A 127,069-nucleotide genomic window follows, 5' to 3' on the forward strand; every position below is an offset into this window, starting at 1 on the left:
GCATACAGGGACAACCTGCGATGTTCTATTTCTACCCTACAGAGTTAATCAAAGACAATTCAAATAACTTAAAAGGGTCAGGGATTCCTGTGTTGACAAATAATGAAATTTAACATTGGTCTGTAATAATGCAAAAAACACTGATAGGAGCTGAATTTGGTGTATGTATGTGAGTGGTGAGAAGGAAGATAGTATGAATATATTCACAGGATCACACAAATCACATATGTTAAAAAAGAATAAGAACACGAGTAAAAAAGTATCACAATTTTACACAAGATCATTCAACAAAAATTTAATAACTATACATTAAAAACAAACTAAACCAGGGGTCCCCAAACGTTTTACACACGGGGCCAGTTCACTGTCCCTCAGACCGTTGGAGGGCCGGACTATAAAAAATCCTATGAACAAATCCCTATGCACACTGCACATATCTTATTTTAAAGTAAAAAAAAAAACAAAACGAGAACAAATACAATATTTAAAATAAAGAACAAGTAAATTTAAATCAACAAACTGACCAGTATTTCAATGTCAACTATGCTCCTCTCACTGACCACCAATGAAAGAGATCCCCCTTCCTGAATGTGGTGAGGGCCAGATAAATGGCCTCAGGGGGCCGCATGTGGCCTTCAGGCCATAGTTTGGGGACCCCTGAACTAAACTAATATACATAAACACAATGATGAGTCTAAAGAGAGAGTGTAAACCACTATGACTTTGGCACTTACTTGGAAGCAAATTAAATAATCAGCCATATACATGGTACGAACAAGATGTGAAAAAACTACTAGAGAGGCATGCATGTTTTGGGAATTCAGATAATGGGGTCAGATAAAGGGTTGTCCAGTAATTACAACTTGAGAACAAAAAATTTGAACTGAAAGCCAAAGATAACGAAAATATGGCATACGGGAGAGAAGAACACGTACTACATAATGGAAGTGACCTGTTCATTAAAGACACACCGACTTGTCTGAGTTTGAAAATGCTGGTGTGGCTGGGTGCAGAAAACTGCTAGGCTCTTTGGTCTCGTATGAGCCTGCAGTGACCCTGACACATGGCACCTCCTCAATCATGTAACATATAAGGCCTCTTTTCCAAGAGCAGAAGAAATTATCCCTTAGGTGGTGGTATGTTTGATGGATCCAGTGGGGAATTGGAAAGATGAGTAGGATGGATACACCTGAGCCCAGGAGAGACATAATGAAGCATTCAGGAGAAGGAGATGAAGGAAACAAAAAGCAGGGGATGGGAGTGAGACACAGGGTGAGGCTAATTGTAAAGACTGGTGGTTAGATTAGCTATCTGGGTACAAAGTGTTATCATCAAACCTGGTATCCTTCTTCTTATGAATATAGGGTAGCATTAGTTATCTCTTACTTTCATTTTTAATTTAATTTTTTTGATAATCCTATAATAGTATATAAATGGCATGAAGTACAAAGTGCATTTGGACTATAAGGGCTTTATAAGGACCACAGATGCTAGTAAGTAAGCTTACATTTCAATTTCCATAAGGTGATTGTGACTTTTACACAATCTTGTTTAGGCCCTGCAGCTCTGTTCATGGGCTTTCACACACGTCTTATTAGGCTTCTTCAAAAGCAGAGATGACATTGATAACATACTTTAAGTACCCGTGTAAATGTCATCACTGAGAGCTCACTAGAGGCAGCCAATGTTGGAATGCCGAGTCCCATGTCTCCTGTACTACACCCACAGAGAAACCAAGTGACCTGAAAACTTTTATCTTTTGGGGTCAAATAAATGTTAATGACCAGTCAAACTGGAAATGATGGTGGTGTTCAGTCAGAGATGGTGGCACATAGTGGTAACACAGTGATGCTCACTCTCCTACTCGAACTCAGTATGGCCCTTTGGCCACAGCCAAGGCTCAGGAGCTCTTCTAGATTCTCTACATAAATGGGTCTATGAAGCAATAAACAAAAAGGGAAGAGAGAGCAGATATTAGTCTAGAAGGTTGCCAAAGTTTAATTGTAAAAGAGGATCTACTTTATGAGATAGTAATGTTTTTACTTTACTCTGTGATCAGAAGGAACACTTAGTGTCTGTGAGAATTAATTTTCTATGTGGAATTGTCTAAGCCAGAGAATGTAGAGTTTTAGCCAAATACTTGTCTCAATGTTGCTATTAAAGTATATTTTAGATAAGATTAGTACTTAAACCAGTACACTGAATAGATTGCCCTCTAATATGGGGGTGGATCTCATTCAAACAGTTGATTGTCTTAAGAGAAAGAAGACATAAGAACCCCCAAAAGAAAATTCTGCCTCCAGACATAGGCTTTAACAAGTTCTTCCTTGGATGTCCGGTCTCCCAACCTGCCCTAAAGGTTTTACCATTTACAATTCTGTAAGTTAAATCCTTAAAATCTGTCATCTATCCCTCTATCTATCTATCCATCTATCCATTCACCTATCTACATGCACACACTCTTATTAATTCTATTTCTATCACAGGGTCTAGAAATGATTCTGTACAGTGTTAGTGACTAAACAACACTAAGAAAAATGATCGACCACAGCTCACCCCAAGGAGACGGATGAGTTACCAGAACTGGCAGGGTACATCACACAACAGAGGGAAGTCCAGGCTGTGGGTGTTGAGATGTAGAACACACATGTTTGGGCAGCATATAGAGATTAGCAGTCAGGAAAAAGACTACACAGAATCCTTAAACAAAATTAAAGGTCACTTAGATCCCGTATTGATGACTACAGGCCATATATTTATTATAATGAAGATCTCAGGTCCCCAAGTGAAGAAACTTATGATCACAACTGGTGATGGCCCTAAATACCCATATATTGTCTTTGGTTGGTCCTACAGTTTGAAATTTCCTAATGTCGTGAGCCCAACCAAACCTCCCCCTGTGGATACACATCTGTTTTACTGATAGCTCAACACAGTCCAGGGGCCCCAGAAATACAAGGCGGCATGACTGCTACTTAAAAGCTCAGACGTCATGTGGAGGAGTAAGCCCTGAAATGGATTTGTAGAGAGCAAATTTACACCTGGTACACATCAGACTTTTTAATCCAGAAAATTATCTCTGTCAATTAAATGAGTAGAGAAAACATAACTCATAGCAACTTAAAAGTTTCATACTCTTTTCAGGAGAGGGTTCCATTTAAAGGGCCCGCAGCCTCTGCTAAAAAGTAGACAGCCCTCAATACAAAGAAATTGTTTGTTGCATGTAAAAGTTCAGGTCTTTCCTTGTAATTACATACTTCATACTAAGTAGATTATTGCAGTAAATGAAAGGACATGAATATCCTTGGAGAGTCATTTTTTACTCATATAATAGTGCAGCTTATTTCTAGTGATTCAGAAATTCAGTCACAGAGGCAACATGGAGACAGAAAGGCAGAGGTAAAAAAAATAATTTAGAGATGAATTTCCCCATTTCTATGGATGAGTGCTAGGATGTAAATGTGTTCATTCACACAGAGATACTGGAAGTTACTATCTTAGAATTCTTTCTCTCAGTCTTCCAAAGAAGGGAATGTGGAAATTTCTGGGGACAGTCAAGAATGAGAGAAGACAATATTTGACCAAACTGTAATATTTTATTTATACCACTGAAAACGATTGGCAAAGAATGGAAAATTAAAGTGCAAGAATATATGGGAATACCACCAGAAACAAATTTAACGGCGGGCGGACTAGGCATGCTCCCTGGGCACCAACTTCTCCAGCGCCCCATAAAACCCCAACTTTACACTTTTTTCTAATGACACCAAGTTTAAGGGGCCCAATATTTTCCCCTGCACCCAAGGCTTCAACCAACTTTAATCTGCCTCTGGATCCCACCATGTCCTGAATGAATATCTGTTGCAGAAAATACACCCCTCCTATCTCATTGGAAGAAAAGAAATGGAATTTTCTTTACCTTCTTCAGACCTTTCAAGTTGCTGTAATTGCAAAGCTGGCCGGGCAAGAAAATGCTTACCTACACTGTTGTTAAGAAATCTCACAATTGTACTTCTGAGTCTTACTGTATCACTGTGAATACGTTTTCAAAACTGAACAAATAGACTTAATATTTAAATTCATTTTCCATTAAATAGAATAAGTCCAAAAAAATGGTGGGGGGGGATTATGCAGCTAGAAATACTTATTTTACAATTAGCTAAAGTTTAAAGAAAGTTGTGATTCTTTCATCAAGTTATTTTATTCCTTAAAACAAAGCAAGGATTATATTTTTGAAAGTAAACAAATATGCATGCTTAAAATTATTTCTTTCAGTTACAGTGGGAGGAAAAATAAAAGTGATAGACAGCAAACATGATAATGCCTTATATTCTAGAAATTACAGAAGTTACTAAAAACATTGTTCAATTTTCATAATACTATATTAGGCAATATTATTTTTTCTTTTACAAATGAGAAATAGAATCCCATAAAATTTAGATTATTTGATTAAGGCCAATATGTAGACAACCAGAATTATAATAAATTTATCACTGTCACAAACACACACAAACACACACACAGGCTTTCCTATCACTGGCAGGGTGGTCTTGACAGCAGCACAGAGGTATCTGGGATTTGAATCATGAGACTCCAGTAAAACCACCCTAGTGTCCTTAAAGGCAGTAACCTATTTCATGAGACAAATGCACAACTTATATTTTTCAGTAATTAGTAGAGAAAAAGTTTATTAAAATGAGAAACATGTTTTATATTTAATGACGCTTTCCTTCTCACAGTGAATCTAACTATACTGTGCTTTTTCATACCTGGACTATTTTAAGTAAATCGCGTTCAAGTGTATTATTCAAGGTTACACTGCATGTATAGGGAGAGAAGGCACTTGAATTCAGACACTCTGGATTCAAAACTCCCACTCTTAGCACATATTATTGATGATATTTTCTCGTTCACTGCTTGAGGTATAACCAACATTGTGGGGAAACTGACATATCCATGAGGATTCATTCTACAGTGAACGACTCCTATAGCAAGTCTTGAATAGTATACAAAAGTTGTTAAAAAGCTTTCTTAATTCTGCTCAATGGCAGAGGAAATGAGATTATAAAATTTTGGCGGAGAAGTCACTTGTATACTGGTGTTTCTTATGAGGCATTAGTCATCATCCTTTATATTATATATAATGATGAATTAAGATAGTCTATTAATATGAACAAAGTGTCGAGAAAAATATGACACAAAACAAATTTTATGCTCTATTGATGAATGAAGGAAGCAGAAATGGAAAAAAAAAGGGACACAGCAAGGAAAGGTTGGTGAGAATGCTGTAGGTGAGCTCAGTGCTTTATGGAGGCTCTAAAAGAACGTGGATCTTGCTAACACAGTGTCATAGGACCAGGACATGTCATAAGATTGAAAAATGGATACACTGTCTGAGAAAATGAACATGAGGAGAATTTATAGATGAGTTTCCCCTGGTTTGTGATATTCAAAAATGATACAGTGCCCGCCTCACAGTCTACGAAAACGCCAACACGACAGGGGCGAACAGGTAAGGAAAGGGTTCTTTTCCCGAAACAACTGCTGGATTTATTTTCAAAAGCTTTATATTGACATTGATTCTCTAACCCTATAACCCAAAACCCATATTTTGGTTGATATCTATAGAAAAAACGTGGACATTTACCACTGGGTATATCAATACACCATTTAGGGTATAATTTAGGGATTTGTCCACAATATACCCCCAAGACCCAGGCACTTTTCTGTGACACATCTACCTCCCAATAATGTTTTCCTGAAGCGACGATCGGTGAGCCAAGTACAGCATACTCATTATTATCAGTAGTCTGATAAGTATAATTAGTATTTGATGTTGACACATGTCTTGCTTCTCTCTGATCCTCAGAAATGGTAACATTTTCACTATTTATTAGATGACACAGGATCACGTGAACTGTTAAAAAAATTACAAGTTTGGTTAAGAAATATGCAGTACCTTCCTTTGTGACATTTTAAGAGAAAGCTTGAGAATAATGTGAATGGGAACAGGGAAGAAGTTAGTTCGATTCTTGGGGAGAGGAAGAACACTGCAGAAATATAAAGTGTACGTGTTTGTGTCTAGAAAGAAAACATGGGGCTTAAGACAGGAGACCCAGTAGAAAATGTAAAATTCTGAAAGAAGATTAAGACAGAGAGTGGTATCATGATATTATGATATCTGCTTACCCCAGTAATTGCGCATATCAGTCAGCCCTGAAATGAAAAAAATCCGTAATATTAAATATAAGCAGAGGACTCAGCATTAAAATCTATTTTCTTTCCAGATCAGGAGACAGTGGGGTCCATGTCAGATAGTGCATGAAAGAAAGAGAAAACAAGACAGCGGGCCTACCCCCCATTAAATATGACCATATCCTCCGCACATAATATTCATCCTCCTTTGTCTCCTCTGTCCACACTGAGAGACTGAGCCCTCCTCCCTCTTTATCCCACCAGCACAGGAATCCTGCAGCCACCCTCTTGCCCTGGCATTCCTCACCATTCAACTCTTCCAGCACCACTCCCAGGTCAGGAACTTGGAACACTATCCTTTCTTTCTTCTTAAAAGGTTTTGGCTTCTTCAGAGTGAAGGTGTTACTCCTAGAAAAGAGAAAAATTGACCTCCACACCTCTGACTTTTTATCCTCTTAAACCACCAACTTCTATCTATTGACCCCATTGAAGCACTTAAGCTAACATCCATGGGGAGCCTGAGAAAGGAGAGACTCTTGACTGTAGAGCCAGAAGAATCATGCTCATGTCCCACTTTGTAGTGTAAACATTTTGTAAATTTAGAAAGACCTTAGCCTTTCAGGAGCACAGATTATTCCTTCTAAAATAACAACTAACCTTTACGTCCTGAAATCATATAAAATTATAAGATATCATTTTTTTTTAAAAAAAATAAAAATTTTGGTCTCTTACATTAATGTGAGAAAAAGTTACTGCATGAATGGGGAAGGATAATACATAAAAGTGAGGTGGCAGAACCTGGTTCCTGGTTCTCTGAGATATTACTAGTGTGGGAATTCCGTCTGGAGAGGACCAAGACCTTTATATTCTACTCCCCACTGGAAAGATCCTCACAATAACATCTGAGATTTCAGGTTCTCAGATAAAAGTAGAACACTTGGAAAAGAAGATACTGTGAACACCATACTTATAATAGTGGTCTGAATTTCAAGTTGAAAGAGATTGGTGCAGCCAAGTCAGTGTACAAATGTAGAAACAAGGATGCTGCCCTTTCATTCTGGCTTCAAAAGTACATACTCACAGTGTATCAATTGTTTACACCAGGACCAAAACATTATTTGCTATTGAAGACTTGAAGACTATTATTGGAAATAAAGAGAACTGTATATAAGGACCTAGGCTCTTCTTTTTAATCTACTTTAAATTATAAATTGATATTTATAATTTATAATTTTAAAATGACAAATATAAATACACAATATAAATATATATGATTGTATATAAATATAAAGATTATATAAAATATTAATATAATTTAAATATAAAAATGTTGTCTTTAATTCTGGATACCTGGGAGGTAAAGAAGACACAGTTACCCATAACAGACCAGGTCACTATAAAATAGGGGAACCTGAGTTAGATACAGGCATGCTGAGTAAATAAAATTTATGAAGATACAGGAATCTGATGATGCAAAACTTTAGCCTGGAATCTTCAACTGACCCAAACTATGCAATGTCCACCACCCAAATTTCCTATCACAGAGAAGAAGAGTTCATTCTAAATAGTTATAGAACACTCAAATCATGATATATGAACAGAAATTTAAAATAAAACTACACCCAAATTTTCCAACCCAGAGCCATATTTTATTCTAAGTAACCAGCAGTGAGGTTAAATGGCTTTAAGCCTCTTTACAGCACAGATGGACCATCTCTGGTCTCCCACACATACCTTTCCATGATGCCATTCACATCCTATGGAGAAAACAGAAAATATGAGTCAAGAAGTGTTAAGACCTCCTAACTTCGAACGCTTCATCATGTCCTCTCTACCCCTTGGTTTGGTGGGAATAGAGATGTTTCCAATGTGAGAGTCAACAAGATCCAGGTCAATCATTCCAGAAGATTCATGTGAGTTGTCAAATTTCCAAAAAGGTAGAAACATGCTGACTCTGTGAGATATTGGCATGAGTCTTATAGTACCTGGAAGTGAGACATATTTATGAGGAAAGAGTGTTGCCCATAATATTTTCCCCTAAAGTTCATAAAGATCCTCATGAGATGTTTTAAGGGATGCATTGTTTGTTCCTTCTTTCACCATAAGTATAACATGATGAACTATTACTGGAAATACATTATGCCACCTTGGGAGAATCAAGATAAGTGAATAATCATATTCCTCAAGAAGTTTACATGGCTCTGTTGAAGATACGAGCAAACAAATGTACTAATGTAGGCTTGTCTCAAGTCTTCCCTCACTCTACACACCATCTATAAATGACCTCACTCACACTCTAAATTTAACACACACTCATGCATTTTCTGCGTTCTTATTTTTACTCAATTTTGTCTCTTAAATACAGTTTAATATATTCCCTAGTAAAAAACCCAACAGACCCGATAACTTGGGATGTTTTATATGTACCTTCACCAAACAGTTTTCCTTATTCCCCTTTGTCCATGTTACCAACATCACTCAGTCACTGTCCTATATGCATCTGCATTACAATCTCCACCAAGCTGGTTTAATTCACATCATTAACAGTTTTAAGCCATCTTAAAATTCTCATCATCAAAGATTTGTTTGTTTGAACAGATACGTACCAATATATTTAGTCTCCTTTATCTCAGACTAACATCTTCTATGACAACAAAGAGGAGACCACCCACTGAGTCAACACATGCAAAAAAAAATTGCTTTGTCTCTGTATTAGGGCCTTTCTGCTGTATATGACAAAAAAATTAAAGGTTGATGAAGTAAAGAAAGAAAATTTGGAAACAGTGTAACTTTAATCAAACCATAAGTTTGAAGCTAAAATATTGTCACCAGGATCTGGTCCATGTAATTCTCCAAATTCTATATATTACTTCTGTATTGACTGTATTCTCAGTTCATAAAGAAAATATGAATCTCCTCATATAAGTTGCAGAAAAAAAGAACCTGTCTTTCTAATTATATCAATTAATTATGTAGCCTATATATTATTGGATTCTATTGAATCAGGTGCTCTTATTAAAATATCATTGTGTTGTTGCTAGAATAATATGAAGCAATGATAGAGGCAAGCATACCTATTCTATTGCAATTAGTTCAGTACTAATTTGAAGTAGATCATGATAAAATAGCTAGCACATTGTAAGACAAAGAGCAACAACCACCAAAGTAAAAAATAGTAGAACTTAAAACCTTATACTGGAAATTTTTGTTTAAGTCAAAAATAGCTAGTCAATAAGAAATAAAACAATGAAAACTACAGGCAAAATATAGAAGCAATGAACACAACACAAATTAGTAGAAGTACATTGACAGTAGTATTAAATGTTATTGCCTTATTCTGCCAATTAAAATGCAAAGACTTTAGGATTAGATAAAAAGCAATTTCAACTAATACTAAATATAAAAGAAACATTTTGGATTTAAACACACCAATATGCCAAAGTAAAAAAGAGTTCTGATGAAAATGAGGAAGTAGATACTGTGTTCATTTCCTCCCATAGTCACAGGAAAATATTAATTACAGAGTAACCTCTATTGAGAACAACAGTAGGAGGAGCTGAACAGAACTCCTAAAAATAATATAAAGAAGAAGTCACCTGAAAGACGGAGAAAAAGAGCAGAAACAAAATTGGCTGGTCTCACCCTCATGAATGGATGTTAAGAAATGGAAAGAATATCTTGGCTGCAGAGGTTCCATCTAAGGAATGATGAGTCCTAGCCCCACAATAAGCTCCTCTGCCAAAAGTACCAGTGCCTGGAACAATGAAAATCAGCAAGAACTCAATCCAGGTTAGATGGAGGGACACTGTAGACCCAGGCAATCTCTTAAAGGGGACTACCACAGAATAACTCACAAACTCTTGTGCTAAATTCCAAAAATGCACAAACCTTGCAAAGCTATAGGAACATATATGAAGAAAATGAATTGTCTGGCTTCAGATCCAAGGCTGAAGGAGTGAATCTTCCAGGGACTAATGTGCAAACAGTTGCCATTGTTCCCTTGATGACCCTAGACATACTTAGCTAACAGGGCAGGACAACATCAAATCTGAGTCTCCACTATCTTGGTTAACACCATTCCTACCCATTCTGGTGATAATCTAAGACCCCACCACACCCAATTTAAGCCTCTGTCCCAATCTGTTTCAGAGGTTAAGACACACAAGCAGCTCATTTAGTAACCTGCATTGATGGTTTTTATTGAGTCACTCAAATATCCACAAACCACAAACAAACAGCAGCTGACCTCAGGCTGCCCTTTACCTCTTGCAAAGGGACCCTATCTTACAGTAATGGCTGCTGATCTTTGACACAACATAGCCTCTGCAATGCACCTTCAAGCAATGCACAACCAGCAATGTCAGATCACTTTGTAGCTTAAAAAGGTAGTGCTGAACCAGACACAGGCAGTGGCTGACATTAGCACACACCAAGATGCCCCAGGACCAACAAACTTGGTGGCCAGGTTCAAAACACTCCAGAGCAACTCCCAATTTGCACCACTAATTACACACACAAAGGGTGGACCCAGCAAGCACTAGAGCCCTGTTAAAATGAATCATTGTTCATAAAGACAGCCATCGTATAATAGCTTGCTTACTGTAGTTAATGCCATTCTACACAGCTATTCAGCCAGAAGATCAATCCCATCCACCAACATGTCAACAGCAATCAAGGCTCAACTAGTCTTCTACAGAAGAGAACACATAATCCACACATGAACATTTCTGAAGTGCTTGGCTTGGTGAACAGGGGAACTGCACCCAAAATCCACTCTGCTTAGATTGGGAGACATGGCAAATATATTAATATAAACATAACAACATAGGGAGAAAGCCAAAATGAGGAGAAAAAGAAACATGTTGCAGATGGAAGATCAGGACAAAATTTTTTTAAAAATGACTAAACAAAAAGAAAGAAGCAACCTACCAGATACAGAATTTTAAGCACTGGTTATAAGGATGCCCAATGAACTTAGAGAAAACTGAGATGATCTCAGCAATAACCTCTCACTGAGATATAGCAAAGATAAAAGGAAAAGATATAAAGCATAAAAAAGACCTAGTAAGAAATGAAGAATAAATAAGAATATTAAAAGGAGCAAGAGAAAAGCAGTTAGTTACCTATAACGTAGCTACAACAGAACTATCAATTAATTTGCAATGAAAGCTCTGAAGATGGAAGGAATTCACATGAAATATTAAGGTGATGAAAAGCAAGTATCTACAACCTAGCTACTCTACCCAGCAAAACAATCATTTAGAATTGAAGGAGACATAAAGAGCTTCACAGATAAGAAAAAGCTGAAACAGTTCAACACCAAACCAGTATTACAACAAATGTTAAAGGGCCTTAACAAAAAAAGATATGTAACAAAAATATGAATAATAAAAGTATCAAGAATGTAGACACACACAAAAAAAGAATGTAGAACACATGACCAACATTATAAACCAGATCAATCTAACTAGCATTTCTAGACCTTGTCACTCAACTAATGCACAATAAACATTCTTTTCAAATCTATATAAAAAATAATGAGCATACACTATTTTAAACTATAAATTAAGTGTCAATACATATAAAAGACTAAAATAATAAAATACATTTAATAATTGAGTAACTAAATTTAAAATACACTATAGAATAAAAAGTAAAAAGTCCCCGACTATTTCTAAATTAACATACTTCAAATGTTCTAAAGGTTAACAAAAGCACAAATCACAACATAAATTTCAATATATATAGAATTGATTGAAAATACAATAAACCAATAGCATGGACTATATTAAAACAAATTATTTATATCTTTAAAATGATAACAAAAATGACTTATAAAATCAGTGGTCTAAATTCCACCTACAGGAAAATAACAGCAAGTTGAACAATACACACATATTCATGTGTGCATGTGCATATACATATATACACTCAGAGGAAACTATATAATTGAGACCAGAAATCAATTATATAGAAATGTTGAAAATAGATAAATCAAAAAAATAAACTTGTATTGGAAAAGCACCAAAATAATTAACCAATAATACCTAAATTGACCCCCCAAAAAGTTAATCATCATTCATAATAAAAGAGGGAACATTACTGTGACTACAATAAAAATGAAAGAGATTGTCCCTGGCCGCTTGGCTCAGCGGTAGAGCGTCGGCCTGGCGTGCGGGGGACCCGGGTTCGATTCCCGGCCAGGGCACATAGGAGAAGCGCCCATTTGCTTCTCCACCCCCCCCTTCCTCTCTGTCTCTCTCTTCCCCTCCCGCAGCCAAGGCTCCATTGGAGCAAAGATGGCCCGGGCGCTGGGGATGGCTCCTTGGCCTCTGCCCCAGGCACTAGAGTGGCTCTGGTCGCAGCAGAGCAACGCCCCGGAGGGGCAGAGCATCGCCTCCTGGTGGGCAGAGCGTCGCCCCTGGTGGGTGTGCCAGGTGGACCCTGGTTGGGTGCATGCGGGAGTCTGTCTGACTGTCTCTCCCCGTTTCCAGCTTCAGAAAAATACAAAAAAAAAAAAAAAAGAGAGATTAAGAGAAATATAATGCCTAATTTCATGTTTACACATCTCACAATTTAGAATAAACAAATTTGTACAAAATGTGCATTATCAAAAACTGACGCATAAAATGTAAAAAAAACACAACTAACAAAATCTAATACAAGAAAAATAGTATTTTAAATCTTTCCTAAAAGAACGGCCCAGAGTAAAATTGGATTTACTGATGAATATATTGAATAGTTAAACTAAGAAAACACCAATCCATCACAGTTGTTTATTCAGAAAAAAAATGGAACAAGAAAAAAACCTCAATTCATTCTAAAATAAAAAGAACACAACTCATGAGGCATGAATTGGTATCTGAAAAATGTTGTAGGTTGAATCACAAATACAGAGCCATAGAATATAACTAGATACAACAAAGCTTCTCTCCACGGTCAGATTTTGCATTGTAATTTTAATACATTAATAAAAACAAGATTTTCCCAGGGAATTTATACATTAAAATATTCTTATAATTAGAGATGAGGAAAGGGTACTTTAAGACCAAAAGAACCTAGTGTCACTAGGAACAGCTTAAGCACACAGTAGAGAAGGAAAATTAGTCTTTATTTTCCTCAAGTTCAGATGCTAAGTCTTCTTCCCAAGTCCTACCTGCAGCATCTCCAATGTTGACCCCTGCAACCGATGCTCCAGATCTGAGATGAGATCTCTCACCAACTGGCTCTGCTGGACCAGCTCACTCTCATCCTCGTCCAGGTCACAGAGAATCTCTTCCTCCTCCTTCTCCAACTTTTGCAACTCAATCTGCTCTTTATTGTCCAGAATTCCTCTCAATTTTTGAAAATACTTATGAACACGCTGGCTCTCACTTTGCATGTGATGCTTTAGAATTGAGAAAAAGAGAAAGGGACTCTTGCTATCAGGCAGAGATGAAGCCAATAAAACAATTATTTAATTTGGCAGTTCTCACAAAGAAGGGGGAGGGAGCAGAAGAGCAATTCTTGGGGAGGCTGACTTTTCCTATTATTTTATATTTATCACATTCCAAAAACCATGGCCTAAATTCTGGATTATTTTGGCTAACCCTTAACCAAAAGGAGACACCTTGGTGTAGCATAACTATCACACAGCTGCCCAGGACAGTAACGCCTCCCTGCATTACTCCTGACCCCCACACCACCCTCATTCTAACATTAAACACCAGGGACAGCGCCATGACTTCTGTAAGCATTAAAGACACAAAGTAGTGACAGAAATGGACAAAGAATTTGTTAGCCATCCTCACCAGATTCTCTATGAGAATAACAAATCTACAAATATTTTTGTTAATTTGTGGCATGTTTATTTTCAGCCCACTCCTATCAGAGAAAAGTTAAAGAATGTCTAATCAATGACTCTGGACATATCAGCTCAGGGAACAAAGAGAAAGGGAGCACTTTGTGACAAACACCCAAGGTTCTGCCCAGGTTCTTATAGAACTACCTCAAGAAGTGTCTCCTCCTACCTTCCAGGAAGTTTTCTCCTCTCTGACGTCAGCTCTCAACTTCTCAGCATTCTGCTGCTCTGTTCTCAGTTTGTCCAGAGCTGCCAGGAGCTTCTCCTGGTAGAGAGAAATCACACCCGAGTCAAGATATGGGATTTCTCGGCATCAGTTGTAGAGGATACACTGGGAATAAAATCAGTCTGATCTCCAAAGAGATTAGAGTTGACAACAATTGTGACAATCTGTGACTTGAAGGAAAGCTACAGTAATGAATGAGTTCTTTAAGACAAGTGATAGAGGTCAACATTCCCAAGTCAAGATGGATCTTAACAAGTTGTACTCTTGAAAACTGTGTGGTTTTGTGAAGCAATGGCAAAAACAAAAATTCACTTAATAAAAAGAAATAAATTACTCTCACTCCATATTCAAAAGAAAAAAGATATACAGAGAAGTTTGATTCTCTCTGTCTTAAAAGAAGCAGCATGATTCTATAGTTAGGGAGAACTAGGTTTGTATCCACCCAGCTGCGCAGTTACCCCTCCTGATCAAAGGGGAAATAAGAAATTTGCTTGGGTACCAAAACTCCATCTTTTACCAAAAAAATTAAAAATATCTGCTTCTGGCTTAAAGTCTGCTCAGCATGTTGTAATTAGGTGGAATGCACAGAAATATCCTTCAGATATTGGAAGTCAGCATAGAAAGAAAAGTGATCAGGCTCTGGGTTCTGGTGGCAAGGTCTTAGAGTGAAACACAAAGTGGAGATTTCTCATGAAGTACCATTTTCTGCATGTCTCTCCTCCATCCCAGTCTATTACCTTGTACTCCTGGACAACCTCTTCCGTGAGGAATGTGTGGTGATCACGGTGTTCTTGAGACCGCTCACAAAGCCAGCAAATGAACTTTCCATCCTCCTTACAGAAGAGCAAGAGTTTCTCTCCATGGCGCACACAGAGATCTCTCTTTTGCTCATTTTCTGGACTCAGCTTGACCTCCCTGAGCATCTCCACTATGTTGGCCATATGCCGATTAGGCCGCAGGCTCCCAGGGTGGTAACTGATTCGGCACACAGGGCAGCTGCCCCCTTCTTCCTGCCCATTCACAGAGTCCTTGTTGTTTGCAGTGATGCAGGCCTGACAGAAGCTGTGCCCACAGTCCAGGCTCAGGGGTTCTGTCATGAGCTCTAGGCAGATGGGGCAGGTCACCTCCTCCTTTATGTTCACCAGAATTCCTGAAGCCATCACAGCTGCTCTCCGGCTCCTATCTGTCTTGATCTGAGGCTCCTTTTGCTCACAGATTCCTGCTTCATAAGAAAAGGTTAAAAGAAGACAGAGTAAGAAAGGTAGGCACACATCAATACTAACTGTTGGCTGGGCAAGAACAAATATTGAAGAACAAAAAGAAAAGATAAAAGGACAAAGAAAGACATGATTACTTGATAGAAAATAAGATTTTTTATAATCATTTTAATTACTTTTAGTTCATCTGACATGACAAATTTCATTTTCCTCTGTGCAACGGTTGTTATTGTCCTTTACTCTTATTGAACAAAAGAATGATCTTAGGCCTTTCTACTAAGATCCTGTGTGACCCACCTTCTCTCCTACTTCTTTCACATGCACAACATACCCTCAAAGTAAAAGCACTGAACCACTTCTGCGTCGTGGTTTTCATACCTGCTATTCTCTCAGTATGCAATGCTGCCCTGTTATTAGAATGACTTGCTCGCATCCTTAACTTTCTCCTTACAAATTTGTTTATCAGATAGACCTGCTCTGATTTGCATATTTACACTGTAACCATTGCCATCATTTCTTGTATGTTTGAAATGATTGCTATTATCATGACATAATCTGTGGCTATGTGCTTGTGTATGTGGCAAGAGTAAACCCTTTATCAGATCTGTACACAGAAAACAGTGTGTGACTTTCAAAAATCATTTATCTTTGAACATGGAGTCTGGATGAATCTAATATATTCCAGTCCCTCTTCAGAGGTCTTTTCCTACCTCATTAAAGTTAATAAAAAACAATCAGGTAACTTAGGAGCCTCTGGGGATTCCTTCGTTATAAATGCTGAAATTTAGCACTGGCTAGTAAATATGCCAAAGACATTGACAAGATCCAAAAGATATATATGTATGAGGATGGTGAGGAGGGAGACAGTATTAACATATTTATATGATCATATGTCACATACCAGAAAAAATAGAAACACAGAGAAAATGAACATCAGCTTGTGAAAAGAGTCTACCAGTTTTAGTCAAGATGACTAATTTTATTTACTATAAATCACATGTGTAAAGCCAATAGCCATGGCCACCATCACAGACGCCTGGCCTGTGCAGGTTTGCATTTGATTCAGACAGATGGTAAAGAAATCACAGAGCCAAGAACTGGTGGGCCATCAGCTTTAATCCTAGCTTGCACCCGGCCGGCAAAAAATACTCACAGTGGGAAAACACTTCCCTTTCCATTCAGGGCTCCCAAAGCCACTGTCTTATGTGAGTTTCCTAGAATGAAAGGTTTCTAGCACACCAGCCTTATTCAACTCTGTTCCCCATCTCCTTCTCTCTGCACAAACTCTGCACAAGCTGGCTTCTTCTTCAGCACTCGCCATCTTGGCTGCTTCTCTATTCCTCTACGTGGCCATTCTCTGCTCTCCTCCTTCATGGGCTCCTCTGCCCCATTTTATAGTGTAGAAATCAAACCTTTAATCCAATATACAAACAAGGAAGTCTCTGATACAAAGTCGCTTATCTGAGGCATAATGGGATTCCTCATTAGAGTGCACCACCCCACATCAAGCAACAACAGTCAAGGCTATGGGGAAAAGCCTAGTCTTAAAACTAAACCTGCCCTGACCGGTTGGCTCAGCGGTAGAGCGTCAGCCTAGCGTGCGGAGGACCCAGCTTCGATTCCCAGACAGGGCACACAGGAGAAGCGCCCATTTACTTCTCCACCCCTCCGCCGCGCTTTCCTCTCTGTCTCTCTCTTCCCCTCCCGCAGCCAAGGCTCCATTGGAGCAAAGATGGCCCGGGCGCTGGGGATGGCTCCTTGGCCTCTCCCCCAGGCGCTAGAGTGGCTCTGGTTGCAATATGGCGACGCCCAGGATGGGCAGAGCATCGCCCCCTGGTGGGCAGAGCGTCGCCCCATGGTGGGCGTGCCGGGTGGATCCTGGTCGGGCGCATGCGGGAGTCTGTCTGACTGTCTCTCCCCGTTTCCAGCTTCAGAAAAAACAAACAAACAAACAAACAAAAACAAAAAAAAACTAAACCTTAGGCTATAATGACCCTACTTGCTTACAGTCTGTCCCCCACACTCAATGCAAACTATAACCAAGCAAACATATTTATCATATTTACAACTTATTTAACCAACAACATAGTAACACCTAAACTAATACACATCAACATACTAATGAGTCTAAATGGAGCATTTAAACCACTATGACCCTGACAGTACATGTAAAGTAACAGTAACATAATCAGCCATATATATAGAAACAAGCTGATGTTAAAAACACTGCTAGAGATGTATACATGTTGTTGGGCAATCAAATAATGGTCAGATAAAAGGTTGTCCAACAATTCCAACTTGAAAATATAAAGGTTGAACAGAACCAAAGATAAAGAAAATACGGCATACAAGAGAGGAAAAACTGTTTTAGGTGAAGGAAGTGACTTGTTCACAAAAATGCACCACCTTGTCTGAGTTTATAAATGCTGGTGTGGCTGGGTGCACAGAAAACTACTGGGCCTTTAGTATCACATGAGCCTGCAGTGACCCTGACACGTGGCACTTCTTCAATTGTCTAACACTTAGGGCTTCCTTTCCAGAAGCAAAAGAAATTATCCATGTTTAATCATCAGAGAAGAGGGAGGAATAGTTAGCTTTGCCTTTGCTTGGTGGTATGTTACATGAATCCAGTGTGGAATTGGGAAAATAGCCCAGAGACCATAAGCTGTTAACTCCTGGCTACAGAGACTGCTCCAGATCAGGTTGTGAAGAACAGCAAGATCAGAGGTAGACACTGTATTAGGGGTAGATGTTAAATGAGGTCTACCTGTGTTCATAACTCCAGAATGGTCTAAACATGTGTGTAGGGCCACCAATTATTTCTCATCCCATTCAAGATCCAGTTCATCCTGAGACCTATCAATACCCTACTTGGGCAAATCAGTTTGTAAAACGCGTTTTATAGGTTTGCTTGCTTTTATTTTGCATTGGCCTGGGCAGTGCCATGTGTATGTAATCTGTGAAAGGCTGTGGTGCTTGTCCTCAGGGCAGCAGATTGCAAATTGTGGATTAACTTTCTGACTGGGAGGGGCCATTGTATGGCTAATATTTGCTGGAGAAGGCATTTTTTCCCCAGCCTGTATTTTGCCAGGAGAGAAGGAGTGCAGGTTTGGAACCAGAGCTGAGGGCTTTAATAGCTCATCTGAGGCTGGTGGGGGCCTTTGATTCCAGGAGGAAGCAGAGAAGATTTTTCCGAGTTGTGGAACCGAAGAATGAGCCAGTGCTCTGGGAGCTCTGAATGAGAGGAATCGATCTTCCCTGCTGTTTGCTAGTTCACCGGTACAAGACTTTAATATACAGAATGGCCAACCATTGTTTGGCACCACTGTTTCTTTACTGTCTCCCTGAATGCAATGAGAACCTGCATAGCCACAATGGCAGCGGCCTCTGGCCATACAACCCTATAGAAGAGGGAGGAGCAAAGCATGCATGTTGGAGCTGCAGAACTTTGTCACAGTGGGGGTACAAAGAACAAAGGTCAAAGCAGCTGCTGCCCAGGACACAGAAGAGGGAAGTGTAGAGAAACCTGAAGCCCCACTCATGGAAGGAACCCCACCCTACCTGCACATGACTCCAGTGTTCCACAGCAGGCAGGGAGATGGGTGTGGGAACATGAGTGGTGTCTGCGCTGCAGGGATATCACCAATGCTCAGACCACCCTTAAGAACCTATGGGTTTGTGCCCCATATCAGGCTCCCTAACCCTGGTATACTGCACCAGAGAGCTGAGCCCACAAATTTTCCTCAAAATCCAGCAAGACTTCTGCCCATGAGAACCTTAGGGGTTTAGGAATCAGAAGATTCCTCTTTTTAAAATTTTTATTTAGAAAGTTAAGTTTAACACTGTGAAATTGATTAGTAAGAGTAAATAACTTTTAGGTAAACATTTCTATAGTTTTTAAACTGTTGATTACATTATTTACCCACCATTCAAAGTCAAATCATTTTCTGTCACCTTATATTTGTCCCTCTGAGATTCCCATTTTAAAGCCTAATGCCCAGGAATTAAAGGACTTACAGAAAATGCCCCAGGAATCATTACAAAAGCAAAATATTGAGAAGTGCCTTAGACTACGTGTGAAGGAGTAGAAAAGCCATTCCTGGAGACCTAGATGTGGTGGTGGAGCTGGTGGGGGTGGGGAGGAGGTTCATTGAGGAACACCCCTTACCTTGCCAGCTCAGGGCTGCATCTGCCTGTAACCAGTCAGAGCCACTTGGTGTACTGCCCCATCTTACTGCTGCAGCCCCTCTGCCAGAGCTGACTGGAGAGTGCCCACACCCAGCGCCCTCCCAGGGGCATCACCCTTGCCCCAACATGGGGACAGGAGCCACTTCTCCCACCTAGCTCAGTTCCCGCAGGAGCCATTAGACCCAGGCAGCCCTCTCAGTGATGTCCCATTAATCTCCTAGCTCTGCTGACTGGCTGGAAGGGGTGGAGGATGTGCTTCAACGCCCCAGGGTTAGAAACGAAAGAAGGCACAGTTCTTATCAGGCTACCAACTCTGAGAAACTGCACAGAGCACAGAGGAAACTCACCACAATCTTTCAGGGTAAAAAGCCGATTCACTTGTTCTAGAGTTCCAGCCTGAGGGGCAGAAGTGTTCACAATTCCCTCTCCAAACCAGAACCCTGAAGTCCACAGAGGATCTTGAGCACCAGAGTGAAAATGAAAGTTAAAATTCTTTGGGGAGGGGCAGAGAGCAGAACATTTATAGACCAATGGGAGACCTTCACCAGGGCCACTGGGAAGTGGGAAGGCTTTGTGCCTGTGTCAGTCAGTGAGAGCTTCCTCTCTACATGCCAAATTTGGGATTGATCCCAGGTCAGGGCACACACAACATTCAAACAACGATGACTTGAACAAATGGAACAACAAACTGATGTTTCTCCCCCCACACAACCCCCTCTGTCTGTGCTTCTCTCTCTGTCTCCCTTCCTATTTCTCTAATACCAATAAAATAAAAATAAAATATTAAAAAGTGCAAAGACATATGCTGCAGAAACAATCACCACCATAGCATTTTTCCTGCTGTCTTAATGTAGGAGAAACACTAGTCATTTCTGAGGGTAACTACAGCCCATCAGCTTCCTGGAGAGAGTGAGGCTGACCAGGAAAGGGAAACATTGACATGCATATGTCATTGCAGAGGGGTCCTATACAGACTGCTGACCCTGCCTCTATCACTGAGAGTAATGATGTGACCAATACCTGAAAATGGAGATATGCTTAGGCAGGCAGAGAAAAGGCTTTCTCATGAGAGAGAATTGCTATAAAAATAAAGAAGAATGTCAAATCAACTTATATTTAGCATAATCACTTAGATTAAAGATGATATTCCAGTACTTAAAAGATAGGTAACTATGAAAAAAAAGAATTTTCTCATATTATAAAATTAATTGCTACATGCAAAATACACTATAGTTTACTATTGGCAGAATGTTATACTGTGATCTCTAGGACTTATTCATTTTGTCTTACTGAAGCTTTAAACCTGATGAAAGGTAAAGTCTTGAAAATTTAACTGGTTAGATTTCATATGAAGTCCATTTACCATATGAAAGTCAATACGAATGATAGCAGAAATAGAAAATTTAAAGTGAATGTTTAGAGAAAACAAATTATAACCTAGAATAGTATGTTATAAAACTATAAGATAAAATATATTTAGAAATTTAAAAATAAAAATATTTATTATCAAAAAGTTAAGATTAAAAATGATGTGGTTTAATCATGTTTTTTATTCGAAAGCATAACAAAGGTACTAACATTGAAAGTAGACTAGCATTCATTCTTATCATTCATTATTTAAAATCACATAGAAAAGCAATCAACATCAATCTGGACCCTTGCTTATATGTTAGGAAATGAAAAAGTTAATGCAAACATTCTATTTCTTAATTTTCACAATTATCATGCTATTCTCAGTATTTTTCTTTCTGATGAGAAACTTCATTCAATTTAATTTAATAAGGGCCAGTAAGTAGCAATATCAGTATGGGTATGAAATTTTATCCGATTTCAAAGTCAAGGCTCTAAGCTGTGCAGTGTTCACTCTCTACAACATGTCATCTGTAAGAGCACCCTGGCCATTAAGTATTAAATTTAATTTAATTTATTTTCAGGAAGGAGTAGCCTCTTCTTCATTCATGAATACATGGATTGAGCACATCAATCAATATCTTCTGGCACCTAAAATTTTCCCATGATGCTCTAGGTTCCTCCTGTATATCAGCATCTCTTAGGTTTTCCTTCCTACGCTACATCGTAGGAAATTAACTCCTACCTTTTCTTGGTGGTTCAACTGCAAAAAGGACATCTAGGCTGGGAAATCAAGAACCCATAATCCTGCCTCCTCCTCTCCTTAGCTGTGGACATTAGGACATACCTCATAAATTTATAAATTTTTTCAAATTCCCAATAGGAATTCTTTCTTTCCTAATATATTTGAAAATCAACTTCGATAAAGATACCCTCTATATCAGGGGTAGTCAACCTTTTTATACCTACTGCCCACTTTTGTATCTCTGTTAGTAGTAAAATTTTCTAACGCTCACCAGTTCCACAGTATTGGTGATTTATAAAGTAGGGAAGTAACTTCACTTTATAAAATTTATAAAGCAGAGTTACAGCAAGTTAAAGCATATAATAATAATTACTTACCAAGTAAATTATGTCAGATTTTTGCTAAGTTTGGCAGAATAAATCTTTATAAAACAACTTATTATAGTTAAATCTATCTTTTTATTTATATTTTGATTGCTCCACTACCGCCCACCATGAAAGCTGGAACACCCACTAGTGGGCGGTAGGGACCAGGTTGACTACCACTGCTCTATTTAATTATACATATATTTATATATTCATAATGATGTAGATGTATGTATACGTAAGAATAAATGTGCCTGTGCATACCTTTCTCAAGCCAAGCATATTACTTTTTTTTTTTTTTTTTTTTTTAATAAATTTTTATTAATGGTAATGGGATGACATTAATAAATCAGGGTACATATATTCAAAGAAAACATGTCTAGGTTATTTTGTCATCAAATTATGTTGCAAAAATATGGAACGCTTCACGAATTTGCGTGTCATCCTTGCGCAGGGGCCATGCTAATCTTCTCTGTATCGTTCCAATTTTAGTATATGTGCTGCCGAAGCGAGCACACCAAGCATATTACTTTACATTTTATTAAGACATGTAATTACCCCTCTAGATCTTGATTTGGGCTCTGTGCTCTCACCACCCTAATTTATAATGTAGGCTTCTCTAAGAAAAGTTTTTCCTTTTACTATCTTGAGTAAGTCTATCTCTTATCAAATTTGAAATTAATTTTAAAAGTAATAATAGTAAAATGCATGGTATATAGCAGGGGTTGGGAAACTTTTTGGCTGAGAGAGCCATGAAAGCCACATATTTTAAAATGTAATTCTGTGAGAGAAATACAACGACCCCTGTACATTACACATTATCCAATAAAAATTTGATGTTGTCCCAGAGGACAGCTGTGATTGGCTCCAGCCACCAACAACCATGAACATGAGTGGTAGGAAATGAATGGATTGTAAACATGAGAATGTTTTATATTTTTAACGTTATTTTTTTTATTACAGATTTGTCTGTGAGCCAGATGCAGCCATCAAAAGAGCCACATCTGGCTCGTGAGCCATAGGTTCCCGACCCCTGGCATGGTTGGTGGCAGGCCGGTTTAGCCACACCCGTATTTCCCCATATATAACACGCACCCTGTTAGGAAAAATTTCTGATCTAAGAACTAGGTATGCCTTTAAAAAGTAGTTGTGGCATTTTAAATACCATAGATGGAACTGAGAATGAGGCAATACCATAATTCAGATAAATGATAGAGGAAAATATGGAGAAATGGGATGGCAGAAATATTTTTACCGACACTGCTCTATCTTTGGGAGGGATTAGATGTCTTTCACTGAGATTACAAGTAAAGGTAAATGAGTAACAAAACTTTTCTTCTAAATCAAATCAAAAACAGTGCAAATTCCAAGAATAAGTAAAAGCCCTAAAACAGGAGACAGCAGGGAAGAAATGGTCTGAATGGAGCAGTGAGCTAAGCTGCAGGAGATCAGCCCAAGGACAAGGGGCGCTACACTGCACAGAAGGGACTGAGGGAAGGAGAAGGTTCAAGAACTTGGTGGGCACAGAGCCGTAGGACATGGACAGTTCCAAGACTGAAGTATGGATAAGCAGTCTGAAAAAGTGGCATTTAGAGAACTTGCAGATGAGTGACCCATTTTATGTGATATTAAAAAATGTAACAGTGCCTGCTTCATAGTCTAAGAAAATCCTAACACAACAGGGAAGAACAGTCATATAAAGATTCAAGACTTTGGGATCAGAGGTGGAAAAGTCTTCAAAGGCACTGTACTCAGATTTATTCTGTGACCCTACAACCCAGTAGACATTTTCAGGTATAAATAGGAAGCAAATATTTGAATAATTTGCATTTGGGTTAAAAACAAATCCAGAGCTTTATTTTTTATTGAGGTCACTTGTTTTATTACATACCCTCAGGATCTAGGCAAACTTGCAAACAACCGCTTCCAAGTAATATTGCCTTGAGGAGAAATTATGGCAGCACAAGATATCAAAAGAAGAAAAATTACATGAATATATACTTCTAAACACAAAATGGTGCCGAAATATCACTTGTGTCTGTTTTGCAGAAGCAACAACTTTCAAGAAAACATGGAATGGATTCAATATCAAGTCCACTATAAAAAAAAATTACAGTCAAGTGTATTACATAGACATGTGTGTCTTGTGACACTGTGAGGAGACATACTGAGAATTGACGGGGAGGAACATGAATTACTGGGTCAGTGATGAGTAGATCATTCAAGAAATTAGGATAAAGAGAGTAGGGGAAAGATATGAGGATAAATTGTAATAAAAAGATACTTGACTTAGGATGGTGAACACAAAATACAATATACAGATAATGTACCATAGAATAGTAAATCTAAAAGCAATATAATTTTATTAATCAATGTTAACACAATAAAGTAAATAGAACTGTTGCATGTATGTATTTTTGGAAGAAACACATCAAACTGAGATCATGGGACCAAATATTAACTACACCTTCTGAAAAGAGGTCAGAATATGGTGATTTGAAAATCTGTACCCTCTTAAACCAAGAGCTTTGGACTTCTGTCCACTCTGACATGAGAAATGTTTCAGTGATTCTGTTAGTAAAGGAGAAAACACTGATACTTGTCTTTTCCTGTGAGTTAGGACAATAGAGGGGTGTCCTGTGACACTATCAATAGGTGAATGAGAGGACACTTGGCCACTCAACCTTAGATATGTTCACATCTTCAGCACAAGGTATCTATCTCTTCTTGTTAGGACTATCTCTTACTGAAATAACACCCACTCCCTCATTTTGTTCTGAACTTACAGGAATCCCGCCCCCCCACACACACACACCTTCCCCTGACTTTCCTCACCTTCCAACCCTTCCAGTATCCCACTTAGAGCTGAACTCAAATATACTCTTCAGTTTCTTGGAAACAATTTTTGGCTTCTTCAAGGTCCAGATTTTTCTCGCCCATGCTTCTAACTTTGTTTCCCTCTAAGACTACTACGTCCCTGACCTTTCCCTCCATTGATGATGCCTCCTCACTCAACCCTTTTCACTGAATAGCCTGAGGGAATGAGAGATGGAAACACTGACACAGCAACCAGAAGAAATGTATTCATGCCTAGCTTTCCATTTACCCTCTGTGTGACCTTGGGAAGAACTTCTCACAAAGTTCATGTTCCTCTTTTAAACTGAAAAAAAAAAAAGAAATAACACCATACTGTCTACCTTTTAAAAATAATATAATAGTTGATAAAAAAAATGGTTTTTTAAGTTGTTTGTTGCATGCATAAAAAGGATTTCATACAAAGAGTACTAACTGCCATCAGAGTTCCTCCAGGAAAAGAAAGAGTTGTAGGTTCAAAGATAGACGGTTATTGGAGACACTCTAGAACCTGGATACTGAGAGTTTTAGGTCATCAAGTGTGAGAAACCTGTATTAAAAGTCCAAAGGGTCCCCAAAGCCTGTTATCCCAGTACAAATGCCAAGAATAACATATGAGATAACATTCTCTGGAGAAAAATTACATAAATTTGGGGAAAGAAATGTTATCACATTCAGATTAACACTTGTCTAAATTTCTGGTGCTAGATGCTGCGAAGTGGGTAAGTCACTTTAGACAAAGGCTTCAAATTTTTTTTATATGTGAAAGTGTGTAAACAAAAACATATTGTTTATTGATCCAAGTTTAAAGCCAATATTTCTGAGAGTTGAGTCTACTTATTTATTTATTTACTTATTGCAATCCAAAGAATATCACGTAGAAAGACTTGCAGGACTGTCCTTGTAGAAAATCTGGGATACTGGCTGGTAAAGCGGACAAAATCTCACCTGTGACACGGCAGGCACCTATGAAGTATACAAACCAGAGCTGAGGCAGAAACTAAGGGTTGACCACAATGACTGAAGTCATGGAGTTCTGACACTAAAAACTCTTATTTCTAATTTCTCTATTGACTCAAACTCTGTGACTTCCCTCCAACTAAATTTCCTACCATGTCTGCCTGTCATTACTAATTTGAAACAATGTAATACTCTAAATTCCTAAGTCTTTTTTTTAAGTATTCATTGATTCAAGATTACTTTTGTGGGTATAATTCTGTCATCATACAATAAAGTAGTATGCCTGGTCTCACAAACATACATTCTGATGGCATTAATCACATCCTGGTTAGAAGAGAGACAACATAGGTCAAATGTATGGTTGTCAGATATAGAAAATTACATTGGTTAATTAAAATTTAATTTTGGACAAATAGCAAATATGCCTTAGTATAAGCATGACCTTTGCCATATTTAAGATAGTCTACTGCTAAAAAATGATGTGTTGTTTGTCTAAAATTCAAATTTAACCACACATCCCTTATTGTGTCTGGCAACCCTCAAAGAAGTGCCAAGTTCTCAGCTCTCTTACCTTACAATGTTTTAATCACTTTTTTCTTCATACCCTTTGATAAGATGGGAATAAATAGATGGTCAGAATAAGTAAATGGGGAACACTCTGTAGAGATAAGACCCAGATCCTCGATTCAGGTGTTGGCAAAATGGATAGAACATGGCCTGGGATATTGATGGCCCAGGTTCAAAACTCAGAGGTCACTGGCTTGAGCGCAGGCTCACAGGCTTGAACATGGGATCATAGACATAACATCAAGATTGCTGGTTTGAGCCCAGTGTCACTAACTTGAGCAAGGGGGTCACTTGCTCAGCTAGAGACCCCCAGTCAAGGCTCAAAGCAATCAAGGGACAACAAAAATGCTGCAACTCTGAGTTGATGCTTCTCATCTTTTTCCCTTCCTGCCTGCCCTATCTCTCGCTCACTAAAATAAATAAATTTTAAAAATTAAAAATAAATACCCAGACTATCCATTTCAGAGGACTCCTTCAAAGATATTTAGAAAGATGCTTCAAGGATCTAGAGGTGAAATATCTTTTAATGAGAGGTCTACCATTTCATTAATATATATATATATTCTTAAGAAGACCCACTTTATACATTATACCTTTTTTTTTTTATTCTAGAGACCTGAAAAGGAGGGGTAAAATGTTCTATTTATCATATACCATTCTAGGCTCTGGGGAATCAAAAATAAAAAATTCAGCATTACAAACCTCAGGATTTGTATTTTATTTTTTCTATAGGAACAAGCAAACTAACACTTCAAGCAAATGTTTCTCTGGCCTCCCTCTACTCAGTCTACTTGCCTCCTACACATGATCCCCAAATATCTCATCTATTTGTAAATATGAAATAAGTCACTAGAACCAGCAGCAGAGAAAGTCTAAAATGTACTTGACAGTTTCTCAAACATTTACATCCAATTGTGCCAATTAATATACATTTTCTCACTATCTGAAAAGTATATCTTGTTCTGAATTCTAATGTTGTATTAAACCAGTCCAGACCATATTCTCAACTTCTTTTTTAACCATCCACTTTTCCCTGGCCAGATGAGGATAGGGACAAACTGCATTGAACCATGACACAAAATATCTGGACACTCATCTTTTATTGGGCATGATAGAGAATACATTGGACATTTTCTGTGTGATGTTGAACAGAGGTGAGACACTAGGAGCCTGGGGGCAGCCTTTCATTTTAACCCCAAATAAATCTTACCAGGAAAGCCTCACTCCCCATATACATGAGTCATGTGGAATGCCTTCCCTGCCACTCTGTAAAAGAACATCAATTACACTGGCAAGTGCTCTTGCACCAAGAAAGTGGATGAGGAAGAAAAGGCATTTGAACACAAGCAGAAAGAAGAGCAGAAGAAACTCAGAGAATTAAAAGTGAAGCCTTTACATAATAGTGAAACTAAGAGACATTGACAAGAGTGTGGTGGTTACGGGGGGGAGGGGGGAATGGGAGAGGGATAGGGGGTGGGGAGGGGCACAAAGAAAACAAGATAGAAGGTGACAGAGGACAATCTGACTTTGGGTGGTGGGTATGCAACATAATTGAACGACAAGATAACCTGGACTTGTTATCTTTGAATATATGTATCCTGATTTATTGATGTCACCCCATTAAAAAAATAAAATTATAAAAAAATAAAAAAAAAAAAGAAAATGCAAAAGTTAAGTATACAAGAAAAAAAAAAAAAAAAAAAAGTGAAGCCTTTGGGAAAGGTCCCAAGGACACACTTGAGATTCATCAATCTCTCAAAAAGTAAGCTTCTCCTGTGATTGAAGCAATTAGTGGTCTTTAATTCCATTTCTGTTTTATCATCTCGATTTCTTGTCAAAATGAAGTGTTGTCTTGAAGCTTGTTGTATATTTAAGAATAAATTCTTGTAAAATATGTAAATAATTTAACAGAAGAGGAAAAGAAACAGCTTCCAGAGGGTCTTATTTCTGGCAGAGCCCCTGAGATTTCATTCTGTCCATGTGAATCTAGATAAAGATCTCCTTTCTGCTGGCCCTCAGCAGGAGTTTAGCTTATGAAGAGGAAAAACTGGGCTTTGTCTCACAGGCTTCACTAAAGAGAAGGCAGAAGGGATTTTCTGGCTAAAAAAGGAAAAAAGTATTCCAGCTCACTTGTGGCAAAGTAGAAGGTCAAAACTTTAGAATGAGAAGATGAGGGTGCTTGCAGGAATCTGTCTCTCTGCTCCCCGCTTCTCACTTCAGAAAAATAAAAAAAAGGATAATAAAAGTAGAAATGGATGAAAGAAAGCAGAACAGAAGCTTAACAATAAAAATGAGACGAAACCATGTAGTACTCTCGGCAAAGTTAATTCTTTAGTATGTTCTAGGACCTACACCAGCTCAGCACTCAACTTCTATGGTTTTATCATTTGTTGCAGATTATTCTAGCAAGAATATTTGAATAAGAACGTGAACTCCAATGATACATTTTACAGCTGGCCTGAATTCTCAGAATTTCAATTTGATCCTATAACATTTGTTAAGCTTATCCTGTATACAGGCTGTAAACTAGCCTGACCAGGCGGTGGCACAGTGGATAGTGCATCGGACTGGGATGCGGAGGACCCAGGTTCAAGACCCCGAGGTCGCCAGCTTGAGCGCAGGCTCATCTGGCTTGAGCAAAAAGCTCACCAGCTTGGACCCAAGGTCACTGGCTCGAGCAAGGGGTTACTCGGTCTGCTGAAGGCCCGCGGTCAAGGCACATATGAGAAAGCAATCAATGAACAACTAAGGTGTTGCAACAAAAAACTGATGATTGATGCTTCTCATCTCTCTCTGTTCCTGTCTGTCTGTCCCTATCTATCCCTCTCTCTGACTCTCTTTCTGTCCCTGTAAAAAAAAAAATAAAAATAAAAATAAAAAAAAAACAGGCTGTAAACTACTCAGTAGGGATAAAATCATGATTCAGAAAGTCTGGGTTCCTGCCCTTTGTAATGCAGAGTGTGTGATGGGGAAGATAATCAGTGATAGAGCTCTGTTCATTTGCAGTGACATGGTGAGTGGGTTGCAGCTATCACTGTGAAAGTTAGAATGAAATTTTAGAAATGGTTCTCCATTGCCTGGTTAGTTAGCTCAGTTGGTTAGGAGTGTCATTCTGAATCAACGAGGTTGCAGATTCTATCCCTGATCCGTGCACGCATGGGAAGCAACAAATGAATTCATGACTGAAAGGAACAACTAATGGATGCTTCCATTTAACCTTCTCTCTCTCTCCCTTCCTCTCTCTGTCTCTCTAAAAATCAAAAATTAAAACCTGGCCTGTTGGTTGGAACGTGTCCCGGGACAGAGGTGGCTGATTTGATTTTCTGGTCACAACACATACAGGAGCAGTTCAGTGTTATTGTTTCTCTCCTCCCCTCTCTGTCTCTCAATAAACAAAATATAAAATAAATAAAAATAAATGCTTTTCCACTGTGAGCCTATTGAGAAAAGTGTTCCAAACCACCATTGAATCATAAGGGTCTACCACTTAATTACCAATTTTTATTTCTAACTTAAGGAGGCCAGATGATGAATCCTTCCAAACAAAACCGGGAACAATTTTTTAAAAAATTTTCTGTTGCATGAGGTTTAAGAACACTTTTTATATATTTCTGCATCGCTCATTCTAATTCTGAAATCTATTTTTCAGTGCATGCTCTAGTTTTTATGCAATTTTAATTTCTTTTTGTTATAGTTAATGGCATGCATTGGTTTTTAAATTGGAGTTAAAGGGCAACGACTCTTGGATTGAACATAACCACAAGGCAATTAATGTTTTACAAACATCACTTTTACATAATTGTAGTTGTTTTTAAATGTAAAAAAATTATTATCTGATAAAAACACCCTCTTATTTTATTTTAAGATTGAATCATGGCTTCTGTGAGTAGGCATAAATGGAAGAATAGTCCTGACAACTTCTGTTATATATGTGGCTGTTACACACTTCAATGTCAAAGGCACAATATTTTGTCATTTGTAATATATTGCTTATTTTCAAGTTCCCCTTGGCGATCAAGACAAGAATTGGGCTCCTCATATTGTGTGTCATAATTTTGAGAAAATGCTTTGTGACTGGACAAAAGGAAAACGCAAAGGAATGTCTTTTGGTATTCCCATGGTTTGGCATGAACCTAAGGATCACAGCAGTGACTGTTATTTCTGTCAAATCCATACAAAGGGCATCGGCAAGAAAAAACGGCATATGATTGCATATTCTAATATTCCTTCAGCAATACAACCTATCCCACACTCTGAGACACTCCCAGTTCCAGTTTTCAATGATTTTATTTCTTCTAAGGACTAAGAAAGTGAACATGGTGATCAAGTGTATTTTGATAAGATGTATAAGGAAATGGTTGTAAAATCTGAAGGGTCTTCTTCTGATGCCAAGCAATCATTAACCCCTCAGCAGTTTAGCCACCCCAAATTGAATGACTTAGTAAGAGATTTGAGCCTATCAAAGAAAGCAGCTGAGTTAGCCTCTAGGCTTCAAGAAAAGAATGTACTTCACTGGTCAGCTAAAGTATCCCATTTCAGGAAGTGTGAGAAATTTTTGTGGACTTTTTTTCCGAAGACAAACATGTTTTTACTGTCATGATATCAGTAGTCTTCTCAGCCAGCTAGGTGTAACCACTTACAGTCCAACAGAATGGTGGCTATTTCTTGACAGCTCTAAACTTAGTATGAAATGTGTTCTCCTACACAACAGTAATGTTTATGCAAAGGTTCCAATTGGTTATTCAACTCATCTTGCAAGAAGATTATAATGACATAAAAACTGTCATTGACCTTCTGAAGTATAAGGAGCATAACTGAATCATCTGAGCAGGTCTTAAATTGTAAATTTCCTGCTAACAACAGAGAGGTTTCACTAAGTATCCTTGCTCTGTGTTTGTGCGACAGCCAATCTCGGTAGAAACACTGGACACAGAAGGAGTGGCTGAAACGTGAAGCTCTGGAAGTAGGGATGCAAAATATTGTGAATGAACCTGTAGTTAATCGCTACAGGATCATTTTCCCCCCACTTCACATCAAACTTGGCTTAATGAAGCAGTTTGTTCAGGCTTTGAATAGAGAACCTGAATGCTTTCAACATATTATTTCCGCTTTTCCTGCCTTGTCTTTTGAGAAGATAAAAGTAGGTGCATTTGATGGACCTCAAATTCGAACCCTTATATATGACAAAGACTCTGCTAAGAAGATGAATAAGGAGGAAAAAGAAGAATGGCAGTCTTTCGTGGCAGTTACAAAGAACTTCCTTGGCAAAAAAAGCAGAAAACAATGAACTTCTGGTTCAAAGATGCTGTTGGCTTTCCATGACATTGGATGTAACATGAGCATTAAGATTCACTTCCTGAACAGTTACCTTGATAAGTTTTTTGAAAATCTTGGAGCTGTTAGTGATGAGCAGGGAGAACGCTTTCATCAAGATCTGAAAATGATGGAAGAGCATTATCAGGGGTGATGGGACAGAAATATGATGGCAGACTACTGCTGGAGCATCAAACGAGATTGTCCTCAATAAGTACACAAACACAAGAGCTATAAACACAAATTTTTGCCTGAATAAAATATGTTTTGCACAAATTTTATGATTAAAATAAGTGTTTGGATATGTTCTATTAATATTTTGAAATTGTAGACAAATTTTAATGCAATCATCTTTTAGTATATTTACTTCATTATATAAAATATTATATTTTCACAAACATGATGCTCAAGAAGACATTCTACTTCATTATGTTAAACTAAATGTTGAAAATTTTACAATAAGATAAAAACACAAAATCTTGAATTGCAAAAACCTGTACCTTACAGAGAAAAACTAATGTCAGTTTTGAGATCGGCATACTCAAATTAGGTAAGAACAAGTATTTTTGTGGATGCAGCAAAAATTTTCCTCCCCAGTGTAATGTTAGAGGCTGTCAGTGACATGTTACCAGCAAGTAGGAGACAGGAAGAGAATATTGGTTAACAGATAGTGCTCTTCAGTGATAGCCTTTTTTGTGAGTAATACTCAACCTCCATAATTGTCTACTTTTCTCATTTGATACTCTAAGTATCATCAATCAAAAGCAAAACTGAAAAATTTTAAAAGTAGAAAAGAAGGTGAAAGTGGTACATTACAGAGTACTATAATTAAATAGAATAACAATTTAAAAAGTTTCATTTTTAAAAAAAATTATAATTTAAGCATTCTTATTCCCTTATTGCATTTACACCTTGTTATGAAACATTTTCTCCCCCTATGTGTTTCAGATGATGCAGCTACAAGATGGCGGAAGCTCCAGACAGGCGTTCCTGGCTGACAAGACTGCACAGCTAGGTGTTCTTCATACGATAACTCATATGAGACACAAACTGCCAGTGAATGGCAATATATTCAGATTAAAGCACTGAATTTTGGGATTTTGTTTGTAACTTAGAGAAAAGTAAGCTAATCTTGTCTTCTAAACTCTTCCTGATTCACGTATGTGTATGAGGCAGGAACTGGAATTTATACAGGCATAATTGGCTAAGCTATCTTGAAAGTTTTAGTGTTAAAGGTATGAATGAAGTGATTTCTAACCATTAAAATCATAATTTTTTATATTTTTATAATAGTCATGTAAATTTTTCACAAATTACATTCTGAGATCTGTCATTTATTCCTTAATCATCTTAATCATAATACAATACTCTCATTGAGTAACTTTCTTCACCCAGTCTTGCACCCAACATGAATAAGATTGATGAGGCAGGAAGGTACCTTCCCTATGTGTGTCTTACTGTCTCTGATTAATTAAAACATATTGTTATGGTGAGTAATTTTAAATAGAAAGATATGAAGTTATATCTCTATGGATATCATTTTAATTGCATTGAACATGCTGATGATAATTATGTGGTCATAATCACATTCTAGTATTATTAGTGTTTATATAAACTCTGCTGACAAATTTTAACCAACAATTTTTTTCCTAATCTCCTTTGCTCCTGAGATGTACTCATATACTTACCTCAATGCCTCTTCTTTATCAACACCACCATACTAACCACATTGCTTTCTGTGCCCTGTGTTTTTTCAGTCTGGAAACAGTTAAAAATCAAAGTGCAAGAATTGCCCTTTCATTAAATTCCTGTTCAATAGTAGATAGATCTAGAGGCTAAAGAGAACACAGAGCCCTAAGGAGCATGTATTATGCCCTGTGTTTTACAACATAATATGCTGAAATGTGGACCACAGCAAGGTGGTTAGCTCCGGGGATGTACTTTAGGTGATGGGAGAAGGATGATGGTTCATTCAGGTTTCATGCTGGCTAATGCTTCCTTTTACCCTGAAAAGCTCTTACTTCCTCACTGGTATCCCTCCACCTAAAATCTCATATTTCAAAAGATGTCCTCAGTACATTAGTACCCTTCATCCTGATATCTAAACTTCTCTTGAACCTCTGACTTCCTCCAATATATTTCAGGTGAATTTTTTTATGCTTTCTTCACAGACAAGTTCAAAGATGTTTTCTTTGTAGCTGCTATTTTTAAATACTTGATTGGTCTAAGACTTGAAAGCTATAGCAGCCTTACCTCAGCCTACTCAGCAATGTATATGTTACATAGTGGTTTAAATTTTGAAAGAAAGGGATATCTTGTAGGTAAAAGTGCAGGACCTGATAAAGAGTCAGCTTTACATCTCTTTGTTCACATTCTGGAACTTTGCATCTTATACAAATATCTCATACAAAGTCTGAAGGGAACATTTTGTTCTCTGGGGCTCTGGATGTGAGTTTGTTTCAGTGATTCAAGGTGAAGGCAAGAGTAAATCTTGAATATGAAATTTGTGTAAGGCACACACCCTAGCCTGTTCCTGCATACTCCACATAAAAACACTTCACACCTGACCAGGCAGTGGCACAGTGGTTAGAGCATTGGACTGGGATGCCGAGGACCCAGGTTCGAGACCCATAGATTGCCAGCTTGAGCACAGGTTCATCTGGTTTGAGCAAAGCTTACCAGCTTGGACCCAAGATTGCTGGCTCAGGCAAGGGATTTCTTGGTCTGCTGAAGGCCCACGGTCAAGGCACATATGAGAAAGCAATCAATGAACAACTGAGGTTTCGCAACGAAAAACCAGTGATTGATGTTTCTCATCTCTCTGTGTTCCTGTCTGTCTGTCCCTATCTATCCCTCTCTCTCTGTCCTTAAAAAAATAAATAATCTTCTTTAGCTATTAGAGAAATGCAAATCAAAATGGCAATGAGATACCACCTCACACCTGTTCGATTAGCTGTTATTAGCAAGTCAGGTAATAGCAAATGTTGGAGAGGCTATGGAGAAAAAGGAACCCTCATACACTGTTGGTGGGAATGTAAAGTAGTACAACCATTATGGAAGAAAGTATGGTGGTTCCTCAAAAAACTGAAAATAGAACTACCTTATGACCCAGCAATCCCTCTACTGGGTATATATCCCCAAAACTCAGAAACATTGATACGTAAAGACACATGCAGCCCCATGTTTATTGCAGCATTGTTCACAGTGGCCAGGACATGGAAACAACCAAAAAGCCCATCAATAGATGACTGGATAAAGAAGATGTGGCACATACACACTATGGAATACTACTCAGCCATAAGAAATGATGACATCGGAACATTTACAGCAAAATGGTGGGATCTTGATAACATGATATGAAGCGAAATAAGTAAATCAGAAAAAAACAGGAACTGTATTATTCCATACGTAGGTGGGACATAATAGTGAAACTAAGAGACATTGATAAGAGTGTGGTGGTTACGGGGGGGGGAGGGGGGAATGGGAGAGGGATAGGGGGTGGGGAGGGGCACAAAGAAAACAAGATAGAAGGTGACAGAGGACAATCTGACTTTGGGTGGTGGGTATGCAACATAATTGAACGACAAGATAACCTGGACTTGTTATCTTTGAATATATGTATCCTGATTTATTGATGTCACCCCATTAAAAAAATAAAATTATAAAAAAAAAAGAAAACTAATAGTATGTTACATTGGAATAAAAGTTTTCTTTAATTTTAAAATTAAAAATAAATAAATAAATAAATAAAAATAAAAAATTAATAAAAAAACACTTCATACACTGAGCCCTCCACTCTACTTTTATTGTCAATGAGATAAATAGATCAAAAACAGACTATGCTAACAACCACTGTATTATTTATTTTTGCATTAACCTCCAGACGATAAATCATCTGTTCTTCTTTCTCAAGTGTGTGAATAAAAAGTGGGATAAACACTTGAAAACAAATAGGGCATAAAATACATCGATCCTTAAAACAATTAAATCTGTCTAGTGAATCATTCTAATTACTCAAGTGCAAAGATCTGTCTGTATTTCAGAGTCTGGACATAAGATCCCGCCAAGGCTTGCGTGAATGTTTCCTGAAGAATCAACTTTCTTTCTTTCCACGGAGGGGGTGGAGGGAGGGGGTGATGAGAGTACAAACTTGTCCAACTGTTGAGGATGGCATAGTCTGTCTTCCCACTGGAAAGAGTGAGGTCAATAAGAAGTAAACAATAAAAAACATAAGTATGTCTTAGCTTAGAGCATGTGTGGTGTGAGTGTATGTGTGTCTGTGTTTATCAAAAGCAAGGACTGAGTAGTTTAGACAGTGATGTCAAGGTCCTAAAAAATGTTGTATATAAAAATTAAGGTGGATTTTTTCCTTGAAATCATATAATTCATTTTTATTGGGGGACTGGTATTCCAGTAACTGAAAAGACATAAAATCACTAGAATTCATTTTGAATATTTTAAGAGTATTGCTAATAAGTCATACCTTCAGTTATCATAGCAATCTGGCAATTGCTATGCAGTGATAAACTAAAAATTAAGACCAATTTCACACACACACAAACACACACTTATAAAAGTCAACCATGAAATTCCTTGTTTCATCAAAGATCATCCAAACTGATGAATTTGGCTATCCTTATGAACAAGTAAAAATGAGAACAGATAATAATTGATTAAATAAAACATTTATTAATTAATTACATTTATTCATTTTTTTCATTTATTTATTCAAATGCCTACATGTCTGAAAAAAGAGTTGGGAATAAGAATGCCAGAAAACAAGGTGATCCCATAAAGTTCTGAATTGGTAGAAACATGCATTGCAGAAATAATGCCCCTGTTATCTTATTGGAGGAGAAAAACTGGCTTTTCTTTTTGTTCCTGAAAACCTTCACCTCCCTGAAAAAGTAAGACTGACCTGGGCACAAACACTTAACTATAGTTGTGTGACGGAGGACAATCTGACTCTGGGCGAGGGGTATGCAACATAATTTAATGACAAGATAACCTAGACATGTTTTCTTTGAATATATGTACCCTGAATTATTAATGTCATCCCATTAACATTAATAAAAATTTATAAAAAAAATGAGTCCAGCTATTCTTCTTCTTATACTTATAATATTAGTGTGAATAACAGCTTTTTAAAGTAAGGCAAACAATCCAAACTGAAATTCAACTTCAGTGAAATATATACTTACTGCACCAAAATGAAAAAAAAAAATTAGACTAGGTACCTCTACAGAAACATTTAAATTTCAATTAGATAAAATTGAAAGAAAGTTGTAAATGTTTTCTCAAAGTTATTTTATTTCTTAAGCCAAAGCAAAAACAATAATGTTGAAAGTGAACTAATATGTATTATTAAAATTATTTATTTCAGTGACAGTGTGAAGTAAAGAAAAAATGAATAGACAACATAATTGTTACTAATGACAGAAGTTATTAAAACATTGTTTTTAATTTTACAATAATACATCAGGTAAATTTTATGTATTTTTTTTTCTAAATGAGAAACTGAACCTGATAGACTTTAGTGTACTTGATTAGAGCCAATGTGTAGAAACAGCAGATTTATAAAAAAATTTACTATCTCACACACACACACACATACACACAGGCTTATCTATCACCAGCAGATATGAGTAGTCTTGAGAACAGCAAAGAGGTATCTGGGATTTGAAACATGAGACTTCAGTAAAAGTACTCTCTTGACCTGAGGGTACTTGTGCCCTACTGTCCTCAAGGTACCTACTTGTTTTATGAGCTACTGACACAAATTATATTTTTGGTAATTAGTAAAGAAAATATTTATTAAGTTGAGACAGTTACATGTTTTATATTTAATGACTTTTTCCTTTTCACAATGATCCTAACTATGCTATAATTGTTAAACAAAGACTATTTTAATAAAATAAAATGAAATCAGCATTCAGTTATTTTACTGAAGGATGCATGGCACTTATTTGAAGAAACTAGATTTTAGCTCAGACACTGTGGACATAAAACTTCCATTCTTGCCTGACCTGTGGTGGCGCAGTGGATAACGCATCGACCTGGAAATGCTGAGGTCGCCGGTTCAAAACCCTGGGCTTGCCTGGTCAAGGCACATATGGGAGTTGATGCTTCCAGCTCCTCCCGCCTTCTCTCTCTCTCTCTCCCTCTCTCTCTCCTCTTTAAAAATGAATAAAGAAAAAAAGAAAAAAAAAAAAAAACTTCCATTCTTAGTCCATATTATTTATACTATTTTCTCCACTAATTGATTATAAAGGACCATCAGTGGTAAATCAACACACCCCTGAGGACTTATTCTGTAGTGAATGACTTCTATGCAAGGTCTTGAATAATATATAAAAGTTGTTGAAAACTTTTTATTCTTCTCATTGGCAGAGGAAATGAGATTGTAAAAACTAGGCAGAGGTGTCACCTTCATACTGGCCTTTTTTATGACGCATTACTCATTTACCTAGGGATTATTCAGCATGGTGAATTAAGAGTCCATACTAATGATAACAAGATACTGGGGAAAATATAACACAAGGCAAATTGTACACTCTATTGTTGAATAAAGGATGTTGAAACGAAGAATAGGGGACACAGCAAGGCAAAGTTGGTGACAATGCAGCTGATAAGTGTAGTGCATTTAGTGTACCCAATGCTGGAGGAACTTCAAAAAAGTGTCTGAGGGAGTAAGAGGTTTAAGAACTTGAGAATTCAGTGTCATGGGGCCAGTACATTCCATAGGATTGAAATATGAATAAATTTACCAAGAAAAGAAATATAAATTTATAGATGAGAAACCCATGGTTTGTCACATTCAAATATAAACTAGTGCCAGCATTGAAGTAAAACCCCAACACAATAAGGAGGAACATTCAGGGAGAGGGTTATGTTCAAGAGATGGAAGGAAGGAAGCAGAATCCGCAAAAGCCTTATATTCAAAGAGATTCAGTAATCCTTATCCCAGTAGCAACATTTACGTTAATATCTAGAGCAGGGGTCTCAAACTCAACTCAGCATGTGGGCTGCAGAGCAAGATCACAGCCTTTCGGCAGGCCGCACTAGGTCTACAAAAGGCAATTGTTACGCAACACTTTTCTCACTGCAGTTGAAAACAAAAAAAAAAATCAATACAACAAGCACAATCGTACATGCAGTTTACTCAGTGTCACAAAACGACCAGAAACTGTAGTTCGCATCACAACTGCTGTTAACTAAGCTAATATCTAGCTAGGATGCTAGAGAAATGAAAAATACAAGTAGGCCCCTAGGCTTACTTAATTTTATCCAAAATATTTTGAACTTCGTGGATTAGTCTGCAGGCCGCACAAAATTGTTCGGCGGGCCGCATGCGGCCTGTGGGCCGCGAGTTTGAGACCCCTGATCTAGAGTAAAAGTGTTGAAAAATATTAATGTTAAGTCTAACAAAATACATCATATTTAATTCAGGACATTTTTCACCATATATATTCAAGATCCAGACATATTTTTTCTTTACACATCTACCCACCAGTAATGATTTCATGATGTAATAAATAGTCATCACAGTATACCAAATTTATCATAATCACCATTCTTATGCTGAAAATATACCCAATATATGAGACATCTCACTGGTCTCTGATCTGTAGAAGTTTCCTTGGATATATCCTTGTGAAGATCTGGGTCACATAAACTGTAGAAAAATTACAGAGTTTAGTGAGAAATATGTTGTACCTTTTTGTGACATTGTGAGAGAGATCTTTAGAATAAAATGAGTGGTAACTGGACACAACTGTGTGGTTCTTGGCGAGAAGTATAATATTGCAGAAATATATATAATATGTATGTGTGTGTTAAAAAAAAAATCTGGTCTCAAGATATAAGACCTGGTCAAATGTAAAGTTCTAAAAGACGATGAGGACAGAGTAGCTTCATGGTGCTCTGGTTTGTGTTACCCCAGAAGCAGCACACATCTGTCAGCCCTGAAAAGATAAAATTCATAATATTAAATATAAGCAAAGGAGTCAGCACTAAAATCTATTTTCTCTCTACATCAGGGGAAAGTCTGGGGTTTGTGTGAAGCAGTATACACGGGAATGAGAGGTAAACAAGACAGCTAACCACTACACTTTATATATGACCATATCTTCAGTATATAATATCCAATTTCCTTGTTCCCTCTATCCACTAAAACTAAAAACTGAACCCTCCCCTCTCTTCAACACCCACCAACACAGGAATCTCACAGCCACCCACTTGTTTGGCATTCATAATCTTTAAACACTTGCAGTATCCATCTCAAGTCAGGAACTTAAAACCATCTTCTTTGTTACCTGCAGAGTTTTTGGCTTCTTTAGAATGAAGGTCTTACTCATAGAAATGACAAAAATGGATGCCAATGTCTCTGAATTTTGGTCTCTTTAAAACCACTGATTTCTCTCTATTCACTTCATTGAGCAATTCTGTGCCTTTCATGGAGACCCAGAGGAAGAAGACACTAGACTCCTGACTTTGGACCAGAGGAAATGTGCTCATGTCTACTCTTCCAATTGCTTCCTGTGTGAACTTGAGAAGTCATTGACCTATCAGAAGCACAGTTTATTTCTTCCAATATGAAACTAACCTCTCCCTCTCTCCCTCCTAAAAATCTTATGAAATTACATGCAACAGTAGATTTTTATAAATGCAAAATTTGGTACCTTAAACAAATTTATTCAAGGAAAAGTCATAGTATGGCTTTAGAGTTCAGGCATATGACAAGAGAGTGAGATTATAGACCTGCATTCCTGATTGTTTGAGATATATAGGTGTGGGAATGCTGTCTAAAGAGTACCAAGACCTTTACATTCTATTGCCCAGTAGAAAGGCCCCCAGAACAACATCTGAGATTTAAAGTTTGTGGAAAAAAATATAACACTTGGAAAAGATGATTTTATGAACACTATACTATTAGTACTCTAAATTTCATGTGTTTAGAAAAGATTGATGCAGTCAAGTATTTATGAAAATTTAGATACAAAAAATTCCCTTCCATTTGACTTCAAAATACATGAACAAGATTGCTCAGTACTTTGCACCAGGGCCAAATTAGTCCTTGATATTCAAGTTTGCTTTTGGAAAATAAAGTGAACTATATAGAAAGATCCATTCTTATTTTTCTAGGGAAGAAATTTAAATATAAAAGAGTAGCTTCCAAATGTGAGTTCTTAGCATGTAGAGTAGATACAACAGACACACCGTAGATAAAGCAGCTATAAAATATGGAAACTTGAGCTCAACACAGATACGGTAGGAGACTAAAACTTATGAAGTCACACGGATCTGGTACTGAAACAATTTATCACAATCTGCTACTGACCCAAACTCTGCAACTTCCCCCCTACTGGAGACCTTGGTCCATTCTCAAATGTTATAGAACACTGAACAAATGATATATGAATTGAATTTCATTTTATTAAGTGAGAGATGGGAAAGCAGAGAGATATGCACCCCAAATGAGATCCACCCATCAATCGCCCTAACAGCAATGCTCTGCCCATCTGAGGCCACGGCTCTATGCTCAACAACTGTCCAATTTTAGCACCTGAAGCAAGAGCATGGTGCCATCATCAGCACCCAGGGCTAACTTGCTCGAACGATTTGAGCTGTGGCTATGGTAGTGGAACAGAGAGAGGGAGATAAGGTAGAGAGGTAGGAGTGGAAAAGCAAATGGTCACCTCTACTGCATGCCCTGACCAGAAATCAAACCCCGGACTTCCACAACCAGGCAAAGACTCTATCACTGAGCCAACTTGCCAGGGCTATGAACAGAAATTTAAACTATAATTGCACTCATATTTTCCTGCCCTGAATAATATTTCATTCTAATTAGTCACCTGATAATTTTAATACCTTTAATCTCTTTTAACAGCACAAATAGACCATCTCTAGTCTCTCACACATACCTTCCATGATGCCATTCACATCTGTTGGGCAGATAAAATACATTATGCCCACTTTGTTAAAGATGGAGCTGCCCATATGGAAGCCCGTCTCCCAGGTGATGATATTAGTTGCCCTTATGCTTGGAATGGGCGTAATTATATTAATGTGTTTTGGGGGCAGGCTGTGGGCAGGCAGGATCCTTGTAGCCTGGGGCTTGGTTTTAGGACTAAGCCTTTCCCACCCTTTTTGATGTGGGATGTTACAATCCCATCATACCTCAGATAAGTGACTTTGTATTAGAGACTTCCTATTTTGTATATTAGATTAAAGGTTTTAATTTCTGCACTATAAAGTGGGGCAGACATGGAGCTTGCTCTCTTGGTTCCTGAGATTAGCAGTAGAAGAGAGAGGAGAGAGCAGAGAGAGGCCACATGGAGGAGGCTAGGAGAGGCAGCCAAGATGGCAGAGTGCTGAGAGAGAAGCCAGTCTGTACAGAGTTTTTGTAGAGAGAAGGAGATGGAAAACAAAGGAGAATGAGGCTAGTGAGCTAGATACTTTTGATTCTAGGAAACTCGGATGATAAGTCTGTAGCTTTGTGAGCACTGAATGAGTGGGTTTTGGAGCTCAGTGTGTGTTTTTACATGCCCACTGGGTGCAAGCTAGGATTAAAGATGATGACCCACCAGTTCATGGCTCTGTTGTTTCATTACCATCTGTCTGTATCCAATGTAAACCTGCATAGGCCAGGCGGCTGTGATAGTGGCTGTGACCACGGGCCATACAACATCCTAGGGAGAAAACAGAAAAAAATGAGTCAAGAAGATATGTCCTTCTCACTAACAAATATTCATCACACTCTCACCACCTCCTCCTCATGTAGCGGAAATAAAGAGATTCCCAATATAAAAGTCAAAAAGGTCAATATTTCCAGGAGACTTCTATGAAGTTATCAGGTTTTCTAAAATATAGAAACAACTTTGACCCCCATGGAAGAACAGCATAATGCTTTTGGTACCTAGAAATAAAACATACTCATGAGGAAAGCATGAGGCCCATAACTTTTATCCCTAAAGTACATAAAGATATTTATGAGATGACTTGAACGAGTCATGGTTTATTCATTCATTCAACATAAGTATAAAGTGATGAACCATTACTTGAATGAATTATGCCAGGCAGGGAGTGTCAAAGATGAGCAATAGTCCTAACATTTCTCAAGAGGTGTATATTGTTTCTCCTGAGGGTCCAAGTAAGGATGTGTACTACAGTAGGTGTTTCTCAAGTCTCTCTTCATTTTATACAAAATCTATGTGACCTCATGCACTCCCTAAAATTAACACACACTCGTGCAATTGATTTCCAAGTCTTTACTTTTACTCAATTTTATCTCTCAATACAAGATAATAAATTCCCTAAGAAAGTATTCATAGGAACAAGTAACTGAGAATGTCTCATCTGTACCTTGCTCTTCACCAATCATACTGTCTCCTCTCTTACCCACTTTATCCATGTTACCAATAGCACTCAGTCACTATCCTAAACTCCACCATATCTACCTGCATTTCAGTCTCTACCAGTCCAGTTTAGTCCACATTGATAACAATTTTTTGTCATCTCAACTGCTTTATCATCAGAGACGTATTTGTCTGAATGGGTATGTAAGAATTATTTGGTCCCTTTTATCTCAGAATAACTTCTTTCATGATACAAAAAGCTAGGCCACCCATGGATCTACATGTGCAAAAAAATTGCTTTGGTCCCTGTATTAGGTCTCTTTTGTTACATATAACAAAAACAATTTAAAGATGATGAAGTATAGAAGAGAAATTTGGGTGACAGTTATAACTTTAATCAAAGGTTAAGTTTGAAACTCAAATATCTTCTTCAGGCTTGGTCTATGTCATTCTCCTAATTCCATTCTCTGTATATTGATTTTATCTGAATCTCTTTATATAAATTTCAGAAAAAATAAACCTTGTTTTTTAAGTTATTTTATATAATTCTTTGTTCTGCATTGGATCAGGAACTTGTATTAAAATATCACTGTGTTGTTGCTGAAATAATATAAAGCAATGTTGGAAGCAAGTATACATTTTTAATTATAATTAATTCTGTATCAATTTGAAGTAAATAATGATAACACAGAGTGCATACTGTAATTAGAAGAGCAATAACCACAAAAATAAAAAATAGTAAAAAACACTTATACTAGATATATCAAAAAAAGCTGGTCAATGAGAAAGAGAACAATAAAAATTTATTTTCACATACAATGTATAGAAGCAAATAACAATATTAAAGAAATAGAACTACAACACCAATTATTGTAAATGCAATTCTGTTATTTAACCATTTAAAAGGCAGAGATTGTTGGACTGAACCAAAAATATCTTTAATTTTCTTTTTAAGTGAGAAGAGCGTAGATAGAGAGAAAGACTCCCACATGTGCCCCAACCTGTATATACCCTAAACATCTATCTGCAGCCAATGTTCGAATAAACTGAACTATCTTCAGAATCTGAGGCTTATGCTCAGACTTACCCCGCTATCCTTTGCTTCCCGGGTCAATAGTTGAACCAATCAAGCCACTGGCTGCAAGTGTGTAAAAGAAAAGGAAGGAGGAGAGAGAGGGGAGGATAAGAAGATGGTTGTTTCTCATTTGTTCTGTGACTGGGGATCAAACCCAGGACTTTCACCTGCCTGGCCAATGCTCTATCGACTAAGCCAGCTTGTCAGGGCCTTCAATTATTTCTAGCTACAAGAGATATATTTTGGATTCAAAGAAACAAATATGGCAAAAGTAAAAAGATAGAATTCTGGTCAAAATGATGACTAAAGTTGGGCCTGACCAGGCGATAGCGCAGCAGATAGAGCATCGGACTGGATTATACAGGACCCAGGTTCAAAACCCTAAGGTTGCAGACATGAGCGCTGGCTCACCAGCTTGAGCAAGGGGTCACTCACTCTGCTGCAGACCCCAGTCAAGGCAGATATGAAAAAGCAATCACTAAAACACTAAAGAGCTACAATAAAGAATTGATGTTTCTCATCTCTTTCCCTTCCTGTCTGTTTGTCCCTATCTGTCCTTCTCTCTGACTATCTCTCTGTCTCTAACAAAAAAAGTGATGAAATAGGTAAACACTGAGATTATCTTTTTCACAATAACATGAAAATTATAATAACCACCCTTGAGAAACAAAAGAGTATAAACTGAACAGATTCCAATAACTAAGGATGTAAAGAAGTCACTTGAAGACTTCTTGAAGAGGGGCACAGTCAAAATGGGCTTGTTTGACACCCACATACAGAGGTTAAAAATGAAAATAATATCTTGTCTGTAGAGATTCCACCTGAGAAACAAGGAGTCCCAGCTCCACACCAAGCTCCAAAGTCAGGAGTTGAGGGAAGAGGAGTCCCCAAAATATCTGGCTGTGAAAATCAGCAGTGCTTCAGTTAAGATGAAATGGAAAGTTGCTACAGACACATATGTCCTCTTAAATGACCCTAGCAAAGAGTCACTCACTAACAAACACTTGTCCTAAGCTCCCCAGAAAAGAGAGAAGCTTGGAAAGTGCCAGAGACCTATAGAGAGAGACTGAATTTTCTCCCTTCAGATTTTAGCCTGCCTCCCTTCAGTTTTTGTCTCTCAGGGACTAAAATGCCAGCAGGTGGCACTGTTCTTTCATTGAGCCCTCCCCCTACACAACTTGTAGACACAGGTCAATGATAAAAAGTCTCTGTTGACTTGGCTAACAGGACTCTTGCCCCAGTCTGGTGATTCTCGGAGACACTACACCACGTAATTCAAGCCTCTGACCCAATATCTTCTAGAGCTTAAGCCACACAAGTCACTGACTTGCCAGTCTACATTGCTGGTGTTCCTCAAGTGTTTTAAATATTTACAGATCCAAAATCAGTAATAGCTGACCTTATTGGCAGTAGGGGCATCTGAACTTGATTAATAGCATAGCATCTGCAAAGCAGCTCCAAGATCAGCGCAGACAACTACCAACCTCAGATTACTCTGTAGTGATCCTACCTGGTGGTGCTTCTCCAGACACAGGAAGTGGCTGACCTTAGCCTGCACCAAAATTCTAAATACAATTTATAAGAATGCTTAATGAACTTAGGGGAGAAGAGATTATCTCAGAGAGAACTTCAACAATGGCATAAGAAACATTAAAAAACAAACAAACAAAAAGGGATTGAAGGCATAAAAAAAGCAGTAAGAGAAAAGAAGTTAGTTACTTATAAAGGAGTATCCACAAGAATATCAGCTGATTTCTCAATGGATATATTGTAGTCCAGAAAAAATTGTCATGACACATTCAATGTAATGAAAATCAAGTACCTAAAAGCTAGATTAGTCTACCTAGCAATCCTATCATTTAGAATTGAAGGAGACATAAAGAGCTTCCCAAATAAGGAAAAGCTGAAAGAGTTTATCAGCATGAAACCAGTATTACAAGAAATGTTAAAGGGAATTTAGAGAAAAGGAAAAAAAGATAAAATTTTGATTAAGAGCATCATCACAAGGCCTAGCCAGTTGGCACAATAAGAGAGTGTCAACCCGGTGTGGGGAAATTGTGGGATTCATTTCCGGCCAGGGCACACAGGAGAAGCACCCTTCTATTTCTCCACCTTTCCCCCTCTCCTTTCTCTTTATCTCTCTCTACCCTTCCTGCAGCCAAGGCTCCATGAGAGGAAAGTTGACCTGGCGCTGAGTATGGCTTCATGGACTCTGCATCAGATGCTAGAATGGCCTCAGTTAGAGTAGAGCAACTCCCCAAATGGGCCAAGCTTCATCCCCTGGTGGGCATGCCTGGTGGATCCCAGTAAGGTTCATGCAAGAGTCTGTCTGTCTGTCATGCACCTCCTCGCCCCCTCCTCATCTCACTTCCGGGGTGGGAAGGAGAATATCATCAAGAATGTAGAACACATGATCAACATAATAAACCAGATCAACCCAAATGGTATCTCTAGACCCCTTCACCCAATTAATGCTCAATTCAGTCTTTCTGAATTCATATAAAAATTATTGGCCATACAATATTTTAGGCTATGAAGCATGTATCAATACATTTAAAACACTAAAATAATAAAACACATGTTTCTGATCAGAAAATAAAAAAAATGCACAGCAAGAGAAAACATTTAAAAAGATGCTGTATTTGCATATAAATATCACAGTTTCAAATATCCAAAGAATTAACAAAAACAACAAACCAGAAAGAAAATTTGGAAATAAATTAAATTGAATAAAAATATAAAATAATTTAAAAATATGAAACATAGCTAAAACAATTCATTTATAACAATAAAATGATAACAGAAAAGACTGTGTCAAATGATTCATCTAAGGCCTGGCCAGTGGACTCAGTGGTAGAGTGTCAGCCCAGAGTGTGGTGTCCCAGGTTCGATTCCTGGCCAGGACACACAGAAGAAACACCCATCTACTTCTTCCCCCTTCCCCCTCTACTTTCTCTCTATATCTCTCTTTCCCTCCTGCAGACAAGGATCCATTGGAGCAAAGTTAGCCCGGGCAATGAGTATGGCCTTCATGGCCTCCACCTTAGGTGCAATTGAGCAATACAGAGATATGCAGAGCATCACCCTCTAGTGGGCATGCTGGGTGGATTCTGGTCTGACTCATGCAGGAGTCTGTCTCTCTGCCTCCCAGCTTCTCACTGTAGAAAAAATACAAAATAAAAATATAAAAAATAAAAAAGATTTATCTACATGCCACTTTAAGAAACTAGAAAAATAACAACAAATTTAAAACAATACACACAATGAAACATACTGATATACACATGTGCAGATAGAATTACTCAAAAGAGACTATATAATTGATAGTGGAAGTCAATAATATGGGAAGACTAAAAACAGATAAATCAATAAAACAATAAAATTTATTTCTAAAAAACATCAATAAAGGTAATAAACATAACTAAATTAACCAAACACACACGCACACACACACACATAACTTAAATAAGAAAGAAAATGATGGACCCTGCTGTGAATGCTGTAGAAATGAAAGATTCTAAAGGATTAAAAAGACTAAATTTCTGTACAAACCTGACAATTTAGAGTAAAAAGGTTTCTAAAAGGATGTCCTTTATCAAAAACTGACTCACACAATGTACAAAAAAAACCCCAAAAACCAAAAACTAAGTAAACTTAATACAAGCAAAAAAATATTTTAAAGCCTTTCAAAAAGAAAGACCCAGAATAAGGTAGTTTCACTGGTGAATCCATTAAATAATTAAAAAATAATATCAATCTTTCACAATTATTTATTCAGAAAAAATAACAGAAAGAAAAAAATTCTGAACTCATTCCTTAAGGAAAAAAATAACTCAAATTTTTTGTTCATAAAGAGGTGTATAAAATGTATAGTCTAAAGCACAGATACAAGAGCCTATACATATAATTGGACAATGGATCATCACTTCACAAATTTTAGACTGAAATAGGTACTTTAATTAAAACAATAAATTTCCTTGTAATTTATGTATTCAATTATTTCAATAACCAATAAAAGAAATGCAAAGAAGGACTTCCACAAGAACAAAAACTTCAGAGTCACCACCAGAAACAGCACAGCCACACAGCAGAAATGAAAACTTAGTCTTCGTTTTCCTCAAGTTCAGATGCTGGGGCTTCTTCCCAAGTACTACCTGCAGGATCTCAAGTGTTCACCCTTGCAACTGATGCTACAGATCTGAGATGAGATCTCTCATCAACTGGCTCTACTGGACCAGCTCTTGCTCATCTTTTTCCAGGTAACAGAGACTATCTTCCTCCTTCTTTCCAGCTATTACAGCACTTTCTGCTCCTCACTGTCCAGGATAACTAACTCTCTGCTTTTTAAAACAGTCCTGACAAATTGTCTTTGCTTTTGTACTTGATTCTTCAAGAATGAGAAAGAGTTTGAGAAACTCAGGCTGGAAGAAATTGGGAAAAACAAGTATTTGATTTGGAAGTTTTCCCAGTGAAGGGAGATACAACAGAAGAGCAGTTCTTGGGGAGCTGACTTTTCCTATTATTTTTTCTTCATCACATTTCAGAATAATGACCTCAAGTTTGCATTATTGCAGCCAACCATGAACCAAAAAGGGACACTTAGATATGGCTCTGCTCTCACACAGATGCCCAGGACAGTTGCATTTCACTTCATTACACCTGATGCCTCTCTTATACGCACGCTCTTTCTAACATTGAAAGCCAGGGACATATCCATGAGCCATTGGCAATAGGCTTCCCTTGAAAGAGTTAAAGGCTCAGAATAATGAGAGAAATGAACACAGAATTCACTAGCCATCCTGACCAGAGTCTCTTGATGAGAATATCTAAACTAGAAATATCTGTGGTAATTTGTGACATGTTAAATTTCAACCTTATCCCTATGAGGGAGAGAATAAAGAATGATTAATCAATTATTTGGTACATAAGGACTGTCAAGGAACAAGGTTGAAAAGAGTTTCATATGACTAAAACCCGTGGTCCTGCCCAGACTAGTTCAGAAAGAGTCCTCTCCTGCCTTCCAGAAAGTTCTCTTCTCTCTGATTTCAGATATTAATGTCTCAGCTTTCTGTTGGTCTGCCCTCAGCCTCTCCAGAGCTGCCTAAAGCTTCTCCTGTGACAGAGATATCACACCAGGAACTATGCAACTCTGTGTCTTGAAGGAAATCTGATGTGGTTAATGTTTTCTTTAAAATTCTGAATATAGTGGTGATCACTCCATGTCAACAGAAGACTGATTCTTTGTGTCTTAGAAGAAGAATCATGATCCTATAGTAAGGAAATAACTTAGGTCTCAATCCATCCAGCTGCCCAGTTACCCCTCCTGTCCAAAAGGGAAATGACCACTTACTTGGGCACCAAACCTACACCTATTAGCACAAGGCATAAAAATATCTACTCCTGCTTTAGAGTCTTCTCCTCATTTCATAATTGTATGAAATGCACAGAAATGTCATTCAGGCCTTGAAGGTGAGCATGGGAAGAAAAGTGATCACAGGCCTCAGGGATATAGTGGCAACATACTTGACTTCCAATGCAAAGTGGAGATTTTCTGCTCTGTCTTTCTCCCATCCTTGTCTGTTACCTTGTATTCCTGGACCACCTCCTCCGTGAGGAATGTATGGTGACCATGGTGCTCTTGAGAGCACTCACAAAGCCAGCAAATTTACTTCTCATCCTCCTTACAAAAGAGCAGAAATTTCTTTCCAAGGTACACAGAGATCTCTCTTTTGCTTCTCCCGTGGGCTCAACTTGATCTCCATAAACTCCTCTACTATGTTGGACACATGCTGATTAGGTCATATGTTTTCAAATTGGTAAGTAACTCAGCACACAGGGCAGCTGCTCTCTCCTTCTTAGCCAACTGTGAACTCCTTGTTGTTTGCAGTGATGCAGATTGTCAGAAGCTGTGCCCACAGCCCAGGCTCAGGGCTTTCATCAGGAGCTCCAGGCAGATGGGGCGGGTCACCTCATCCATTATATTCCTCAGGATTACTGAAGCCATCACAGTGACTACCCCACTTTTATCTGTTCTGATTTGAGGTTCCTCGTGCTTACAAATTCCTGCTTGATTGGAAAGGTAAAAGGGAGACTGCACAGAAAGAGAGGCATAAAATGATATTAACTATGTAGAAATCAGGAAAAAGGCAGAACCAATATGAAGGACAAGAAAAGAAACAGTAGACAAACAAGTAAAGTAGTTCAGTGGCTGGTAGAGAAACTTTTCATAACAATTTTAAATACTTTTTATTCATGTGACATGAGAAATTTAATTTTTCTCTGGGTAACAGTAGTTACAGTCCTTCACTTTTACTGAGCAGAAACATGAGCAGAGGCCTTTCTACCAAGACTCTGTGTGACCAACCATGGCTCCAGCTTCCGCATTCCCATGCCAAAAACACATCCTCAGTTCAGAAAGCACCAAGCCACTTAGCGTCTGGATTGTTAAACCTGCACTTCTCTCATTATGCAATGCTGCCCTACAGATAACTCTCTCCTTCAGATAATTCTCTCCTTCAAATAACTCTCTCCTTCCATGTTCGTTTATCAGAAAGACCTGCTCTGACTTACATATTTACATTGTAAGCATTGCCATCATTTCCAGTATATCTGAAATTATTTCTCTAATTATTATAACATAATATGTGACAATGTGTTTGTATACATGTCAAGAGCAAACCATCTTTCAGAATGTACATAAAAATAGTGACTTACAAAAGTCATTTATTTTCAATACAGAGGGTAAAAATTAACCCAATGCATACAGGGACAACCTACAATGTTCTGTTACTACCCTACAGAGTTAATGAAAGACAATTAAAGTAACTTAAAGGGGTATGCGTTCCTGTGTTAACAAATAATGAAATTTCACATTGGTCTGTAATAATGCAAAACACATTGATAGGAACCTACATGTGTGTATGTATGTGGGTGGTGAGAGGAGAGATAGTAGGAATACATCACAGGATCACACAAGTCACATACATTAAAAAAAATAGGAACACGATTGAAAAAGTATCAAAATTTTACACAAGATCATTCAATAAAATTTTAGTAACTATATATTACACACTAACCAAACTAATATATAAAAACATAATGATGAGTCTAAAGAGAGAGTTTAAACCATTCTGACCCTGGCACTTACTTGAAAAGCAAATTAAATAATCAACCATATACATGTTATTAACAAGAAGATGTGAAAAACTACTAGAGAGGCATGCATGTTTTGGGGAATTTAGATAATGGGGTCAGAAAAGTAATCAGTTCTTTGTAGCTCTAGGCTTACAAAATCTATGATGTTTCATACACATATACTGGGTTAGGATTCTTCAAAAGCAGAGATGACATTGATAATAGACTTCAAGTACCAGTGTAAATGTTATCACTGAGAGCTCACTTGCGGCAGCCAATGTTGGAATGCCGAATCCTGTGTCTACTGTCCTATACACCCAGATAAAACAACTGACTTGGAAACTTATTTCTTCTTGAGTCAAACAAATGTTAACGACCAGTCAAACTGGAAATGATGGAGGTGTTCAGTCAGAGATGGTGGCACATAGTGGTAACACAGTGATGCTCACTCTCCCACCTGGACTCAGTATGGCCCTTTTGCCAAAGCCTCAGCTCAGGAGCTCTCCTAGATTCTCCAGGTAAATGAGGCTATGAAGCTATAAACAAAGAAGGAAGGAAGAGCAGATATTAGTCTAGAAGGTTGCCAAAGTTTAATTGTAAAAGAAGAATTTCCTGTATGAGATAAGTAATGTTTTCACTCTACTCTGTGATCAGGAAGAACACTTAGTGTCTGTGAGAATTAATTTTATATGTGAAATTGTCTAAGCCACAAAATGTAGATAGCCAAATACTTGTCTCTATGTTGCTATAAAAGTATATTTTAGATGAGATTAGTACTTAAACTAGTACACTGAATTAAATAGATTAAATAGATTGCCCTCCAATATGGGGGTGGATCTCATTCAACCAATTGATTGCCTTAAGAGAAAAAAGACATAGGAACCCCAAAAAGGAAATTCTGCCTCCAGACATAGGCTTTAACAAGTTCTTCCTTGGATCTCCAGTCTCCCAACCTGCCCCAGTTTTGAACTTGTCACCTTTTACAATTCTGTAAATTAAATCCTTAAGATCTGTCATCTATCTATCTAATCTATTATCTATCTATCTATCTATCTATCTATCTAATCTATCATCTATCCATCCATTCACCTATCTATTATACATGCACACACTCTTATAAATTCTATTTCTGTCACAAGGTCTAGAAATGATCTTGTACAATGTTAGTGACTAAACAACGCTAAGAAAAATAATAGTCCTACAGGTCACACCAAGGAGACAATGAGTTAGCAGTACTGGGAGGGTATATCACACAGCAGAGGGAAGTCCATGCTGTGGGTGTTGAGATTGTGATGTATGTTTGGGGAGCATACAGAGATTAGCAGTCCGGATAAAGACTACACAGAATCATTAAGCAAAATAAAAGGTCACAGAGATCCCGTATTAATGCCTGTAAGGTATTTCCCTGCCAAGGAAGAAAAAATGCATATTCACCAAGTGTGGAGTAGCAAAAGCTTTACTCGGAACACAACCTGGGTGAAGTTCTCTGGTCCACCAGACGGGCCAGGGAAGTCACGCAGCCTCATCCGGTGGAGGGAGGGGGAATAATTTATAGTGTCGGTATGCTGGTGGCGGGTTGATATGACGTGGTGAAATTTTATTGGCTGACACACAGTTGTTCTTTTTCAAAGTGCTCCTGGGAAGTTTCTTTTGGCAGGATTGGGTGTGGGCAGTTCCAGCCGAAGATCCCAGACCTGGTTCCTTATGTGACCTTCCCCCATGGGCAAACAACCTCAATTGGCCATATATTTATTCTAATAAAGATCTCAGATCCCCAAATAAAGAAACTTATGATCATCATTGGGTGATAGCCTTAAATACCTACATATTGTCTTTGGTTGGTCCAACACTTTGAAATATCCTAATATCTTGAGTTCAACCAAACTTCCCCCTGTGTTTCACTGATAGCTCAACACAGTCATGGGGCCCCAGAAATACAAGAAGGCATGATTCCCTCAGAGGTCATGTGGAGTAGAAAGCCCTGGAATGGATTTACAGAGAGCAAATTTACACCTCGTACACATCAGACTTTTTTACCCAGGAAACTATCTCTGTCAATTTAATGAGAAGAGAAAACATAACTCATAACAACTTAAGAGTTTCATATTCTTTTCAGGAGAGGGCTCCATTTAAAGGGCCTGCAGCCTCAGCTAAAAAGTAGATGGCCCTCAATACAAAGATATTTTTTGTTGCATGTAAAAGTTCAGTTCTTTCCTTGTAATTACATACTTCATCCTTAGTTGGGTGTTTCAGTAAATGAAAGACATGAATGTCCTTGGAGAGTCATTTTTTACTCATATAATAATGTAGCTTATTCCTAGTGACTCAGAAATTCAGTCACAGTGGCAACATAGTGACTATGGTTATTACCATGCTCCTTACCACGAGCATGGTATATGCCTCCACTTGTTTGTATCTTCCCTGATTTCTTTTATCAATGTTTTATAATTTTCTGAATATAAGTCTTTAATCTCCCTGGTTAAATTTATTCCTAGGTAGTTTATTTTTTTGGTTGCAATGGTAAAGGGGATTGATTCCTTAATTTCTCTTTCTGACAGTTCATTTTTAGTGTATAAAAATGCCTCTGATTTCTGAGTATTTATTTTATATCCTGCCACCTTGCTGAATTCATTTATCAGGTCCAGTAGTTTTTTGACTGAGACTTTAGGGTTTTCCATATACAATATCATATCATCTGCAAATAATGATAGTTTTACTTCTTTTCCAATTTGGATGTCTTTTATTTCTTTTTCTTGTCTGATTGCTGTGGGTAGGACTTCCAGAACTATGTTGAATAAGAGTGGTGTAACGGGGCAGCCCTGCCTTGTTCCTGACCTTAAGAGGATTGCTTTTAATTTTTGCCCATTGAGTATGATATTGGCTGTGGGTTTGTCATAGATGGTCTTTATCATGTTGAGGTATGTTCCCTGTATTCCCACTTTGCTGAGGGTTTTGATCATGAATGGGTGCTGGATTTTATCAAATGCTTTTTCTGCATCTATTGAAATTATCATGTGGTTTTTCTTCTTTTGTTTATGTGATGAATCACATTGAATAAATCCCACTTGATCATGGTGTATGATTTTTTTCATATATTGTTGGATCCGGTTTGCTGATATTTTGTTGAGGATTTTTGCATCTAAATTCATCAGGGATATTGGCCTATAGTTTTCTTTCTTTGTGTTGTCTTTGCCTGGTTTTGGAATCAGAATTATGCTCGCCTCATAAAAGGAGCTTGGAAGTCTTCCTTCCTCTTGAATTTTTTGAAATAGTTTGAGAAGGATAGGAGTTAGTTCTTCTTTGAATATTTGGTAGAATTCACCTGTGAAGCCATCAGGCCCAGGACTTTTCTTTTTTGGGAGTTTTTTGATAACTGTTTCAATCTCATTTGTTGTAATTAGTCTGTTTAGATTTTCTGATTCTTCCAGATTAATTTTTGGAAGGTTATATGTTTCAAAAAATTTGTAAATTTCATCTAGGTTGTCTAGTTTTTTGGCGTACAGTTCTTCATAGTATTTTCTTACAATATTTTGTATTTCTGTTGTGTCAGTTGTTATTTCTCCACTCTCGTTTCTAATTTTATTTATTTGAGTCCTCTCTCTGCTTTTCTTGGTGACTCTGGTTAAAGGTTCATCGATCTTGTTTACCTTTTCAAAGAACCAGCTCCTGGTTTCATTGACCCTCTTTATTGTTTCTTTAGCTTCTATGTCATTTACTTCTGCTCTGATCTTTATTATTTCCTTTCTTCTACTAGCTCTGGGATTTACTTGCTGTTCTTTTTCTAGGTCTTTAAGATGTAGGGTCAAGTTGTTTATTAGAGCTTTTTCTAGCTTCTTGAGGTATGCCTGTAATGCTATAAACTTCGCAGGCATCCCCAAACTACAGCCCGCAGGCTGCATGCAGCCTCCTGATGCCATTTATCCGGCCCCCCACCGCACTTCCGGAAGGGCCACCTCTTTCATTGGTGGTCAGTGAGAGGAACACTGTATGTTGCGGCCCTCCAATGGTCTGAGGGACAGTGAACTGGCCCTCTGTGTAAAAAGTTTGAGGACCCCTGCAAGGACTGCTTTTGCTGTGTCCCATAAAATTTGAGTTGATGTATGCTCATTGTCGTTTGTTTCTAGAAATTTTTTAATTTCTTCTTTGATTTCATTGTTTCCCCATTTGTTATTTAATAACATGCTATTTAGTTTTCAAGTGTTTGAATATTTTTCAGTTTTTCTGTTGTGGTTAATTTCTAGTTTAATGCCATTGTGATCAGAGAAAGTGCTCAATATGATTTCAATCTTTTTAAATTTGTTGAGACCGCTTTTGTGCCCTAACATGTGGTCTATTTAGAGAATGTACCATGAGTGCTTGAAAAGAATGTATATTCTGCTGTTTTAGGGTGAAAGGTTTTGACAATATCTATTAAATCGAGTTGATCTAATATGTCCTTTAAGTCTGCTGTTTCTTTGTTAATTTTCTTTCTTGAGGATCTATCTAATAATGTTAATGGGGTATTGAAATCCCCTACTATTAATGTATTGCCATTGATCTCACCCTTTAAATCCATCAAAGTCTACTTTATATATTTAAGTGCTCCTATATTAGGTGCAAGATATTTATAACAGTTATATCTTCCTGTTGGATTCCTTTCTTTATCATTATGTAGTGACCTTCTTTATCTCTAACTATAGTCTTTGTATTAAAGTCCATTTTGTGTGATATAGGTATTGTTACCCCAGCTTTATTTTCATTTCCATTTGCGTGAAATATTTTTTTCCACACATTTATCTTCACTCTATGTGCATCTTCTGATTCAAGGTGTGTCTCTTGTAGACAGCATATGTATGGGTCCTGTTTTTTTATCCATGAAGCTACCCTATGTCTTTTCATTGGATCATTTAATCCATTTACATTTAAGGTTATTATTGATATGTAATTGTTTATTGACATTTTATTCTTTAAAACTGTATTCCTCTTTTGCTATATTGTTTTTCTCCTTTGAACTGTTTACAACAGGTCCCTTAGCATTTCTTGCAGCCTTGGTTTGGTTGTAGTGAATTCCTTTAGTTTTTGTTTTTTTTTTTGTCTGTAAAACTTTTTTATTTCTCCTTCAATTTTAAATGATAGCCTTGCTGGATAAAGTAGTCTTGGTTGTAGGCTCTTGTTCTGCATTACTTTGAATATTTCTTGCCATTCCCTTCTGGCCTCAAGTGTTTCTGTTGAGAAGTCAGAAGTCATCCTTATGGGGGCTCTTTTGTAGGTGATAGTCTTTTTTTCTCTAGCAGCTTTTAATATTTTCTCTTTATCACTTAGCTTTTGTATTTTAATTATGATGTGTCTTGGTGTTGATTTCTTTGGGTTTCTCCTTAATGGAGTTCTCTGTGCTTCCTAAACATGTGAGGTGTTTTTCTGCCTTAATTTAGGGAAGTTTTCAGCTATGATATGCTTGAACAAAGTCTCTATCCCTTGTTCTTTCTCTTCTTCTTCAGGAACCCAATGATGCGGATGTTATTTCTCTTCATGTTGTCAGAGAGCTCTCTTAGAGTTTCCTCAGACTTTTTGAGTCTCTTTCTTATTTCTGCTCTGCTTTTGTGCCTTTATTTATCGTATCCTAACTCGCTGATTCAATTCTCCGCTTCATCCATCCTGCTTTTAATTCCTTCCATTGTGTTCTTTATTTCATATACTGTATTTGTGATTTCTGACTGATTTTTTTATTATTTCAATGTACTTTTTTATATTGCTATCTCTTTATTTAGGTGTTCGTAATGAGCATCTATTGTTGTTCTAATACCTTTGAGCATCCTAAAAATTGTTATTTTAAACTTTGCATATGGTAATTTGGTTATATCTGATTCATTTCGGTCCTTTTCTGGGGATTTCTCTTGGTTCATTTGTTTTGCATTTCTTTGCCTTTGCATTTTCTCTGTGTAAAAGAAGGTTTTGGCCTCTGGAGTCCACTGGGTATGGCCTCTGTTTCCTAGGTATGGTCTGTCTGCAGGCCCGCAACCCCCTCTGCTGTTGCTGCCTAGGACTTTTGGGTTTGGGTGTTGCTGGTGCCTGCCCACTGGGGCTATTGCTGTGGTTTCCACCTCTATGTATTTTTTTTTATAAATGAGAAACAGAAACTGATAGACTTTAGTGTACTTGATTAGGGTCAATGTGTAGTAACATCAGATTTATAAAAAAATTTACTATCATGCACATACACACACAGACACACCGGCTTATCTATCACCAGCAGAGTAGAGTAGTCTTGACAACAGCAAAGAGGTATCTGGGATTTGAAACATAAGGCTTCAGTAGAAGTACCCTCTTGAAATCAGGGTACTTGTATTTGACTGTCCTCAAGGTACCTACTTGTTTTATGAGCTACTGACACAACTTATATTTTTGGTAATTAGTAAAAAAAATATTTATTAAGTTGAGACACTTACATGTTTCATATTTAATGATTTTTTTCTTTCACAATGATTCTAACTATGGTATAATTGTTAAACAAAAATTATTTTAATAAAATCAGCATTCAGTTATCTTATTGAAGTAATGCACTGCATTTATTTGAAGAAACTAGACTTTAGCTCAGACACTGTGAACATAAACTTCCACCATTAGTTAATATTATTTATACTATTTTCTCCTTCACTAACTGATGAATAAAGACCATCACTGCTAAATCAACACACCTCTGAGGATTTATTCTGTAGTGAATGACTTCTATGCAAGGTCTTGAATAATTAACAAAAGTTGTTGAAAAGATTTTTTTAATCTTCTCATTGGCAGAGGAAATGAAATTGTAAAAATTTGGCAGAGGTGTCACTTCCATACTGGCCTTTTTAATGATGCATTAGTCATTTACCTGGTGATTATTCAGCATGATGAGTTAAGGAGTCCCTACTAATAATAACAAGATATTGGGGAAAATATAACACAAGGCAAATTGTACACTGTATTGTTGAATAAGGATGTTGAAACGAAGAATAGGGGACACAGCAAGGCAAAGTTGGTGAAAATGCAGTAGATAAGCTTAGTGCATTTAGTGCACCCAATGCTGGAGGAACTTCAAAAAAGTGTCAGAGGGAGTAAGAGGTTTAAGAACTTGAGAACTCAGTGTCATGGGGCCAGTTCGTTGCATAGGTTTGAAATATGAATAAATTTACTAAGAAAAAAATATATAAATTTATAGATGCTATTGGTTTGTCACATTCAAATATAAACCAGTGCCAGCATTGAAGTAAAACCCCAACACAATACCGAGGAACACTCATGAAGAGGGTTATGATGAAGAGATGGAGGAGGCAGAATCCACAAATGGATTATATTCAAACAGATTCAGTAATCCTATATCCAAGTAGCCTTATTTAGGTTAATATCTAGAGTAAAAATGTTGAAAAATATTAGTGTTAAGTCTAACAACATTCATATTTAATTCAGGACAGTTTTCACCATATATATTCAAGATCCAGACACATTTTTTTCTCACACATCTACCCACCAGTAATGTTTTCATGATGTAGTAAATAGTTATCACAGGATACCAAATTTATCATAATCACCATTCTTATGCTGAAAATTTACACAATATAAGAAATATCTCACTGGTCTCTGAGGTGTAGGTATTTCCTTTGATATATCCTTGTAAAGATCTCGATGACATAAACTGTAGAAAAATTACAGAGTCGGTTGAGAAATATGCTGTACCTTTATTTGTGACATTTTTAGAGATCTTGAGAATAAAATGAGTGGTAACTGGACACAACTGAGTTTGCCTCCTGGCGAGAAGGAACATTATAACATTGCAGAAATATAATATTTATGTGTGTGTTAAAATGAAAACATGGGTCTCAAGATATAAGACCTGGTCAAATGTAAAGTACTGAAAGTCGATGAGGACAGAGTAGCTTCATGATGCTGTGGTTTGTGTTACCCCAGAAGTAGCACACATCTGTCAGCCCCGAAAAGATAAAATCCATAATATTAAATATAAGCAAAAGAGTCAGCATGAAAATCTATTTTCTCTCTACATCAGGGGAATGTCTGGGATTTGTGTGAAGCAGTATACATAAGAATGAGAGGTGAACAAGACAGCTAACCACTACAAATTATATATGACCATATCTTCAGCACATAATATCCATTCTCCTTTGTCTCCTCTATCTAATAAGCCTAAAAACTGAACCTTCCTCCCTCTTCAATCCCCTCCAACACAGGAATCTCTCAGTCACCTGCTTGTCTGGCATTCATAACCTCTAAGCACTTGCAGCATCCTTCTCAAGTCAGGAACTTGGAACCATCTCCTTTGTTACCTGCAGAGTTTTTGGCTTTTTTAGAATGAAGGTCTTACTCCTAGAAATGACAAAAATAGATGCCAATGCCTCTGTATTTTAGTCTCTTCAAAACCACTGATTTCTCTCTATTCACTTCATTGAGCACCCACGGGGTCTACATGAGTAAAATATGTTCCTTTGACCCCTGTATTAGGTCTCTTTTGTTACATATAACAAAAAACAATTTAAAGATGATGAAGTAGAGATGAGAAATTTGGGTGACAGTTGTAACTTTAATCAAAGCTTAATTTTGAAGCTCAAATATCTTCTCCAGGATTGGTCAATGTCATTCTCCAAATTTTATTTATTCTCTCTATATTAATTTTATCATCAGTTCATGATGAAAATATGAATCTCCTCTTATAAATTCCAGAAAAAGTAAACCTTGTAGTGATTAAAGAACACTACGAAAAATGATCACCCACAGCTCACCCCAAGGAGACGGATGAGTTACCAGAACTTGGAGGGTATGTCACACAGCAGAGGGAAGTCCAAACTGTGGGTGTTGAGATATAGAACAGACATATGTTTGGGCAACATACAGAGACTAGCAGTCAGGATAAAGACTACACAGAATCCTTAAGCAAAATGAAAGGTCACTGAGATCCCATATTGATGACTACAGGCCATATATTTATTCTAATGAAGATCTCAGGTCCCCAAGTGAAGAAAATTATGATCGCCCTAAATACCCACATATTGTCTTTGGTTGGTACTACAGTTTGAAATTTCCTAATATCTTGAGCTCAACCAAACATCTCCCTATGGATACACATCTGTTTTACTGATAGCTCAACACAGTCATGGGACCCAGAAATACAAGGCCGCATGACTGCTACTTAAATGCTCAGACGTCATGTGGCAGAGAAAGCTCTGGAATAGATTTGCAGAGAGCAAATTTACACCTGGTACACATCAGACTTTTTAATCCAGAAAACTATTTCTGTCAATTACATGAGTAGAGGAAACATAACTCATAACAACTTAAAAGTTTCATACTCTTTTCAGGAGAGGGCTCCATTTAAAGGGCCTGCAGCCTCAGCTAAAAAGTAGATGGCCCTCAATACAAAGATATTTTTTGTTGCATGTAAAAGTTCAAGTCTTTCCTTGTAATTACATACTTCATACTAAGTAGGATATTGCAGTAAATGAAAGGACATGAATGTCCTTGGAGAGTCATTTTTTACTCATATAATAATGTAGCTTATTCCTAGTGACTCAGAAATTCAGTCACAGTGGCAACATAGTGACAGAAAAGCAGAGGTAAAAAGAACAATTTAGAGATGAATTTCCCCATTTCTAAGGATAAGTGCTAGGATATAAATGTGTTCATTCACACAGAGATAATGGAAATTACCACCTTAGAATTCTTTCTCTCAGTCTTCCAAAGAAGGGAATGTGGGAATTTCTGGGGACAATCAAGAATGAGAGAAGACAATATTTGACCAAACTGTAATATTTTATTTATACCACTGAAAGAGATTGGGAAATAATGGGAAATTAAAATGCAAAAATATATGGTATACCACCAGAAACAAATTTAACGGCGGGCGGACTAGGCATGCTCCCTGGGCACCAACTTCTCCAGTGCCCCATAAAACCCCAACTTTACACTTTTTTCTAACGACACCAAGTTTAAGGGGCCCAATATTTTCTTCTGCGCCCAAGGCTTCAACCAACTTTAATCTGCCTCTGGATCCCACCATATCCTGAATGAACATCCGTTGCAGAAAATACGCCCCTCCTATCTGATTGGAAGAAAAGAAATGGAATTTTCTTTATCCTCTTCAGACCTTTCAACTTGCTATAATTGCAAAGCTGACCGGGCAAGAAAATGCTTTCATAAACTGTTATTAAGAAATCTCACAATTGTACTTCTGAGTCTTACTGTATCACTGTGAATAAGTTTTCAAACTGAAAAAACAGACCTAATATTTAAATTCATTTTCCATTAAATAGAATAAGTCCAAAAAAAAAAAAATAGTGGTGGTGGCGATTATGCAGCTAGAAATACTTATTTTACAATTAGCTAAAGTTTAAAGAAAGTTGTGATTCTTTCATCAAGTTATTTTATTTCTTAAAACAAAGAAAGGATTATATTTTTGAATGTAAACAAATATGCATTCTTAAAATTATTTCTTTCAGTTACAGTTGGAGGCAAAATAAAAGTGGTAGACAGCAAACATGATAATGCCTTATATTCTAGAAATTACAGAAGTTAATAAAAACATTGTTCAATTTTCATAATACTACATTAGGCAATATTTATTATTTTTTCTTTTACAAATGAGAAATAGAATCCCATAAAATTTAGATTATTTGATTAAGGCCAATATGTAGACAACCAGAATTATAATAAGTTTCTCACTGTCACAAACACACACAGGCTTTCCTATCACTGGCAGGGTGGTCTTGACAGCAGCACAGAGGTATCTGGGATCTGAATCATGAGACTCCAGTAAAACCACCCTAGGGTTCCTAAAGGCACAAACTTATTTCATGAGACACACGCACAGCTTATATTTTTCAGTAATTAGTAGAGAAAAGGTTTATTAAACTTAGACACGTGTTTTATACTTAATGACACTTTCCTTCTCACAGTGAATTTAAGTATGCTGTGCTTTTTCATACTTGGTCTATTTAAAGTAAATTACATTCAAGTGTATTATTCAAGGTTACACTGCATGTATAGGGAGAGACTGCAGTTGAATTCAGACACTCTGGATTCAAAACTTTCACTCTTAGCACATATTATTGATGATATTTTCTTGTTCACTCCTAAGGCATTACCAACATCGTGGGAAAACTGACATACCCATGAGGATTCATTCTACAGTGAACGACTCCTATACCAAATCATGAATATTATACAGAAGTTGTTAAAAAGCTTTCTATATTCTTCTCAGGGGCAGAGGAAATGAGATTATAAAATTTTGGCAGAGATGTCACTTGCATACTGGTGTTTCTTATGAGGCATTAGTCATCATCCTTTATATTATATATAATGATGAATTAAGATAGTCTATTAATATAAACAAGGTGTCGAGAAAAATATGACACAAGACAAATTTTATGCCTATTGATGAATGAAGGAAGCTGAAATGGAGAAGAAGGGACACAGCAAGGAAAAGTTGGTGAGAATGCTGTAGGTGAGCTCAGTGCTTTATGTGCACTTAAGACTGGAGGCTCTTAAAAGAACGTGGATCTTGCTAACACAGTGTCATAGGACCAGGACATGTCATAAGATTGAAAAATGGATACATTTTCTGAGAAAATGAACATGAGGAGAATTTATAGATGAGATTTCCCTGGTTTGTGACATTCAAAAATGATACAGTGCCCGCCTCACAGTCTATGAAAACGCCAACATGACAGGGGCGAACAGGCAAGGAAAGAGTTCTTTTCCAGGGACAACTGCTGGATTCATTTTCAAAAGCTTTATATTGACATTGATTCTCTAACCCTATAACCCAAAACCCATTTTCAGGTTTATATTTATTGTAAAAAAGTGAATATTTCCTCTTTGCTATAGCAGCAAACGATATAGGGTATAATTTAGGGATATTTCCACAATATACCCCCAAGACCCAGGCACTTTTCTGTGACACATCTACCTCCCAATAATGTTTTCCTGATGCGACGATCGGTGAGCCAAGTACAGCATAATCATTATTACTATTTTTCTGATAAATATAATTAGTATTCGATGTTGACATATGTCTTGCTTCTCTCTGATCCTCAGAAATGGTAACATTTTCACTATTTATTAGATGACACAGGGTCACGTAAACTGTTAAAAAAATTACAAGGTTGGTTAAGAAAATATGTGGTACCTTCATTTGTGAGATTTAAAGAGAAATCTTGAGAATAATGTGAATGGGAACAGGGAAGAAGTTAGTTCGATTCTTGGGGAGAGGTAGAACACTGCAGAAATATAAAATGTATGTGTTTGTGTCTGGAAAGAAAACATTGGGCTTAAGACAGGAGACCCAGTAGAAAATGTAAAATTCTGAAAGAAGATTAAGACAGTGTGGTATCATGATATTATGATATCTGCTTACCCCAGTATTTGCGCATATCAGTCAGCCCTGAAATGATAAAAATCCATAATATTAAATATAAGCAGAGGACTCAGCATTAAAATCTATTTTCTTTCCAGATCAGTAGAGACAGTGGGGTCCATGTGAGGTAGTGCATGAAAGAAAGAGAGAACAAGACAGCAGGCTACCCCCCCATTAAATACGACCATATCCTCCACACATAATATCCTTCCTCCTTTGTCTCCTCTGTCCACACTTAGAGACTGAGCCCTCCTCCCTCTTTATCCCACCAGCACAGGAATCCCGCAGTCACCCTCTTGCCCAGGCATTCCTCACCATTCAACTCTTCCAGCACCACTCCCAGGTCAGGAACTTGGAACACTATCCTTTCTTTCTTTTTAAAAGGTTTTGGCTTCTTCAGAGTGAAGGTGTTACTCCTAGAAAAGAGAAAAATTGACCTCCACATCTCTGACTTTTTATCCCCTTAAACTTCTGTCTATTGACCCCATTGAAGCACTTAAGGTAACATCCACTGAGAGCCTGAGAAAGAAGAGACTCTTGATCATAGAGTGAGAACAGTCATTCTCATGTCCCACTTTATAGTGTAAACATTTTGTAAGTTTAGAAAGGCCTTAGTCTTTCAGGAGCACGGATTATTCCTTCTAAAATAATAATTAACCTTTACGTCTACCTCCTGAAATCATATAAAATTATAAGATAACATTTTTTATAAAAAAAGAAATTTTTGGTCTGTTACATTAATGTGAGAAAAAATTGCTGCATGAATGGGGAAGGATAATACATAAAAGTGAGGTGGCAGAACCTGGTTCCTGGTTGTCTGAGATATTTCAAGTGTGGGAATTCTGTCTGGAGAGAACCAAGACCTTTATATTCTACTCCCCATTAGCGAGGCCCTCACAATAACATCTGAGATTTTAGGTTCTCAAATAAACCTAGAACACTTGGAAAACAAGATACTGTGAACACCATACTAATAATAGTGGTCTGAGTTTCAAGTTGAAAGTCCTTGATGCAACCAAGTCAGTGTACAAATGTAGAAACAAGGATGCTGCCCTTTCTAATTGGCTTCAAAAGTACATACTCACAGTGTACCAATTGTTTACACCAGGGCCAAAACATTATTTGCTATTGAAGAGTGCTATTGGAAATAAAGAGAACTATATATAAGGACCTAGTCTCTTTTTTTTAATCTACTTTAAATTATAAATTGATATTTATAATTTATAATTTAAAAATTATAAATATACAATATAAATATACGTAATTTTATATAAATATAGATTATATAAAATATTAATATAATTTAAATATAAAAATGTTGTCTTCAATTCTAGATACTTAGGAGGTAAAGAGACAGAGTTACCCATAAGAGACCAAGTAGCTATAAAATAGGGGAACCTGAGTTGATACAGGCATGCTGAGTAAATAAAATTTATGAAGATACAGGAATCTGATGATGCAACACTCTAGTCTGGATTCTGCTTCTGACCCAAACTATGCAATGTCCATCACCCAAATTTCCTATCATAGAGAATAGTTCATTCTTAATAGTTATAGAACACTCAAACCATGATATATGAACAGAAATTTAAGATAAAACTACATCCAAATTTTCCAACCCAGAGCCATATTTTATTCTAAGTAACCAACAGTTAGCTTAAATGTCTTTAAGCCTCTTTACAGCACAGATGGACCATCTCTGGTCTCCCACACATACCTTTCCATGATGCCATTTACATCCTACGGAGAAAAGAGAAAATATGAGTCAAGAAGTGTTAAGACCTCCTAACTTAGAACACTTCATCATGTCCTCTCTACCCCTTTGTTTGGTGGGAATAGAGATGTTTCCAATGTGAGAATCAACAAGTAAAGATCCAGGTCAATTATTCCAGAAGATTCGTGTGAGTTGTCAAGTTTCTAAAAGGTAGAAACATGCTGACTCTGTGAGATATTGGCATGAGTCTTATAGTACCTGGAAGTGAGACATATTTATGAGGAAAGAGTGTTGCCCATAATATTTTCCCCTAAAGTTCATAAAGATCCTCATGAGATGTTTTAAGGGACGCATTGTTTGTTCCTTCTTTCACCATAAGTATAACATGATGAACTATTACTGGAAATACATTATGCCATCTTGGGAGAATCAAGATAAGTGAATAATCATATTCCTCAAGAAGTTTTATGGCTCTGTTGAGGATACGAGCAAACAAATGTACTAATGTAGGCTTGTCTCAAGTCTTCCCTCACTCTATAAACCATCTATAAATGACCTCACTCACACTTTAAATTTAACACACACTCATGCATTTTCTGCGTTCTTATTTTTACTCAATTTTGTCTCTTAAATACAGCTTAATATACTCCCTAATAAAAATCCCACAAGACCCGATGACTTGGGATGTCTTGCATGTACCTTCACCGAACAGTTTCCTCCCTTATTCCTCTTTGTCCATGTTACCAATACCACTCAGTCACTGTCCTAGATGTATCTGCATTACAATCTCCACCAAGCTGGTTTAATTCACATCATTAACAGTTTTAAGCCATCTTAAAATTCTCATCATCACAGATTTGTTTGTTTGAACAGATACATACCAATACATTTAGCCTCCCTTATCTCAGACTAACATCTTCTATGACAACAAAAAGGAGACCAACCACTGAGTAAACACACGCAAAAAAAATTGCTTTGGTCTCTGTATTAGGGCCTTTCTGTGTATATGACAAAAAAATTAAAAGTTCATGAAGTAGAGAAAGAAAATTTGGAAACAGTTGTAACTTTAATCAAACCATAAGTTTGAAGCTCAAACATTGTCATCAGGATCTGGTCTATGTCATTCTCCAAATTCTATTTATTCCTTCTATATTGACTGTATTCTCAGTTCATAAAGAAAATATGAATCTCCTTATATAATTTGCAGAACAAAAAAGAACTTGCTTTTCTAATTATATCAATTAATTATGTGGCCTATATAACATTGGATTCCATTGAATCAGGTACTCTTATTAAAATATCATTGTGTTGTTGCTAGAATAATATGAAGCAATGATACAGGCAAGCATACATATTCTATTGCAATTAGTTTAGTATTAATTTGAAGTAGATCATGATAAAATAGCTAGCACAATATAAGGCAAAGAGCAACAAACACCAAAGTAAATAAATAGTAGAACTTAAAACTTTATACTGGAAATTTTTGTTTAAGTAAAAAAAAGCTAGCCAATATGAAATAGAACAATGAAAACTACAGGCAAAATATAGAAGCAGTGAACACAACACAAATTAGTATAGATACATTGACAGTGGTATTAAATGTTATTGTCTTATTCTACCAATTAAAATGCAGAAAGTTTAGGATTAGATAAAAAGCAATTTCAATTAATACCAAATATAAAAGAAACATTTTGGATTTAAACACACCAATATGCCAAAGTAAAAAAGAGTTCTGGTGAAAATGAGAAGTAGACACTGTGTTCATCTCCTCCCACAGTCACAGGAAAATATTAATTACAGAGTAACCTCTATTGAGAACAACAGTAGGAGGAGCTGAACAGAACTCCTAAAAATAATATAAAGAAGAAGTCACTTGAAAGACAGAGAAAAAGAGCAGAAACAAAATTGGCTGGTCTCACACTCATGAATGGATGTTAAGAAATGGAAAGAATTTCTTGGCTGCATAGGTTCCATCTAAGGAATGATGAGTCCTAGCCCCACAATAAGCTCCTCTGCCAACAGTACCAGTGACTGGAAGAATGAAAATCAGCAAGAACTCAGTCCAGTGAGATAGAGCAACACTATAGACCCAGGCAATCTCTTAAAGGGCACTACCGGAGAATCACTCACAAACACTGTGCTAAGTTCCAAAAAATGCACAAAGCTTGCAAAGCTACAGGAACATATTTGAAGAAAATGAATTGTATGGCTTCAGATCAAAACTGAAGGAGTGAATCTTCCAGAGACTAATGTGCAAGCAGTTCCCATTGTTCTCTTGTTGACCCTAAACGTACATAGCTTACAGGGCAGGACAACACCAAATCTGAGTCTCCACTAACTTGGCGAACACCATTCTTACCCCATTCTGGTGATAATCTAAGACCAACCACACCCAATTTAAGCCTCTGTCCCAATCTGTTTCAGAGGTTAAGACACACAAGCAGTTCACTTAGTAGCTTGCATTGCTGATTTTTCTCAAGTCACTCAAATATACACAAACCACAAACAAACAGCAGCTGACCTCAGGGTGCAATTTACCTCTTGCAAAGAGACCGCATCTTACAGTAATGGCTGCTGATCTTTGACACAACATAGCCTCTGCAATGCACCTTCAAGCCCAACATGGACAACCAGCAATGTCAGATCACTTTGTAGCTTAAAAAGGTGGTGCTGAGCCAGACACAGGCAGTGGCTGACCTTAGCACACATCAAAAGGCCCAGGACCAACAAACTTGGTGGCCAGGTTCAAAGCACTCCAGAGTACCTCCCAATTTGCACCACTAATTACACACACAAAGGGTGGACTCAGAAAGCAATAGTGTCTTGTTAAAATGAATCATTTTTCATAAAAACAGCCCACATATAATAGCTTGCTTACTGCAGTTAATGCCATTGTACACACCTGTTCAGCCAGAAGATCAATCCCATCCACCAACATGTCAACAGCAATCAAGGCTCAGCTACAACAGAAGAGTACACATAATCTACATATGAACATCTCTGAAGTGCGTGGCTTGGTGAACAGGAAAACTGCACCCAAAGGCCACTCTGCTTATATTGGGAAACATAGCAGATATACTAATATAAACATAAAACATAGGAAGAAAGCCAAATTGAGGAGAAAAAGAAACGTCGCAGATGGAAGATCAGGAAAAAATTTTAAAAAGGAAATTACTAAACAAAAAGAAAGAAGCAACCTATGAGATACAGAATTCTAAACACTGGTTATAAGGATTCCCAATGAACTTAGAGAAAGATGAGATGATCTCAGTAAGAACTTTCTCACTGAGATATAGCAAACATAAAAAGAAAAGATATAAAGCATAAAAAAGACCTAGTAAGAAATGAAGAATAATAAAGAATATTAAAAGGAGCAAGAGAAAAACAGTTAGTTATCTATAAGGTAGCTACAACAGGACTATCAATTAATTTGCAATGAAAACTGAACATGGAAAAAATTAGCATGAAATATTCAAGGTGATGAAAAGCAAGTATCTACAACATAGATACTCTACCCAGCAAAACAATTATTTAGAATTGAAGGAGACATAAAGAGCTTCACAGATAAGAAAAAGCTGAAACAGTGCATCAACACCAAACCAGTATCACAAGAAATGTTAAAGGGCCTTAAGAGAAAAAGATATGTAACAAAATTATGAATAATAAAAGCATCAGGAATATACAACACATGACCAACATTATAAACCAGATCAATCTAACTAGCATTTCTAGACCTTGTCACTCAATTAATGCACAATACACATTCTTATCAAATCTATATAAAAAATAATGAGCACACATTATTTTAGACTATAAATTAAGTGTCAATACATATAAAAGACTAAAATAATAAAATACATGTTTTCTAATTGAGTACTTAAATTTAAAATACACTATAGAAGAAAAAGTAAAAAGTCACCGACTCTTTCTAAAATAACATATTTCAAATGTTCTAATGGTTAACAAAAGCACAAATCAAAACGTAAATTACAATATATATACAATTGATTGAAAATACAATAAACCAAAAGCATGGGCTATATTAAAACAAATTATCTATATCATTAAAATGATAACAAAAATGACTTATAAAATCAGTGGTCTAAATTCCACTTACAGGAAAATAACAGCAAGTTGAACAATACACACACATTTGTGTGTGCATGTGCATATACATATCATATATACACTCAGAGGAAACTATATAATTGAGACCAGAAATCAATTATATAGAAATGTTGAAAATAGATAAATCAAAAAAATAAACTTGTTTTGGAAAAACACCTGAATAATTAACCAATCATACCTAAATTGACCACCCAAAAAGTAAATCATCACTCATAAGTAAAAAAGGGAACATTACTTTGACTACAATAAAAATGAAAGAGATTATAGGGAAATATAATGGCTAATTTCATGTTTACACATCTCACAATTTAGAATGGACAAATTTTTACAAAATGTGCATTATCAAAAATTCACACATAAAATGTAAAAAAAAAAAAAAACTAAGAAAATAATACAAAAAAAATAGTATTTTAAATCTTTCCTAAAAGAATGTCCCAGAGTAAAATTGGTTTTCCTGGTTAATATATTGAATAGTTAAACTAGGAAAACACCAATCCTTCACAGTTGTTCATTCAGAAAAAAAATAGAAACAAAAAAAAAGATCTGAATTCATCCTATGATAAAAAACAAAACAAAAACAAAACTCAAGGGGCATGAATTGGTATCTGAAAAATGTTCTAGGTTAAATCACAAATACAGAGCCATATAGATTATAACTAGATACAATGAAGCTTCTCTCCACGGTCAGATTTTGCACTGTAATTTTAATACATTAATAACAACAAGATTTTCCCAGGGAATTTATACATTAAAATATTCTTGTAATTAGAGATGCAGGAAAGGTTCTTAAGACCAAAAGAACCTCAGTGTCACTAGGAACAGCATAAGCACACAGTAGAGAAGGAAAATTAGTCTTTATTTTCCTCAAGTTCAGATGCTAAGTCTTCTTCCCAAGTCCTACCTGCAGCATCTCCACTGTTGACCCCTGCAACCGATGCTCCAGATCTGAGATGAGATCTCTCACCAACTGGCTCTGCTGGACCAGCTCACTCTCATCCTGGTCCAGGTCACAGAAAATCTCTTCCTCCTCCTTCTCCAACTTTTGCAACTCAATCTGCTCTTCTTTGTCCAGAACTCCTCTAAATTTTTGAAAACACTTATGAACACGCTGGTTCTCACTTTGCATGTGATGCTTTAGAAGAGAGAAAAAGAGAAAGGGACTCTTGCTATCAGGCAGAGATGAAGCCAATAAAACAATCATTTAATTTGTGAGTTCTTACAAGGAAGGGAGATGGAGCAGAAGAGCAATTCTTGGGGAGGCTGACTTTTCCAATTCTTTTATCTTTATCACATTCCAGACACCATGGCCTAAAGTCTGGATTATTGAGGCTAATCCTTAACCAAAATAAGACACCTGGGTGTAGCATAACTATCACACAGCTGCCCAGGACAGTCACGCTGCCCTGCATTACTCCTGACCCCCACACCACCCTCTTTCTAACATTAAACACCAGGGACAGCGCCATGACTTCTGGAAGCATTAAAGACACAAAATATTGATAGAAATGAACAAAGAATTTGTTAGCCATCCTTACCAGGTTCTCTATGTGAATAACAACCTATAAATATTTGTGTTAATTTGTGGCATGTTTATTTTCAGTCCACTTCTATCAGACAAGAGATAAAGAATGCCTAATCAATGACTCTGTACATATCAGCTCAGGGAACAAAGAGGAAGGGAGCTCTTTGTGACAAACACCCAAGGTTCTGCCCAGGTTCTTATAGAACTACCTCAGGAAGCATATCCTCCTACCTTCCAGGAAGTTTTCTCCTCTCTGACGTCAGCTTCTAACTTCTCAGCATTCTGCTGCTCTGTCCTCAGCTTGTCCAGAGCTGCCTGGATCTTCTCCTGGTAGAGAGAAATCACACCCGAGTCAAGATATGGGATTTCTCGGCATCAGTTGTAGAGGATACACTGGGGAAAAAATCAGTCTGATCTCCAAAGAGATTAGAGTGGACAACAACTGTGAGAATCTGTGACTTGAAGGAAAGCTACAGTAGTGAATGAATTCTTTAAGACAGTGATAGAGGTCAACATTCCCATGTCAAGAGGGATCTTAACGAGTTGTACACTTGAAACCTGTGTGGTTTTGTGAAGCAACGTCAACCACACAAATTCAATTAATAAAAATAAATAAATTACTATCACTACATATACAAAAGAAAAAAGATATACAGAGAAGTCTGATTCTCTTTGTCTTAAAAGAAGAAGCATGAGCCCATAGTAAGGGAGAACTTAGGTTCCAACCAACCCAGCTGCGCAGTTACCCCTCCTGTTCAAGGGGAAATGACAACTTTGCTTGGGCACCAAAACTGCATCTTTTAGCAGAAAATTTAAAAATATCTGCTTCTGGTTTAACCTCTGCTCATCATGTTGTAATTAGATGAAATGCACAGAAATATCCTTCAATTATTGGAAGGTGAGCATAGAAAGAAAAGTGATCAGGCTCTCGGCTCTGGTGACAAGGTCTTTAGAGTGAAAAGCATAGTGGAGATTTCTCATGAAGTACCATTTTCTGCATGTCTTTCTCCATCCTGGTCTGTTACCTTGTACTCCTGGGCCACCTCCTCCAAGAGGAATGTGTGGTGATCACGGTGTTCTTGAGACCGCTCACAAAGCCAGCAAATGAACTTTCCATCCTCTTTACAGAAGAGCAAGAGTTTCTCTCCATGGCGCACACAGAGATCTCTCTTTTGCTCATTTTCTGGGCTCAGCTTGACCTCCCTGAGCATCTCCACTATGTTGGCCATATGCCGATTAGGCCGCAGGCTCCCAGGGTGGTAACTGATTCGGCACACAGGGCAGCTGCCCCCTTCTTCCTGCCCATTCACAGAGTCCTTGTTGTTTGCAGTGATGCAGGTTTGACAGAAGTTGTGCCCACAGTCCAGGATCAGAGGTTCTTTCAGGAGATCCAGGCATATGGGGCAGGTGACCTCCTCCTTTATGTTCACCAGGATTCCTGAAGCCATCACAGCTGCTCTTTGGCTCCTATCTGTCTTGATCTGAGGCTCCTTTTGCTCACAGATTCCTGCTCCATAAGAAAAGGTTAAAAGAAGGCAGAGTAAGAAAGATATGCATACATCAATACTAACAATGGACAGGGCGAGAACAAATATTAAAGGACAAAAAGAAAAGATAAAAGGACAAAGACATGATTACTTGATAGAAAAAAGACTTCTTATAATCATTTTAATTACTTTTAGTTCATTTGACATGACAAATTTCGTTTTCCTCTGTGCAATGGCTGTTACTGTCTTTTACTCTTCCTGAACAAAAGAATGATCTTAGGCCTTTCTACTAAGATCCCGTATGACCCACCTTCTCTCCTGCTTCTTTCGCATGCGCAGCACATCCTCAAAGTAAAAGCTCCAAACCACTTCTGCGTTGTGGTTTTCCTACCTGCTATTCTCTCAGTATGCAATGCTGCCCTGTTATTAGTAGGACTTACTCTCATCCTTAACTTTCTCCTTACAGGTTTCTTTATCAGAAAAACCTGCTCTGATTTGCATATTTATACTGTAACCATTGCCATCATTTCTTGTATGTTTGAAATGATTGCTATAATCATGACATAATCTGTGGCTATGTGTTTGTGTATGTGGCAAGAGTAAACCCTTTATCAGATGTGTACACAGAAACAGTGTGTGACTTTCAAAAATCATTTATCTTGAAACATGGAATCTGGATGAATCTAATATATTCCGGTCCCTCTTCAGAGGTCTTTTTCTACCTCATTAAAGTTAATCAAAAACAAACAGGTAACTTAGGATGCTCTGGAGATTCCTTCATTAATAAATGCTAAAATTTAGCATTGGCTAGTAAATATGCCAAAGACATAGACAAGATCCAAAAGATGTATATATATATATATATATGTCTGTGGATGGTGAGGAGGGAGACAGTATTAACATATTCATATGATCATATGTCACATACCAAAAAAAATAGAAACACAGAGAAAATGAACATCAGCTTGTGAAAAGAGTCTCCCAATTTTAGTCAAGGTCATTAATATTTAATTACTATAAATCACATGTGTAAAGCCAGTAGCCACGGCCAACATCACAGACATCTGGACTGTGCAAGTTCGCATTTGATTCGGAGAGATGGTAAAGAAATAACAGAGCCAAGAACTGGTGGGCCATCAGCTTTAATCCTAGCTTGCAGCTGGTGGACAAGAAGTACACACAGTGGGACAACACTTCCCTTTCCATTCAGGGCTCCCAAAGCCACTGACTTATGTGAGTTTCCTAGAATCAAAGGTTTCTAGCTCACCAGCCTTATTCAACTCTGTTCTCCATCTCCTTCTCTCTGCACAAACTCTGCACAAACTGGCTTCTCCTTCAGCACTCCGCCATCTTGGCTGCTTCTGTTTTCCTCCACGTGGCCACTCTCTGCTCTCCTCCTGCATGGGCTCCTCTGCCCCATTTTATAGTGTAGAAATCAAGCCTTTAATCCAATATACAAACAAGGAAGTCTGCGATACAAAGTCACTTATCTGTGGCATAATGGGATTTCTCATTAGAGTACACCACTCCACATCAAGCAACACTCAGGGTATGGGGAAAAGGTTAGTCTTAAAACTAAACCTTAGGCTATAACGATGCTGCCTGCTTACAGCCTGTCCCCCACACTCAATGCAAACTATAACCAAGCAAACATATATATCATATTTACAACTTATTTAACCAACAACATGGTAACAGCTAAACTAATACACATCAACATACTAATGAGTCTAAATGGGGCATTTAAACCACTATGACCCTGACACTCCCTGTAAAGTAACAGTAACATAATCAGCCATATATTAGAAACAAGCTGATGTTAAAAACACTGCTAGAGACTTATACATGTTGTTGGGCAATCAAATAATGGTCAGATAAAAGGTTGTCCAACAATTCCAACTTGAAAATATAAAGGTTGAACAGAACCAAAGATAAAGGAAATATGGCATACGAGAGAGGAAAAACCATTTTAGGTGAAGGAAGTGACTTGTTCGCAAAAATGCACCACCTTGTCTGAGTTTATAAATGCTGGTGCAGCTGGGTGCACAGAAAACTACTGGGCCTTTAGTATCACATGAGCCTGCAGTGACCCTGACACGTGGCACTTCTTCAATTGTCTGACACTTAGGGCTTCTTTTCCAGAAGCAAAGAAAGTTATCCATGTTTACCCATCAGAGAAGAGGGAGAAAGAGTTAGCTTTGCCTTTACTTGGTGGAATGTTAGATGAATCCAGTGTGGAATTAGGAAAATAGCCCAGAGACCATAAGCTGTTAGCTCCTGGCTACAGAGACTGCTCCAGATCAGGTTGTGAAGAACAGCAAGATCACAGGTAGACATTGTATTAGGGGTAGATGTTAAAAGAGGTCTATGTGTGTTCATAACTCCAGAATGGTCTAAACATGGGTGTAGGGCAAGCAATTATTTCTCATCCCATTCAAGATCCAGTTCATCCTGAGACTTATCAATACCCTTCTTGGACAAATCAGTTTGTAAAACGTATTTTATAGGTTTGTTTGCATTGGCCTGGGCAGTGCCATGTGTATGAAATCTGTGAAAGGCTGTGGTGCTTGCCCTCAGGACAGCAGATTGCAGATTGTGGATTAATTTTCTGCCTGGGAGGGGCCACTGCATTGCTAATGTTTGCTGGACAAGGCATTTTTTCCACTGCCTGGGATTTGCCAGGAGAGAAGGAGTGCAGGTGTGGAACCAGAGCTGAAGGGCTTTAATAGCTCAGCTGAGGCTGGCAGCAACCTTTGATTCCAGGAGGCAGCAGAGAAGAATTTTCCGGGTTCTGGAACCGAAGAATGTGCCAGGGCTCAGGGAGCTCAGAATGAGATGAATCGATCTTCCCTGCTGTTTGCTTGTCCACTGGTATGAGACTTTAATATACAGAATAGCCCACCACTTTTTGGCACCACTATTTCTTTACTGTCTCCCTGAATGCAATGAGAACCTGCATAGCCAACGTGGCAGTGGACTCTGGCCTTACAACCCTATAGAAGAGAGAGAAGCAGAGCATGCATTGTTGGTGCTGCAGAACTTTGTCACAGTGAGAGTACAAGGAACTAAGGTCAAAGCAGCTGCTGCCCAGGACACAGAAGAGGGAAGTGCTGAGGAGCCTGAGCCCCCATTCATGGAGGAAACCCCACCCTACCTGCCCAGTGATTCCAGTGCTCCACAGTGGGCAGGGAGATGGTAGTGGGAACATGAGTGGTGTCTGCGCTGGAGAGATATCACCAATGCCCAGACCATCCTTGAGAACTTATGGGTTTGTGCCCCATATCAGGTTCCCTAACCCTGGTGTACTTACTGCACCAGAGAGCTAAGCCCACAAATTGTCCTCAACATCCAGCAAGACTTTTGTCTATGAGATCCTTAGGGGTTTAGGGAACAGAAGATTCCTCTTTTTAAAAATTTTTATTTAGAAAGTTAAGTTTAACACTGTGAAATTGATAAGTAACAGTAAATAACTTTTAGGTAAACATTTCTATTGTATTTAAACTATTGATTACATTATATACCCACAATCCAAAGTCAAATCATTTTCTGTCACCTTATATTGTCCCCCTGAGATTCCGATCTTAAAGCCTAATGCCCAGGAATTAAAGGACTTACAGGAAATGCCCCAGGAACGAGCACAAAAGCAAAATATTGCAAAGTGCCTTAGACTACATGTGAAGGAGTAGAAAAGCCATTTCTGGAGACCTAGATGTGGTGGTGGAGCTGGTGAGGGTGGGAGGAGGTTCATTGGCGACCTCCCCTTACTTTGCCAGCTCAGGGCTGCATCTGCCTGTAACCAGTCAGAGCCACTTGGTGTACTGCCCCATCTTGCTGCTGCAGCCCCTCTGCCAGAGCTGACTGGAGAGTGCCCACACCCAGTGCCCTCCCAGGAGCATCACCCTTGCCCCACCATGGGGACAGGAGCCACTTCTGCCACCTAGCTCAGGCCCCGCAGGAGCCATTAGACTCCGGTAGCCTCTCAGTTATCTCCCATTAATCTCTAGCTCTGCTGACTGGCTGGAAGGGGTGGAGGATGTGCTTCAACGCCCCAGGGTTAGAAACGAAAGAAGGCACAGTTCTTATCAGGCTACCACCCCTGAGAAACTGCACAGAGGAAACTCACCACAATCTTTCAGGGTAAAAAGCCGATTCACTTGTTCTAGAGTTCCAGCCTGAGGGGCAGAAGTGTTCACAATTCCCTCTCCAAACCAGAAGCTTGAAGTCCACAGAGCTTCTTGAGCACCAGAGTGAAAATGAAAGTTAAAATTCTTTGGGGAGGGGCAGAGAGCAGAATATTTATAGACCAATGGGAGGCCTTCACCAGGGCCACTGGGAAGTAGGAAGGCTTTGTGCCTGTATCAGTCAGTGAGAGCTTCCTCCCTACATGCCAAGTTTGGGTTTGATTCCAGGTCAGGGCACACAGAACATTCAAACAATGATGGCATGAACAAATGGAACAACAAACTGCTGTTTCTCCCCCCATACAACCCACTCTGTCTCTGCTTCTCTCTCTGTCTCCCTTCCTCTTTCCCTAATACCAATAAAATAAAAATAAAATATTAAAAAGTGCAAAGACACGTGCTATAGAAACACTCACCACCATAGCATTTTTCCTGCTGTCTTAATCGAGGAGGAACACAGGCTAACTCACTTCTGAGGATAACTACAGCCCATCAGCTTCCTGGAGAGAGTGATGCTGACCAGGAAAGGGAAACATTGACATGCATATGTCATTGCAGAGGGGGCCTATACAGACTGCTGACCCTGCCTCTATCACTGAGAGTAATGATGTGACCAATACCTGAAAATGGAGATATGTCTGGGCAGGCGGAGAAAAGGCTTTCTCATGAGAGAGAATTGTTATAAAAATAAAGAAGAATGTCAAATCAACTTATATATAGCATATTCACTTAGATTAAAGATGATATTGCAGTAATTAAAAGATAGGTAACTATGAAAAAATAAAATTTTCTCTTATAATATAAAATTAATTGCTACATGCACAACACAATATAGTTTACTATAGGCAGAATGTTATAGTGTGAGCCTCTAGGACTTATTCTTGTTGTCTTACTGAAGCTTTAAACCTGATGAACTGTAACGTCTTGAAAATTTAACTGGTTAGATCTCATATAAAGTCCTTTTACCATTAGAAAGACAATATGATAGCAGAAATAGGAAATTTAAAGAGAATGTTTAGAGAAAACAAATTATAACCTAGAATAGTATACTAGAAAACTATAAGATAAAATATATTTGGAAATTTAATAATGGAAATATTTATTATGAAAAAAAATGTAACTTCAATCAAAGCCTAAGCTTGAAGCTCAAATATCTTCTTCAAGCTTGGTCTATGTCATTCTCCAAATTCCATTTGTTCTCTCTATATTGACTCTATTTTTTGTTTGTGATAAAAATATGAATCTCTTCATATAAATTCCAGAAAAAATAAACCTTGCCTTTAAGTTATTTTAAATAATTCCTTGTCCTGCATTTGGTCAGGAACCTATATTAAAATATCACTGTGTTGTTGCTGGAATAATATAAAGCAAGGTTGAAAGCAAGTATCCATTTTTAATTATAATTAATTGAGTATTAAATTGAAGTATATAATGATAACACAGAATGCATACTGTAATTAGAAGAGCAATCACCACAAATATAGAGAAAAGTAAAAAAGATTTATACTAGAAATATCAAAAAAGCTAGTCAATGAGAAAGAAAACAATATAAATTTATTTTCATATATAACACATAGAAGCAAATAAAAATATAAAGAAAATAGAGCTACAACAATTATTTTAAATATAATTGTGTTATTTCACCAGTTAAAAGGCAGAGATGGTTGGACTAAACCAAAAATATTTTAATTTTTTTTTAAGTGAGAGGAGGAGGGATGTAGAGACAGATTCCAACATGCACCCCGACCAGGATATACCCTGCAACCTCTATCGGCAGTCAATGTTTGAATCCACTGAGCTATCCTCAGCATCTGAGCCTGACACTCAGACTAACCCAGCTATACTTAGCTCCCAGGACCAATAGTTGAACCAATCAAGCCACTGGCTGCAAGTAGGTAAGAGAGAATGAAGGAGGAGAGGGAGGGGAAGAGAAGCAGATGGTTGCTTCTCATGTGTTCTGTGACCGGGCATCAGACCCAAGACTTTTGCCTGCCTATTCAATGCTCTACTGACTGAGCCAACTAGCCAGGGCCTTTAATTATTTCTAGCTACAAGAGATAGATTTTGGATTCAAAGAAACAAATATGGAAAAAGTAAAAAGATAGACTTCTGGTCAAAATGATAAAGTTCGGCCTGACCAGGAGGTGACGCAGCAGATAGAGCATCAGACTAAATTGCAGAGGACCAAGGTTCAAAACCCCAAGGTCGCAGGCTTGAGCATCGGCTCACCAGCTTGAGTGAGGGGTCACTCGCTCTGCTGTACTCCCCCAGTCAAGGCATATATGAGAAAGTAATCATTGAACAATTAAGGAGCTATAATAAAGAATTGATGTTTCTCATCTCTCTCTCTTCCTGTCTGTCTGTCCCTATCTGTCCTTCTCTCTGACTCTCTCTGTTTCTATAAAAAAAAAAAGACAAAGTACATAAACACTGAGCTTATCTCTTCTCAAAATCACATAAAATTTATAAATAAATTATGTAACAACCACCCTTGAGAAACAAAAGAGTATAAGCTGAACAGATTCCAATAACGAAGGATGTAAAGAAGTCACTTGGAGACTGGTAAGAGGGGCACAGGCGAAATGGGCTTGTTTACCACCTACATGCAGAGGTTAAAAAATAAAAAAAATATCTTGTCTGTAGAGATCCCAACTGAGAAACAAGGATTCCCAACTCGACACCAAGCTCTAAGGCCAGGAGTTCAAGGAAGACGAGTCCCCACAATATCTGGCTGTGAAAATCAGCAGAGACTTGGTTCAGGTAAAATGGAAAGTTGCTGCAGACACATGTGTCCTCTTAAATGACCCTAGCAAAGAGTCACTCACCAACAAACATTTGTCCTAAGCTCCACAGAAAGGAGAGAAGCTTAGAAAGTGCCAGAGACATATAGGGAGAGACTGAATTGTCTCCCTTCAGATTTTATCCTATTTCCCTTCAGATTTTAGTCTCCCAGGGGCTAAAATGCCAGCAGGTGGCACTGTTCTTTTGTTGAACACTACTCCCACATAACCTGTAGACACAGGTCAATGACAAAAAGTCTCTGTTGACTTGGCTAACACTACTTTTGCCCCATTCTGGTGATTCTCTGAAACCCTACACCACCTTATTCAAGCCTCTGACCAATCTCTTCTAGAGCTTAAGCCACACAAGCCACTTACCTGCCAGTTTACATTGCTGGTTTTCCTCAAATCTTTTAAACGTCCACAGACCCTAAATCAGCAATGACCTTACTGGCAGTAGGGGCAACTGAACTTGATTAATAGCACAGCATCTGCAAGGCAGCTCCAAGACCAGTGCAGACAACCACCAACCTCAGGTCACTTTGTAGCTCCTACCAGGTGGTGCTTCTCCAGACCCAGGAAGTGGCTGACCTTAGCCAGCACCAAAATTCTAAATACAGTTTATAAGAATGCTCAATGAACTTAGGGGAAGAAAAGATGACCTCAGGGAGAACTTCAACAAAGACATAGAAAACATTAAAAAACAAAAAAAGGAGATAGAAAGAATTTTAAAAAGCAATAAGAGAAAAGAAGTTAGTTACCTATAAAGGAGCTCCCACAAGATTATCAGATGATTTCTCAATGAAAATTTTGTAGCCCAGAAGAGATTGTCATGACATATTCAAAGTAATGAAAAGCAAGTATCTAAAACCTAGATTAGTCTACTTAGCTAGTCTATCATTTAGAATTGAAGGAGACATAAAGAGCTTCCCAGATAAGAAAAAGTTGAAAGAGTTCATCACCACCAAAGCAGTATTACAAGAAATGTCAAAGGGACTTAAGAGAAAGGAAAAAAAAAAGATAAAAATTATGAATAAGAATATCATCAAGAATGTAGAACACACGAACAACATAATAAACCAGGTCAACCCAACTGGCATCTCTAGACCCCTTCACCCAACTAATGCACATTGTAGTCTTTTGAATCCATATAAAAATTTCTGGCCATACAATATTTTAGGCTATAAAGCAAGTATCAATACATTTAAAAGACTAAAATAATAAAACACATGTTTTCTGATTAGAAAGTAATAAAAATGCACAGCAAGAGAAAACATAAAAAAATCACACAGTATTTGTATATAAATTTCACAGTTTTAAATATCTAAAGGATTAACAACAACAAATGACAAAAAAAATTGGAAATAAGTTGAATTGAATAAAAATTAAAAATAATTCAAAAATATGGAACATAGCTAAAACAATTCATTTATAACATTAAAATGATAACAGAAAAGACTGTGTCAAATGATTCATCAAAGGTCTTAGCCATCTGGCTCAGTGGTAGAGTGACGGTTTGGCATGTGGATGTCCCAGGTTCAATTCCCGGTTAGTGCACACAGGAGAAGAGCTCCAATCTGCTTCTCCACCCTTCCCTCTCTCCTTTCTCTCTTTTTCTCTCTTTTCCTCCCACAGCCAAGGCTCCATTGGAGCAAAGTTGGCCTGGACACTGTGGATGACTTCATGGCTTCTTACTCAGGTGCTAGAATGGCTCTGGTTGCAACAGAGCAACACCCCAGAAGGGCAGAGCATTACGCCCTAGTGGGCATGCCGAGTGAATCCTGGTTGAGCACATGGGGGAATCTGTCTCTCTGCCTCCCTGCTCTCACTTCAGAAAAATACAAAAAAAAAAAAAAAAAAGATTCATCTATATGCCACTTTAAGAAACTAGAAATATACCAACAAATTTAAGACAATACACACAATTAAGCATACTGAGTACACATAGCATATAGAAATACTCAAAAGAGACTATATAATTGAGAGTGAAATCAATGATATGGGAAGGTTAAAAACAGATAAATCAATAAAACAATATTTTGGATTCAGAGAGACAAATATTGCAAACGTAAAAAAATAGAATTCTGGTCAAAATGATAAAGTAGGTAAACACTGAGCTTATCTCTTTCCACAATTACATGAAAAATATAAATAAATTGTGTAATAACCACCCTTGAGAACCAAAAGAGCATAAGCTGAACAGATTCTAATAACTAAAGGTATAAAGAGGAAGTGACTTGGATACTGGTAAGAGGGGCACAGGCAAAATGGGCTTGTTCGACACCCACATGCAGAGGTTAAAAAATAAAAAGACAATGTTATCTGTAGAGATTCTACCCAGAAACAAGGAGTCCCAGCTCCAACACTAAGCTCCAAAGTCAGGAGTTCAGGGAAGACAAGTTCCCACAATATTGGCTGTGAAAATCAGCAGGGACTCAGTTCAGATGAGATGGAAGGTTGCTGCAGACACATGTGTCCTCTTAAATGACCCTGGCAATGAGTCACTCACCAACAAACACTTGTCTTAAGCTCCACAGAAAGAAGAGAAGCTTACAAAGTACCAAAGACATAGGGAGAGACTGAATTGTCTTCCTTCTTCAGATTTTAGCCTGGATGGATTATTCTCCCAGGTACTAAAATGCCAGCAGGTGCACTGTTCTTTTGTTGAGCCCTACCCCTACTTAGCCTGTAGACACAGGTCAATGACAAACCTGATTCTTTGTTAACCTGGCTACCACAACTCTTGCCCACCATGGTGATTCTCTGAGACTCCACCCCACCCAATTCAAGTCTCTGACTCAATGTCTTTTGGCGGTTAAACCTAACAAACTGCTGACAAGCCAGTCTTCACTGCTATTTTCCTCAAGTCTCTCAAATGTCCACAGACCCTAAAACTGCCGTGACTGACCTCAGTGTTTCCTTTACGTTTTGTTAAGCTGCACCAGCCCAGCAGTAGGGGCACCTGATCTTGGTAAATAACATAGTCTCTGTGTATGGCCAGTAGCTACAGCCACCATCACAGCCGCCTGGCTCATGCAGGTTCGAATTAGAGTTGGACAGTCGATAATGAAACAACGGAGCCAAAAACTGGTGGGCCATTACCTTTAATCCTAGCTTGCACCCGGCAGGCAAGTAAAAACACACACGGGCTCCAAAACCCACTCATTCAGTGCTCACAAAGCTACTGACTTATCCGGGTTTCCTAGAATCAAAGGTTCTAGCTCACTAGCCTTATTCACCTCTGTTCCTCATCTCCTCTGCACAAACTGGCTTCTCCTTCAGCACTCCGCCATCTTGGCTGCCTCTGCTCTCCTCCACGTGGCCTCTCTCTGCTCTCCTACAGCATGGGCTTCTCCTGGAACATAATCACTCTTCTCTCGGAACAATGTGATCTCTCTTCCTTTTAAAACCTTTTGGTGTGAAAGCCCTCCCCCAATACATATTAAAAAATCAGGCCCATCCCAAGCAATCACCTGGGCAACAGGCTTCTACATGGGCAGCACCATCTTTAACAAAGTGAGCATAATATATAATATATTTTATCTACCCAACACTCTGCAAGGCACCAAGCCCAGCATAGACAACCACCAACCTCAGATCACTTTTTAGCCTCTACCAGATTGGTGATGGGCCAGACACAAGTAGTAGTGGACCTTAGCCCACACCAGAGTCCCTCCCATGAGGCCTCAGGACCAATGCATTTGGTGAACAGCTTCAAACCACACCATAGAGCCACCCAATTAGCACCACAAATGACACACACAAAAGGTAGGACCAGCAGGCACTAGAGCCCCATTAAAGTAAACCATGCTCTAGAGCAGGGGTCTCAAACTCGCGGCCCGCGGGCCGCATGCAGCCCGCCGAACAATTTTGTGCGGCCCGCAGACTAATCCACAAAGTTCAAAATATTTTGGATAAAATTAAGTAAACCTAGGGGCCTACTTGTATTTTTCATTTCTCTAGCATCCTAGCTAGATATTAGCTTAGTTAACAGCAGTTGTGATGCGAACTACAGTTTCTGGTCGTTTTGTGACACTGAGTAAACTGCATGTACGATTGTGCTTGTTGTACTGATTTTTTTTGTTTTCAACTGCAGTGAGAAAAGTGTTGCATAACAGTTGCCTTTTGTAGACCTAGTGCGGCCCGCCGAAGGGCTGTGATCTTGCTCTGCGGCCCACATGGTGAGTTGAGTTTGAGACCCCTGCTCTAGAGTCATCTCCCGTACAATAGCTTATACTCAAGCAAAAAGTATTTTAAACTTTTACCAGTGAATCTATTGAATAATTAAAAAATAAATAATACTAATCCTTCACAATTATTTATTCAGAAAAAAGCAAACAAACAGAAAAAAGAAAGAACTTTTAACTCATTCTAAAAGAAAAGAAAAAACTTCGAACTCTTGGTTCATAAAAAGGTGTCTGGAAATGTTCTAGGCTAAATCACAAATATAGGGGCCCATAGAATGTAATTGTACACAATAGACCCTTTCCCCACAATCAAATTTTTAAACTGCAATTGATACATTAATAAAAATGAGAAATTCTCTTATAGTTCATGCTTTCACTCATTTTTATAACCTCTGAAATAGATGCAGGCAGTGGTGGGATTCAGCTGGTTCACACCGGTTTGGCAGAACCAATATCTAATATTTGAGTTCAGTGAGCTGGTTGTTAAAATGGCACTTGTAGTCAGGGTTCTCTCTAAGGTGGGTGCCAGGGCAGCTGCCCAATGTGGAAATCCCAAATTTACATTCTTTACTCTTTTTTAACATCCATATGCGCAAAAGCATATTCTAAGTGTCCATAGTAATGTCATTTCATCCGTAGGTGAAAATAATTGCAAGTGAGGATACCAATCAGGAAGCAATATGGAAATATCATAAGTAACAAGTTTTATTGTTTTTTCAGGTATTATGTAATATTTTTTCATTGCTATTTTAAAACTCTTTCTTATAACAATCTAGTTTTGTGCACTCTTTTATTGTTCTTATTTAAATATTAAAAGCATGAAATAATAAACTGCCTATTGGTATATATTTTTTTATACTTAAAATGATCATTAGGCAGATCCAGGTGTTAAATTATTTGAATCCCACCACTGGGTGCAGGGAGGGGTCACTGCAAGAACAAAGGAACCTCAGCATCACCACCAGAAACAGCACAGCCACACAGCAGAGAAGGAAACTTAGTCTTCATTTTCCTCAAGTTCAGATGCTGGGGCTTCTTTCCTTCTTACCTGCAGTATCTTTGCTGTTGATCCCTGCTACTGAGGCTCCAGATCCAAGGCGAGATCTCTCACTGACTGGCTCTGCTGGGCCAGCTCACTCTCAGCCAATGCTAGCTCATGGAGAATATTTCCCTCCTTCCCAGCTTTTGCAGCTCTTTCTGCTCCTCACTGTTCAGGATACTTCTGGTTGTTTTTTTTTTTCTTTTGTTTTGTTTTTTAAATAATCCTGGACACCTTGTTTTTCTTTCTGTATTTGATTCTTCAGAAATGAGAAAGAGAGAGAGAAAGACTCAGGCTGGCAGAGACTGGGAGACAGAAAAACAAGTATTTGATTTGGAAGTTCTCACAGGGAAGGGAGATGGAAACAGAGGAGAAATTCTTGGAGAGGCTGACTTTTCCTATTATGTCTTCCTCACATTCCAAAACAATGGCCTCATGTTTGCATTATTGTGGCCAACCCTGAACCAAAATGGGACACCTGGGTGTTGCTCAGCTCTCACACTGGTGTCCAGGACAGTCACACTTCCCTGCATTAATCCTAACCTCCACCACTACCCTCACTCAGCCTAATGTTGAACACCAAGGACAGAGCCATGAGCCATTGGCAATAGGTTCTCCTGGAAGATTTAAAGGCTCAAGATAAGGATAGATGTGAATACAGAATTCACTAGCCATTCTCACCAGAGAATCTCTGGATAAGAATATCCACCCTACAAATATCTGTGTTCATTTGTGACATGTTCAATTTCAGCCTCACCACTATCAAGCAAAAGATAAAGAATGGCTGGCTAATCATTGACTCTGGACCTAGGGGCTGTCAGGGCACAAGAAGGAAGGGAGCTTCTTGTGACTAACACCCAAAGTCCTACCCAGATTCTTGTCTGACTCCTTCAGGAAGTGTCTCCTCCTACCTTCCAGGAAGTTCTCTCTTTTCTGACATCAGCTTCCAACTTCTCAGCTTTCTGCTGCTCTGCCCTCAGCCTATCCAGAGCTGCCTGGAGCTTCTCCTGAGAGAGAGGAATCACACGGGAGTCAAACTACAGGCTTTCTCAGAATTTACAGGAACTGTGAGAATCTGTGTTTTGAAGAAAACATGGTATGATGAATGCATTCTTTAAGACTCATATGATAAAAGTGACCATTCCCATGTCAACAGAAGACTGACTTTTTGTGTCTTAGAAGAAAAAACCTAATCCTGTAGTAAGAAAATAATTTGGGTCTTGAGCCAATCAGCTGCCCTGTTAACCATCTTTTCCAAAGAGGAAATAACAACTTTGCTTGGACACCAAATCTACACCTATTAGCACAAGGTATAAAAATATTTACTTCTTGTTTAGAGTCCTCTCATCATTTTATAATTGTATAAAATGCACAAAAATATTATTCAGGCCTTGAAGGTGAGCATGGAAAGAAAAGTAATAACAGGACTCAGGGGTATGGTGGCAAGATAGTTGAAATTAAATGCAAAATAGAGATTTCCCATCAAGTACCATTTTCTGCCCTGTCCTACCTCCATTCTGGTCTGTTATCTTGTACTCCTGGGCAACTTCCTCCATGTGGAATGTGTGCTGACCTTGGTGCTCTTGAGACCACTCTCTCCAGCAAATGACCTGCCCATCTCCCTTGCAGAAGAACAAGTGTTTCTCTCCATGGTACACACAGAGATCTCTCTTTTACTCCACCTCTGGGCTCAATTTGACCTCCATAAATTTCTCTACTATGTTGGCTACATGCCAATTAGGTCACAGATTTTTAAGCTGGTAAGTAAGTCAGCACACAGGGAAGCTGCTTTCTCCTTCTTAGCCAATTGTGAACTCCTTGTTGTTTGCAGTGATGCAGGCTTGACAGAAGCTGTGCTCACAGTCCAGGCTCAGGGCTTCTGTCAGGAGCTCCAGGCAGATGGGGCAGGTCACCTCCTCCTTTATGTTCTTCAGGATTACTGAAGCCATCACAGTGGCTACCCCACTTTTATCTGTACTGATTAGAGGGTCCTCATGCTTACAAATTCCTGCTTGATTGGAAAGGTTAAAGGGAGGCAGCGCAGAAAGAGAGGCATAAAATGATATTAACTGTGTAGAAATCAGGAAAAAGGCAAGACCCAATATTGAAGGACTAAAAAGAAAAGGTAGAGATATAAAGAAAGGAGCTGGTGGCCTGGTAAAAGGAATTTTTAAAACAATTTTAAATACTTTTTTTTTCTTTTGACATGACAAATCTCATTTTTTTTCTGTGCAGTGGTTGTTGTTGTCCTTTACATATACTGACCAGAAAAATGAGCTGAGACCTTTCTACCAAGATCCTGTGTGACCCCCATCTCTCCTGCTTCTTTCCCATGCTCAAAACACACCTTCAAGTATGCAGTGCTGCCCCTGAGTCAGTAGGACTCACTCTCATCCTTCAGAAACTCTCTCCTTACATGTTCATTTAACAGAAAGACCTCTCTGCCCTGCACATTTACACTTGCAAGCATTGGCTTCATTTGCTGCATATTTGAATCGTTTTCCCTATTATCATGACATAATATGTGACAATGTGTTTATAAATGTGGCAAGGGCAAACCTTTTAGCAGATGCATACACAGAGATAGTGAGTGACTTACAAAGATCATTTATCTTCAATACACAAGTGGGAAGTCAATCCCTTCAATGCTCTGTTACTGCCTTACAAAACTAATTGAAGACAAAACAATTTAAGAGGTTATGGGATTCCTGTGTTGAAAAATAATGAAATTTCACATTGGTCTTTAATTATGCAAAAGGCATTGATAAAACCTAAATGTATGTATGTGGATGATGAGGAGGGATAGTATAAATATACTCACACGATCACACAAGCCACGTGTGTAAAAACATAAGAACACAGATGAAATGAATATCAGCTTGGGAAGGAAGTCTTACCATTTCAGTTGAGATCACTCAATTAACTTTTAATAATTATGAATTACATTCTAACTAAACCAATACACACAAACATAATGAGACTAAAGAGAGCGTTTTTTTTTTTTTTTGTTTGTTTTTTTGTTTGTTTTTTTTCATTTTTTCTGAAGCTGGAAACAGGGAGAGACAGTCAGACAGACTCCCGCATGCGCCCGACCGGGATCCACCCGGCACGCCCACCAGGGGCGGTGCTCTGCCCACCAGGGGGCGATGCTCTGCCCATCCTGGGCGTCGCCATATTGAGACCAGAGCCACTCTAGCGCCTGAGGCAGAGGCCACAGAGCCATGCCCAGCGTCCGGGCCATCTCTGCTCCAATGGAGCCTTGGCTGCGGGAGGGGAAGAGAGAGACAGAGAGGAAAGCGCGGCGGAGGGGTGGAGAAGCAAATGGGCGCTTCTCCTGTGTGCCCTGGCCGGGAATCGAACCCGGGTCCTCCGCACGCTAGGCCGACGCTCTACCGCTGAGCCAACCGGCCAGGGCCTAAAGAGAGCGTTTAAACCACTATGACCCTGACACTCATTAACTGGAAAGTAGTGAGTAATATAATCAGCCACATACATACAAAGGAGCTGATATAGGAATGCACGTTATTGTTCATTCAAATAACAGGGGAAGATAAAGGGCTGTCCAGCAATTCCAACTTAAAAACATAGGGGTTGAACTGAAAGCTGAATATGAAGAAAATATGACCTATGGTGAGAAAAACATGTACTAGGTAAGAAAGCTGACCTGTTCATGAAAGATGCACTACTTTGTCTGAGTTTTAAAATGTCGGTATAGCTGGGGTGCAGATAACAGCTAGGCCTTTGGTATCACATAGGCCTGCCGTGATCATGAGATATGACACTTCATATTCGCTTTTCCCTTGGGGGGTAGTACATTAGATGGGTTCAGTGTGCAGTTGGGAAGATGAGTAGGCTACATGCGCAGCTGGCCTAGGACGAGGTGATGATGATTTTTAGGACAAGGAGATGAACAAAATGGAGAGCAGGGGATGAGAGTGAGACACAGTATGAGGTAAACAGAAAAGATTGGTTGTTAGATTAGAAACCAAGTGACCTGGCAATTTATATCTTTTAGGGTCACATAAATGGTATGGCCAGTCAAATGGGGAATGATGCTGGTTGTTAGTCAGAGAGGCTGTCTCAGAGTGCTCATGCAGTGATGCTCACTCTCCCACTCGGACTCCCTTTGGCCACAGCCTAGGCTCAGGAGCTCTCTCAGATTCTCCAGGTAAATGAGATTATGAAGCCATAAACAAAGAAAGAAGGGCCAGTAAATATTAGTCTTGAAGGTTGCCAAAGTTTGATTGTAAAAGAAATATCTCCTGTATGAGACAACCAATAAGTTTTCCCTTTATTCTGTGATCAAGAGCAAAAAGTTATAAAGACTTCATAGAGATGAATTTAGACCTACTAACACTGTCCACTGGTGCCATCCATGGTCATCATACATGAAAGGAACTGAATGAGGAATGAGACTGCAGGAGAACCAGAAGTGTATTCCAGGTAATGGTCCAGAGACTGAGAACAGCCCAGAGGCTATCTGCACTTAGCCCCTGGCTGCAGAACTGTGGTCCCAACCAGGCTATGATGAACAGCAAGATCAAAGGTAGACATTCCATCAGGGGTAGATATTAAATGATGTCTACCCTTGTTTCTGATTCCAGCATGATTCAAACATGGGTAAGAAACCTCAAAGTATCTTTTTATTCCATTCAAGATCTACCTAATTCCTATACCTATCAAGAGCCTTTAGAGGTGGCAGGATTAGAGCATGCATTCTTGGGGCTAAAAAATTTATTTTCACAGCAGTGGTACAAGGAACTAAGATCAAAGCAGTTGCTGCCACAAGACACTTCTGTGGCAGTGTAGACGAGCTGAGTCTTTGCACATGGAAGAAACGCCATCACTACCTGAGTTTTGCCTCCAGTGCTCTCCACAGCAGGCAGGCAGATGGGTGTGGGAACCTGAGTAGGGTCGGCCTAATAGGATCCTCATAGAGTTGCCTTCTATAGTGTCAGGTGCTTGACCTTACATTTGGGTGCTCTTAAATCTGAGTGCATGAAAATACAAAGAGACAGCTAAAGAAAAAAAAAATGAGTTAAAAGATAATAACCACATAAAAGTCCAAAGAGTAAGGCTATAGAAGCAGTAATATAGAGCTTTCTTCTTTTGTGAGTGGAGTAAACTTTCTCTAAGCAGCATGAAATTACAAATTCCTGATATCATATGAGAAAGAGTCACTTTTCCTAAATAGAATTTTAGAAAAACATTTTCCTAAATAGAACAGGAAAATGAAATTGTACCATGTTTCTTTGTCAGGCAGTCATCTAATAATATTTAATATAAGTTTATAACTAGCAAAAGCAAAGCTGAAGCAGAGGAGTAAAACCAGTTCTAATACCCTCTGGTAAATGGCATGACAATGGTGCACTGTGTGAGCTCAGAAGACAAGGGTCTGACACTGATGGTGGCTGAGATGGGCACAGTGTATATAGAGCACAAGTAACAATCTCGAAGTCAATTTTGATAAAGTAAGATTTGGTCACATGAAGGGAAGTTAGGGTGAAAAGACACCTCACTGGTGTCTTCCATATGCCTGAGTAGGGAGGACTCAGCTGTACCTTTTGTGGGAAGGTGAGCAGTGAACACAAAGGCTGCCCTACTCTATCTTCCTTCTCTCATGAGCTCAGGATCTTGTTATCACACTACTCTTGTGACACCAATCAAGTAACCCATTTTGTTTAGTAAAAGTTAGAACAGATGTCACTCATGAATATTACCCCTAGGTGCTCCTCTTTCCCCTGATCTCTCAAGAGAGGAATGTGTCAGGTGGCTGAGCAAGGTCCATGGTTTTTAAGCAACTGCAGCAACTCCTTGTGCCTGGAAGAGTGGGGAGGGAACACTGCAGAGCTTGTCAACTGCCACACCATCAAGGCTTCTCAGCACCGACAGGCCAATGTGGATGTCAGGCAGAAACACTACACGGTTACACTGATAGGCAAGAAACTATTAGGATTCAGAGAACTCTCTGCCTTTTTTCCTAATTTTGGGGATAGGGACTATCTACTTCTGAAAAGTCAGTGAGTCTGGCTGTCCTCAGCCAAGTTCAGTTAAAAAGTAAACTAAAATTAATTTAAAACTGTAATAAAGAGTAAAATTATGCATTTTAGCAAAAGGAGCTATAGCCTGGGGGACACATTCACTTAGCAACCTAAATTGTAATTCCCCAGACAAGGAGAAGGCTGCCGTTTATAAAGAAAGTTCATACCCAGATGCATAATAAGGCCCATTTTATGTAAATGAGGAACACAATTGTGCAGTGCACAACTGACCAGCTCTCAGTCCTGAATAAATTCAGGAAGGAGGATGCCAGGGCTTCCCGGCAGTCGTTCACCTAAATGGCTCAGGCTTAAATAAGTGGGACACAGTGCGGTTCAGTCTGAGGTTCTGCCTGTTATACAGAGAATGTGAGAAGTCTCTGTCAGCAAACTACTGCTAGGCTCTTATTATTTATAACCTTTGGGCCCCCAGTTGACCATGGGGAGTCCATCTCAGCAAATAAATTCCTTCTTGGCATTTACATTAAATGAAACTTTCTTCTTCTGGTCCAAAAAAAAAAAAATGATAGAATGGGAAAGATATATGAGTAGATTAGGCACGGTTGAAATAAGGGTTCCTCCATGGAACAAACAAAGCCTTTCACTTCTCCAGACCTCCCTTCTTTTAAGACCAACCCTCCCCCAGACCACCCTTCAGTCAGCACTCTTAGCAGGAAGTCTGCAAGCTGGGTCTTTTTTCCCTTTGAGAACAGCTTCCGAAACACAAATTAAACTCATCCAAGCAAATTGCCTTTTTTATTCTGGGTGTCCCAAACTCTGCCCTCCACAAACCACTCAACACGTCTTCTGACACCAACGGAGAAGTCGTGATTCCTTGGAGAAGAGTGCAGACAGGGCAGGAGCACGTGTGGTCAGGATTCACTCTCCAAACCAGGGTCCTGATCAGACCATCCAGAGGAGCTCAGGGGAAATGAAGTCAAATTATCAGGGGAGGTGAGGGAGAGAAGGAGAAGGTGAACTGAAAACCAGTGGGGAACCTCCACACGGGGCCCCTAGAAAAGGACAGTCTCCTTCCAGGCATGTTTATCCTGCTATCTCACTGAAGAACTGGCTTTACTCACCTCTGAAGCCTACTGTGGCCTTTCAGCTCACTGGAATGAGGGGGGTTTACCAGGAAAAGGAAGCTTTGATCTACATACACCATTCCTGAAGAACCTATAATAGAACTCCTGACCCTGCCTTGTGTGGATTGCCTGGGTCCAGCTTGTGATTCAGCTGGTGACCATGTTTTCTCATTTACTTCCTCCAACAAAGTTGTGTTAGTCATAAGGTGTACCAACAACCTGAAATATGGTGACTTAGCTGGACAAAAAGAGAAAAGCTTTTCTATTGAAAGAGAAATACTGTGGTAATAGAAAAGTATGTCAAATCAGGTTAGTATATTTAGATTAATGAGGCTGTTTTAGTAATTAAAATAAAAAGACTAGGTAGCTATGGAGAAGATAAAACTTCATTTTATGACAAAAAGTATTATGTGCACAATACAGTATAGTTAACTATAAGCAGAATGTTATACAGTAGTTCTTATTCATCTTGCATAACTGAACTTTATATCTGTCAAACAACAGCTTCTTAAATATTTATTAAAAGGTCAGATCTCATGTGTGTTCTCACTACACAATTTAGTTATTAGCAGACTGTTGAATAGTAGAGAGGATCTGAGATGGTAATGGAATATGTAGAAGCTACACTCACCTCCTCCCAGGACCAAACTGCAATTTCAACTAAAATATAGAGCAGTCCACCTGAATAACCAAATGAACAGTAGCTGAAGAGGAGTTTTATAATAAACGATATACAGAAGAAGCCACATCAAGACTGGTAGAAAGGGTGGAGACACTAAAAGGGATGACCTCCTCCTTCCATGGGCAGCTTCTGAGATTCTGAAAGGATATCTCACCTGTAAAGCTTCTCTCTAAGAAGCACAGGGTCTCAACCCCAAGTTGGGCTCCCTAGCCCAGTGCACCAGAGTCAGAAAGAGGTGCCGGCATAACATCTGGCTGTGAAAATTAGCAAGGATTCTGTCCACCACAGTGACAAGGGAGTCTTCTAAACACACAGGCATCCTCTTAAAGGACCAATGTACAAAATCACATTGGCAGCCACTCACCCTGGTCTCCAGTGAAGGGAGGGCAGAGCAGACTAGAGTTACATGAAAAAAGACTGGGGTTTGTGACCCTGGTGAGAGAGCTAAAAGGACAGTAACCACAATACATGTGCTGAGCCACTCTCCTATACTGCAGAGGCCATCTTTCTCGGGTGGCACACTACCCTCCTTATAGCATCAGCCCAGGCTATGCAATAGCCCCACCCTCTGGACTCCCTGTAACCCCACCCTGCAGAGCTTACCCCCTGCTGAGAAGTCAACTACTTTGGCCAAGGTGGAGAAGTTTGGGCAGACTCAGAGGGGGTTAGTGACTGAGTTGTGTGGATTGCCTGGGTCCAGCTTGTGATTCAGCTGGTGACTATGTTTTCTTATTTACTTCCTCCAACAAAGTTGTCCATGGATACTGAGTGGAAAGGTTAAAACCACCACCTAAGGATTAGGGAAAATCTTGAGGAATAGCTTAATTTAATGAGTCTTGAGGAAGACACACAGAAAAGATATATTAGGCCAAGAAACTAGCCTGTACAAAGGCTGAGAGGTCTAAGAGAATATAATGTGTGCCAGGAAATGTGTCACTTAGACCCAAGTACATTTAGTGAAGTGCTGAGAATTGATACTGCTAAGGTAGGCAGCCAATTGATCCTTCATTCATGCATCTTCATATTCAATCATTCAATACAGATATACTAAACTCCTGTTAAAAACAAGGCAATGTGCCAGACAGCAGAACATAGAGAAGAACAAAATAGAATGCCTCTCGTCATGCCGTATTTGTTCTGTTGAGCAAGATATACATTATTCAGATAATCATCATATAATATGTATAAAAATAATCACTACCTTTGATAGATGTTATGGAAATCTATAAAGCGTCAACAAAGTAAATAACAGATTATGTAGTCAGGCCTGGGGAGATAGGAAAAGTTTCTTTGAGGAAGATATTTAACTTAAAACTAATGAAATTGGTAATGTTTATTAACCTCTTGCTATGTGTAAATTATAAGACTAAGCCCTTTAGAAACATTATCAAATTTAGTCCCTACTCCCTCCCAGTGAGGTACAGCCCCTTACTGTTTCCATATTACAGGTGAGAAAAATGACACCTAGAATGTTTATCTAAATTATTCAGCTGTTAAGTGAAGAAGTGGAGAATTTTCTGATTTAGGTAATCCAACTCCTGAGCACTACTTTTGTTTTTTTAAGCAAGAGAGAGAGACAGACAGACAGACAGACAGACAGGAAGGGAGAGAGATGAGAAGCATCAATTCTTCATTGCAGCATCTTAGCTGCTCATTGATTGCTTTCTCAAATGTGCCTTGACAAGGGGGCACCAGCAGAGTGAGTGACCTCTTGCTCAAGCCAATGACATTGGGCTCAAGCCAGTGACCTTGGGCTCAAGCTAGTGACTTTGGGCTTTAAGTCAGTGACCATGGGGTCATGTCTATGATCCCACACTAAGCTAGTGACCCTGTGTTCAAACTGGTGAGCCTGTGATAGGGGCCTAGTGTTGTGTATGGGACCTCAGTATTGTGTATAGAGTTGGACATAAAGAGGAACTTTAAACTTGCTTTTGGTAGCTGATTGGAGTAAAAAATTTTCAATAGTCTGTACAAGGAAGTTAAGCATTGCCTGTGGCAGTAGCTTAGAGTGAAAAATTTTGACAAGCCTAACTAGTTAGATATCTTGACTTAAATCTTGCCTACAGAAGCAGGATATAGTTTTATGCTTTAGCCTTGCAGCAATTACAGAAGAACTGTAATCAGCTTTAGAACAAAGAATGCTTTCTACCAAAATGTCAAGAATATTTTGCATACATGTTGTAATAGCTATGATTTTGTGGTTTATCTCCTTAAATACTGCTCTCTCCCTAGGCTCGGGGCTGTTAGCTATTTCTCAGCTAGCAGTTGCTGGCCAGCTAATAAAGGCTCTTTAAGTTTCTAATCAATTTGGGCTTCAATCAATAATTCCTCACGTTCGGTCCATACCAAGCCCATGCTCAAGCCAGTGACCTCAGAATTTCAAACCTGGGCCCTGGCCGGTTGGCTCAGTGGTAGAGCGTTGGCCTGGCGTGCGGGGGACCCGGGTTCGATTCCCGGCCAGGGCACATAGGAGAAGCACTCATTTGCTTCTCCGCCCCCCCTCCTTCCTCTCTGTCTCTCTCTTCCCCTCCCGCAGCCAAGGCTCCATTGGAGCAAGGATGGCCCGGGCGCTGGGGATGGCTCCTTGGCCTCTGCCCCAGGCGGCAGAGCGACGCCCCGGAGGGGCAGAGCATCGCCCCCTGGTGGGCAGAGCATCGCCCCTGGTGGGCGTGCCGGGTGGATCCTGGTCGGCGCATGCGGGAGTCTGTCTGACTGTCTCTCCCCGTTTCCAGCTTCAGAAAAATACAAAAAAAAAAAAAAAAAGAATTTCAAACCTGGGTCCTCAGCATCCTAGACCAATGCTCTATCCACTGCACCACAGCCTGGTCAGGCCTGAGCCCTATTTCTATTCCACTTTATGGTATCTTATGTCCAGCAAATTAAAGAAAAGAGTAGAACACTCTAGATACAGAGAATAGTATGTGTAAAGGCCCTTAGGCAAAATGGGAGAAGTAATAAATACAAGCTTTTTAGAAGCAGGTATTTTGTTGTTGTTATTTTTTGTGGCCCATAAACTTAAAAAAAAAGTGGGTAAGTAGCCTGTTTAATAAACTCTTAAAAAGTGCTATTGAGCTAACAGCATGTTCCTGTCCCAGTTTGCCATCTATTTCTTTAATCATTCATCCAACCACCATATGTTGAGGCAATCTGCAAGACATTATGAAAAAGGTAATTGAGTGGAAAAGGTTTGAGACAAAACACTGGCTTTAGTTTACCAATTCTACCCATCTTCGTGTGTCTGTGTATACACTGAGATCTTACCTATAGCATAAGGTTTCAGGATTGACTGTGATGTATGTAAAGCACTTTGCACATTGGGAAATTACGTGACAGTCCATTTTTAAAAATTTTATCTAACTAATTACTGTGTAAGAGATGCTATGCATGCAGATATGGCTAAAGGAATTATTATCATCCTCCAGTAAAATTAATGGGAAAAACATCCACAGAAACAGGAAATTTCAATGTAGAGTGACAAGAAGGAAGGGAAAAAAATCACAGGGAGCTGTTAGGAGAAGGTCAGGAAATTCAAAAATTTTATATTGAAGTTGTATTTTGAAGAAAAAAATAGGAGTTTTCCAGACAAACTATGGGAATAGAAACATGCTAGGCAGAGAGAACATTATTTCAATTGTGATGAAGCAAATGAGACCATAGTGAGAGCTGGGAACTGTCTTCACCTTGATATGGGCACACCTGGATGTGGACAATGAGCAAGTGTTTCATGAAAAGTGTGCTTTTGAAGAAAAGAAGAGAGATAGAAAGTAGTAAGACAGGCCAGTAGAATAGGACGTTTTTATCATAATCGTTAATTTTTTGTTTGTTTCCAAGGTTAAAAATATTTGTATGTTAATAAATAATAAAAATAAAGATCTAGGAAATTCAGAAAAACTGAAGATAGAGAAGAGAGGGGATAATTGATAAAACAAAGTCCCTGAAGAGGTAGAAAAGAAAAGGAATTCAGAGAATAGGTGGGGAAATTGTTTTTGAAGGTATCGTGTGTGTATATATATATATATATATATATATATATATATATAAAATATATATATATATATATATAAAATATATATATATATATATATAAAATATATATATTCTCATACAAACATATACACACAGGCATGCATATATAAACATATGCATGTGTGCTCATATGTATGTATATGTGTTTCCTGGGGTGTACTGTTTTTGTATGTGTGTGTACTCAGCTTGTTTTTTGTTTTTTTTTTATAGTTTTTTTTTTAATTTTATTTATTCATTTTTTTTTTTAGAGAGGAGAGAGAAAGGGAGAGAGGGAGAGAGAGAGGTGAGAGAGACAGAGAGAGAACGTGGGGAGGAGCTGGAAGCATCAACTCCCATATGTGCCTTGACCAGGCAAGCCCAGGGTTTCAAACCAGCGACCTCAGCATTTCCAGGTCGACGCTTTATCCACTGCGCCACCACAGGTCAGGCTGTACTCAGCTTGTTTTAAAAATAATTTAAAATAAGGCCACACAAAAAATATGATAACTATGCGAGGTAATGGATGTGTTAATTGTGTTAATAATTTCACAATGTATTCATGTATTAAATTATCATATTGTACATCTTATATATAGTTTTTATCAATGATTTCTCAATAAATCTAGAAAGTTTAAATTGAACTAAAAAATAACTACACATTCATTTTGAGAAAATTGATATTTTAACAATTAATTGGGTCTTCCAATTTGTGTACATGGCACACTTTTCCACTTATTTACATTTAAAAAATATCTCTTCTGGTGATATATTGCAATTCTCAGTGTAAAGGTTTTGCAAATTTGAGTTAAAATTTTAAGTATGTTATGCTTTTAACATACATTTTGTATGCTTGCATGTTTGTATGGTAATCAGAACTTTTAAAATGTGATTACAGTATATAGCTGTTTGCTACTAGTACAAAAAAATATAATTGATTTATATTGTCTTTGTACTCTAAAAATAAATAAATAAATAACTCCAGGGAGCTTTCTAGTTCCTAGGTAAAGTAAAATGTAACTATAACAAAGGAGACATTGAAAGGCAGAGGGACATCAACACTATTTTCTCTGAGAGTGCAGAAATTGAGGAGAATGGGTGTAGAGATAAGATTAATTTCCAAGAATAGAGTAATAAAATGAACAGTTGTCTCTTGATAGTCTTGTAGTCTCAGTTGTGTAGAAGAGAGACTTAGGCGAAAGCAGGGAGCAAGAATTTGGGCAGTGGTCAAGTTATATATTCATTGTGAGACTAATTTAACAGGACCAAGGAAGAGGCAACTGGCTGGGGAGTGAAGACTATTAATATGGTTGTGTCCTTTACTTCACTTCCTGACTAAGTGGGCTGAGGAAAACATTGGTTAGATTTAGTTGCAGCCTGAACATTTTCATGGAGAATGATGCAGAAACCAATTGGAGCTGAGACATTATTGGTCCTGGCAGAAGAGATGGGCATGCAGGTTAGATTGGGAAGAAAGTATATAACATCTTATATCAGTGGTTCACAAACTTTAGCATGAATCAGAATCACTTTGTGGCCTTGCTAAAACACAGATTGCTGTCTCCAGCCCCAGAGCTCGAGTCATTAGGAGAGTGGTAGGTCCAAGAATTTGTAAGTTTCCCGAGCTGATGCTGATGATACTGGTCTGGGCTCTTTCAGAAGCACTGCTCCACACCTTGCTCCGTGTTCTGAGTGACAGCCCCACACTTTAGAGTCACACAGGTGACCCAGGAAACACCACACAGTTAATAAGGTTTCCACAGACAAAATTTAATTGAATACAAGACAACAACCATTAGGCTCATTTCAAAGATTAGAAAATTGTTACTCAGGAGATTGTGACTTGTCCAAAATCACAGTATGACGGAGCAGATCTCTAACCCAGGTTTTTTTCACACCTTATGCGAGGTTATTTCTAAATGACATAGTTATCTTCACAGCCTCAGTACCTGTCAGAGCACCTATGACTAGGGGGAAGAGAGATGCAGGGTCTGCATTGCCCACCTGCCCCAATCGTCTTTCAGAGTGCTAAGCAGAGGAGATTGTTTTTGATGCAGGACTGCAGTCCTTCTGTGCATAGCCTGGGCTTCTGCATAGTTTATTGCAATTTGCATACCCATAGAGATTATAGAGATAGTTTTTGATTTTCTATCTATTCCTGCTCTTTTCAGAACCTGTGGCATTGCGCTGAGTCCGGTAATGTTTTCAAGCCTTGTGTTGCCAAAAAGTCTTAAAATTATATGGAAAACCTCCAAATAACGACACAGAACTTATGTGGGGGCAGGGCCTATAATTGTGCCTTTTGTTCAGAATTTTAGTGTGATTATCTATAGGGATTATGCCTGTGTGCAGAGCCCATAATGGTTGGAGGACCTGTGTGTGCAGACCTTGTGGTTGTTTGCATGCTTTTATGTGCACTCTGCTAATGTTCACAAAGTCTGAAGTTGTTTCTCCTCTATGGCCCAGGTGAGCATTCTGCAGAAAATCATGGCTCTCTAATCTGCTGGCAGCACAGCAGCTATGAATTACTCAGACACTTGCATAGCAGGCTGCCTCTTTATTGGCATTTCTGGGCTGGAGCATCTACACATGTGGCTCTCCATCCCCTTCTGTACCACGTATGTAGCTGCTCTGGCAGATAACAGCATTTTAATTTGTGTCATTCTCTCCCAGCCAAGTCTGTATGAGGCCATGTACATATTCCTGTTCATGTTAGCCAGTGCTGATGACTTGCTCTCCATTGCCACAATGCCCAAAGCACTGGCCAACTTCTGGCTAGGTTCTTTTGTCTTGAGATACCTATTCCAAGGCCCTGAGCAGTTGCGGCTCCCATGTCTATGTCATCCTATTTTCTACATCCTTGCCCTTTTTTTGGTCTTTGCCTATAGGTTTGGTGGGACACTCACCTCACACTATGTCTACATCCTTCTGGCCAGTTTCTACGTGGTCATCCCACCAATGCTCAGTCCCATTATTTATGGAGTAAGGACTATGCCGATTTTTGAAGGGGCTAAACAAGATGTTTTCAAATCTTCTCAGGGAATCTAAATAAAGATTCTCAACTGGAGCTAAACATAATGCCTTTTTATATCTATTGATTGTCCTATCTTCACCCTATCCTCACATCTACATCATCCAGTTATTTTGTGTCATTCTCACCCATGTCCTAATTTATTTAAATAAATGTTCTACTCAAATTGGTAGTCACCAGATGGGAGGGGACTTGCAGGTGGGTGAAAAGGTAAAAGAGAGTAACAAGTACAAACTGTTAGTTATTAAAATCATCACAGAAATGTAAAGTACAGCACAGGGAATATAGCCAACAATATTGTGATAGCTGTGTATGGTGCCAGATGGGTACTAGATTTATCAGGGTGGCCACTTTCTAAGGTCCATAAATGTGGAATCACTATGTTGTACACTTGAAACTATCAATAATGTAATAATATTGTATGTTAAGTCCAATTGAAAAATAAATTATAAATAAATAGATAATGGAAGCGATTCAGCTCAGGCAGTGGGACTGAGATGAGACAGCTTTCACTAGACTGCGATTGAGGAAGATATTTCAGATCTACCAGTCCTGATCATAATTGGCTGTTTCAATTTTCATTATAAATAATTATTGATATAAAATAATGTCCACTTTTATATAGCTCTTTCCAACTCAAAGTATAGAGTAGCTGGCATTTTTTGATACATGTGTATTCACTGCCAGTAATATAATAATAATCTAGAATATCTACAATCAACAAAGATTATAAACTTCATAAACTTTCTCTTGAAAGTTATATTGCAAGTCACATTCTTGCAATATAAGTATAAGACTGTAGAATCATTTGGAATTTAACAATATGCATCAAATGCCTTGAAAATGTACATTCTCTTTGACTTGCTAATTCCTCTTTGCTAATGTAGTTCAAGGAAACAGTCAGAAATGAGCCAGAGATTTGTGCAAATAGTCGTTAACTCAGAATTATTTACAATAGCAAAAATACAAAAAGGTAAATAGCTTTGATATCCTGCATGAATGACAGTAATTAAGTAAATAATGCTATATAATAGATGCTATGAAATAATAGTTATTAATGATAATGTTTTAAAGAGTTTTTATTGGTTTGCAGAAATAATTCTGGTAGAATATAGAACACAAAGGAGTGAATGAAAAGTAAAATAAAATAAATGTTCTACTAAATTTATCTTTGAGTTTTTGTTTAGAAATCTACAGTAATATCCATCTCACTCTTTCCACCTATTATTCAAATAATTTCTGATTCCCCACCATCTCAAGAAAATCTAACTAAGAGAAATGTGATAACTTACCTTGAATCTCCCATTCAAATAGGACTTTTCTTAATATTTACTTGTATTTTTTCCCAAATGATTTACTTAATCCCTTGCATATAATATTGACATTTAGAGTTGCCAGTTCAATATCTTTCTCACAGTGGGAAACCCTGAGCACTGTCATGTCTAAAAACTCAGTCTCATGGAATATTTATTTTTATTACTAGCTACACATCTATAATCATACATGTGTATATACCCAAGTTCAGAGATGCTAACACACAAAAATGTATGTAGGTGGACACATCCATTTATTAAAATGTAGATAATTGTATAGAGACAGAATACTCTTTTCTATCAAAATATGTTTTGTATTTAAAAATTATATTCATCATTAAAATAAGAAGTCAAAATACCTACTTATATCTAACAGATGTTGACTTATATATTCTTTAATGAATTTTTAAAGAAATATAAACATCTCTATGTAATTTGGCAGTTTGCTCACTAATTATTAATTATTCACACCAGAGATTAGATTAGCCTAATGTTCTCTCAGGTTGAGAAGAGCAACTTTGCCTCAATTTTAGCCCACGATCAACTCATCCTTGGAAACCTAGTTTAGGTCCCAAACTCTGTCCACTCTTATACTCTGCCCACAATGAAAGATCCATTTTGTTGAGTACTGAGAATATTTATTCTTATTTTATCAGAGATCTTTTCATGTTCGTTCTCTTAAATCTTGTCTTGACTGCCTTTCTCCAAGAAAAGGGTGATTTTGAAAGGCGCTTTTTTTTTCATCTCTTTTGTCCCAAAGTTTACAAACCTGCTCATACCAGATATGCAATATCTAATATTTTCTGTAATATTATTCAGCCACCAAGAGAATAAAGTATGTACTCATATACGATGAACAGGAATAAGCCTTGAGAATATTCTGCTAAGGGAAAGAAGTCACATTGCCCAATCATCTGATCTGACTTATCAGGACACCCTACTCTCTCTTGTTTCCAGGCCAGGTTAAGCTCATTATCTGTGTCCTTGGGGCAGGAAGTTTGGTGTCCCTTTTCTTCTCAAAGTTGCTGTGCCATTGAAAACCTACAGTCTAGTTCCTAGGCGTCATAAGCTTTGTATATTATATAAGGATAGAAAAACAAACACAGTCTCAGTTCTATAGGCTAAATTAAATATAATTTAAAAATAGAAACTGCAATTTTAAATGGATAAATTTTAATTATCATATCGCTAAATATGCCATTATGATGTCAAGTGGTTATCTGGACTCACTCACTCCTCTAACTTTAGATATTTTTATTCACTTATTTATATTAATATAGAGTCCAGGTGTATTATCCGTGTTCCTGAACACTGACATGATGTCAGAAAGCCTCTCTGGTCTTCAGGTGTTCTCCAAGGCATCAGAATTTGCAGTCTAGTCAGCGAACACATCAAGGCCAACTGGGACGCTGGCGACCAGAGGCCGGAGTGCAAGACCCAAGGCTGGAGTGCAGGACCCAAGGCCATGCTGAGCGAATCCGCCCTATCAGCAGGATGGATCTCCCCCGCCCCTCGCCCCGCCTCTTTCCCCCTGAGTCTTTCTGCTTGGTGGGGGTGGCAGCGGCTGCAGAACTTCGGCTCTGATCCAGGCTACGGATTCCAGGTTAGTAATCCAATCCATTTTCTGGTCAGCCACTGCTGTGCCCACTTGTCCTGAGCGTTTGACCAGCATCCCGGTTGGGTTGGCGGTTCGTGAGTGGAGGAAGAGTAAGGGAGAACTGTGCATTTTGAGTTGACCCTAGTTTGGGAAAGGGGCCCAACAGAGACACCTTTGGAGCCAGGAGGAGTCTGTAAAGAGTAGTGATGCTGAAACCCTGGTTCTGAAAGTAAAGAATGTGGGGGAGGCAGCTCTGGAAGTTCTGGTGGGGAATGACGACAAACCGGACCGGGCGAGGACTCCACGGCCAGCAGCCCCTCCCCCGTCTCCTGCCTTTCTAGCCCAGGAAGTGAGCACCGTTCGTCTCCCCGCCTCGGGGCTAGACTGCTCCGGAGGGAGGCGGCGCTGCTGCGCTGGGCCCGGCCTGCGGGCTAGCGCGGACTACCTGCAGTCTCCGAAAGGGGCAGGGCCACCCTCTGGTTGTGTTAGGGAAAAAAACACCGAAAGAGGGAGCGCCCTCTGTTCCTCAGCATCTGTTGAAAACTCCTTGGTTTGCTCTGAAGATCCCTAACCACCTGGTACTGCTCACGTCTGGAGCTTCTCCTTGCCTCCGTGTGCCCATCACAGGGAGAGGCCTACCGGCTGCTCTGCGACCGGGCTACTCGTCACTTCCTAGCACAGGTGACAGTGCAGTGAAAGAGATGAGGTCCCTTCCCTTAGGGAGATCGTGATACTGATAAGTTTATACTTCTTTTCCATCCTCCCGACAAAGGAGCCTAGGGACTTGTAACCAATCATCAGTCAAGACAAAGAGGTGTGGTTAAGAGCATGGGTGATGTGTTGCAGCCTGGATTTCTGGCTGTATGCCCCCCTCCTGTTTTAGACCTTTATTTCTTCCATCAGTAAAATAGGTAGTAGTATTTAGGTCCAAGAGTTTTGATGACGATTGAGGCAGAGTATATATTTTAATAAATACTCAGGAGACTTCTAAATAGAGTTACTATTACTGTTACTCTAATTATTATTATTGACAAACTCAATGCTTTAAAATAGAGTAGGGAATAAAGTATGGTAAAATGTACTATGGTAAAGGAAAGTATGCCTACTGACATCTAAAATTAAAATACAACAGTTAAGAATTCCAAGTGGAATGTCACAAATGCAGAAAAAAAAGGAACATAAAAATTTTATAATTTATCCTAAAAAACAAACAAACAAAAACCCCCCAGCTAATGGATTATCTAATACTGGGGGAAGAAAACCTGTGCAGGCAATATTTTAAGACTTTGCAATCAATAAAAAGTTTTTGAAGTGCGTGGGGGTAGCAATACTTTTGAACTTTAAAGAAAATATTTGGAGCTGATTATGTTCCAATACAAATGTGTGTGGAGCGCCACTTGTTAGATAATCAACTCCAGATAATAGGTCAGAGTGGAATGTGATTCTACACAAAGATAAAAATATTTTATTCCCTGAACACATGAAGTCCAATTTACTGTATAGACACAGTTGGCATCTGTTCAGATTTATTTTCACTAAATCTCCTAGTTTAGGGACAGGTCTGTCCATCTTTTTTCTAATTTTCATTCTGAGTTGCCCCCCCCCCTAGTCACTGACTAGGCATTTTGATATCGAATTGAAATCTATTCTAACAGATGGTTTAGATCTAAATATCAGTTTATTCTCTGCATTCTCACCTTTATCCCACCCCCACCCCCACCCCCACCCCCACCCCCACCCCCACCCCTGCCCTTTTGTAGCTATTTTGCACCTTAAATTGAATCTACTTGGAAAAGAGACTAGCTTACCTCAGGTGCTGCTTCTGAAGCCGTGATATGCATAAGAATCACCTGAACTTAAAATGCAAAGACTGAATTGGTCAGGGTGAATGCCTAGAGATTCTGCATAAAGAGCTTCACTGGATTCCCTTGTCTCTGATTAGCAGACTACTTGACCTTACTCAGGCTTTTTGCTCCTGATATAACTGTTTCCACCTGGTCATGAATTTGGCCTCTTTCGTTTGTTAATTTGATCCTCAGGGCTTCAGGACGTCAGGCTGTGGGTTCTGCTGTCCTCACACAGCCAGACTGACATCTCAGCCCAACCACAGTGCTCACAAGACCCTAGCCTCACTCAGTTCAGTCTGAGACTCAGTTGGCCTTCCATATCTCCTGTGGGCTGTGCTCATCTGCAGCTGGTGGTCAAGGGCCTGCTGGTATGTAGGCAAGGATTACTCAAACTCTTACGAAAGATATGTTAGTGAACAATCCTTCGCAATTTCTGTTTTTCTCCACTGTCAACTTTATTATACCCCTTGACAAGAGACAGAGATACTTACATCATCTCTTTTCTTTAAGAATCCTTTGACTTGCCTGACCAGGCGGTGGCGCAGTGGATAGAGTGTCAGACTGGGATGCGGAGGACCCATGTTTGAGACCCCGAGGTTGCCAGCTTGAGCGCGGGCTCATCTGGTTTGAGCAAAGCTCACCAGCTTGTACCCAAGGTCGCTGGCTCAAGCAAGGGGTTACTCGGTCTGTAGCCCCATGGTCAAGGCACATATGAGAAGCAATCAATGAACAACTAAAGTGCCACAACGAAAAACTGATGATTGATGCTTCTCATCTCTCTCCATTCCTGTATGTCTGTCCCTATCTATCTCTCTCTCTGACTCTCTATCTCTGTAAAAAAAAAAAAGAAAAAGAATCCTTTGACTTGACTATCCAAAATAGTGCATTAGATGGGAAAGAAATATAGAAATATAAAGGGGCCAAATATAAAATTTTAAATTTTCTAGTGGCCTCATTATTAAATAATAAGAGGAAAAAGGTAAAATTGATTTTAACATATTTAACTGAATGTACCAAAATATTATTAGGACCTGTAAAAATATTAATGAGATATTTTAGGAGTTTTTTTCTTACTAAATCTTTGAAATCCAGTATGTATTCTATATATATTTACCTCTCATTTCCAAATAGCCACATTTCAAGTGCTCCATAGCCATATATAGCTACCATATTCGACAACACAGTTCTAATTTATGCTTAGAAGCTCAGAAAGCCAAGCTTTCAATTTTTCTCATTGCATTTTTTTTGTTTTTGTCAGCTCTAATGAGTTATAGTTTACATCTAGTAATTTATCAATTTTAAGTTACAATTCCATGAGTTTTGACATGTATACTGTTGTGTAACTGTTACTGGACTATACCTGGTCTGGCGTTCAGTTCACTCATCACAGCAATAGCCGATAAGCAGAGACTGGGTCTGAGAGAATCACAAGCATCTTTAATCAAGATTGCCAGCAACTTGAGAAGACAGACGTCATATCTGAGCCCAAAGTCTGCCTTACACTCTCAGTTGCAAGAGCTGATTATATACTTTTTCAGGTGAAGTTAGTACTATGGGGGACATGCAGTTAGTCATAAAGTAAGATAGCTGATTCCCGACATTATAAGAGGCATCAAGCAAGATGGCCGGTTCCCAGGGTTGTAATTTCTACATAGCGTTCCGATCTAATCACGGTCTTTATCACTTCTTGGGCGCCAGTCATCTCCTCAAGGGTGGAAGCATCCTACTTCAGTAGTTCAACTACATTCCTGGGTGGGAGGAGGGGCAGTGCTAAAGGAAATCTAGAAAACAGGTTATGTATGGTGCACTAGCAATCATATATAAACACCATATTTTTTACTCTATGAGACACACTGACCATGAGACACACCTAAGGTTTTAAGGAGGAAAATAAGAAAAAAAAATATTCTGAACCAAATGATGTGTTAAAATATTTAATAAAATACCATATTTTTCGCTCCATAGGATGCATGGGCATTTTCCTCTCCACTTTTTGGGGGTAAAGTGCATCTTATGGAGCGAAAAATAGGATGTGTGTGTGTGTGTGTGTGTGTGTGTGTGTGTGTAATTGATTGTATACTATACTGATACCCTATCATAACCACCAACATAATAATGATCTATAAAGGGCATTTCCATCATCCCCAAAATTTTCTGTCTTTTCACAGTTCAGCCCCTTCTTATATCCCTGGGCCCTGAAGTCCACTAATTTGCTTTCAAATAGTATAGTTTTGTCTTTTCTAGATTTCATATATATGGAATCATACATTAACTTATTTTTTCTGTCTGGTTTCCTTCACTTAGGATAATGCTTTTGAGATTTACCTTGTTGTATGTATCAGGAGTCCATATTATTGTTTTGTAATATGCCATCGTTTGGATATACCACAAGTTGTTTGTTTATTTACCAGTTAACAGTTTTATAGATTATTTCCAGTTTTTGGTGATTATTGCATTGCATTTATGTGGCCAAAACTCTCCGCTAAGAGATACCAAGTCCACTTTTTCCTGAAACAAGTGTATGTGTATTATGTGTATATGTTTATGTTGGGAAGATGCAGTGGATTCAGTTAAAATCGTAGTATCACCAAAAATGTTTTTAAAATATTACTTTCTTAAGAGCAGTTTTATGTTCCCAGAAAAATTTAGGGGAAGATACAGAAATTTCCATAAACCTTCTGCCCTAATACATGCATGTTACCGGCCCCCACCAGAGAGGTACATTTGTTACCACTGATGCACTTACACTGACACATTATAATCACCTAAAGTCCATAGTATATGTCATGGTTTGGTGTATGTTCAATGGATTTTGACAAATGCGTAATGACATATATCTATCATTATAGTCTCATACAGCTTAGTTTCAGTGCCCTACAAATCCTTCATGCTCTTCCTGTTCATGCCCCCACCCAAAACCCTGGCAACCACTAATCATTTATTGTGTTCATAGTTTTCCCTTTTTCACAATATCATATACTTGGAATCTTGCAGTATGTAGTACAGTGGTACCTTGAGACACGAATTTAATTCGTTCTATAACAGAGCTCGTTAGTCAACTCATATATCAAACTGGACTTGTGCGCCAACACGCCAACTAGTGGCAGCTCCCTGAATCACGGCTCCTATCTCGGAATTTCGCTCAGATCTCGAACAAAATATACGGACCGAGTTGCAGCTTGTGTCTTTAAAAAAATCGTATGTTGGTCTGTTTGTATCTCAAGGTACCACTGTATTTTCAGATTGACTTTTTCCCCTTAGTAATAGGCACTTAAGGTTCCTTCATGCCTTTTCATGGTGTCATAGCTTATTTCTTTTTAGTGCTGAATAATATTTTATTGTCTGGATAGATCACAGTTTATCCATTCACCAAAGGGGACATCATGGTTGCTTCCAAGTTTTGACAGTTATGAATAAAGCTGCTATAAATGTCTGTGTTCAGGTTTTTGTGTAGACATAACTTTTCTTCCCCTTTGGGTAAATACCAAGGAGCATAATGGCTTGATCATATGGAAAGAGTATGTTTATATCTGTAAGACATCTCAGAACTCTTTGAAAATGGCTGTACAATTTTGCAATGAATGAGTACCCCTGTTACACATCTTAATATTAGTACAGATAAAAAGTGAGAGTAGCCCTGGCCGGTTGGCTCAGCGGTAGAGCGTCGGCCTAGCATGCGGGGGACCCGGGTTCGATTCCCGGCCAGGGCACACAGGAGAAGCGCCCATTTGCTTCTCCACCCCTCCGCCGCGCTTTCCTCTCTGTCTCTCTCTTCCCCTCCCGCAGCCAAGGCTCCATTGGAGCAAAGATGGCCCGGGCGCTGGGGATGGCTCTGTGGCCTGTGCCTCAGGCGCTAGAGTGGCTCTGGTCGCAACATGGCGACGCCCAGGATGGGCAGAGCATCGCCCCCTGGTGGACAGAGCGTCGCCCCTGGTGGGCGTGCCGGGTGGATCCCGGTCGGGCGCATGCGGGAGTCTGACTGTCTCTCCCTGTTTCCAGCTTCAGAAAAATGAAAAAAAAAAAAAAAAAAAGTGAGAGTAAACTGTAGCATCTCTAGTGTGTAGTGGACAAGTTTCTAGATTTCTTACCTGACCCTAGTGCCGGGCACACAGAAACCACCGGGTCAGGTCTAGCTTTTTTGCATTGAGCTTAAATGTCTTAAACCTTGTTGTGAATTGAGATAGTGAATATTTCTTCTAGGTCCAGAAGAAGTAAGAAGATATATAAGGGAGTAAGAAAGCAAATCATTTATTCTTAAAACAAATATTTAGGTAGACTTTGCTTTGTCCCTATCCCTAGTAATAACATTGAAGAGGCTCTTTTCCTGAATGTTAGATAGAGTTAAGAGTAATGAAAGATCAAAGAACAGGAACTGCTTAAGTAACATATATTGATAACTAGTTAACTGAGACAATTCTACACATTAACTCAGATAATTATCACAAATATGTGATAAGGGAGGAATTGATTTCAGCAATACACAAAAGAGTAAGCTACATCTTGGATCAGGAAACAACCCCATGTTTCAAAGCTAGAGACCAATAAATTCAGGATTTGGACCTGATAGAATTATTGTAGGATTATATTATATAATGCCTGTAAGGAATTCAACCATTGCCTAAAATATAAAACGTGATCAGAAAATGGTATCTTACGATTTTCTGTTTTCTTTCCACTCCTCCTTTAAACAAATATTTTCATGCATACATACTTGTCTGCATGATTGTCTTTGTCTATGTTGTAAGGTTGGGTGGCAAGAGGAACCAGTCTGAAGAGGTTTTAAAGTAAAAGGTTTATTAAGGCATCTGCCAGCCGATGGGCTGAGACCAGGAAGGCATCAGCCCTGAGCTGAGGAAGTGAGTGCTCCGCATAGAGTTTGGGGGCGGCTGCCACAGGCATCTATTGACACAGACGTCTGTTGACATAGGGGTGGCACACCTTGTATTCTCAGATTAGTACAGTATATCCTGGTTTATGGCCTTGGTCACTGACAGGAGGATGCACAGGAGATGGGGGAGGGGCAGTTCCTTTGGCAGGAATGTCTCCTTGGTAATTTAACAGGTATAATTAGTATAGGTCCACTGCTGGTCCATCTGGCATTCTTTCTGGGACAGCCAGAGTCCAGCACCTTGAGGCACAGCAGGGGCCTGGCGCCTCTGGGAGCCACCTGTAAAAGAGACTCCTTCCTTATTCTGTCTGTGAGACAAGATAAAGATTTAAGATTTGTGATTGAGCCCCTTGCAAGACTTCTCTAATACTCAAGCTCTTCCTAAATGCCTGTTTCCAAGAACACCTCCCAGATTCTCCTTCAAAGTTAAACTTCTCCCTGAATTTCAAAGGGGGAGGGCCAGGAAGCCCTAAGAAAGAGGAGCAAGCAGATTAACTATTTCTTATCCCGTATATAGTTTCCTATTGATTACATCTAAAAGCTACTATTACTGAAGCCATGTTTCTAACTTTTGGGTTCCCCTATCCTTCTCCACTGTTAGTTTTAACTGCCGTATATCTGTAAGAATCTATCATCTGTCTTCAAAAATGGGTTTGGCCCCTGCTGGGAGTCCACATGGTATGCCCCCTTGTACATACTGTTTATTTCATTCATTGTTACCTCCCCAGGCCAGCTGTAGCACTAGGCTTGCTTCTTAGATCCTCTTTCTTGGCATGCCTGTGTCGAAGCTGCAACGGGAACGACTGAACCAGGAGTCACAAGCTAGCCTCCCCCTCAGTTTTTCTTTTCTCATTCTTTTCTTAACTGATACATAATTCAAATACCATAAAATTTACCCTGTAAAGGCAGTAATTTAATGCTTTTTTGGTATAGTCACAAAGCTGTCCAACCAGCACCACTAATTCCAGAATATTTTCATCAACCCAGAAGAAACCTAAACCCATTAATAGTCACTTCCTATTCCCTTCCCCACCAGCCCCCTGACAGCCACTAATCTACTTTCTATGTCTATAAATTTGCATACTCTGAACAGTTTTGAAATTTTTTATTTATTCATTTTAGAGAGGAGAGAGAGAGGGAGAAACAGGAAGCATCAACTCCTATATGTTCCTTCACCGGACAAGCCCAGAGTTTTAAACCGCTGACCTCAGTGTTCCAGGTCGGCGCTTTATGCACTGTGCCCCCACAGGTCAGGCTGCCTACTCTGAACATTTAATATATGAATATATATGGAGTTATAGAATATGTGGACTTCTTTATCTGGTTTCATTTACTTAACATAATGTTACCAGGGTTCATCAATGTTGTAGCATGGATCAGTACTTTATTCCTCCCTTCCTCCCATTTTTATTCTTTTCTCCCATTAATGATTCCAAAATACTGTCCCCAAATGCTGTAAGACCTCTTTGTCCCAGCCACCTCTCCCATTTATCTCTTCCTCGGGTTTTTTCCTGCGGACTATTCTATGACTAAGAATGTGTGTGGCCTTGACCTCCCCATCTGTCTCCTCTGTCCCCCATACATGAGTCCCCTAAGACTCCTGTCAAAGTTTATGACAAGCTTTGGTGAAATTTCTTCCTCAAATGGCAATTTTCCTATTTCCACACTCCTAAAACACCAGGTCTGTGCCTGACTTTTACCTCCTTTTCCACTTAACTGTCTAGTTCAAGTTATGAGGTGGAAGACTTAGCTTTGAACTAGGACTCTGGACATGTTAGGTTATGCCAACTCTACAACTCAAAAGATGTTTACTTTTTATGAAGTTACTTAATTTCTCTATCAAAGGGACAAAAATACTCTTATTTGGCTAAAAGAAAAGCAGGAAAATGTGATTTCTAAATCAGGACTGGTTATAAAAGTATTGGTTGTAAAAATAATGACCTCATATTATTGTGCTCATTATTGCTTCTTTGGGGTTTTGGGAGAGGGATGAAAGGGCTGTGTATGGAACAGAGCTGTTCGAAAATACTAATGACTTAAGAAGTACAAAAGGGTTGTTACAGAACAGTCATGGGGATGTAAGGTACAACATAGGGAATATAGTCAACACTAATAACTGTATGGTGTCAGAGGGGTGTGAAATATAATCGAGATGATCATGTTGTAAGTTATATATTATCTAATCACCGGGGTGTACACTCTCAAACTAATATAATATTGTATGTCAACTATAATTGAAAAAGAAAAAAAGGAAAAAAGTAGAAGTAGCTTCACAATAATTGATACCTTTGATCTTGCAGATTAGGTACTGGAGAGTAATGCCAGAGTGATGGCAAAGAGACTTGAAAAGGCTCATGAGAAAGGTCTACTCTATGAAGGGCGAGGGACGCTCTAGGTTTTCATTCATCAAAATTTGAAGGCCTGGTGCCTGACCTGTGGTGGCGCAGTGGGTAAAGCGTCAACCTGGAAACGCTGAGGTTGCCGTTTCAAATCCCTGGGTTTGCCTGGTCAAGGCACATATGGGAGTTGATGCTTCCAGCTTCCTCCCCCCTTCTCTCTCTCTCTCTCTCTCTCTCTCTCTCTCTCTCTCCCTTCTCTATAATGAATAAATAAAAATCTTAAAAAAAAATTGAAGGCCTGTTTGTGGACACTGCTAGTTGAGAGGATATAGTAACAAACAAAAACAAGCTCTCTGATCCCATGGACTTATATTCTGGTGGGAGGATTCAGACTATTACAGGTATATATTAGGTGATGGTAAGAAGAAAAATCCAGTGAATAAGTTTATCGAGAGTGATTGTATGGGTGGCCAAGCCTTAGCTAGGCTCAACAGAACAGACTCCTCTGCTCAGGAAACATGTGAGGAAAGAGTTGAATTGCCGGGGTCCAGCCCCGGGGGGAGATCCAGAGGTCTCACAGGAATGATGGCATCGGCACGAAACGAGTGAGAGAGCCGAATGCTTTAGCATTAACTGCCAGGCATCTCCACCAATGGCTAGTCTAGCTTTATTTTTATACACACACTAAGTTAAAATCACATGGAATGCAGAATACATTGATTAATAATTGTTTTTGTTTCACTATGGTTACATATTTCTAGGCAACGGTTAATACATTTCTATAAGCTATAAATCAGGTGGTAAGTCATTCTAAGTACAGTTATACAATAACTTGAAAATAGCAGCAACGGTTTTTGTGCAAGCTTTTAAAAGGTCAGTATTGATTAATAACTCTATCTTACCTAATTGCCTATTGTCTAGTCAAATTTTATTTGTCTACTATATTCATATACTACATTCTAACTTTATTTTTCTCAGAGTGTTCCACCACCTGCAGATCAGGTATGCAAGAGGAAAGGAAAGTTTTTCTATTCTATTATATGAAAAGGCTAGGGAGGTAAAGTAATGGATTAGGTGAAGGCTGAAAGGTGCTTTTGTGTATAGTTACTGTTTCCTACCTAGTCATAAGTCACAATCTATTTTTTCTAACATGATTTATAAGAGGGAATTTTTCCACAGACTTAGTCCCTTTTGGGGGATATCATAGCCAGCCTCCTCTGTCTATGAGCCCAGGCAAGGGGGTTTATAGGCTTTTCTGTGAAATTTACACCCTCTGTCTCATTTCCAGAACAATTACTGTGAATCTGCAGGGAAAACACGGTGCTTTTATCCCTGTGCCATAAATGATAGCACACACACCCAGAAGAGGGGGGATAAAAAACAAATTAATTCAAAAAGTTAAAGGGAGAAGTATTGTTGCACCTCTTCTTTGCTGTGACTGTGTCAACCAACGGTTGTTGATCTTCTTTGCTGTGACTGTTTCAACCAGCGGTTGTTGATCTTTGCTGTGACTATGTCAACCAGCAGCTGTTGATCAGCTTTTGACATTGAATGAAGTCACAGTCGTGCAGGTATCAGGGTGAAGGGTCTTCCTTGCAGCAGTAACAGCAAGTGCAGAAATGCTGAGGCAGCAGTGTGTTTTGTACTCTTAACATTGTGGGTTGCTCTGGTGGTTTGAGAAACAGCCCAAAGACATGGTGACTCACACAGGTCATTCCTGCCCAGGGCCCCAGTGTGTCTATCTGTCCAGTTGAAGTAAGAGGAGATAATAATCTTTGCTCTAATGAAGTTGCAAATTGATGTCTAACAGGCACTGAGGTAAAGAATGTATTTGGAGTTAGAACGAGAAGCCCTTGTTATACCAGGTGTCTGACTTCTTATTCCAGGACAGTCAGCATCCCTCTTTTTCTCCCTAATTTTCTTCCTCTGACCCTTTTTTATTTGCCCATCTACCCAGGATTCTGGAAGTACCTTAGAAGCCAGGCCCAAGCAGGAAGAACCAGGGGAATGGCTACAATGACTTCCTCAGTACTGGTGGACATACAAGATGAGGTGACCTGCCCCATCTGCCTGCAGCTCCTGACAGAACCCCTGAGCCTGGACTGTGGGCACAGCTTCTGCCAAACCTGCATCACAGAGAATAGTAAGGAATCGCTGACCTGCCAAGCTGGAGAAGGCAGCTGTCCTGTGTGCCAGGCCAGCTACCAGCTCAGGAATCTGCGGCCTAATCGGCACCTGGCCAACATAGCAGAGCGGCTCAGAGAGGTGGTGTTGGGCTCAGGGACGCAGCTGAAGGTGATTCTTTGTGCGCACCATAGAGAGAAACTCCAGCTGTTCTGTAAGGAGGATGGGAAGCTCATTTGCTGGCTTTGTGAGCGGTCTCAGGAGCACCATGGTCACCACACATTCCTCATGGAGGAGGTTGCCCAGGAGTACCAGGTGGGAGCCCACATGGAGGAAAGCGGGGAGCAACAGAGTTCTTGGCAGGATTTTTTAATTTCACGCTCCAATTTAATTGCTTTGTAGTCCTCCCATTTAGCTAGATGACTGAATCTAGAAAATCTCCCCTGCCAGCCAAGAGCAAAGACTTTGCCTCTTTCTCGCTGCTCAGGATCAGCTCTGCGTGGCCTTTGGAGTAGAGGATACTGCTGGGGCAGATAGGGGTTTGGAGATGGAGTGTGGGGGACATGCTGGCAATGAGAGTAAGAGACGTAAAGGATTTCATGGTTAGGTTCTTTCCCCAGGAGGAAAGAGAATTGGTGAATTCCCATTGGTTTCTACCCCTCAAGTGTAAAAGACACGTTGGCTTTCCCAGTTTTTCATCCAAGGCTAGAAAGGCTTCCTATGAGGTCAGCATGCTCTGTCCCATTCATTGCATGTCTCGTCACTGAGACAGTTGAGCGCTGGACCCTGCTTCACTCCATGTGCTTCTTCCAGGAGAAGTTCCAGGAGTCTCTGAAGAGGCTGAAGCAAGAGCAGCAGGAGGCTGAGAAACTGAAATCTGTTATCATAGAGAAGAGGACATCCTGGAAGGTGATGTTCCTGAGAATCAGGGTGGGGCCTGGGAGCTGAGGACAAGGAGAGCTGGTCCTGTCTGTTTCCGATTTGGCTAGGAAAGCTTCCCTTTGCCCAGTCATTCACTACAACCCTCCAAACAAGGTTGAGGGTGAGAAAAGGAGGAATTAGAAAATGAGCATATCAAAAGGGAATCCCTTATTGTTGTTTTTTTTTATGCTGGTCACATAAGAGAGAAACCATGGCCATTAGCAGCTTCTTATTCCTGATGCTGGACTTTGTTTTTACTGTTTCAAGCTCCAAAACTTGGAAAGATAGGTTAGGCACAGGCCAGTCATTCCTACTTCTGTGTTCAAAATTGGATGGGAAGGCTGAGGCAGAGGCACGAGAGGCAGGGAGACTGCTTGAAATCTAACCCTCACCCAGGAGTCCTCAATGAGGCCGCCCAGGGCTGATGTTTGGGAAGAGAGAAGGGGAGAATTGAAGGAAGAGCAGGTTCTGCAGGACTCTCTCCTTCCCTCCTCCTCCTCCTCTACCAGTGAGACCTGGCCAGGAAAGCAGGGCTGAGCCTTACTCCCCACCCCTTAGACAAGAGACCCTCAGCTCCACAAACTAGTAGTAGTCTCTTTCTCTTCCATGTCCGTGAAGAATCAGATGGAACCTGAGAGACACAGGATCCAGACACAGTTTAGTCAGTTGAGAAGCATCCTGGACAAGGAGGAGAAGCGGCAACTGAAAAAGCTAGAAGAGGAAGAGAGGAAGGGGCTGAGTATGATAGAAGAGGCTGAGGATGAGCTGGTCCACCAGAGCCAGGCACTGAAGGAGCTTATCTCAGATCTGGAGCGCCGGTGTCAGGGGTCCACAATGGAGCTGCTGCAGGTAAGTCTAATGAAGGAGCCCCCAACCCAAGAGTCGGGGCAAAGAGACTTTAACTTTCCTACCCTTCTGACATGAGACTGGTATCCTGTTCGTGACAAGAACAAAATTTCTTTGACTCTGGAGTTCCTCTTCCCTATTCAACTCTGCAAAGGTCAAGGATAAAGCATAGGTAAATAACAGTACAAATGCTAAGGGGATGTCTAATTTTTATTTATTATATTAATATATAAAAGCTGGTCCCAAAGTTCACTTGATACTGTGGAGAAAATCTGTTGTGTCCAGGGATGTTCTATGGCAGCATTAATTAGTCTTGGCATTATTGTGACATTTTGGGCTAGAAAAGTTACCATCAGGGGCTGCCTTGTATGTAGTAGGATGTTTAGCAGCATCCTTGGCCTCTACCCACTAGATACCCCACTGTGACGACCAAAATATTTTCTAGACATTGTCAAATGTCTCTTGAGGGAAACATCTCTTCCTCTCCCCAGAATCACTGGCCGTTAGGCTCCTCTTGTCGCTGATACTCTATTATGATTTGTTGTGTACTTTTACCCAGCTTAGTCACAGGGAAGCACATACCAAGCTCAAATACTCAGAGAGTCTTATGCAATCACCAAGGCTTCTTTGCTTTTACACTCTTCTCTAGGGCGCAATCATATACTGTCATAACAGGAGTTTGAACTGGCCTTTTGAGACACAAATAAGACTGGGTTCTGGGGTGTTTGTAGTGGGTCCGGAAGTTGGAAAGTGTCAAATCTAGAAAGATTTTATGGTGGAGCTTTAACTGAGGTTAAAATCTCAAGAGCTGGTTCTTACATAGAGTGAATAGTGAGTGTGACCTGGAAGTTGAGGCAGGAAGTAACTTGTAGCATTCTGGAGCCTTTGGGCCCTTCCTTATCTTCTGTTTGCCTTCTTGTTTGCCTCTTGCTCTCCCTTTGCTGGTGTGATCATCTTGAGCTCTAGTATTGGGGTCAAAGGGTATTACTTTTTACATATTGGAGTTTTTTTATTAACTGCTTCTGGTTTCACGTCTTCATTTTATTTTCTTGCCCTTTTTTATTATCTTTGATGTTGGATTATCCAAATATTTTTATCTTTCTTCCCCCACCCCAGTTCTAGCCCCTCCACAGACTCTTTAAACTGTAAATATTGCTCCATAAGTTCGAAGAGATCATCTGTTTATATTGCTAGCTCAGGCATGTCTGGACTCTCACACTCATTAGTATGACTACCCAATGGACTTTTAATTTGAGTGTTATCTCACAATTTTTCTAGAACATGCCCGTCACAGACACATTCTTTCTTCTCTTTTCCATGTGTGTGTGTATGTGTGACACTATTGCCCAGTAAGTTATGATACACATATAAAAGCCTGTAGCTTACAAGTTTCAAAATGTAAACCATGAGAATAAGGCAGACATAGGAGGAATAGCTACTTAGTGACACCTGCTTGGAGCATTTGAATTCCTAAGTCAACCATGCCTTAAAGTTGATGGAATCCTAGATATTTGATGTGAGTTGACATATCACCTCTACTGCTTTCAATATTTGAGCCAATTTCATTGTGGGTTTTTTTGTTTTGTTTTTTTAATTTATTGGTTTTAGAGAGAGAGAAAAACATCTCTATTATTCCACTCATTTGAGTTATTCCACTCATTTATGCATTCATTGCTTGATTCTTGTATGTACCCTGACTAGAGATCAAACCCACAACCTTGGCTGCAACCTTGACATATCAGGACGATGCTTTAACTAACTGAGCTACTCGTACAGGGCAAGCACATGTTTCTGTTAAATGCAATAACAAATAGCTTCAGTAGTTATTCCTATGTTACATAGATCAAACTGTCATCCTTTTCCTTAGACACTGAAGTATATAAAATAGAAGTTAAAGAGACTGAATAGGTCATGAGATAATTCTGTTCAAATAAAGGAGGTAGTGACAGTCATGACTTTAAAAAGCAGGTAGCTAGAATTTAAGGGTGTAAAATGGACTGGCTTGGTCTAAGATGAGACACCAGGGTGAATATAAGACAGTTTTTAGGACAATACCTACATTTGGTGACTGTGGATACTGGTTTTATTGAAGATGGAAGATAATAGAGGAAACCTCATGTTTGCAGGAAAAGTAAGAATTTTCTTTTGAAAATCTTGAGTTGGGGCACCTGTGGCTCATTTGCTGGGGTATATAAGTAGAGTTGGGAATCAACATATGTGTTTTAGAATCAATAAAAGTAGATGAAGTCAGCAAAGACAGCATAGAGGGTTAGAGGAAGTTAGGTTTAAGAAGCAGCCACATTTAAGGCCCCTGTGTCCTCAGCAACCAGTATGTAAGCATTTCAAGGACAGAAATTATTTAATCATGGGAGATTCTTTGGGTCCAAGCATAATGTGGCAAATACAGATGATGTACATAATAACATTTACACACACACACACATAATTATAAAATTAAAGGTACTAATGAATGAATCATTATTTTCTAACATCTTTACATAGTATCTCAGGGACACTGTGCTCTTGAGTTCTTATCTCTACCTTGTGGCCTCCATATTGGGGCCATCATTATTCCTGTTGTATCACAGGGCGGTGGGGATGGGATGAAAAACCTGGCTGAGGCTGTACTGGAAGGGCAGGGTCTGTGACTCCTTGACTTAACCTGTCTCTTTCCTCCCTAGGATGTGAGTGATGTCACAGAAAGGTATGTGCAGGAGAACATGAAGTGGGTTCCTTTGGAGTGACAAAAGATTCCTGCACCCACCCATAGAGTTACCTTGTGGTCAGTGGGAAAGGGAAAGAAATCACAAGGCAGGAAAGATTTAGGACTGTGGTGTCTTGAGTTACTCATGAGAATTTTTGGTTCCCCTTAAGTAAAGGGTAAGGCATGGTTTCTATGGTAGGAGAATTTGGGTAATGGGAGGTCACAAATTGGGGACAGTAGTGTCCTTAAGAATAAAGGGTTGCAGTATCACTGATTTTCCCAGTGCCCTGTGATGGAACTTTTTTTCTACAAACCTCTGTACCTGTTTTCTAGCCCTGATTTTAGTAGTTTATGGCTACCTCAAAATACACAGGGCTTTTGAATACCCATGTATATTTATCAAAGGGAGTTTCTTATCTGCATTGTTTCCCAGTGTCTACAATGCAGCTCTTGGGACATTTGCCTTGAATTTCCCTTTCTCCCTTGACTTTGGAACAGTCCATGTCTTGGTACCTAGTTCTCACACTTCTGTTTTTCTCAAATCCAATAAAAACATAGACCTGAGGTCTTGAGAAGAGGGATTTTGGCCTTAGGTCAAAACATAATCTCCTCTCTATCCAATACTCTGGCATCTTATCCTCAAAGATGACATCTCAAGTTGCCCACATACCAGGTACCTAGCGCTCCTCACAGACTTATGAAATATGAAGCCTTGTCCCTTCTGAAGTCAACTCTCTCAGTTTGGAAGTGAAGACGTTCTTTCTCCAACTGGCATAATATTCCCAGAGACAGTGAATACTAAGATACTGTTCTGAAGGCCTTTCTCTTTAACCTCTGGGAGCCTCTAAGGCTTAAGGTCAAATGTTCTTCAGAAAGGATCCCTTCAATTTGATGCTCTCAAAGCCCCAGTAACAGGTTCCCGGTGTCCTGCCTGTCAACACACATTTCTAGCCTTCATAATAGACCTACCTCTATGTTGACATTGACATTTAAAAACAAATTTTTAAGGTAGCAAAGAATTTCCCAGCCATTATTTTACTGAATTTTGTACAACCTCTAAGATATCTAGAGAGAAGGGAAATTATTATGTCTTACAAAAACAACAACAAAACAAAAATGAGGCTTTGAGGGGTTAAGTCTTATGAAAGTTTACACGAACAGTGAGAAGGTAGTTTCCCATTCAGGTCTTCTGTTTTCAGTGTCAGGGCCCTTGCGGAATGATGCTAATTTTCTTCAGGAAGGAATGTTGAAGTTCCCCCATGAGCCTGGGAAATGGAGGACAGCGGTGCTGGAGGAGCCCAAGGTCAGCCATGTAGGAGATTCATAATGTCTGTTCTCTAGGAGTGAGTATTGGACTCTGAAGAAGCCACAAGATCTCCCCACCAAGCTGAAGAGTGTGTTTCGAGCCCCAGATCTGAAAAAGATGCTACGAGTGTTTAGAGGTGAGGCAATTGGGGAGACAGAATTTGGATGTGGGATTATTGTAGTAATGAGAGAAACAAATCAAATAAAGGGTGTAGTTGGTATTTAGAAATAGGATGAAGAGAGGGTATGAGAAACTGGAGCATAATGTGCGAAGAAGATGCAGTTCATGTTTAAGGGGAATTATATGGCCAGCTCACATCCTCCCCAAATTCCCTGCCATACCCCTCAGTCAGGTAAGGGGAGAGACATCAGAGCTGGGGCTGTTGGTGCTATACATGATTGACTTTTTATCATTACAGAGCTGACAGATGTCCAAAGCTACTGGGGTAAGTGGAATCAAGGCCTCTTTGAGCTGCCATGTTCTGATCCTCTTTTACATGTTCCTCCCTAGACACCCCACACACTCTTAGGTGTATGCTAGATACTTCCACCCAACCCTCAACATGTAGTTCCAATTCCTCCTACACACTTCCTGTCTTTCCTCTTCTCTGTGTCATAAGACCCATGCACTCATCCTCATCTGCTGATGTACCTTTTCCCACAGTGGACGTGACTCTGAATCCACTCACAGCTAATTTAAATCTTGTCCTGTCTAAAAACCGGAGACAAGTGAGATTTGTGGGTGCCACGCTGTCTGGGTCTCATCTGGAAGAGCACTATGACTGTGGTGTCCTGGGCTCTCAACACTTCTCCTCAGGAAAGCATTACTGGGAAGTAGATGTGGCCAAGAAGACTGACTGGATCCTGGGGGTGTGCAGCCATGCAGTGGGACCTCCATTCTCTTTCAACCAGTTTGCGAACAATCGGAATGGTTACTCCAGATATCAACCTCAAAGTGGCTACTGGGTGATTGGGCTGCATCATAAACATGAATATAGAGCCTATGAGGACTCCTCCAGCTCCCTGCTCCTCTCCATGACGGTGCCCCCTCGTCGCGTGGGGGTTTTCTTAGACTATGAGGCCGGCACTGTCTCCTTTTTTAATGTGACAAACCATGGTTTTCCTATCTACACCTTCACTAAATATTACTTTCCTACCACTCTTTGTGCATATTTTAATCCTTGCAACTGTGCAGTCCCGATGACCCTGCGTCGCCCAAGCTCTTGAGCATGCTGCTGTCCCTACCCACTTCTGAGCAGCACCCTTTGAGGCTCATCTACACCTTAGTCTCCTTTCTTACCTCCCATTTTCTGCATTCTCTCACTATTTCCTTTGAGTGTTTACTGAGTGCTAGAATGCACCTGGTGGTGACAGTGAACATCCTTCACAAAGTAATTAACAGATCTTAAGATGGGTGGAGGGATAACTTTTAACCTTTTATTATTAATCATGGTATTTGATAGAAATTTTTTTTTGTCCATGCATGGGATCAAATTTAGGAATTTCTCTTAATTTGTTATAAGTTTTTGTACTGAACAGAAAATTGAATTTCAAAGTATATTTTCTGTAATTATTGAGATAATCATGTGTCACTTTTATTATTGGAGTACTTTGATTTGTTCCAGTTTTTAAATCTATTAGAAACTTCTGAAATAGCTACTATTATTTTGATGAACAATACCAGAATTTTTTTTTCTAATGCATAGTTTCGGTTTTGCTTTTATCTCTGTTTATGAAAGAAATTGACCTGTAATTTTACATTCTTGTAACATCACAGGTTTTATGAAATACAATAAATGAGCAAAGAAATTGCTGTATTATCATATAAGTATATATAAAATTGATTGCTTAAACCTATTATAATGTTTATTTTAGTGGCTTTAAATTAAAATTAAAGAGATTCTAATTTCAGTTTTCACTATAACCTTTGTGAATCTTACAAATTTAAGGGTAGTAATTGAAAAACTAAGACTAAACAAAATCTCCCAAGTGCATTGACGTACAAAAAGGGGAATAGAGGAAAATTATCAATCTGGTAGATTCTTTTAGCAAGAAGATTATTTCTTTCAGTTTCTCCACATCGCCTTTTCTTTGTGCTCAACATGAACAGCAAGTGAGAGAGCAGCTATGACTTTGGTAGAAAGGTGCTATATGCATTTTGAGCCAACTGTAAAAGTAATTATGAGGTGGATGTGAGATTGAGAACAAATATCAAGGAATTGACTAGACCTGGTATCCAAAATGGTAGCCAGGGGCCACCAGTGGCTACTGAGCAATTCAAATGTGACTAGTCTGAATTGAGATATACTATATGCATAAATGCACACCATATTTTAAAGATTTGGTTCACAAAACAATGTAAAAGATCTTAATAATTTTTATATTTTACAGTACAATAATATGTTGGATATATTGGATTGAATAAAATATATATTTATTTCATCTATTTCACTTTTTTATATAGATATAGATAATTTAAAATTACAATATGTGTCTCACATTACACTTCTGTTGCACAACTTATCCTGTAAATGAGAGCTCTAGCATAAGGCAGATATGTTTATCTCTACATGGACCCTCTACCTCTCCAAGGCATTTTTGTAGAAGATAGTAATGGCAGAAGAAAGAGGATCTGAACATATCTAGAAGTTTATCATTGGGAAGATTATAGGAAGAGATCATGGCCAGAGAATAGAACCTGCATAGTCTGGTCACTGTCTGTAGCCCTCAGTCTGTTGGAGGAAATAATAGTTCATCCTCAGGGCTCATCTCTAGTGCCTGTGTTGAGATGAAGTGCAGGTCACAGTAAAAGCCCATTACTGATTTGCTCTTGGGTAGGATTTCATTTGGGAGGTCAAATTTGTGTGAGACCAGAGGCCAAATGCACATTCCTTATTCTGATGGACTTCAGTTGGAAGACCTATGAAAGGAGACAGAGCTGGCAAACCAGTGTTCATAAAGTTGGTGGAAGTTGGGGGGTGAGAGATGATGGTAAGAGAATCTGTACGAGTAATTGCATCCTTCCCACATATTTTCCCATGTAGTAAGTTCAAGGGGAAAGGAGTTAGCCCAGCTGTTCTCTCTGTGGAGGCGTCCAGTGAATGACCTTACTTACTAGGGAATTCAAAGTGCTTGCTGGGATGCTGTAGGTAAGATGTGGGGAGAATTATTAACTACATGGAATTAATTTGCAGCCCTGGCTTTCTCTTGGATCTGAGCAGAGTTCTACTGGCCTTGACATTTTTGATATAATATAGTATGCTAAACTGCTATGAAAAATAAATCCAAAAAAACCCCAAAATGGGCCAAATGCTGAAAAAAAATCTTGTTTATATGAAAATCTAATGTGAGTGTAACCAGTGGGTGAGCGGCACTATTTCACATAGGATTCATAGGCCAAACTCTTTTCCATCTTGGGCTCTGCCATCCTCTAGAACAGTATTGCTATCCTATCAGAATAGCAGAAAAGTAAAGAAAGCTGAAGGGATAGTTTGCTTTCTAAATCCTTAGTTCATATATGGAATTTATCATTTCTGCCCATAACTTTCTGCTGCTGAGAAAGAATAGCCATGGGGCTCCACCTAACTACAAGAAAGATCATAAAAATGTCTAGCGATGTTCAACTGTGTACAATCAAATTTTAAGGGGAAAAAAAATTCAGATTTTGGTGGAGACCTAGTGGCCAGTGGCCTGGAACCTTAAAGCAACTTCTCTTTCTGATTACAGAAGATCCAGAATCTCAGATTTCTTTCTGGCCTGTTTATTCTATCTGGTAGACTAAAGTTAATAAGTAAAAGACAGGAAGGGTAATGCTGTCACCAGAGTCTAAGGCAAGTGGTATACTTATCCTCACATTTCCCAACAAGTCTGCTTGCTAGAGCTGGCATTTACATCTGATTCTAATTTAATGGAAATTTATGGAGTGAGGAGACTTTTAAGATCTTTATTGTGATTTAACTGGCATATGTAAAGTGCACATATTTCAAATGTACAATTTAATAAGTTTTAACTTGTGAAACATCATCTCTATGAAGACAATCAAGATACCTACTTTGCCCTGGCCAGATAGCTTGGTTGGTTGGAGAGCCATCTGGATGTGCAGAGGTGATGGGTTTAATCCTCAGTGAGGGCACATACAGGAGCAGATCAATGTTTCTCTCTCTCTCTGCCTCTCTCTCTCTCAAATCAATAAATAAAACAAGTAAAAAAGATATCCATCCTCTTCAAATGTTTCCTTCTGTAGTTTCTTCTGTTCCTGCCCACCTCTCCCAACCCCTAGTAACCATTGTTCTGCATTTTGTCATTATAGTTTGCATTTTCTAGAGTTTTATAGAAAAGGAATCATTAAGTATTATTGTCTGTTTTTTTTCATTCTCTAGATTATTGCCTATATCAAGAGCCCATTCCATTTTGACTGCCAAGTAGTATTCCACTGTATCAATGGATCAATATAGCAATATAATTACACTGTATGCAACAAACCCATTTATTTGTTGATGCAAATTTGGGTGGTTTCCAGCTTTTGGCTCCTACAAATACGGCTGTTATGAACATTTCTTTTAAAAGTCGTTCAATAAACTTATGCTTTCATTTCTGGCCTAATCACCTAGCAGTAAAATAGTTGGGTATGTGGGTAAGGTTTTGAAACTGCCAAAAGTAATAATTTTTCTATTTTCTAAAGTAATAATGCCATCTTACTTCTGACTTCAGTTGCTCTACATCCTGTCATGGCTTGGTTTAGTTTGTCTTTAAGCATTCTTATAGATGTGTAGTGAGGTATCTCATTGTGGTTTTAATTTGCATTTCTCTAACACATTAAGATACTGAGCATCTTTGCCTGTGTTTGTGTGTGTGAGAGAGAGACACACACACACACACACACATCTGGATATCTTTGGCAAATGAATGGTCTCTTAAAATTGCTCATTTTTGTAATTGAGTTTTTATTTTTTTGTTATTGAGTCTTGAAAATTTTTATACATTCTTGATATAAGTACCTCATTCTAAAACTGATTTGCAGATATCTTCTCCCAGGACGTGGCTTGCTTTTTCATCTTCTTAACAGTCTTTCAAAGAGCAGAAGTTCTTAATTTTTCTTTTTGATAGAGTATGCTTTTTTTTCTTTTTTTACTGATTTTGATTTGTTGTGTTTACATAGATTCTAGTGTCGCCCCGATAGATTGTGCTTTTGATGTTTTATTTAAGAACCCTTTTCTAAACAAAGGTCACAAGGAATTGTTTCCTAGTTTTTTTCTAGAAGTTTAGGTTTTACATAAAATCTATAACCCACTTTAAAATCTTTTATTTTTTTAAATAGTTCAAGGTATGGATCAAAATTCATCTCTTTGTATATAAATGCAATTGCTTCAGCACCATTTGTTGAAAAGAATATTCTTTCTCCATTGAACTGGTTTTATGTCTTTGTCATGTCTAAATTGTTCAATTGTGAGTCTAATTATGGGCTTTACTCTTTTTCATTCATTTACTTATTTATCTTGACATAAATATTATTTGTATTGATTACTGTAGCTTCATAACAAGCCCTAAAATACAAGGTGGTATAAGTTTTTAACTTGTTCTTGTTCAAATTTGTTTTGCCTACTCTAGGTCTTTTGTATCCACATGTAAATTAGAATCAGTTTATCAATTTCTAAACATTAGTCTGCTATGATTTTTATTGGGGTTGCAGTGACTCTACAGATTAATTTTGAGAATTGACATCAATGTTTAGTCTTCTGATCCATGAGCTGTGTATATTTTTTTTATTTTTTGTTTTGTTTTTCTCTCAGCAATATATTGCAGTTTTTAAAATGTGGATATTGTACACTTTTTTCACATTTATCTGCTTCATATGTTGATGCTATCATAAATTATTCTTTTCAATTTCTAATTATTTATTGCAGTTTTATAGAGACATTTGTCTGTGTACTGATATTGTATGCTAAACTAATTTATTAGGTTTTATTTCTTCTTTTCCAAGTGAGAGGAGAGGAGATAGAGAGACAGACTCCCTCATGTGTCCTGACTGAAGTCCACCTGGCAACCCTGATCTGGGGCTGTTCCTCTGCCCATCTGGGACCATACTCTCAGCTGAGCCAATTTTAGTGCCTGAGGCAGAGGCTCCACAGAGCCATCCTCAGTGCGAGGGGCAATGTGCTCAAACCAATCAAGCCATGGCTGTGGGAGGGGAAGAGAGAGAGAAGGGGGAAGGGCAAGGGTGGAGAGCAGATGAATGCTGCTTCTGTGTACTCTGACTGGGAATTGAACCCAGGACATCTACATACCGGGCTGACGCTTTACCACTGAGCCAACTGGCCAGGGCTAATTTATTAGTTTTAATTGTTTTTAAAGCTTTCATAGAATTTTTTACAATAGATGATTATGTCACCTATGTCCACTGAGACTATCATATGTTTTTTTCTTTTATTGTTAATATTGTGTATTAGTTGATTTTTAAATTTTAAACCAGTGTATATCCATGGGATAAACCCTACTTGGTGATATGCATTATTTTCTATATATTGTTGGCTTTAATTGTTAAAGTTTTTTTAAAAACTATTTTTACATTTATGATCATGAGGAATAGTTTAGTGGGTTTTTTCTTATAATGTCTTTGTCTGATTTTTGTATCTAATGCAGTTCTTGTAAAATGAGTTGTTCAGTATTCTCTGATTTTCAATTTAATGGAAGAGTGTGTAGAGATTTGGCTTTATTTCTTTTTTACTATTTGGCAGAATTCCCCAATCAAACCATCTGGACTTGATGTTTTATTGTGGGAAGGCTTTTAACTATATATTTTTTTGTATTTTTCTGAAGTGAGAAGCAGGGAGGCAGAGACAGATTCCCACATGCACCCAACTGGGTCCACCTGGAAAGTCCCCTAGAGGGTGATGCTCTGCCACTCTGGGGCATTGCTTCATGGCAACCGGAGCCATTTTAGTGCCTGAGGTGGAAGCCATGGAGCCATCCTCAGTGCTTGGGCCAACTTTGCTCCAGTGGAGCCTTGGCTGTGGAAGGGGAAGAGAGAGATTGAGAGAAAGGAGAGGGGGAAGGGTGGAGAAGCAGTAGGGTATGTCTCCTATGTGCCCTACCAGGAGTTCAACCCAGGACTTCCACATGCTGGGCAGACATTCTACCGCTGAGCTAGCCAGCGAGGATGCTTTTTACTATTAGATTTCAGGCTCTTAGGTTATCTATTCTTCTTGAGTTCATTTTGGTAGCTTGTACCTTTCAAGGAATTTTTTTATTTTATTCAAGTCAGGTATCAGCAAACATTTTCTGTAGAGGACCAGATAGTAAATATTATAGACTTTGTGGGTCATATAGTTTCTGTTGCAACTACTCAGCTCTGCTATTGTTTTGTAAAAGCAGTCATAAACAAAAAGTAGACACATGAGTGTGAATTTGTGTGAATAAAATTTGATTTAAAGAAAGTGGCAAGTCAGATTTGGCATGCATGGCATAGTTTGCCAAACCCTCATCTAAGTTATATAATTTACTAGTATAAACTAATTTGTAATATTTATTATTTTAGTTTCTGAGAAT

At 38.7% G+C, this 127,069-nt stretch overlaps 3 protein-coding genes, 1 non-coding gene and 3 pseudogenes across 8 annotated transcripts; 1 reads left to right on the forward strand and 6 right to left on the reverse strand.

Moving 5' to 3' along the window:
* Positions 1-4,182: 4,182 nt before the first annotated feature.
* Positions 4,183-20,143, reverse strand: LOC136318466 (E3 ubiquitin-protein ligase TRIM34-like). Of its 2 annotated transcripts, none has more exons than XM_066250804.1 (8): positions 20,014-20,143; positions 14,999-15,483; positions 14,205-14,300; positions 13,352-13,582; positions 7,930-7,952; positions 6,503-6,603; positions 6,190-6,216; positions 4,183-5,917 (listed from the first exon to the last, which is right to left on the reverse strand). In XM_066250804.1, exons 2-8 carry the CDS (start codon positions 15,419-15,421, stop codon positions 5,337-5,339), a joined length of 1,482 nt encoding a protein of 493 aa, XP_066106901.1. In that variant the 5' UTR covers positions 15,422-15,483; positions 20,014-20,143; the 3' UTR covers positions 4,183-5,336. The 2 variants fall into 2 exon arrangements, with proteins under 2 accessions (XP_066106901.1, XP_066106902.1); XM_066250805.1 differs by having other exon boundaries at positions 14,999-15,480; positions 20,014-20,127.
* Positions 20,144-22,535: 2,392 nt separating this feature from the next.
* Positions 22,536-22,642, reverse strand: LOC136321556 (U6 spliceosomal RNA). Its single transcript, XR_010728707.1, has one exon. It is a non-coding gene; the product is annotated as a U6 spliceosomal RNA (small nuclear RNA).
* A 990-nt stretch (positions 22,643-23,632) lies between these two features.
* LOC136319622 (E3 ubiquitin-protein ligase TRIM22-like) lies at positions 23,633-43,235 on the reverse strand (annotated as a pseudogene).
* Positions 43,236-48,444: 5,209 nt separating this feature from the next.
* Positions 48,445-50,258, reverse strand: LOC136319623 (tripartite motif-containing protein 5-like; annotated as a pseudogene).
* Positions 50,259-61,154: 10,896 nt separating this feature from the next.
* LOC136318465 (E3 ubiquitin-protein ligase TRIM34-like) lies at positions 61,155-76,868 on the reverse strand. 2 transcript variants are annotated; one of them, XM_066250802.1, is made up of 8 exons: positions 76,739-76,868; positions 72,154-72,635; positions 71,360-71,455; positions 70,508-70,738; positions 65,482-65,504; positions 64,080-64,180; positions 63,765-63,791; positions 61,155-63,493 (listed from the first exon to the last, which is right to left on the reverse strand). In XM_066250802.1, the coding sequence occupies exons 2-8, from the start codon at positions 72,574-72,576 to the stop codon at positions 62,913-62,915; spliced, it is 1,482 nt and encodes a 493-aa protein (XP_066106899.1). In that variant the 5' UTR covers positions 72,577-72,635; positions 76,739-76,868; the 3' UTR covers positions 61,155-62,912. The 2 variants fall into 2 exon arrangements, with proteins under 2 accessions (XP_066106899.1, XP_066106900.1); XM_066250803.1 differs by having other exon boundaries at positions 72,154-72,638; positions 76,739-76,836.
* A 7,892-nt stretch (positions 76,869-84,760) lies between these two features.
* Positions 84,761-86,751, reverse strand: LOC136319624 (tripartite motif-containing protein 5-like; annotated as a pseudogene).
* A 15,731-nt stretch (positions 86,752-102,482) lies between these two features.
* On the forward strand, positions 102,483-121,907 carry LOC136318460 (tripartite motif-containing protein 6-like). Of its 3 annotated transcripts, none has more exons than XM_066250790.1 (8): positions 102,483-102,556; positions 113,582-114,063; positions 114,562-114,657; positions 115,288-115,518; positions 118,197-118,219; positions 119,561-119,661; positions 119,944-119,970; positions 120,189-121,907. In XM_066250790.1, exons 2-8 carry the CDS (start codon positions 113,632-113,634, stop codon positions 120,749-120,751), a joined length of 1,473 nt encoding a protein of 490 aa, XP_066106887.1. In that variant the 5' UTR covers positions 102,483-102,556; positions 113,582-113,631; the 3' UTR covers positions 120,752-121,907. The 3 variants fall into 3 exon arrangements, with proteins under 3 accessions (XP_066106887.1, XP_066106888.1, XP_066106889.1); XM_066250791.1 differs by having other exon boundaries at positions 115,294-115,518; XM_066250792.1 differs by lacking the exon at positions 102,483-102,556 and having other exon boundaries at positions 113,586-113,676; positions 113,943-114,063.
* Positions 121,908-127,069: the final 5,162 nt, after the last annotated feature.

Source organism: Saccopteryx bilineata, chromosome 1 (genome assembly GCF_036850765.1).
Source record: "Saccopteryx bilineata isolate mSacBil1 chromosome 1, mSacBil1_pri_phased_curated, whole genome shotgun sequence".
NCBI classification, from domain to species: domain Eukaryota; kingdom Metazoa; phylum Chordata; class Mammalia; order Chiroptera; family Emballonuridae; genus Saccopteryx; species Saccopteryx bilineata.

Excerpts from the sequence above, each read along its gene's own strand:
- LOC136318466 (XM_066250804.1), bottom strand. The coding sequence starts at position 15,421 with ATGGCTTCAGGAATTCTGGTGAACATAAAGGAGGAGGTGACCTGCCCC. Across the intron at positions 14,301-14,998 it reads AGGTTGTCCAGGAGTACAAG|GAGAAGCTCCTGGCAGCTCT; the intron begins GTAATAGACTGG and ends TCTCTCTACCAG. Across the intron at positions 5,918-6,189 it reads TGATATGCGCAATTACTGGG|TTCACGTGATCCTGTGTCAT; the intron begins GTAAGCAGATAT and ends TTTTTTTAACAG.
- LOC136318465 (XM_066250802.1), bottom strand. The coding sequence starts at position 72,576 with ATGGCTTCAGGAATCCTGGTGAACATAAAGGAGGAGGTCACCTGCCCC. Across the intron at positions 70,739-71,359 it reads AGGAGAAAACTTCCTGGAAG|CATCACATGCAAAGTGAGAA; the intron begins GTAGGAGGATAT and ends TCTCTTCTAAAG. Across the intron at positions 63,494-63,764 it reads TGATATGCGCAAATACTGGG|TTTACGTGACCCTGTGTCAT; the intron begins GTAAGCAGATAT and ends TTTTTTTAACAG.
- LOC136318460 (XM_066250790.1), top strand. The coding sequence starts at position 113,632 with ATGGCTACAATGACTTCCTCAGTACTGGTGGACATACAAGATGAGGTG. Across the intron at positions 118,220-119,560 it reads GTGAGTGATGTCACAGAAAG|GAGTGAGTATTGGACTCTGA; the intron begins GTATGTGCAGGA and ends TCTGTTCTCTAG. Across the intron at positions 119,662-119,943 it reads GATGCTACGAGTGTTTAGAG|AGCTGACAGATGTCCAAAGC; the intron begins GTGAGGCAATTG and ends TTATCATTACAG.